Consider the following 144,179-nt stretch of genomic DNA (forward strand, 5'->3'; position numbering starts at 1 on the left):
CAGAATAGTGAAAGACTTGGATAGAGTGGAAGAAGGAACTGCAGATGCTGGTTTAAACCGAAGATAGACACAAAAAGCTGAAGTAACTCAGCAGGACAGACAGAATGTAGAGAAGGAATGGGTGACGTTTTGGGTCTGAAGAATGGTCTCGACCCGAAACATCACCCATTCCTTCTCTCCAGAGATGCTGTCTGTCGCGCTGAGTTACTCCAGCTTTTTGTGTCTATCTTCGGATAGAGTGGATGTGGACAGGATGTTTCCACTAGTGGGAAAGACCAGGACTAGAAGTCATAGCCTCAGAATTAAAGGACATTCCTTTAGGAAGGAGATGAGGAGGAATTTCTTGAGTCAGAGGGTGGTGAATCTGTGGAATTCTTTTCCAATGAAGGATGTGGAGGTTGTCAGTGGATATTTTTAAGGCAGAGATGGATAGATTTGATTAATATAGGTGTCAGGGGTTATGGGGAGAAGGCAGGAGAATAGGGCTGGGAGGGAGATATAGATCAGCCATGATTGAATGGCGGATTAGATGAAGGGCCGAATGGCCTCATTCTGCTCCTATCACATGACCTTATGACCTCTTGACTTTCTTCTGGATGCAAGGTCCAGAGTTATATTCCTCCCCTTGGCACCATCACTCTACTCACATCTTTTGCGTTGTTCATGCTTCACTCCTGTGAAACAATTCCTGAAGGCTGAATCAAAGATTATTGTAGAACATTAAGCCCTTTGGGTGATTGATGGTCAGCATGGACTTTAAGGTCAAAGGGTCTGTTTCCATGCTCTAAACTAAGCTAAATTCGACTAAAATAAAAGTTCATAATGCAATTGTAATAAGTAGTGGGCAAGAAGGGTCAGTACCATGGCCCTCCCAAACTTTTGCAATCTTTTTGAATAACTTTGATGAAGGTACCAGAGGTATGGTTTTTAAGTTTGCTGAAAATAAGTAGGAACATAGGTTGTAGAGAGGATATAAAGAGGCTACAAAGGGTTATGTGAGTGGGAACAAATCTGGAAAATGGAGTATTATGTTCACTAGGGCAGGAATTTAAAAAAAAAAGAAACATATTAACTGAATAATGAGTGATAGTTGAGCTCAAAGATTCAGAGGAATCAAAGATTGGTATTCAGGTCTAGCAAGTAAAACCGTTTTGGCCGCCTCCTCCACAGAGAGCGACTTTTTCCAGGTCGCCTCCCCGTGGCCTAACAGCAAGGATCGGCGCGGCCTTTCCCGGAGACGCGCCCGGGGCTTCAGCGGCGGGCGCAGCGTGGACTCTCGGCATGGAGCGGGTGAGCCCTCGCTGGGGCTCGCTGGAGGGGAGCGCTCCGTTTCGCTGGCCCAGGGCAGCCGGCAGCCTGAAGCCGCGGTCTGCACAGCTCCAGCTGGCGCGGCGTCTACAGCCCGGGATCCCTCGTGGGGGACCCGGGGGAAGAAGAAGCCATCACTGCCGGCCCGCGGCCAACTTCTACCGCGGGTCCGGCATGGACTTACCATCACCACTGGAGGGGAGCTTCGACCGCCGGCCCCGCGGTCTGCGGTGCTTCTTGCTGCGGCGCGGGGGGAACCTTAAATCTTCGCCCGTCGGCCTGCGGCCTACACCAACCTGAAGCCGCGGTCTCCGGAGGGGAAGAGCCGATCCTGGACTTACCTTGCCTTTGACTTTGTCCCTTTCCATCTGGACGCCCGCAGCAACGGCTGCGGAGGGTGGAGGTCCCGACCACGGGGGAAAATGGAGGAGGTGAGGCCAAGTTCTGTGCCTTCCACCACAGTGATGAATGCTGTTGTGGATGTTTGTGTTATATTTTTTATTGTGGTTGTGTGTTCTTTATTATTGTAGCGCTGCTGACAACCCAAAATTCCACCGACCCTGGTTGTGTGGCAAATAAATTCTATCAATCAATCAATCAATCAACTCAGTGGGTCAGACAGCATCTCTGGAGATATATCTCTTGTTTCCCTTTCCCCTGACTCTCAGTCTAAAGAAGCGTCTCGACCTAAAGCATCACCTATTCCTTTTCTTCAGAGATGCTGTCTGACCCACTGAGTTACTCCAGGTTTTTGTGTCAATATTCGGTTTAAACCAGCATCTGCAGTTCCTTCGTACACAAGTCAATAGAATATTATCAGTTGTTTAAGAAGGAACTGCAGATGCTGGAGAATCGAAGGTTACACAAAAAAGCTGGAGAAACTCAGCGGGTGCAGCAGCATCTATGGAGCGAAGGAAATAGGCAACGTTTCGGGCCGAAACCCTTCTTCAGACTGATCGGGGGCGGGGGTGGGCGGGGACAAGAAAGGAAAAAGGAGGAGGAGCCTGAAGGCTGGGGGATGGGAGGAGACAGCAGGGGGACTGAGGAAGGGGAGGAGACAGCAAGGACTAACAAAATTGGGAGAATTCGATGTTCATGCCCCCAGGATGCAGACTCCCCAAACGGAATATGAGGTGCTGTTCCTCCAATTTCCGGTGCTGCTCGCTGTGGCCATGGAGGAGACCCAGGACAGAGAGGTCGGAGACGGAGTGGGAGGGGGAGTTGAAGTGCTGAGCCACCAGGAGGTCAGCTTGGTTATTGCGGACCGAGCGGAGGTGTTCGGCGAAACGATCGCCCAACCTCCGCTTGGTCTCACCGATATAGATCTGCTGACATCTAGAGCAGCGGACGCAATAGATGAGGTTGGAAGAGATGCAGGTAAACCTCTGTCGCACCACCTGGAACGATTGCTTGGGTCCTTGAACGGAGTCGAGGGGGGAGGTAAAGGGACAAGTGTTGCATCTCTTGCGGTTGCATATTATCAGTTGTTGCTCATGGAACTGAATGGAAAAGTATGGCTGTTTGCTGAGATTACATCTGGAGTGCTGTGTACAATATTGCCTTCCTTTTTTAAGGAAGCACATCAATGCATTGGAAATAGTTCAAAGTATATTTATTGGATAAATACCAGGATTTGGTGCGTGGTCTCACACGGAAAGATTTGACAGGCTTGGCTGGATTCTGCTGTAGTCGGGAAGAGAGATAGCAAAGGGGTGTGTTTGACCAATTTTTGATCCTGAGGGGTCTTGTTAGGGTAGATTTAAGAGGCTGTTTCTCTTTGTGGGAGAATTTTCAACCAAGGGTAACTGATTAAAAATAAGGGGAGGCCCATATAAGGCAGAAATGAGGTGAATATGTTTCTTTCAGTCGTGAGTGTTTGGAACTTCCTTCCTCAAGGCTGATGCAGGCAAACAGCTGGGTTGATGCTACATCGTAGTTACAAAACCAGTTGACTGGTGTTGACCAAGTGACTGGAGTAAGGAGAATGGATAAGGATGAGAAGGCAGGATAAGTAGATAAGATGGTTAAGAAGGTGTATGGTATGCTTGCTTACGTTCCTAGGGGCATTGAGTCAGGAAGTCATGGTACAGCTCTATAGGACTTTGGCTAGGCCGCATTTAGACAATTCTGTGCAGTTCTGGTCGCCCCATTACAAGAAAGATATGGAGGCTCTAGAGGGGTGCAGAGAAGGTTTCCCAGAATTCTGCCTGGATTAGAGGATTTCATTTAGAGGGAGAGGATGGATAGACTCGGATTATTTTCTCTGGGACATCGGAGGTTGAAGGGAGACTTGATAGTGTTTAAAATTATGAGAGGTATAGGTAGGGTAGACAGTCGGAACCTTCTTTTCAGGGTGGAACTGTCCAACACCAGGGGACATAGCTATAAAGTGAGAGAGGGAAATTTAATGGTGATGTGCAAGGCATGTTTTACACAGAGAGTGGTGGGAACGCATTGCCAGAGGTGGTGGTGGTGGTGGAGGCAGATACAATAGTGGCATTTAGGAGGCTTTAGGTTAGGCACAGGGAAGTGCAGGGAATGGAGGGATATGGATCATATGCAGGCAGAGGAGATCAGTTTAACGTGACATCATGTTCGGTACAAACATTGTGTGCTGATTGCCTTTTTGTATCTGTAGTGTTCTATGTAAGGGAACCTTGGATGATCAACAAGGTTGTAAATTTAATCAAAGAAGAAAAAGGAAGTTTGTGTAAGATTTGGAAAGTTGAAATCAGATGTTGAATATACAGATAGAACTCAAGTGGGCAATTAGAAAGGCCAAAATGTAATTGTTAATGAAAATTCCAAGTCTTTTTAGTAGAAGAAGGTAGGATCTCCTCAAAGATAAAGGAGTGAATTTATACTTAGAATCAGAGTCGGGGTAATAATTGTATACTTTGCATCTATATTCAACAGGGAGAAGACAATGGAGATAGTGAGATCAGTGTAGGGAGTAGTAATATCCTAGGGCAGTTTGAGATCAAAGAGGTGGTGTTGAGGCTCTTGAAAAACATTAAGGTGGATTAATTCCCAGGGTCTGATGTTATCTATCCCAGGTTAATGAGATATGCAAAGAAGGAGATTGTAGCAGAGTTGGTGAATATCTTTCATCTCAGCTGGTCCCAGGAAATGTTCCTGAGGAGTGGAGAGTATCTAATGTTGCTCCCTTGTTTAAGAAGGGAAGTCGTGATAATCCAGGAAATTACTGGAAGTGAGCTTCATGTCAGAGGTTAGGATGCTATTGGTGAGGATTCTTTGGAATCCTACCATTTAGGATTTACTTGATTTTGGACGAGAATGGGTTAATTGAGGATAGCTTTGCCTGTGGCAGGTCTTGAGTTACTAAATTGGTTGACTTTTTCTGAAGGGGTAACGAAGGTGATTGATCCTGTCCATGTGCCTGTTTAAATGTCTTTTAAATGTTACAGTACTGGCCTCAACTGCCTCCTCTGGCTCGTTCCATATACTTACCACCCTCTGTGTAAAAATTGTTCGTCAGGTTCCTATTATATTTTTCCCCTCTTGCCTTAAACCAAGGTCCTCTGGTTCTTGTTTTCCCTACTCTGGGAAAAAGACTGTGCATTCACCCTATTCATAAACCTCTTGTACCCCTCTATAAGATCACCCTTGTCCTCCTGTGCTCCAAGGAATTATGTCCTAGCCTGCTCAGCATCTCCCTATGTTTAGATTAGATTATTACTTTATTAATCCCCTTATTCAGGGGAAATTCAGATGTCCTTGCAGCACACTAATAAAAATACAACACAGCATTCAAGAAGTTTAACATTAAAACATAAAACATCCCCCCACAGTTGTTCCCACTGTGGGGGAAGGCACAAAGTCCAGTCCCCATCCTCTTGTCCACCCAGAGTCGGGCCTATCGAGGCCTCCACAGTTGCCGTTACAGGGCCTGATGTTCCCGGCTGTTCTCGCCGGATGATGGTACTCCGGCGTTGGGAGAACCCTCAGCGGCTTGGGGTGCCAGGAACGGCCGCCCTCTTACCGGAGGCCGCGGCCTCCAGGCCAACAGACCGCGCTGGACGAAGCTTCGTGGCAATCTCGGCGAAAGATCCCAGGCTCCGGGATGTAAAGTTCAGCGCCGCAGCTGACCGCTCCACAGAACCGCGGCTCCACAATGTTTATATCGGCGGTCCCAGCATACTGGAGTTCCAGCGCGGCGACCCAGGAAAGGCATCACCCGCTCCGTCCGCTCCGCGACAGCACCCCAGCGCTGCGCCGCCGCCAAAGCCGAGGTTCTGGCCAGGTCCCCTCAGAAAACGTCGCTCCAGGACCCGCTGGTAGGCTGCGAGGACAGGTCGAAGGTGCTGCTCGGAGGAAGGCAGCCTCACCGACCAGGTAGGGACTTGAAAAGCAGTTTCCCCCATCCCCCCCCCCCCACACATAAAAAGATTAGACCGCCCGACTACATACTTTAACGCAATAAAAATAATAAAAAAGAAGTGAAGAAAACGGACAGCTGCAGGACTGGCAGCCGTACAGGACAGCGCCTCCACCGGATTAATTCTGGCCATGTTGGAGATGCCAGGACACTAAAATTGAGTAAAGGCTTCTGCGCTGCTAGGCCGCAATTTAAATGTGCCTTTTGCAGAACTGGGACAAGCTGCTGAATAGTACCAGTTTGTCTGTGGCCTAGATACGAGTTGCAGGGAAAGAATGGAACATCTGCGGCTTCTTACAATTAGGTGTAAATTGCATGAAACGGATTGGATGAATGCAATCCAGACATACACATTGTAAATATTGTTGCAAAGCTTTACTTTGCCAGATCTTAATTAGGTTAAGTGTTGAGCCTTGTCTGGGTTTCTCAAATATCCAGGCACATGTTGCACAATTCATCTCTGTTAAACTGCATCTAGAAACTTTGTCAGATACTTTGTATTAGTCACTGTATTATTGGGTTAGGGAAATGTCTATCATATACTGTGTTAATCGATATGTGCTATTGGACTGTATAGAGACCACCCCCATGTGGTTTGGCCCCTCATGGTCCGTGGACCTATAAAAGATAGCTCCCACGAGGTCCTGTGTCGATCTTCTGGAAGAACGCTTGGGACTGCGTGACCTTTTGGAGTGTCTCTGCTTGCACGAGGCTAGAAGGACTTGGCCAAGCAGATGCAAGGATCGAACCTGCGGTGGTTACGTATTGTATAGGGGAACTGTTATTGTGTTTCTCTAAAATAAAGTTTAGTTGCTTGACTCAGTATCTTATTGACTGAAACTAGACTGGGGGGTAAGCTTAGAACGAGCTATTTATAGTACTAGCCTCAACTGCCTCCTCTGGCTTGTCCATCTACTCACCTGTGTAAAAATTGTTCGTCAGGTTCCTATTAAATTTTTCCCCTCTCGCCTTAAACCTGTTTTCTTGTTTTCCCAGCTCTGGGAAAAAGATTGTGCATTCACCCTATTCATTCCCCTCTTATACCACTCTATAAGATCACCCTTGTCCTCTTGTGCTCCAAGGAATTATGTCCTAGCCTGCTCAGTATCTCCCTATAGCTCAGGCCCTCGAGTCCTGGTAATATCCTTGTAAATCTTCTCTGCACTCTTTCCAGCTTAATAACATCGTTCCAAGCAGCATGACCAAAACTGAATACAATTGTGAGACTTTTCACAGCATTGATGTGCAGAGATATTGTGGAGCCCAAGTCTATAGCCTCCTTAAAGTAACAATGCAAATACATACAGTGCTAAAGAAGCCAAATGATATACTTGCCTTCATTAATCGAGCACGAGTCGTGAAGTTATGGTGCAGCTTAAGAAATCTGTGGTAAGACTGCATTTGCAGTGATTTGTACAGTTCTGGTCACCTGATTACAAGAAGGATGTGGAGGCTTTGGAGAGGGTGCAGACGAGGTTTACCAGAATGTTGCCTGGATTGGGGCATATTAGCCACAAGGACAGGTTGGACAAAGTTGGAATGCTGTGACTGTACTGCCAGTGATAGAAGTATATACAATTATGAGAGCCATGGTTAGGATAGACAGTCAGGAATGTTTTTGTCCCGGGTTGAAATGTCAAAGACAACAGGGTCACAATGAGATTGTTTAATGGGAATGTGCAGGGTAGGTTTTTTACTAGAGTCGTGGTTGTGAGAAATACACTGCCAAGAGTGCTGGCAGACATGATAGTGGAGTTTAAACGTTTTATTGATAGGCATATAAATATGTAGGAAATGCAGGGATTTCTGTCCTGTTTTAGAAAAAATATGACCATTCTTATGACCAGGCTTAATGACAATTCTATTTTTTCTGTATTGGGGTTATTGAGTATAGGGTATCTTCAGTAAGTTTTTGATGTATATGAGTTCTTTAAATGTCCATCAGTTTCCAGGGGAAACAATTGAAGAAATAAATTGGAAAGAGGAATAGATGGAATTATGCAGATCATATCCAGACAATATTTATCTGAGGGTGGACATTGTGGTGCATGGAGAAACATAGAAACATAGAACATAGATGCAGGAGTAGGCCATGCAGCCTTTCAAGCCAGCACAGTCATTCAATATGATCATGGCTGATCATCCCAAATCAGTACCCTGTTCCTGCTTTCTCCCCATATCATTTGATTCCGTTAGCCCTAAGAGTTATATCTAACTCTCCCTTGAACACATCCAGTGAATTGGCCTCCACTGCCTTCTGCGACAGAGAATTCACAGGTTGGTGCAAATCCCACAACCTCATTCTCAACGTGGGAAAAACTAAGGAGATGGTGGTTGACTTCAGGAGGGCGGGGAAACAACACCATACACCTCTGCACATCGTTGGAGCTGATGTGGAAAGGGTCAGCAGCGTGAAGTTCCTAGGACTACACCTGTCAGATGACCCGACGTCCACGACCAACACCACAGCACTGGTCAAGAGAGCCCAGCAGCGACTACACCCTCTCTGAAGACTACGTAAAGCAGGTCTCCCCACTACACACTTACGGACTTTTTATAGGGGGACAATCGAGAGCACATTAACCTACGGCATCACTTCCTGGTTCGGGAGCTGCAAGGCGTACGAACGGCACCAACTAGACAGGATTGTGAAGACCGCCAGCAGGATTATTGGTGCTCCACTCCCTTTCCTGCTGGACATATACAGGAAGAGATGTATCAGCAGAGCCATCTCCATCATCAAAGACCCCTACCACCCATCGCATCACATTTTCTCCATCCTGCCATCTGGGAAGAGGTACAGGAGCATTAGCTGCAAAACCAGCAGGATGCTCCTCAGCTTCTTCCCACAGGCTATAAAACTGTTAAACGGACTATAAAACGGCTAAACGGACTTTGCCCCCTGCCAAAGTATCGCGCACCAACCACCAACCTGGACACACTGCAGCAGAGCCACTGTTGTGCCGCTGCCGATCAGAACACTTGTTGAATGTTTAGTAGAGTGTTAACTTTGTTCATGATATATGTATTTTTATTTCTATTTATTTTTAATGCACACTGAATGGACACTGGTTGAGCAACGTTTTTTTGTTTCCTCTGGGTATGTGAATACTCAGGAAATGACAATAAAGATATACAATACAATACAATACAATACAATTCCACAGATTCACAACTATCTGGGTGAAAATATTTTTCCTCTCAGTTGTAAATGGCCTACCCCTTATTCTTAAACTGTGACCCCTGGTTCTGGACTCCCCCAACATCAGGAACATTTCTCCTGCAACAAGCCTGTCCTATCCCTTAAGAATTTTATATTTTTCAATAAGATCCCCTCTCATTCTGCTAAATTTCAGTGAATATAAACCCAGTCGATTAATTATTTCGTCATATGCCAGTCCTACCATCCCGAGAATTAACCTGGTGAACCTACACTGCACTCCCTCAATGGCAAGAATGTCCTTCCTCAAATTAGGAGACCAAAACTGCACACAATACTCTCGGTGTGGTCTCACCAGGGCCCTGTACAACTGTAGTAGGACATCCTTGTTCCGTCAAATCCTCTGGCTATGAAAGCCAACATGCCATTTGGTTCCTTCACTGCCTGCTGTACCTGCATGCTTACTTACAGTGGCTGATGTACAAGGACACCCAGGTCTCATTGCAACTCTCCTTTTGCTAATCTGACACCATTCAGATAATAATCTGCTGCCTTGTTCTTGCTACCAAAGTTGATAACCTCACATTTATCCACGTTATGCTGCATCAGTCATGCATCTGCCCACTTAGCCACCATATCCAAGTCACCCTGCAACCTCCTAGGAATATTGTAAGCAGTTTAGGGCCCCATATCTGAGGAAGGATGTGGTGGCGCTGGAGAGGGTCCAGAGGCGATTTACAAGAATGATCCCAGGAATAAGTGGGTCAACATAAGATGCTTTTTGATGGCACTGGGCCTCTACTTGCTGGAGTTTAGAAGGAAAGGGGACATCATTGAAACTTACCAAATCGTGAAAGGCCTGGATAGAGTGGATGTGGAGTGGATGTTTCCACTAATAGGGGAATCTAGGACCAGAGGTCACAGGCTCAGAATAAAAGTACGTACCTTTATGAAGGAGATGAGGAGGAATTTCATCAATCAGAGGGTGGTGAGATGGATGTTCGGCAGCTGTGGCAGGGCTTGAATGCCATCACCTCCCACAAGGCGAAATCAGGAGGCAGCTCAAATGTCAACGAAGCATCACTCCCTGACGAGCTCAATGCGTTTTACGCACGCTTTGATAGGGAGAACACAGATGTGCCTTCCTGAGCCCCCATTCGCCATGATGATATTTCAGTCACAGTCACAGAGTCCGACGTCAGAAGATCCTTCAGGGGGGTGAACCCTCGGAAAGCACCTGGACCTGATGGTATACCTGGTCGTGTTCTAAAAACCTGTGCGGAACAAGTGGCTGAAGTTTTTACGGACATTTTCAACCTCTCACTTCTGAGGTCTGAGGTTCCCACCAGCTTCAAACGGGCATCAATAATACCGGTGCCTTCCCTTCGACTATGTTGAAGACTATCTACAACTACCTTCGACTACCCTCGATTACCTACGAATAACATGCCAACGTATTACGACCTACTTCGACTAAACCCACGAGTAAAAAAAATATCTATTTTTTTCCATGGCGACCTTTTTTTACTCGCGGGCATTTTTCAGCATGTTGAAAAATACGGCGCATCCTAGCTGAGGCCTCGAGTACGCGGGGACTACTCTTGAGCATGAAGGAGAGTTACAAAGACCTCCTAGGACCTCGTGTCGACCATGCTGCGAGTATGAGTCGAGGGCAAACTCTTCTGAACTCGCAGATTAGGTCGCCGCAGTGGGACAGCCCCTTAACACCATCATCCCAGCTCTCAGATCTGGGTCTCTGTGCATCCCTCCGCAATTGGATCCTCGACTTCCTCACCCACCGACCACAGTCTGTCCGCATTGGTGGAAATGTGTCATCCTTGATAACAATCAGCACGGGAGGACTTCAAGGCTGCCTGCTCAGCCCCCTGCTGTACTCACTCTATACTCATGACTGTGTAGCTGGACATAGTGCGAACTCCATCATCAAGTTCGCTGATGACACCACTGTTGTGGGACGAATCACTGATGGTGACGAGTCAGAATATAGAAGTGATACCGACCGACTGACCAAATGGTGCCCGGCTGGCTCTCAACACCAGCAAAACCAAGGAACTGGTTGTGGACTTTGGAGGAGTAGGATAGGGACCCTCAATCCTGTTTATATCAACGGAACGATGGTGGAAAGGGTCAAGAACTACAAATACCTGGGCATGCATATCTCTGTAGATCTCTCCTGGTCCCAGCACACTGATGCAATTATAAAGAAAGCATATCAGCGCCTCTACTTCCTGAGAAGATTACGGAGAGTCGGTATGTCAAAGAGGACTCTCTTGAACTTCTATAGGTGCACAGTAGAGAGCATGCAGACTGGTTGCATCGTGGCTTGGTTCGGCAACTTGAGCGTTCAGGAACGGAAAAGAATGCAGAAAGTCATGACCACTGCCCAGTCCATCATCGACTGACCTCCCCACCATCGAAGGGATCTATCGCAGTCGCTGCCTCAAAAAGGCTGCCAAAATCATCAAGGACCCACACCATCCTGGCCACACACTCATCTCTCCGCTGCCATCAGGTAGAAGGTACAGGAGCCTAAAATCTGGTACATCCAGGTTTAGGAACAGCTTCTTCCCCACAGCCATCAGGCTATTAAACTCGCCATCAAACAAACTCTGAACTATAACAGCCTATTGCACTATATCTGTTTATCTATGCGTGTATATATATGGTCTATGCTGTATAGACACACTGAACTGTTCTGTATTTAAGTTTACAATACTCTGTTGTGCTGCAGCAAGCTCGAATTTCATTGTCCTATCTGGGACACATAACAATAAACTCTCTTGACTTGATCTGTGGGATTTATTGCGAAAGAAGGCTGTGGAGGCCATCAATGGATATTTTTAAGGCAGAGATAGAAAGATTCTTGATTAGTACGTGCATCAGAGGTTATGGGGAGAGGCAGGAGAATGGGGTTGGGAGGGAAAGATAGATCAGCCATGATTGAGCAGCTGCGGCTCGCCTGCAGTCCGTCTGTCTTTTTATATTTTATTTTGTTTTCTTTTGTCTTGTTAGATGTATGTTTTTGTTTATTTTTAGTTGTGTGTGTGTGTGGGGGGCGGGGGAAACTTGTTTTAGTTTCTTCCTTCGGGGGATGCGACCTTTTTGTTGTCGTATCCCCGTCTCCGTCTGCGCTGATCCCATAACCTCTGACATCTGTACAAATCCAGAATCTATCCACTCTACTTTAAAAATCCATTGACAGCCTCCACAGCCTTCTTAGGCTGCGGGCCAAGCATCGAAAATGTGTCTAGAAATAGGTTTTCATGACCCAAGTCACCAAACTACATGAAATTTTCCACAGATTTAGATGGAATATAATTGAGTTGCACATTAATTAATTAAACTAATTAGAAAATGTGATGGGGAAAATAAACGCCATCCAGGGGCCAATGCCCGTATTACACCATGGGCAGCCTATTTCCGTGTTGCGGTCCATTTAAACGATATATTATTATACCAATATATATATATATATAACCTGTTAATATGAATGTTATCATATATAATTAAGTATAATTATATTATTTAAAAATAATATGATGAATATAATTGTGTGTGTTTTTTTTAATGACACTGTCGCAGAGGTCCTGCTCCTGAACCAGCCTAATTAATGGGTTAGGGCAGTTCTTGTGGGGTCCTCCCTTTACTGAACCACGCTGACTGCCAACGTGGGGAGAGTGGGGGTAACGGCCATAGTGGGACTGGGGCAGTGCCAGACCTGTAAGAGATCTGTCTTATTTCTGATGTGAATGTCACATCCTGGCCAAGAATCGAATGCTCTGATGTTTACTCGATGATATTCATTTTAAGCTACAATGAGCTTATATTTATGTTATAGATCCCCCCCGATGGTGCCTTTGCAAATGAGGGCTATTACCTTTGACCTAAAATAACCCTAAAAGTGTTGCATTGTTTATCTCTAGTTTGTGTGTGTGCCTTTCAAACGTGTATCTGTGGATGTAAGTGTGTATGTACGTGTGGATGGATGTATGTGTGCATGTATGTTTGGATGTGTACATGTATGTCAGCATGTGAATGGATGTGTGGATGTGTGTGTGTGTGTGTGTGCGGATTTATGTGTGCATGTATGTGTGTGTTTGCATGCATGAAAGTGTGCGTATGGATGGATGTGTGTGTGTGGATGTGCGTATGTATGTATGTGTGGATCGGTGGGTGGATTGTCGCAGGCATTCACAGCCACGCCATTATCATAAGTAATTCACTCATTGTTTAAATATTTTGACCAAATAAACAGTGAAACGATCCACATTAAAATAAAACTTTATATAATCATTTTTTTCCACAATTTATTTATTTTGTGTACTTTGAACATTTACAAATGATGCAATGCGCTGGTAGGACATGCCTGCGGTCAGTGTGCTCGACAGTTGCTGTTTGTTGACTATGACTTGTCATGGATCGAAGCAGTCTCTTTGGGGCCGGCTCATCTGCTTCACCATCAGGAACTGCCTCTTGAGGTGATTCACCTGCTTCAGGCTTTTCAGCGTCTTGAACTCAATTGAAAGAGGAAAAAGAAAACAGAAAAGGAATGAAAAGTAAAATAAATCAACATCCTCAAATATATCTTTTCATTTTTCAAAGTAACATCATATGACCATAAGTAAAAAGATTTGTTGTTTGAGTCCTATCATTACCTTTCTTCCTTCTAGACTTTGCTATCGCTCGATTTATTGTTGTTATGCTGCTGAAGTGACGATAGCACTCTGCATGATAACCCGGGATACACTGCTGCCTCCTAATAATAGAAGATAATATGTGTCGGGGTGTATTTTACATCTTTTCATGTTTTATATTATGTAAGACAATATCGACATATCAATGAGGAAATTAAACATGTATGCATGTCCAGGTAGATGGGATGGCAAGTCTGCAAATTATCAAATTAGTGTTCATTAAAGCACAGTGCATGGCCACACAAAACACTATTGTGTGGACAGGCTCTGAAGAGTGGAGGGGCAGAAGCTGCAGAAAAAATAATCTCATATTACTTAGGTCTGCATGGACTCCAATTCATAAAATGTCAATCTCTTCTTAATGTCAATGAGACTTACACTGTAATTTACTGCCATAGATAAGACTACAAGTACAAGTGCAGGAGTAGAGGGTGCAGAATAGCTAGAGAAAGAAACATCTCATAGTACCTAGGTCTGCATGGACTTCCATTCATAAAGTGTCAACCTCTATTTAATGTCAATGAGACTTACTCAGAGCTGCTGTAGATTTGGAAGCAACAGCAGGAGAAGTTTAGCAAGGGAAAACACTGATTGGCTCTAGCCCAAGTGGGAGGAGAGAAGTGAGTCAAAGCGGGGAAGACAGTTGAAAACTGAGGAATTTGGATTGTAAATTGGTAAATTAGGCAATTTATGTCAATATGAGCAAGACTGCTCTTAGGGAGCGGCAGTGAGGGAAGTGCCCTGTGAGTAAAGTGTGAGTCTTTGGCTCGAGAGTCTTTGGCTCGAGAGTCTTCGGCGAGGAGAGGAGGCTACGCAAAACACTGCAGAGAGAGAGACGAAAGAAGGAGATGTCAGGCAAGCTGAATCAGTGCGATGCTTGCAGTTTGTGGGAGGTCAAGGACACTGCTGGTGCCTCTGGCTGCTACAAATGTGACAAGTGCATCCAGGTACAGCTCCTGAAGGACTGTGTTGGGGAACTGGAGAAGCATAGAAACATAGAAATTAGGTGCAAAAGTAGGCCCTTCGAGCCTGCACCGCTATTCAATATGATCATGGCTGATCATCCAACTCAGTATCCCGTACCTGCCTTCTCTCCATACCCTCTGATCCCCTTAGCCACAAGGGCCACATCTAACTCCCTCTTAAATATAGCCAATGAACTGGCCTCGACTACCCTCTGCGGCAGAGAGTTCCAGAGATTCATCACTCTCTGTGTGAAAAAAGTTCTTCTCATCTCGGTTTTAAAGGATTTCCCCCTTATCCTTAAGCTGTGACCCCTTGTCCTGGACTTCCCCAACATTGGGAGAAATCTTCCTGCATCTAGCCTGTCCAACCCCTTAAGAATTTTGTAAGTTTCTATAAGATCCCCTCTCAATCTCCTAAATTCTAAAGAGTATAAACCAAGTCTATCCAGTCTTTCTTCATGACAGTCCTGACATCCCAGGAATCAGTCTGGTGAACCGTCTCTGGACTCCCTCTATGGCAATAATGTCCTTCCTCAGATTTTTAGACCAAAACTGTACGCAATACTCCAGGTGTGGTCTCAACAAGACCCTGTACAACTGCAATAGAACCTCCCTGTTCCTATACTCAAATCCTTTTGCTATGAAAGCTAACATACCATTCGCTTTCTTGACTGCCTGCTGCACCTGCATGCCTACTTTCAATGACTGGTGTACCATGACACCCAGGTCTCGCTGCATCTCCCCTTTTCCTAGTCGGCCACCATTTAGATAATAGTCTGCTTTCCTGTTTTTGCCACCAAAATGGATAACCTCACATTTATCCACATTATACTGCATCTGCCAAACATTTGCCCACTCACCCAGCCTATCCAAGTCACCTTGCAGTCTCCTAGCATCCTCCTCACAGCTAACACTGCCCCCCAGCTTAGTGTCATCCGCAAACTTGGAGATATTGCCTTCAATTCCCTCATCCAGATCATTAATATATATTGTAAATAGCTGGGGACCCAGCACTGAGCCTTGCGGTACCCCACTAGCTACTGCCAGCCATTGTGAAAAGGACCCTTTTACTCCTACTCTTTGCTTCCTGTTTGCCAGCCAGTTCTCTATCCACATCAATACTGAACCCCCAATGCCATGTAATTTAAGTTTGTATACTAATCTCTTATGTGGGACCTTGTCGAAAGCCTTCTGGAAGTCCAGATACACCACATACACTGGTTCTCCCCTATCCACGCTACTAGTTACATCCTCGAAAAATTCTATAAGATTCGTCAGACCTGATTTACCTTTCGTAAATCCATGCTACTTTGTCCAATGATTTCACCACTTTCCAAATGTGCTGCTATCCCATCTTTAATAACTAACTCATGAAGTTTCCCCACTACCGATGTTAGACTAACTGGTCTGTAATTCACCATTTCCTCTCTCCCTACATTCTTAAAAAGTGGGGTTACGTTTGCTACCCGCCAATCCTCAGGAACTACCCCAGAATCTAAAGAGTTTTGAAAGATTACTACTAATGCATCCACTATTTCTGGAGCTACTTCCTTAAGTACTCTGGGATGCAGCCTATCTGGCCCCTGCTATTTCCGGCAAATTATTTATGTCTTCCTTAGTGAAGACGGAACCAAAGTAGTCATTCAATTGGTCCGCCATATCCTTGTTCCCCATGATCAACTCACCTGTTTCTGACTGCAAGGGACCTACATTTGTTTTAACTAATCTTTTTTTTTTCACATATCTATAAAAACTTTTGCAGTCAGTTTTTATGTTCCCTGCCAGTTTTCTTTCATAATCTATTTTTCCTTTCCTAATTAAGCCCTTTGTCCTCCTCTGCTGGTCTCTGAATTTCTCCCAGTCCTCCGATATGCTGCTTTTTCTGGCTAAATTGTACGCATCATCCTTCGCTTTGATACTATCCCTGATTCCCCTTGTTATCCACGGATCAGTATCAGTATCAGTATCAGTATATCTTTATTGTTATTTCCTGAGTACTCACATACCCAGAGGAAACAAAAAAACGTTGCTCAACCAGTGTCCGTTCAGTGTGCAGTACAAATAACAACAAGTAAATAGAAATAAAAATACATATATCATGAACAAATTAAATTAAACACTCTACTCTCTACTAAACATCAACAGGCGTTCCGATCGACAGCTGCTGCAGTGTGTCCAGGTTGGTGGTTGGTGCGCGATACTTTGGCAGGGGGCAAAGTCCGTTTATCAGTCTTATAGCCTGCGGGAAGAAGCTGAGGAGCATCCTGCTGGTTTTGCAGCTAATGCTCCTGTACCTCTTCCCAGATGGCAGGATGGAGAATATGTGATGCGATGGGTGGTAGGGGTCTTTGATGATGGAGATGGCTCTGTTGATACATCTCTTCCTGTATATGTCCAGCAACAAAGGGAGTGGAGCACCAATAATCCTGCTGGCGGTCTTCACAATCCTGTCAAGTTGGTGCCGTTCGTACGCCTTGCAGCTCCCGAACCAGGAAGTGATGCCGTTGGTTAATGTGCTCTCGACTGTCCCCCTATAAAAAGTTCATAGATGTGTAGTGCGGAGACCTGCTTTACGTAGTCTTCGGAGAGGGTGTAGTCGCTGCTGGGCTCTCTTGACCAGTGCTGTGGTGTTGGTTGTGGACATCCTTCCCTGATTTATTCTTTTGCCAAACTGGGATGAACAATTTTTGTAGTTCATCCATGCAGTCTTTAAATGTCTTCCATTGCATATCCACCGTCAACCCTTTTAGAATTAATTGCCAGTCAATCTTGGCCAATTCACGTCTCATGCCCTCAAAGTTACCTTTCTTTAAGTTCAGAACCATTGTTTCTGAATTAACAATGTCACTCTCCATCCTAATGAAGAACTCAACCATATTATGGTCACTCTTGCCCAAGGGGGCACGTACAACAAGACTGCTAACTAACCCTTCCTCAATACCCAGTCTAAAATAGCCTGCTCTCTCGTTGGTTCCTCTACATGTTGATTTAGATAACTATCCTGCATACATTCCAAGAAATCCTCTTCCTCAGCACCCCTGCCAATTTGATTCACCCAATCTATATGTAGATTGAAGTCACGCATTATAACTGTTTTGCCTTTGTCCCACGCATTTCTAATTTCCTGTTTGATACCATCTCCAACTTCACTACTACTGTTAGGTGGCCTGTGCACAACACCCACCAGCGTTTTCTGCCCCTTAGTGTTTCACAGCTTTACCCATACCGATTCCACATCCTCCAAACTAATGTCCTTCCTTTCCATTGCATTAATCTCCTCTCTAATCAGTAACGCTACCCCACCTCCTTTTCTCTCTATCCCCCCTGAATATTGAATATCCCTGGATGTTCAGCTCCCAGCCTCGGTCACCCTGGAGCCATGTCTCCATGATCCCAACTATATCATAGTCATTAATAGCTATCTGCACATTCAACTCATCCACCTTATTACGAATGCTCCTTGCATTGAGACACAAAACCTTCAGGCTTGTTTTTACAACACTCTTACCCCTTATACAATTATGTTGAAAAGTGGCTGTGGATGACCTCAAGTGGATGACCTCAGGTTCTTCCGAGAAACGGAGTTGTTCCTCGACAAGTCCTACAGTACGATTGTTACACCTAAGGTACTGGAAGAGAGAAGGTGGGAGACAGTGAGAAAGGGAGGGAAGCATGGAATGCCAACGTCCCCGGGTGTTGTACCTCTTGTGAACAGGTTCACCCACTTAGAAGCTGTCGGGGCAGAAGACGTTTTAACACTGAGCGGCGGACTGGCTTGTGATGCGAATAGGGCTGTTGAGCCAAAACCAAAAAGGCCAAAGTCAGGCAAGGCCATTGTAATGGGAGACTCCATTGTGAGAGGTACGGACAGGGGTTTCTGCGGCAACAGATGGGATTCGAGGATGGTGTGCTGCCTTCCCGGTGCCAGGATCCAGGATGTCACGGACAGAGTGCAGAAAATCCTCAAGGGCGAAGGTGAACATCCGGAAGTGTTTGTGCATGTGGGCACAAACGATGTCGGAAAGAAGGGGATGAATATTATACAGCGTGACTTTAGAGAGCTTGCGAAAAAATGCTGAAAAGCAGGACCTCCAGGGTTGTTATCTCCGGTTTGCTTCCAGTTCCTCCTGCTGGCGAGAGCAGGAACAGGGAGATACGGGACCTGAATATGTGACTGAGGAACTGGTGCATGGGGCAGGGATTTAGATTCTTAGATCACTGGGATCTGTTGTGGGGTAAGGGGGAACTGTACAAAAGGGACGGATTGCATCTTAACAGGTGGGGGACCAGCATTCTGGGAGACGGGTTTGCCACTGTTACACGGGTGGGTTTTACACTGAATAAGGGGGGTGGGGTGTCAAATGGGATAGTGGAGGATGGAGTTAAAGGGAAAGTGTTTCTTAAATGTGTGAGCGTAGAGACCGAGGGGTGTAAAATGAGGGTAGAAGCAATAGGTAGCAGGGTGAAAAGTAAAAGTGGCAGGCAGACAAAACCCGGGCAAAATTCAAAAAGGGCCACTTTTCAACATAATTGTATAAGGGGTAAGAGTGTTGTAAAAACAAGCCTGAAGGCTTTGTGTCTCAATGCAAGGAGCATTCGTAATAAGGTGGATGAGTTGAATGTGCAGATAGCTATTAATGACTATGATATAGTTGGGATCACGGAGACATGGCTCCAGGGTGACCAAGGCTGGGAGCTGAACATCCAGGGATATTCAATATTCTGGAGGGATAGACAGAAAGGGAAAGGAGGTGGGGTAGCGTTGCTGGTTAGAGAGCAGATTAACATAATAGAAAGGAAGGACATTAGCTTGGAGGATGTGGAATCGATATGGGTAGAGCTGCGAAACACTAAGGGGCAGAAAACGCTAGTGGGAGTTGTGTACAGGCCACCTAACAGTAGTAGTGGACTTGGGGATGTCATCAAACAGGAAATTAGAAATGCATGCAACAAAGGTAAAACAGTTATAATGGGTGCCTTCAATCTACATATAGATTGGGTGAATCAAATTGGCAAGGGTGCTGAGGAAGAGAATTTCTTAGAATGTATGCGGGATAGTTTTCTAAACTAACATGTAGAGGAACCAACTATTCTAGATTGGGTATTGAGTAATGAGGACGGACTAGTTAGCAGTCTTGTTGTGCGTGGCCCCTTGGGCAAAAGTGACCATAATATGGTTGAGTTCAGTAGGATGGAGAGTGACATGGTTAATTCAGAAACAAGGGTCCTGAACTTAAAGAAAGGTAACTTTGAGGGTTTGAGAAGTGAATTGACCAAGATTGACTGGCAGTATATATATATAAGCATCTGGATAAACAGGGTCTGATTAGGAACAGTCAACATGGATTTGTGCCTGGAAGGTCATGTTTAACTAATCTTCTTGAATTTTTTGAAGATGTTACTCGGGAAATTGATGAGGGTAAAGCAGTGGATGTTGTGTATATGGACTTCAGTAAGGCCTTTGACAAGGTTCCTCATGGAAGGTTGGTTAAGAAGGTTCAATGGTTGGGTATTAATGGTGGAGTAGCAAGATGGATTCAACAGTGGCTGAATGGGAGATGCCAGAGAGTAATGGTGGATGGTTGTTTGTCAGGTTGGAGGCCAGTGACGAGTGGGGTGCCACAGGGATCTGTGTTGGGTCCACTGTTGTTTGTCATATACATCAATGATCTGGATGATGGTGTGGTAAATTGGATTAGTAAGTATGCAGATGATACTAAGATAGATGGGGTTGTGGGTAATGAAGTAGAGTTTCAAAGTCTACAGAGAGATTTATGCCAGTTGGAAGAGTGGGCTGAAAGATGGCAGATGGAGTTTAACGCTGATAAGTGTGAGGTGCTACATCTTGGCAGGACAAATCAAAATAGGACGTACATGGTAAATGGTAGGGAATTGAAGAATGTGGGTGAACAGAGGGATCTGAGAATAACTGTGCACAGTTCCCTGAAAGTGGAATCTCATGTGGTAAAGAAAGATTTTGGTGTGCTGGCCTTTATAAATCAGAGCATTGAGTATAGAAGTTGGGATGTAATGTTTAAATTGTACAAGGCATTGGTGAGGCCAATTCTGGAGTATGGTGTACAATTTTGGTCGCCTAATTATAGGAAGGATGTCAACAAAATAGAGAAAGTACAGAGGAGATTTACTAGAATGTTGCCTGGGTTTCAGCAACTAAGTTACAGAGAAAGGTTGAACAAGTTAGGGCTTTATTCTTTGGAGCGCAGAAGGTTAAGGGGGGACTTGATAGAGGTTTTTAAAATGATGAGAGGGATAGACAGAGTTGACATGGAAAAGCTTTTCCCACTGAGAGTAGGGAAGATTCAAACAAGGGGACATGAGTTGAGAATTAAGGGACTTAAGTTTAGGGGTAAACATGAGGGGGAACTTCTTTACTCAGAGAGTGGTAGCTGTGTGGAATGAGCTTCCAGTGAAGGTGGTGGAGGCAGGTTCGTTTTTATCATTTAAAAATAAATTGGATAGTTATATGGATGGGAAGGGAATGGAGGGTTATGGTCTGAGCGCAGGTATATGGGACTAGGGGAGATTATGTGTTCGGCACGGACTAGAAGGGTCGAGATGGCCTGTTTCCGTGCTGTAATTGTTATATGGTTATATTTATATAGTTGATTCTTAATGGGTTGACGGTGGATATGCAATGGAAGACATTTAAAGACTGCATGGATGAACTACAACAATTGTTCATCCCAGGCTACAGAAAAAAAAATCTCATAGTCATTAAGTCTGCATGGACTTAATTCATCAAATTTCAACCTCTTCTTAATGTTAATAAATATTGTTAATTAATCTTAATAAAATTCCACCTCCAGTTTAAATTCCATTTGGAATATTTTGGAGGACCAAGAAACCAAGAAGAATGTTAATGAGAATAACAATAGGTTACTACCATAGAAAAACTAGTTCAAGTTCACATATCACCAATTCATTTTTACAGAAACATCAACCATTTCTGACCATTTCTCACTGCAATGGAAGCCTATAAATTGCGATCGATATCCCTCCGTTTTTCTCCCGTTGTCGGGACCTGAAAATGGCCGCTACAGACAGCCGTATATACAGCCGCCTCCCCCGCCCGCGGAGATGATCCGCGGCTCCGCATTCGCGAATCGGCCGTTTATTTATTGAGACTATACCCCGCGGGTACCTAGGCCCCGCGGCCCGAGCACTTTTTCTCGGTAAGTTATCACAGGCAGCTCCGAGATTAGCTGTTAAAGACTTATTACTTTACAACAAGCTGGCATTAATGACAATGTTTAATTGACTGTGTTATGGAAACATATAGTTTAGGCCCTCAACTTCATGAATGAATGAGTGAATGAATGAATGAATGAATGAATTTATTCACATTATAAAATGGTGCAATTAAATTAATTAATGTCCATACAGATAGATTTTCATAAATTCAGACTTTAGATCTTACCTTTCAGTTAGAGTTGATTCCTGGCTGTCTTCTTTGTGTTCCAGCACTTGAGCAGCGACTTTGTTTTCAAGGCTTTCTTCCACTTAGCAGCACATTCTTCAGCCTTTTTAATGCTTTTCTCACCAAATTCAATCACCCTGCTGCAAGTTTCCACGACATGTATTCCACAGAACAACAAATTGGAATCTCCAGTAAAACAGGCATCTGTTGAGGCACCCTCAGCCATGTTATGTGCTTGCCTGAAGCAAAGCGCGTGATTGGCCAACTGGCATACAACTCAATGTTAAACGTGCTTTGATTGGACTAAAAATTACCCGGAAATTTTCCGTTTTTTCTCTAATTTAATAAAAATGTGCAAATCTTGTTCATGACGAGTTTCAGGGATAATTTATATAATTTCTTTACACAATATGTGAAAATTTCGTATAGTTTGGTGACTTGGGTCATGAAACTGTAGAATAAAGCTCCTCGGCCCACACCCTATCTGTGGCAATAAATCCCACAGATTCACCTCCCTCTCACTGAAGATAATCAGGTGGTGGGCCTGATCTCCGATAATGATGAGAAGGCCTATCTCGAGGAGGTGGCTGACCTGGCACTCTGGTCTCAGAATAACAGCCTCCTCTTGAATGTCACAAAGGACACTAGGACACAAAGGATTTTAGAAGGGCACAACATCCGAGGACGTATACGCCACTGGGGATAAATGGGGCTACTGTGGATAGGGTGAGCAGCTTTAAACACCTGGAAATCCACATCACAGAGGATCTGACATGGACAACACACACTTCCGCACTGGTGAGAAAGGCAAGGCAGCGCCCTTACCACCTCAGGCAGCGGTGCGTGGTGCGTGGGGATAGTTTCACATCACAGTCTGAACTATCTGGAGAACAGACAATTATATGAGAATAGACACAAAAAACTGGAGTAACTCAGTTGGTCAGGCAGCATCTCTGGAGAGGAAACATAGAAAATAGGTGCAGTAGGAGGCTATTCAGCCCTTTGAGCCAGCACCGTCATATTCCAAAATCAGTACTCGTTTCTGCTTTCTCCCCATATCCCATGGTTCAGTTAGCCCTAAGAGCTACAGTGTATTCAGAAGGTATTCCGATCCCTTCACTTTTTCCACATATTGTTACATTACAGCCTTATTTTTAAATGGATTAAATTCTTTCTTTTTTACCATCAATCTACACACAATGACCCAGAATGAAGAAGCGAAAACGGGTGTTTAGAAATTTTTGCAAAGTAATTAAATATAAATAACACATTCACATAAGTATTCAGACCCTTTGCTATGACACTCAAAATTCTTAGGTTCATCCTTTTTCCATTGATTACCCTTGAGACGTTTCTACAACTTGATTGGAGTCCACAAGTGGTAAATTAAATTGATTGTACATGATTTGTAAAGGCACACACCTGTCTATATAAGGTCCCACAGTTGACAGTGCATGTCAGAGCAAAAACCCAAGCCATGAAGACAAAGGAATTATTTGTAGATCTCTGAGACAGGATTGTGTCGAGACACGGATCTGGGGAAGGGTATAAAGCAATTTCCGCAGCATTGCAGGTCCCGAAGAGCACAGTGGCCTCCATCATTCTTAAATGGAAGAACTTTGGAACCACCAGGACTCTTCATAGAGCTGCCCCCCCCGGCCAAACTGAGCAATCGGGGGAGAAGGGCCTTGGTCAGGGAGGTGACCAAGAACCCGATGGTCACTCAGACAGAGCTCCAGAGTTCCACTGTGGAGATGGGAGAACCTTCCAGAAGGACAACTATATCTGCAGCACTCCACCAATCAGACCTTTATGGTAGAGTGGCCAGACAGAAGCCGCTCTTCAGTAAAAGGCACATGATGGCCCGCTTGGAGTTTGCCAAAAGGCATGAGAAACAAGATTCTCTGGTCTGATGAAACCAAGATTGAACTCTTCGGCCTGAATGCCAAGTGTCACGTCTGGAGGAAACCAGGCACTGCATATCACCTGGCCAATACCATACCTACGGTGAAGCATGGTGGTGGCAGCATCATGCTGTGGGGATGTTTTTCAGCGGCAGGAACTGGGAGACTAGTCAGGATCGAGGGAAAGATGAACGGAGCAAAATACAGAGAGATTATTGATCAAAACCAGCTCCAGAGCGTTCAGGACCTCAGACTGGGGCGGAGGTTCACCCTCCAACAGGACAACGACCCTAAGCTGACAGCCTTAGTGAATTTGTGATAAGTCTGTGAATGTCCTTGAGTGGCCCAGCCAGAGCCCGATCGAACATCTCTGGAGGGACCTGAAAATAGCTGTGCATCGATGCTCCCCATCCAAACTGACAGAGCTTGAGAGGATCTGCAGCGAAGATTGGGAGAAATTACCCAAATACACGTGTGCCAAGCTTGTAGCGTCACACCCAAGAAGACTTGAGGCTATAATCGCTGTAAAAGGTGCCTCAACAAAATACTGAGTAAAGGGTCTGAATACTTATGTAAATGTGATATTTCAGTTATTTCTTTTAAATTACTTTGCAAACATTTCTAAACACCTATTTTCTCTTTTTTTTAATGGGGTATTGTGTGTAAATTGATGATAAAAACATTTTTTAAACCATTTTAGAATAAGGCTGCAATGTAACAAAATGTGAAGGGGTCTGAATACTTTCTGAATGCACTGTATATCTAACTCTCTCTGGAAAACATCCAGTGAATTGGCAACAGATTCACAACTCTCTTGGTGAAAACGTTTTTCCTCAACTCTGTCCTAAATGGCCTACTGCTTTATTCTTAAAATGTGACCCCTGGTTCTGGACTATCCCAACATCGGGAACATTTCTCCTGCATCTAGCCTGTCCAATTCCTTAAGAATTTTACATGTTTCTATAAGATCTGTCTCACCCTTCTAAATTCCAGTGAATATAAGCCCAGTCGATCCATCCTTTCATCATATGTCAGTCCCGCCATCCTGGGAATTAACCTGAAGAAGGTTCTCGTCCCGAAACGTCACCAATTCCTTCTCTCCAGAAATGCTGCCTGTCCCTCTGAGTTACTCCAGCAGTTTATGTCTACCTGGTGAACCTACGCTGCAATCCCTCAATAGCAAAAATGTCCTTCCTCAAATTAGGAGGCCAAAATTGCACACAATACCAGGGCCCTGTACAACTGTAGTATGACATCCTTGCTCCCATACTCAAATCCTCTCGCTATGAAGACCAACATGCCATTTGCTTCCTTCACTGCCTGCTGTATCTGCATGCTTACTTTCAATGACTGGTGTACAAGGCCACCCTTGTTTCATTGCACCTCCCCTTTTCCTAATCTGACACCATTCAGATAATAATCTGCCTTCTTGTTCTTGCCACCAAAGTGGATTTTTCACATTTATCCACATTACACTGCATCTGCCCACTCATGCAATCTATTCAAGTCACCCTGCAGCCTCATATATCATCCTCCTCGCAGCTCACACTGCCACCCAGCTTTATGCAATCCGCAAACTTGGAGATGTTACGTTTAAATCCTTTGTTTAAATCGTTAATATATATTGTAAATATCTGGGGCCTCAACACTAAGCTTTGCGGCACCCCACTAGTTATTGCCTGCCATCTGAAATGGACCCGTCAATTCTTACTCTTTGCTTCCTGTCTGCCAACTAGTTCTCTATCCATGTCAATACCCTATCCGCAATACCATGTGCTCTAATTTTGCACACTGATCTCTTGTGTGGGACCTGTCAAAGGCTTTTTGAAAGTCCAGATACGCCACATCCACTGGCTCTCCCTTATCCATTCTACTTGCTACATCCTAAAAAAAATCCAGAAGATTAGTCAAGCATGATTTTCCCTTCATAAATCCATACTGACTTTGACCGACCCTGTCACTGTTTTCCAAATGTGCTGCTATGACATCTTTAATAATCGACTTAAGCATCTTGCCCACTACCAATGTCAGGCTAACTGGTCTATAATTCCCTGTTTTCTCTGTCCCTCCTTTCCTAAAAAGTGGGGTTACATTAGCTATCCTCCAGTCCACAGGAACTGATCCAGAGTCTATAGCGGCCACAAGTTCTAGGCCCACCTCCTTGTGTGCTCTGGGATGGGTATTCGCCTCCTTGAGTACTCTTTCAGGTCGAGACCCTTCTTCGGACTAAGAGTCAAGGGAGAGGGAATCGAGAGATATGATAAGGTACATAGAACAAATTAATGAAAGATTTGCAAAAAGACAGATCAAAGCCCGCAACGATGATCAAGGAATTTTTCTCACAGCCAGCAATGAGCCATTTCCTCAATCATCATTGCCAACTTTGAACTGTCTTTTTGATCTATCTTTCATTAATTTCATTAAGATATGTACCTTTTCATATCTCTCAGTTCCCTCTCCCCTGACTCTGTCTGAAGAAAGGTCTTGACCCAAAACATCACCTATTGCTTTTCTCCCGAGATGCTGCTCTCCAGAGTTACTCCAGCTTTATGTGTCAATCTTCAGTGTAAACCAGTTCCTTCCTACGCAATCAAATGAGAATATTTTGGAAATAGACTTCCTGTGAAAGAGGCAGTCTGATAAATTGCAAAAGCACAAACATGCACTCTGATAATTAAGGACCCATGCCTGAGGTAATTGTGGAATGGCATCAGCTGGAATTTGTACTTGTAGATTTATAGTGGTGCAGGAAGGAATTGCTGATGCTGGTTTGAACTGAAAATAGACACAAAAAACTGGAGTAACTCATTGGGTCAGATAGCATCTCTGGAGAAAAGGAGTGGATGCTATTTCGGTTCAACACCCTTCTTCAGACTGAGCCAGGGGAAATGAAAACAAGGGATATAGAAAATACGGTAGGCGGCGCGACTCTCGTCAGCAGCGGCCTCTGCAGCCCGTCTGCGTTTTTGTTGTTTATTGTCTATGTTTTTGTGTAGTTTTTGTTATTTTTTGTTGGGGTGAGTGTGTGGGGGGGGGTGGGGGTGGGGGGGGGGGGGGGTGAGGGTGGGAGGGAGGGGGGTAACTTTTAATCTCTCCCTGCACGGGAGACCCGACCTTTTCGTTGTCGGGTCTCCGTTGTCGTTGGGGCTGCAACGAGGAGCGGCCTCCAACAGGAAGCCCCGGGGCTCTGGTGCCAATGACTCACCTCACTGTCGAGGAGCTGGCCGAGTCCGGAGCGGGTGGAGCGGTGTTGGAGCACTGCTGCGCTGCGGCCCGACCTCCGGAGATTCGGAGGCTGCTACTGCGGGTCTGGCGGACGGCGGCACCTGGAGCCCGCGGGTCCCTGGAGGGAGACCGCTTTTCAGGGCTCCCGCAACGGCGACTTCTCCCGCCCGAGTTGCGGGGTTGAAGAGCTCTTGGAGCGGGGCCTCACAGCACCGTCCCGCGTGGCTTGGAATGGCCGCGGGACTCTGCGAGCGCACGCCGGGGGCTCCAACACCAAGACCCGGTGTGCGACCTCGCATCACCCGGCGTGGCTTTAATGGCCGCGGGACAATCGCCATCGCCAGCCGAGGGGCTTTGACTTTGACTCTGACATCGGGGGGGGGGGGGGGGGGGGGGGGGGGAGTGCAGTGGAGAGATTTGGACCAGCGATGTCAAGGATGGTAAATTATGTTGTGTCTTGGGTCTACAAATGTTTGGACCTCAAGAGGTCCAAATGACAAATAAATTCAATCTTGAATCTTGAATCTTGAATCTTGAGATCAATGAATGAAAGATATGCAAAAAAGTAACGATGATAAAGGAAACAGGCCATTGGTAGCTGTTTGAGGCCATTGTTAACTTGCGAACGAGTTACAGACAATGAGACTCAACAAGACAATTTTGAAGCTAATACAACGGGTGGGGGAGAGGGAATGCAGGCGTTACTTGAAGTTAGAGAAATCAATAGTCATGCCATGGGTTGTAAGCTGCCCAAGCAAAATATGAGGTGCTGTTCCTCCAATTAATGTTTGGCCTCACACTGACAATGGAGGAGGACTAGGACAGAAAGGTCAGTGTGGGAATGAAAAGAGAAATTAACGTGTTTGGCAACCAGGAGATCAGGTAGGTCCAGGCGGACTGAGCAAGGAGTAATTGGCAATAAAGAACTAAGCAATATTTGGAAGGTATGCAAAGAAGTGTACAAAAGGTGCTTTATGGGTAACCAACAGCAGTGATGCAGTTATGCAATTCGTGAAAGTAAATGGTCAATAATTGTTTGAATAACATAGTGAATATTTGAGTTGTTTGAACTATTCACAATTAATAACGGAGTGGAGTTATTAGACAAAGTCGTTGTCTGATCTCAGTTTTGTTGTCTCTTACATTTAATTGGGCTTGGGTCCCTGACACTTACTTTGAATGTTTGCCAGCAAATGACTTCCCAAATTACTTTTCCTCATGTGTCTGGATTATATTTCATTTGTCACTGCTCTGCCCAACTTTACCATTGATCTATGTCCTATTATGTCTTCAGAAAACCTTCTTCGCTTTTAACAGTTTCACCAATTTTTGTGTTGTCTGCAAACATACAAGTTATACCCCCTTCCCCCATTCTCAATAATTTCATTTATGGATGGTTATAAACAACAAACTTGCCAGCACCGATCCCTGTGTACACTCTAGTTCTATGTTATCCCACTTTAGCTTCCTACATACTAGGGGCAATTTGCAGAATAATTTATATGTTTGACAGGGACTAGGCCTAAAGACGCTGTCTAAATGGACTTCGGCAAGGTCTTCGATAAGTGCATGAGACCACACTGGAACGTTGGATTATATGGGATCTTGGGAGAGTTATGCCCCTGTCCCACTTTGGAAACCTGAACGGAAACCTCTGGAGACTTTTCGCCCCACCCAATGTTTCCGTGCGGTTCCCAGAGGTTTTTGTCAGTCTCCCTAATGGTCAAAAGTGGTTTCCGCTGCTTCTATGGTCCGGCGATTATTTCAAAAAATTCAAAACCGGCCACAACTAAAAATAGGTTCCCGTTTTAAAAATCGGTAATTTTTTAGTCGATGCTAGTTGAAGGTGGTTGCTGGAGGTTGCAGGTAGTGGAAGGTAGGACTTCCACTAAAGTCTCCAGAGGTTTCTGTTCAGGTTTCTTAAGTGGGACAGGGGCATTAGCAAACTGGATAGAGAACTGGCTTGCGGAAACCAGGAACTGCACATGCTAGTTTACAAAAAAAAGACACGAGGTGTTGGAGTAACATAATGGGTCAGGCAACATCCCTGAGGACATGGATGGGTGACATTTCAGTAACCTTCTTCAGACTTGAATAGAGCTCTTAAAGATAATGGAGTCAGGGGATATGGTGAGAAGGCAGGAACGGGGTACTGATTGTGGATGATCAGCCATGATCACATTGAATGGCGGTGCTGGCTTGCGGGGCAGAATGACCTACTCCTGCACCTATTGTCTATTGTCAAGGAGGGTCCTGACCTGAAGCATCACATATCCATGTTGTCAGCGAATGCTGCCTGAAGTTACTGTAGCACTTCATGGTTTTTGGAGAATTGGCTTAATGGAAGGAAATGGAGGGTGGTGGTAGAAGGGTGTTTATTGGATCAGAGTTTTTGCCTCGGTGATTGTTGCTGGGGCTCATTGCTGTTTGTAGTTTATGCCTATGATTTGGATGAGAATATGAAAGGCATGATGAATATGTTTGGAGATGACACTTGTCGTGGCAAATGTTCAACTTTTCCAGTGTCCTCTGTTCCAGTTGCCATTAATACACAGGTCCAGTAGGAGTGATCTAACGCACACTCAATGGAACAGATCTTCCAGTCGTTAATTCCCGTTTAGTCAGATTTTTATTGAGGTAGTTGTACCAACAAAGAGATGAATGTATCAGGTTTTCCTAATTCTGCGTGCCAGTTGTAGCTGTTTGCTCTGTCCCACCTCTGGTGAGTACTGTATGCATTTTCTCCCATTGCCTGCCTCTTCCTGTCCCCCTATGCCCTTACATATACACTACCCATAGCATCTACGTGTGCCACCCCCTAATGTCCAAAATAATACTGCAAGATATACCTAAGCAAAATAATATGATATGCCAACAATGACTAAAATTTAGGAGATTGAGAGGGGATCTTATAGAAACTTACAAAATTCTTAAGGGGTTGGACAGGCTAGATGCAGGAAGATTGTTCCCGATGTTGGGGAAGTCCAGGACAAGGGGTCACAACTTAAGGATAAGGGGGAAATCCTTTGGAACCGATATGAGGAGAACTTTTTTTCACACAGAGAGTGGTGAATCTCTGGAACTCTCTGCCACAGAGGGTAGTTGAGGCCAGTTCATTGGCTATATTTAAGAGGGAGTTAGATGTGGCCCTTGTGGCCAAGGGGATCAGAGGGTATGGAGAGAAGGCAGGTACGGGATACTGAGTTGGATGATCAGCCATGATCATTGAATGGCGGTGCAGGCTCGAAGGGCGGAATGGCCTACTCCTGCACCTAATTTCTATGTTTCTATGACTCCTACAACACTAAAGTGGGTGATATTAGGGATAGTGAAAATGGTTATCATAATTGTAGAAGGATCCTGAACAGTTGGGCAGGTGGTCTGAGGAATGGTGGATGGAGTTTAATACAGATACATGCGAGGTGTTGTATTTGAGTAAGTCTTACACAGGCAGGACCTACACAGTTAATGGCAGTATTGTAGAGTACTTGGATCTGGTAGTATGGGTACATCGTTTTCTGAAAGTGTGGCACAGGTAGATAAGGTGGTCAAGAAGGCTTTTGGCCTTTATTGGTTGGGGTATTGAGTATAGACGTTGGAACATTACTTTACAATTGTACAAGAGAGGCCACACTTGAAGTACTGTGTTCAGTTTTGGTCAACCTGCTACAGGAAGAATGTCATTAAGCTGGAAAGAGTGCAGAGAAGATTTACGGGGATGTTGCCAGGAGTTGAGGATCAGAGCTATAGGGAAAGGTTTGGCAGGCTAAGATTTTGTTGCTTTGAGTGCTAGAGACTCGTGTGTGATCTTATAGAGGTGAATAAAATCATGAGGGGAATAGACAGGGTAAATGCAGAGTCTATTACCCAGGATAGAGAATTAAAAACAAGAGGAGAAATGTTTAAGGTGAGAGGAGAAAGATTCAATATGAACATGAGGAGGCAGCCTTTTCACTCAGAGGGGTGGTTAGATGAATTTCAGTGTGCTTATATGAAAGAATCTTCTGAACACTGTAATTCATGAGGTTAGAGAGATTTTTGTTAGAGGATGGAGTTTACAAAAATGAAACTGTTTCCGTCTCGACCTGTAGATTAATGGCATGGCAACAAGTAGCTTCTAGGAGTTGGGGTAGCAACGTTGATTGGAAAGATGTTGGGATACAACCAAAGATAGACAGTGCTGGAGTAACTCGGAGGGTCAGACAGCATCTCTAGAGAGAAGGAACAGGTGACATTTCGGGTTGAGATCCCTCTTACAACAAGAGGGTCTTGGTGGACCACACCTGGAATATTGCGTACAGTTTTGGTCTCCAAATCTAAGGAAGGACATTATTGCCATAGAGGGAGTGCAGAGGAGGTTCACCAGACTGATTCCTGGGATGTCAGGACTGTCTTATGAAGAAAGACTGGATAGACTTGGTTTATACTCTCTAGAATTTAGGACATTGAGAGGGGATCTTATAGAAACTTACACAATTCTTAAGGGGTTGGACAGGCTAGATGCAGGAAGATTGCTCCCGATGTTGGGGAAGTCCAGGACAAGGGGTCACAGCTTAAGGATAAGGGGGAAATCCTTTAAAACCGAGATGAGAAGAACTTTTTTCACACAGAGAGAGGTGAATCTCTGGAACTCTCTGCCGCAGAGGGTAGTCGAGGCCAGTTCATTGGCTATATTTAAAAGGGAGTTAGATGTGGCCCTTGTGGCTAAGGGGATCAGAGGGTATGGAGAGAAGGCAGGTACGGGATACTGAGTTGGATGATCAGCCATGATCATATTGAATGGCGGTGCAGGCTCGAAGGGCTGAATGGCCTACTCCTGCACCTAATTTCTATGTTTCTATGTTTCTATGTAACAGCTTGCATATTATTGCGGTGTAAATCAAGACTCCGCATGAATTTTTTAGGACAGATTTGGAAGGAAATTCCATAATCCCTTCTGGAAGGGATGCAAATCAATATTACCAAATATGGATTTATAGTAGTGGGATTTATTTGGATCAGTTTGTATACAGGGCATTCTTTAGGCTGTTGGCGTTTATGAGATTGAAGGGAAAGTTCAGTTTGGCACAGACATTGTGTGCTAAAGACCTGTTCTTGACCTGTACAGTTCTATATTCTAAATACTGTAGATGGTGTAAGTCTAAACCAATGGTAGAAAATGGAATCCTCATCAGGTCAGGGAGCATCTGTGGAGCAAGAACTATAACTGACTAGAGTTTTCTCCAATTTGGGCACAAGGAACTGCAGATGTTGATACTGATTTACAAACAAAATAGAAACAGAGGGGTGGAGCAACTCAGTGGGTCAGTCAGAATCTCCAGAGAAAATGGATAGGTGACATTTCAGACTGAGAGGGTCCTGACCCGAAAAGTCGCCTATCCATTGTTCTCAGCATTGCTAAGGGTCTTTAATGACATCCTCCTAGCTAATGATTCTGGTGATTATGTGATTCTTGTCCTGCTGGACCTATCTGCTGCCTTTGATACAGTGGATCATGATATTTTAGTAGGTTACACAGAAAAGCTGGAGAAACTCAGCGGGTGCAGCAGCATCTATGGAGCGAAGGAAATAGGCAACGTTTCGGGCCGAAACCCTTATTCAGACTGATCGGGGGTGGGGGTGGGTGGGGACAAGAAAGGGAAAAGGAGGAGTAGCCAGAAGGCTGGAGGGTGGGAGGAGACAGCAGGGGAGCTGAGGAAGGGGAGGAGACAGCAAGGACTAACAGAATTGGGAGAATTCGATGTTCATGCCCCGGGGGTGTAGACTCCCCAAACGGAATATGAGGTGCTGTTCCTCCAATTTCCGGTGCTGCTCGCTGTGGCCATGGAGGAGACCCAGGACAGAGAGGTCGGAGGCGGAGTGAATTCTGTTAGTCCTTGAGTCTCCTCCCCTTCCTCAGCTCCCCTGCTGTCTCCTCCCACCCTCCAGCCTTCTGGCTACTCCTCCTTTTCCCTTTCTTGTCCCCACCCCCCCCCACCCCCGATCAGTCTGAAGAAGGGTTTCGGCCCGAAACGTTGGCTATTTCCTTCGCTCCATAGATGCTGCTGCACCCGCTGAGTTTCTCCAGCTTTTCTGTGTAACCTTCGATTCTCCAGCATCTGCAGTTCCCTCTTAAACACATGATATTTTAGTATCTCGGTTACAGCACCTAGTGGGCATTTGTGGTAGTGCCCTGGAATGGTTCAGATCTTATCTGGCAGACAGAACTATGTGTGTAAGCCTTTCACTTAGTTTGTTTCGCCGAACACCTCCGCTCAGAAAACCTACCTGAACTCCCGGAACTCAGCACTTCAACTCCCCCTCCCATTCCCATCTGACCTCTCTGTCTTGGGTCTCCTCCATTGCCAGAGTGGCAACACCGGAAATTGGAGGAACAGCAGCTTGCATCCTGATGGCATGAATGTTGAATTCTCCCAATTTTGCTAGCCCTTGCTGTCTCCTCCCCTTCCTTAACCCTCGAGCTGTCTCCTCCTCATCCCCCGCCCCTCAGACTTCTCCTCTCTCCCATTTGTCCTTCCTTCTCCCCGCCCACCCCCCATCAGTCTGAAGAAGGGTTTCGGGCCCGAAACGTCGCCTATTTTCTTCGCTCCATAGATGCTGCTGCACCCGCTGAGTTTCTCCAGCAATTTTGTGTACCTTCGATCTTCCAGCATCTGCAGTTCCTTCTTGAACACTATGTGTGTAAGCCTTGCTGGTTCTGAATCCTCCTCCGCTCCTCTGTCATATGGGGTTCCACAGGGTTCAATTTTAGGGCCCCTGCTTTTCTCACTGTACTTACTTCCTCTGGGTTCCATTCTTAGAAAGCATGGCATCTCTTTTCATTGTTATGCTGACGATAGATAGATGTGCCGCTGAAGAAGAAAGATGCTTTCTCAGTCAAACCACTTCTGTTTTGTCTTGATGACATTAAATCCTGGATGGCCTTAAACTTTTTAAATTTTATTGAAAAGAAAACAGAAGTGATAGTGTTTGGTCCCAATGGCTCCCCTGAACCTCCCCCTGTTGACTTGGGTCCCTTGGCACTGTATGTGAAGCCAACAGTTTTAAACTTGGGTTTTAAGAGGGACAGTGATTTTAAATTAGATCGTCAAATAGGCGCGGTAATTAAGTCCAGCTTCTTTCATTTAAGGCAGCTGACAAAGGTGAAGCCCATTCTTGAACTACAGCATTCTGAAACAGTAATCCATGTCTTCATCACGTCTCGGCTGGATTACTGTAACGCACTTTATTTTGGAGTTAGCCAATCTTCCCTTGCACGTCTCCAGTTGGTTCAGAATGCTGCTGCTCCCCTGTTAACTGGAACACGTAAGAGGGAGCACATAACGTCTATTCTGGCCTCCCCCCACTGGCTGCCTGTGTACTTTAGAGTTCATTTTAAGTTTCTTTTATTTGTTTTTAAATCTTTAAATGGTCTCGCCCCGCCTTACCTCTCTGAACTGCTTCATCCCTACGCTCCTGCTCGGTGCCTCAGGTCAGCTGATCAGCTGCTCCTGGAGGTACCGAGGTCTAAGCGGAAGCTCAGAGGGGATAGAGCCTTCTCTGTTGCTGCTCCGGCATTATGGAACACTCTACCTTTGCACATTAGCCAGGCCCCTTCACTGTCCATTTTCAAAGCAAGTCTTAAAATCCTTTTCTATTTTCTATTCCTTGGCTTTCGCCCCTGCATGAGACTTTGCTCTTGTTTTAGTGTTTCTATTATTGTTTTTTTATTGTTTTTACTGTCTTTTAATGTTTTTATTGTTTTGTTTTATGTTTATGATTAGTCATGTACAGCACTTTGGTTGCAACAGTGGTTGTTTTTAAGGTGCTCTATAAATAAAGTTCTGACCTGCTGAGTAACTTCAGCAAATTGTCTATTTTTTGTACAATGTTGCCGTGTAATTTCAACAATAAACCACCAGATGGCAGAAGAGACTTTTATAGAGTCAAAGAGTCACAAAGACATGGAAACGTGTCAGTGTGGAAACGGGCCCTTTGGCTCAACTTGCCCGTGCTGACCAACACACCCCCTCTACATTAATTCCACCTGCCTGCCTTTGGCCCATATTCCTTTAAATCTATGCTATCCATGTACCTGTCCAAATGTTTCTTAAACTTGTGATAGTACCTGCCTCAGATATCACCTCCGACACCTTGATCCATATGCCCATCAAACTTTGTGTGTAAAAAAAAAAGTTGCCCTTCAAGTTCCTATTACATCTTTTCCCCCTCACCTTTAACCCATGTCCTCTGGTTCTCGATTCCCCATACTGTGGGTAAAAATTCTGTACAATTACCCTATCTATTTCTCCCATGATTTTACATACAGCTCTAAGATCACCACATCCTCCTTTGCTCCAATGAATAAAGTCTTCGTCTTCTCAACTCTCACTATATAGCTCCGGCTCCCGAGTCCTGGCAACATGCTGTAATTTTGGACAACCATTCTCACTATCTACAGTACCACCCACTTTAGTGTCATCTGCAGACTTGCTAATCATGCCATGTACGTTCTCATCCAAATCAATGATATAGATGACAAACAGCAATGGACAAGCACCGGACCCTGAGGCACACCACTAGTCACAGGCTTCCAGTCTGAAAAGCAACCTTCCTCGATCACCCTCTGCTTCCTTCCATGAAGCCATTTATCTATCCTTGGATCTCATGTGATCTAGCTAGCTAGGCTAGCTCTCCTTGGATCTCATGTGATCTAACCCTCTAGAGCAGCCTACCATGTGGAACCTTGTCAAATATATAACCATATAACAATTACAGCACAGAAACAGGCCATCTTGGCCCTTCTAGTCCGTGCCGAACACTTACTCTCACCTAGTCCCATCTACCTGCACTCAGACCATAACCCTCCATTCCTTTCCCGTCCATATACCTATCCAATTTATTTTTAAATGATAAAATCGAACCTGCCTCCACCACTTCCACTGGAAGCTCATTCCACACCGCTACCCCTCATGTTACCCCTAAACTTTTGTCCCTTAATTCTCAAATCATGTCCTCTTGTTTGAATCTTCCCAACTCTCAATGGCCTCGACTTTCTTTGGTCACATCTTCAAAGATGAAGATTTGTCCTTACAAGAATATACCAAGTCTGCAAAATGAATGAGAATTTGAGTAGTGAAGACACAAGAACCTGCAGATGCTCGAATCTTAAATAAGATTCAAACTGTATGAGGAACCTGACAAGTCAGGCAGCATCTGTGGAAGGAAATACACATACGATGTTTCAGGTCAGAAAATTCTACTTTGGTTTGAAGTACCTCCAACACACCAATGGCAGTGCATGGCTCCTATTTAGCCCTTCTCAGATCAGATTCAGATTTAGATTCAATCTTTATTGTCATTGTGCATTGTACAATACAGAGACAACGAAATGCAGTTCGCATCTCACCCAGAAGAGCGAACATAGATTAATGAGCAGCAGAATATATATATATATATGTACATGCACTAGTGCAATTTTTCTGGGGGAGGCAGAGTTAAGTAGTGTAACAGCCGCAGGGAAGAAGCTGTTCCTGAACCTGCTGCTCTGGCAACGGAGAGACCTGTAGCACTTCCCGGATGGGAGGAGGGTAAACAGTCTATGGCTGGGGTGAGAGCAGTCCTTGACGATCCTTCGCAGACAGCGCTTGGTTTGGACAGACTCAATGGAGGGGAGTGAGGAACCGATGATGCATTGGGCAGTTTTCACCACCCTCTGCAATGCCTTCCGGTCGGAGACAGAGCAGTTGCCATACCATACTGTGATGCAGTTGGTAAGGATGCTCTCGATGGCGCAGCGGTAGAAGTTCACCAGAATCTGAGGAAACAGATGGACCTTCTTCAGTCTCCTCAGGAAGAAGAGACGCTGATGAGCCTTCTTGACCAGTGTTGAGGTATTGTGGGTCCAAGAGAGGTCATCAGAGATGTTGACCCCCAGAAACCTGAAGCTGGAAACACGTTCCACCTCCGTCCCGTTAATATGGATGGGGGTGTGCATGCCACCCCTAGACCTTCTGCAGTCCACAATGAGCTCCTTGGTCTTCTTAGAGTTAAGGGCCAGGTTGTTGTCAGCGCACCATGCTGCTAGTAGCTGGACCTCCTCCCTATAGGCCGACTCATCGTTGTTGCTGATGAGGCCAATCACCGTTGTATTATCTGCATACTTGATGATGGTGTTAGTACCACGTACAGGTGTGCAGTCATAGGTGAAGAGGGAGTAGAGGAGGGGGCTCAGCACACAGCCCTGTGGAACGCCAGTGTTCAGGGTGAGGATTGAAGAGGTGTGCTTGTCTAACCTAACAGACTGGGGTCTGTTGGTTAGAAAGTCCAGTATCCAGTTGCAGAGGGAGAGGTCGATGCCCAGGTCGCTGAGTTTGGTGATCAGTTTTGAGGGGATAATGGTGTTAATGGTGATAATGCTGAGCTATAGTTGATGAACAGCATTCTCACGTAGGTGTCACTGTTGTCGCGGTGGGAGAGGGCGGAGTGGAGTGCCGTTGAGATGGCATCCTCCGTACTCCTGTTCTTGTGGTAGACGAACTGATAGGGGTCCAGTGTGGGGGGTAGGCAGCCTTTGAGGTGCGCCAGGACCAGCCTCTCGAAGCACTTAGTGATGATGGGAGTAAGTGGAACTGGGCGGAAGTCATTAAGGCTCGCCGCAGTGGAGTGTTTTGGCACCGGCACGATGGAGGTGGTTTTAAGGCGCATTCTAATCGCCTGCTAGAGTTCTTTTCTGCTCACATTATATTACATCTTCTTAAACATGACATACACTTCCTTTTTCTTCCTGCCTGTCCCTAACCTCCTTGGCCATCCACAGTTCTCCTCTCTTGCTGTCATATCCCTCCTCCTTACTGGTACATGCTGATCCTGTACATTGATCAGCTGGCCTTTAAACATCTCACATATTTCATCTGTGGACACCCAATAACAACGGTTCCCAATCTACCCAACTAGGCTCCCGTCTAATGATATTGTAATCTGCTTTGCCCCATTTAAGTGCCTTCCCCCAATATCTAGACCTGGCCCCCAATATCCAGACCTGTCCCCAACAAAACAATCATAAAAAAGGAATTTCTTTAGTCAGATTCACCACCTGCTGACTAAAGAAATTCCTCCATTTAAAACAAGGTCTCCTTTAAAACTACGTCCTACTTATTCTGAGGCTGTGCTCCCACAAGTGGAAGTGTTATCTCCACATCCATTCTATGCAGTCCTTTCCCATTTCGGTAAGCTTTAGTGAGGTCCCCCTCAATCTTCTAAACTCCAACGAGTACAGGTCCAGTACCATCAAATGCTCATCATATGATAATCTAATGGTCCACAGGAGCATTCTTGTAAACTTCCTCTGGACTCTTTCCAATGCCAGTACATCCTTCCTCACAATACTCTAAATGTGGGCTGACCAGTGCCTTATAAAAACCTCAGCATTCCATCCCTGTTTTTATATGCTAGTCTTCTTGAGATAAATGCATTTGCGTTCCTTCATCCTGATTCAACTTGCTAATTAATCTTTTGTGAATCCAAGTCCCTTTGCACCTCTGATTTGTGAACCCTTCCCCCATTTGGAAAATAATTAATTTATTTATTCCTACTACCAAAATGCACACTTTGCTACGTTGTATTCCATCTGCCACTTCTTTGCCTACTCTCCCAGCCTGTCCAAGTCCTTCTGCCGAGTCCCTGATTTCTCTACACTACCTGCCCCTCCATCGTGGAAACTTGGCCGCAAAGCATTTAATTCCCTCATCCAAATTATTAATCTACAATGTGAAGAGGAGCGGCCCCAGCACTGACCCCTGCGGAACTCCGCTAGTCACTGCCAGTCAACCAGAAGAAGTGTCCTTTATTCCAGATAGGTCAGGCTCATTTCCTCAGCCCTTCTCTCCAAAGACTATTGATCCAAAGCCTGAAGTTGCATCACTCATCTCAACTCAACTCAACTCAACTCAATCGTAATAGCAGTGCATTTGGAAAGCAGTGAAAGGATCGGTCAAAGTCGGCATGGACATCAGTTTTGGCTAACCTTCTGGCATTTTTGAGGTTGTAACAAGTAGAATGGATAAGGGAGAGCCAGTGGATGTGGTGTATCTGGGGTATTTAGTGTGCACAATTAGAGTACATAGTATTGGGGGTTGGCTATTGACATGGATAGAGAACTGGTTGGCAGAAAGGAAGCAAAGAGTAGGAATTAACGGGTCATTTTCAGAATGGCAGGCAGTGACTAGTGGGGTGTCGCAAATCTCAGTGCTGGGACCCAGTTATTTACAATTTATTAACGATTTAGACAAGGGAATTAAATGTGACATCTCCAAGTTTGCGGATGACACAAAGCTGGGTGGCAGTGTGAGCTGTCATGAGGATGCTATGAGGCTGCAGGGTGACTTGGATAAGTTGGGTGAGTGAGCAGATGCATGGCAGATACAATATAATGTGGATAAATGTGAGGTTATCCACTTTGGTGGCAAGAACAGGAAGGCAGTCATTATCTGGGTGTCAGATTAGGAAAAGGGGAGGTATAACGAGACCTGGGTGTGCTTGTACATCAGGCACTAGAACCAAGCATGCAGGTACGGCAGGCAGTGAAGAAAGCTAATGGCATGTTGGCCTTCATTGCGAGAGGATTTGAGTTTAGGAGCAAGGAGGTCCGTCCTATTGCAGTTGTACAGGGCCCTGGTGAGACTGCACCTGGGGTATTGTGTGCAATTTTGGTCTCCTAATTTGAGGAAGGACATTATTGCTATTGAGGGAGTGCAGCGTAGGTTCACCAGGTTCAATCCCAGAATGGTGGGAGTGACCTATGATGAAAGAATGGGTTGACTGGGCTTGTATTCGCTGAAATTTAGAAGGATGAGAGGGTATCTTATAGAAACATATAAAATTCTTAAAGGACTGGACATGCTAAATGCAGGAAAAATGTTCCGGATGTTGGGGGAGTCCAGAACCAAGGGTCACAGTTTAGGAATAAGGGGTAGGCCATTTAGGATTGAGATGTGGGGGAAAAAATTCACCCAAAGAGTGAATCTGTGGAATTCTCTGCCACAGAAGGCAGTGGAGGCCAATTCACTGGATGTTTTCAAGAGTTAGATTTAACTCTTAGAGCTAAAGAAATCAAGGGATATGGGGAAAAAGCAGGAACGGGGTACTGATTTTAGATGATCTGCCATGATCATATTGAATGGCGGTGCTGGCTCGAAGGGCTGAATGGCCTTATCCTGCTCCTATTTTCTATGTTTTTTTGTTCTATGTTTCTAACTCAACTCAACTCAACATTGCCACTCCCAACAGCCCAGGCAAACTCCGCGGGTCCAGGCAGCGGGCAGTCGATGGCCGCACAGCGGTCGGCTGCCTACCCCTTTTCCGGGGTTACGTCCGTGCCCGCGTGTCCCTAAAGAGGGAACACGCGGTGTCCACGGGGACTGCGGAGGCCTTCTGCCAACGCTGGTCATCGCAGGAGGTTGAATATATTATAGATAAAAATGTTAATATTTTAATTTGATCATTTTGTTTAAGTGTTTTTGAAATTGTTTGAGCTTTCTACCTTCCCTTGTAAATTGTACATTTGTTTAAAAATCTAATAAAAAAACATTTACGGGAAAAAACCCCCAAAAAACAATAAAAACAGTCCAGGCCATTTTTTAATTTGCTACTCTGCTTTTTGATCATCCAATTAGACATTTGCTTTAATCTTTGTCCCGCCTCCTCATTTAGCAACACACTGAACAGCAAAATAGAAACATAGAAACTTAAGGGCCCTGTCCCACTTGGTCGTCATTTGCGCGTGATTTACGCGACATCATTTATGCGTCACGACACACGATGCGCGCGCATGGTGCGTGATGACATAGGCAGTGACGCACGGCCGTGCGCAGCGTCGCAGATTTTGGGATGTACAAAATCTTTGCGCACCATCTGCATGACGTGCAAATGACGGCCAAGTGGGACAGGCCCTTAAGGCAGTTCAGTTCCGGTGCAACCCGTCCCTCTTGTATAGGTCATCTCTGCCCCAAATCCCTGTCCCGCGAACCAACTCCGCAGCCACACGTTAATTTGTCTTATCCTCCTATTGCTCCCCTCACAGCAGTAGTGATCCAGACATGACCAGCCTCAACATCCTGCATTGGCTGCCTTGGCTGGCTAATGGCGGCCTAGTTACTTCCTTGCTGTGACCTTCCAGAAACTCCTGACACTCAGTCAAAAGAAGGGTCCTGGCTTGAAATTTACCAATTCATTTTCTCCAGAAATGCAGTCTGACCTGCTGAGTTACTCCAGCTTTTTGCGACTATCTTCGGCAAGGAGGGAGGGCCATTGCTCATTATTTCAATGGATAATGAATTTGGGCAAGGCTTTGAAAGCCATCCTCCAAATAAAGTATTTAAACCGAGTCGCCATTCAGTCATTGTGGCTCTTTTAAGGAACACATATGGACTGACAATTGCTGGTCAATAAACCTGCATGAGCTCATTAAAATCTATCCTTCTCTAGTCTCGCAGCTTGATGAACAGAGGCGTAGTGGTAACCCTACTGCCTCACAGTGCTAAACACCCAGGATCAATCCTGTCCTCTGGTGCAGTCTATGTGAATTCCATATGTGCTCCCTGTGACTGCATGGATTTCCTCTGGGTGCTCCAGCTGCCTCCCACATTCCAAAGCCGTGCAGATTTGTAGGTTAATTGGCTTCTGTAAATTGTCCCTGGTGTGTAGGATGCAAAAGGAGGATAACATCGAACTCGTGTGCGGGTGAGCAATGTTTGGCACAGACTCGGTGGGCCAAAGAGCCTGTTTCCATGTTGTATCTCTAAACTAAACAAAACTGAACTAAACTCAGACTGAATGCATGGCCCAGTTAGATCTGCTGTGTATTGGAACTTGCACCTATCCAATATCAGTTTGGCCTACCTGTCACAAATCCCAGCTACCTTGTTCTGAGATCTGTGTGGCCATAATATTGTACATATTACCGTGGAAAACTGCACCACAGCTATTTTATTTATGTCAGGGAATCAAAGCAGAGCCTTACAGAGTGCAAATGGTACAGATTGCCACGAGAAAAAATGGAAAAGGAAACTGTCTTTTTTTCAACTCAGATTAAATAGCAAGTTTACCATCTTTGCACAGAGAAACATTTTGAGCAGTTGTGTAAACCATTCTGAACCATGAGAGCAGAGAAGGAACTAGTTAGGCGGATGTTACTAAAAGTACATCTACTGCTGTCATGGTTCAGAATGATTTAAAAAATAACCTGGGAGGCTTTTGCAAACTCTGCAACTATGATTGAGCATGCCCAGGAGTGACATGGAGTCACATGCTTATGTTAATATTAACCTTTTTTTCACCCAGTTTTATTCCACCAGGGAGGCCTTACCTTCCACTACTTGCAACCTTCGGCAACTACCTTCAACTAGCATAGCAACCGGATTTGACTAAAAAATTACCGATTTTTAAAAAGGCAACCTGTTTTTAGTCGAGACCGGTTTTGAATTTTTTGAAATAGACATAGAAGAAGCAGAAACCACTTTCAACCATTAGGGAGACTGAGAAAAACCTCCGGGAACATCACAGAATCCTTGGGTGGGGCGCAAAGTCTCCAGAGGTTTCCATTCAGGTTTCCTAAGTGGGACAGGGGCATAACAAAGGTAATTGCATTGTGGTGATGGGGGATTTAAATATGGAGGTAGACTGGGAAAATCAGTTTGGTTCAGGACCCCAAGAAAGAGAGTTTGTAGAATGCCTCCGAGATGGATTCTTACAGCAGCTTGTAATGGAGCCGACCAGAGAAAAGGCAATTCTGGATTTAGTGTTGTCCAATGAACCAAATTTGATAAGAGAACTCGAGGTAAAGGAACTGCTTGGAAGTAGTGATCATAATATGATTAGTTTTAATCTGCAATTTAAGAAGGAGAAGGTTAAATCGGAAGGGTCAGTGATGCAGTTGAACAAAGGGGAATATGAAGGCATGAGAGGGGAGCTGGCCAAGGTAGACTGGAATGGGATAGGCGGTAGGCGGCGCGACTCTCGTCAGCAGCGGCCTCTGCAGCCCGTCCGCGTTTTTATTATTTTCTGTCTATGTTTTTATGTAGTTTTTGTTATTTTATGTTGGGGGGTGTGTGTGGGAGGGATTTGGAAGAGGGAATTAGGAGCAAGCTTGCGGATGACACAAAGCTGGGTGGCAATGTGAACTGTGAAGAGGATGTTAGGAGGTTGCAGGGTGACCTGGACAGGTTGAGTGAGTGGGCAGATGCGTGGCAGATTAAGTATAATATAGATAAATGTGAGGTTATCCACTTTGGTGGAAAAAACAAGGGGGCAGATTATTATCTCAATGGGGTTAGGTTAGGTAAGGTACAGCGAGACCTGGGTGTCCTTGTACACCAGTCACTGAAAGTTGGCGTGCAGGTACAGCAGGCAGTGAAGAAAGCTAATGGAATGTTGACCTTCATAACAAGAGGATTTCAGTATAGGAGTAGACAGGTTCTTCTGCAGTTGTATAGGGCTCTGGTAAGACCACATCTGGAGTATTGCGTGTAGTTTTGTTCCCCTAATTTGTGGAAGGACATTCTTGTGATTGAGGCAGTGCAGCATAGGTTCACAAGATTGATCCCTGGGATGGCGGGACTGTCAAATGAGGAAAAATTGAAAAGTTTAGGCTTGTATTCACTGGAGTTTAGAAGGATGAGGGGATATCTTAAAGAAACATATAAAATTATAAAAGGACTGGACAAGACATATGCAGGAAAAATGTTCCCAATGTTTCGTGAGTCCAGAACCAGGGGCCACAGTCTTAGAATAAAGGGGAGGTCATTTAAGACTGAGGTGAGAAAAAACTTTTTCACCCAGAGTGTTGTGAATTTGTGGAATTTCCTGCCTCAGAGGGCAGTGGAGGCCAAATCACTGGATGGATTTAAGAGAGAGTTAGATAGAGCTCTAGGGGCTAGTGGAGTCAAGGGATATGGGAAGAAGGCAGGCACGGTTATTGATTGGGGACGATCAGCCATGATCACAATGAATGGCGGTGCTGGCTCGAAGGGCCGAATGGCCTCCTCCTGCACCTATTTTCTATGTCTATGTCTTGCCGTGGCAGCTTTGGCAGTCCGGAGTCGCCTTCTAGAGGCAAGTGATTCAAAGAGTTTGTGGCGAGGGTGAGAGGGGTCAGAGATGATCTTACCCGCTCGCTTCCTGGCCCTTGCAGTGTAGTTTAGTATGAAATGTTGACAGCTTTGCATCAAATAACTCCCTTCTCAATCATTATAAAAATATTTATGAAAGTTAACTCTCTGTTAACATTAAATGGAGGGGAATTTGTCATTGTATTATGTTTTTAGATAATAATAAGTCATTTGATTTGTTTCAACAGCTTAACATAAATAAAATAATGATCCAAGCATTTCAGGTAGAATCAGCATTTATTAAAGCAAACAACTTTCATGATACAGACTGAAGTATTCAACACACTCCAGTTACTGTTTTATACTTAATCTGTCCAATAAACATATGGAAAACATGTCCAGGGAATAACAACTATAGTTATTCAAAATAGTTGAATAACTATATTCAAACACAAAATCTAGGCTGAAACTTTGGTAAAGGTGAAGTTGAAACGTGTTGTCAGCAGTATAATCCTACATATAAAATGTTATTGCAAAGCCTTCTCTATCCTTTATACGTGTAAAATATTTTGTGGAGAGCATGGTGTGTTCTGTGTGATATTTATCCCTCAATTAACATCAGTAATAGTTTTTTTGTTCATTACAAGATTGCTAGTTGTGGAATGTTGCTCCATTTTCTGCAAGAAAGGCAGTGTTTCGCTTTCGTGGAGGTTCTGAGGTATTAAAAACGTCTTTTGTTTGATTATAACAGAGCAAATAAGTGGGACCATGAACTTTGGTTCTGCAATGCCATAAAAAATCTAGGAATCCTAAATGATTGAAATTTTACTTGGACTTGTTCAGAAACCAAAAATCAGGGAAACAAATTATAGAGTAATACTAGACCAATGGGGACCCGTTGGGTCCCGTCCCTATGATTTTTGAAATGGGACTGGATAAATATTTTAACAAAGAGCACGAGGACGTGGGGTGGTGTTGGGACTAATCTGTCTTCTCGTTCAAAAGAATTGACACAATGCAAAATACTGAAAAGCCTTACTCTGACCTCAAATTATAAATAATGAAGAGTTGCAATTATTCAAATGTTACTGTTTTTCCCAACGCTTTCTCCAGCTAACTGTATTACGTTTAAATGCTTGGCATGGAGTCATACAGCAAAGAAATAGGCCCTTCTGCCCAACCTGCCCATGTCGACACCTACTCTTGTCCCACCTGCCCATGTTTGGATCATATCCCTCCACACCATTCCTCAATAGGCATGTAGGGAATATGGAAAGATGACAAGATTTGCAAAATCTGACTCAAAGCCATTAAAAAATGCTGCCTATCCCGCTGAGTTACTCCAGTTTGTGTCTAGAACATCCATCTCCTGGGAAATGGTCCATAGACATAGATAGAACAATAAGGCACTGAAATGGGCACTTCGGCCCTCGATGTTTGCACCAAACATGATGCCAACTTAAACTGATCTCATCTGCCTGTACATGATTCATATCCCTTTATTCCTTCCACTTCCATGTGCCTATCTAAATGCCACTTAAATGCTACTTTCAGATCTGCCTCCACCACCACCCCTGGAAATGCATTCCAGGCCTCCACCTCTGTGTGTTCAATACTTTCCCTCCACATCTCCATTCATCTCACCCCATCTCTCCTTATAGCTATGCCTTCTAGTGTTGGACGTTTTCACAGTGAGAAAAAGGTTCTGACTGTCTACCTGTGTGCTTCTCATTCTTGATAAATGATGTAGATGGTGGAGAAGGAATAGAAGACGTACCCAAAAATAAATTGTGTGGGAGGAAAAATCACCCAAGCACAAAGGGTGGCACGGTGACACAGTGGTAGAGTTGCTGCCTTACAGCGAATGCAGCACAGGAGACCCGGGTTCAATCCTGACTACGGGTGCTCTCTGCACAGCATTTGTACGTTCTCCCCATGACCCCGTCCGTGGGTGTTTTCCACACTACAGAGACGTACAGGTCTCTGGAGACATACTTGTAATTGGCTTGGTAAATGTAAATATTGTCCCTAGTGGGTGTAGGGTAGTGTTAATACGCGGGGATCACTGGTCGGCGTAGACCCAGTGGGCTGAAGGGTCTGTTTCTGCTCTGTATTTCTAAATGAAACTAAACTGGACCTAATGGTCTCTGTATCGTAAATTTTACATGGATGTATGTAAATATACTGTTAAATAATACAATTCCAGCTAAGGTCAGAGGCCCCCAAAATAAGCTTTCTGAATGGAAACCATTACCTATGTCTGGTTGGGCTGCTGCATAGAAACTGGCCGAAATACTGAGCAAATCTTACTGAGAATTCAGCATGGACAACAATATGAGCTCCAGGTGTTAAGGGTCTGTCCTACTTTCACGACCTAATTCACGACCTCTGCCGAGTTTGCCCTTGACACATACTCGCAGCATGGTCGTCACGAGGTCGTAGGTAGGTTGTGATACTAGTCGTAGGTACTCGTGGCATCAAGTAGGTCAGGCCGTTTTTCTAGCCTGATGAAAAATGTCCACGAGTAAAAAAGGTTGTGAATTAGGTCGTGAAAGTGGGTCAGGCCCTTTATGGTCGGAATAGCATATTCCGAACTCTACTTCATTAGTCCATAAATAAAATAATTTGTTTCGTTCTGACAATCACGCAGCTTTATTGAGCATTTTTTTTCCGGTGGATGGCAGCTGTGGAAATACCCTAATCACTACAACTGAATAATTTCCTTGGTCCCCATGTTCCTTTTGTTTGTGTGGCCATGTGGTGACTTAGAGTGAGACATGCCATACATATAATTTTGCAATTCAAATGATGGAAATAGGATTCTGACTTTTTATTATATGGTAATATTCTTGATATTCAAGCTCAGCTGGAATCTTGTTTGCTTCATTTTGCAAATACAATATATCTATTTCATTAATCGGATGCACAGTGCTTCAATTGCTGGGTGCAAAATAACAACAGGAAATTACCAAACCATTGGCAAGAAATGTGCAGCTATCAAGTTATCAACAACGCTAATCCTGCACGCACAGCGTGGAGCAAATAGTAGTTCACATTGAATAAGATCATATGTGATAGAGTCATAGAGTGATGCAGTGTGGAAACAGGCCCTTCGGCCCAACTCGCCCACACCGGCCAACAATGTCCCAGCTACACGAGTCCCACTTGCATGAGCTTCGCCCATTTCCCTCCAAACCTGTCCTATCTATGTACCTGTCTAATTGTTTCTTAAACAATGGGATAGTCCCAGCCTCAACGACCTCCTATGCCAGCTTGCTCCATACGCCCACCTGTGTGAAAAAGTTACCCTCGGATTCCTATTAAATCTTTTCCCCTTTACCTTGAACCTATGTCCTCTGGTCCTCGATTCCCCTACTCTGGCCAAAAGACTCTCTGTATCTACCCGATCTATTCCTCTCATGATTTTGTAAACCTCAAAAGATCTCCCCTCATCCTCCTGCGCTCCATGGATTAGAGACCCAGCCTACTCAACCTCGCCCTTTAGCTCAGACCCTCTAGTCCTGGCAACATCCCCGTAAATCTTTTCTGAATCGTTTCAATCTTGACAATGTCTTTCCTATAATATAAGAGCAGAATTAGGCAATTCGGCCTAGTCTACTCCGCCATTCAATCTTGGTTAAGCTATCCACTCTGCCAACCCCATTCTCCTGCCCTGACATAATTGCAAATATCTCAAACTGATCTCCTGTGAATGTCACCAGCAATAGATGACTATGAATAGTAGTAGAAAACTTGCAGCTACAGGTAATACTCAGAAAAAACCCACCAGTACAATTGTTAGAAATGATTAGTACTGCTTGATCTGTCAATACATTGCCTGTCAGAATGAGTGGAGACTTCATTGTGTGGGTTGTGTGCTTTTAGCGAACTGCATCTGGCATTGTATTGCTGATGCAACAGATCACGTTCCATGTCTTTGAATGAAAGCTGCAATTACATTTGGACCTTACAGTAAATGCAGAAAAATCATACTGACTCTTTGCTTAGCAGTGAGACACTACAAAAATAAAGTGTGTATCGAAAACGAGAAATCTTTTTCTACCTAGCTATTACAGCACTCCAAGCAGCTTAAACTGACTGCTGCTATCTATTTTCACATAGGGTGGAAATTATAATGCATTCTTTGTTCAATCTATGAGGCGGGGTATTACATCGGTTTTTGCCTCAATAACATGTGAAAAACCCGCTGGCATTGTGTAATGAGACATGGCAGGGAACAAGGGTAAACCCACCAGTACAAGAGTAAACCCTGATCTTTTAACTAGAATAGAAAAGTATAGAATGCCTTTTATTGTCATTCAAACAACTTGGTTTGAACGAAATTCCGTTTCCTACAGTTTTTACATTACAAAAAAACCCAAGACACACACTTAACACAGTTGTCTGAGTGCTCCGGAGGTTAGCGACTGGTCGTGCTCTCCCTGCTCAAGTGGCGACTCCGCACGAGGAAGCTGCTCGTCCGTGAGAGCTGCTCTCTGAACTCGCTGGTGACAAAGTAATAGATGATTGGGTCCAAGCAGGCGTTCAGGCTTGCCACACAGAGTGACAGTGAATGCAGAATGACGATGTTCTTCCTCACGGAGCAATCTGTGATGTAGTTCAACTGTCTCAACTGGTTGAGCAGGAACAGTATATGATAGGGGGCAAAGCAAATCAGGAAGACTGCCGCACACATCAGGAGCAAGTTCAGAGCCCGCTTTCCACCATGATCCTTGGGCAATGCTGACGACACTCTCAAGGATGCTACAGTTTTCCAGGTGCACACAGCAATGATGATAATTGGCCCCAGGAAGCCCAGGAGCTCGGCCGCTGTGAGCATCAGTATAGAAGATGCCAGCTTGACTTGCTTCATGGGGAGATCAGCAAAGCAGAGCGAGCTGTTGAATGTGCCTGTGTTACGCATGATGGGGAATGGCAGGCACATCAATGTGACAACCACCCATCCGATAACACTGAACGCCACATCATACCTGCGTCTCCAGGTGCTGTACTTGAATGGACTGATCAAAAATACACAGCGTTGGATGCTGATGCAAACTAAAAATAAGATGCTAGCGTACATGTTTACAAACTTTAGGTAGAAACAGAACAAGCACATAAATTTTCCAAAAGGCCAGGTGTGAGTTACATAATAAAAGATCCTCAAGGGCAAGGTCAACATGTGAGCCAGATCAGCCAAGGCAAGGTTGATCATGAATATCACTGCCTTCTTCTCCTTCTTGATGTTCCCAATTAAAACCCATAAAGCCACGCTATTCGCAAAGATCCCAGGAATGACGATTATTCCGTACACAACAGCATAAAGAGACAGCTCACTGCTCCAATGCTCCTCTGGGCAGGAGGACACATTCAATGACATCTTCACCCTTCGTCAGCTCTTCTGTCTTCGACAAGAATGTCTTGGTAACCGCTGGAAAAAAAAATTTAAATATACAATCAGTGTTGTTCATTTATAAACATCATGTCAACAATTTTATTACTTGGGAATTTCTCATTATCCTCTATGACAAGCTCCCTCAGATATGTTGTATCTGATCTTCCTTGGGCTTTCATAATTCCCTTTTCAAGGCATTTCCATCCTTTGAATGTGCAAGCCTCTAACTTGCCTTTTCTAGAACCAAATGAAATGCCCAATGACTCACAAGGAAGCCATGTTGTGAGAGAGCAGTGAATGTTTACTGGATAATACGCAACTCAAAAAGCTATTCACTGTACCATGGTACATGCAACAATATACAAAAGAACTAAAGGAGCAGGGCAACAGAGTAGAAAACTCAGAGATGAAATAGCTTGAAAATGGTTTTGGAAATTGTGAGGGGGGGGGGGGGGGGGGAGGGGGGGGGGAGGAGGGGGGGGGGAGGGGAGAAGAGGGAGAGACAGAAAGGGAGAAATGGGGAGGAGAGCGGGGGAGGGAGAGGGGGGGAGGAGGAGAGAGGGGGGGGGGGGAGGAGAGGGAGAGGAGGGGATACAACAAAAGGATATCAGACATAAAAACCAAGCCAGGGTGGGGGGTAACACTGAGCACAGAACATGGATTGAATCGACAATAATGCCACAGGGCACCCTGTCAACCAGACTACATTTCCAGTTTAGTTTAGTGATACAGCGTGGAAACAGCCCCTTCAGCCCACTGAGTCCACGCTAACCAGCGATCCCCGCACACTAACACTAACCTACACACACTAGGGACAATTTACAATTTCACCAAGGTAATTAACCTGTACATCTTTGGAGTGTGGAAGGAAACTGAAGATCTCAGAGAAAACCCATGCAGGTCACATGGAGAACGTACAGTGTAAACTCCGTACAGGCGGCACCCGTAGTCAGGATCGAATCTGTGTCTGCCTCGTTAAGGCATCAACTCTACTGCTACACCACCATGCTGCTGTACCAGTGTGCTGCCCTCTGAACCCAGAGACCCTGCTGAAATGTCCAAGTTCTTAAACCTTAACAATTGCTAAGCTACATCCTGTTCAGCTGCTCCAGGTGTCAGGAGCTCTACATTGGTGAGACCCAGCGTAGGCTTGGCGATCGCTTCGCCCAACACCCCCGCACAGTTCACAACAACCAACCTAATCTCCTGGTCGCTCAACACTTCACCTCCCCCTCCTATTCCGAATCGGACCTTTCTGTCCTGGGCCTCTTCCATGGCCAGAGTGAGTCCCACCGTAAATTTAAGGAGCAGCACCTCATATTTTGCTCGGGTAGTTTACACCCCAGCGGTATGAAAATTGACCTCCAATTTCAGGTAGTCCTTGCTTTCTCCCTCCTCCCCCCCCCCCCCCCCCTCCCCCCCCACCCCCACCCCTTCCCAGCTCTCCCTTAGCCCACTGTCTCCACCTCTTCATTTCTTCTTCCCACCCCCCACTCCCACATCAGTCTGAAAAAAGTGTCTCGACCCGAAACGTCACCTATACCTTCGCTCCATAGATGCTGCCTCACCCGCTGAGTTTCTCCAGCACTTTTGTCCACCTTCGATTTTTCCAGCATCTGCAGTTCCTTCTTAAACATTCTGTCAGCAAAAGGCAGGCTAAATAGAATTTATCTAATCTACTCTCAATCATGTATAAATATATAGATGATGTTGTTGACACCTACTGAACTTCTGCTTATTAACGCTCAAGTTATGTTTCACCAAGACCACTACTTCAAACCTCATCATATTCTTATGGAGCAGAGGGTTGTACTCCAGAGTCAATCTGACCAAATCATGGATGGTAGCTTTTTTTTACCTTTTCCTTTTTGGAAATTTAAAACATGCATGATTTCTGATCTGAAACATTAATGTTGTTTCTCCTCAGACGCAACACTGCCTTTTGAACACTGCCACTTTGGTAGCAAAAACAGGAAGGCAGATTACTATCTAAATGGAGTCAAGTTGCGAAAAGGGGAAATACAACGAGATCTGGGGATCCTTGTACATCAGTCTATGAAAGTAAGCATGCAGGTACAGCAGGCAGTGAAGAAAGCAAATGGCATGTTGGCCTTTATAACAAGAGGAATCGAATATAGGAGCAAAGAGGTCCTTCTGCAGTTATACAGAGCCCTTGTGAGACCACACCTGGAGTATTTTGTACAGTTTTGGTCCCCTAATGTGAGGAAGGACATTCTTGCTATTGAGGGAGTACAGCGTAGGTTTACAAGGTTAATTCCCGGGATGGCGGGACTGTTATATGCTGAGAGAATGGAGCAGCTGGGCTTGTACACTCTGGAGTTTAGAAGGATGAGAGGGCAACCCATTGAAACATATAAGCTTGATAAAGGTTTGGACACGCCAGAGGCAGGAAACATGTTCCCGATGTTGCGGGAGTCCAGAACCAGGGGCCACAGTTTAAGAATAAGGAGTAAGCCATTTAGAACGGAGATGAGGAAACACTTTCTCTCACAGAGAGTGGTGAGTCTGTGGAATTCTCTGCCTCAGAAGGCTGTGGAGGCAGGTTCTCTGGATGCTTTCAACAGAGAGCTAGATAGGGCTCTTAAAAATAGCAGAGTCAGGGGATATGGGGAGAAGGCAGGAACGGGGTACTGATTGTGGATGATCAGCCATGATCACATTGAAGGGATGAATGGCCTACTCCTGCACCTATTGCCTATTGTCTATTGAGTATTGCTAGCAATTTCTGCTTTCATTTTTGCAGATCCAGCATGTACAGGTTTTGATTTGCTTTTCAAATCAACAGAACGTTGTGTTTTTGACATAATTGCAAAACTGTGGCCATAGTAGTTCAGTAAGCAGAAATACCACAGCCATAAAATGAAACAACATAATATAACTTAAAGTTGAGAAGTGGAACTATTGCAAAATGTGAACAAGCAGTTTCACATTATAAATAATGTTGGTCGCCGTAAATAAATTGGGCCAAAATGCTTGTTTCCACACTGAATTACTTACTCTGCGACTCTTTAAATACATTATAATACTGTTCTTCATCCCCTCACTTCAGCACTTTTATAAATAACTAGACTAAGTGGGACCCGTTGGGTCCCAGCATCACAAGGGAGGGCTGGTTCCCCAATGCAATATACCACCTCTCCACCAATTCCAATATTGGTGGACGGTGAGGGGGGGGGGTGGGGTTTTCTGAAGCGCTGGTATGGGTGTTGTGCGCTGAAGGGACTGGTTTCCAGAGGGCTAGTATGGACATTGTGGGGCAGGGTGCAAGGCCACTAAAGACAGCAAGTCGTGACCTCTCCCTCCCCCATCTTGCAGAGACTGAACCATGCCGACACCTCCGGTTTTTATAGTCCCTCCCCCTCCCACCAGAAGGGGCGTGGCCTTCATGGCATGATTGACAGGAGAGAACATTTTTAACATTTTTAAACACTAATAACTCTTTTATTTTTCATCAATGGGAAAAATCCTCGGCACCTAATGAGTGGATGGGGACTCTGAGTAAGATGGCCAATAATCACAGCTGTTCGTGGTAGTGTTTTTTCTAAAACCAATATAAAGCACAAACAGGAAGTGGTCAAGATTAAATGTTTATTATATATAGAAGGCAAGGCAACTTTAATTAGGTAAGGCAGCTTTAATCATTTCAAGCCAAAGGCAAGGCAGCTTTAGCACTTTCAAACCAAAGGCAACACAGCTTTAGCGCTTTCAAATTACATTTTCAAACCACATTAAGGGCACTGACAGGTCAGTAAAACCACTCACAGTTTAGTAGACATGTGTTCAGTTTTATACACAGCTCAGATTGAGAATTGCGACCTGTCGCTTCCCCATCTTGCACCTCCACTCTTCCGGGTTTTATAGTCTCTCAGGATGGGGCGGCCTTCAGGAGAGAGAATCTCAACATTTTTATATACCCTACTAACTTTTATTTTTCATCGAGGGGAAAAATCCTCGTTCTGTGCAGCGGAGGGGGACTCTGTGTAAGATGGCCAAAAAATCACAGTCGTAAGTGGTAGCGTTTTTACTAAAATCAATGTACAGAGCAACAGGAAGTGATCAAGATGAGACTTTTAGTAATATAGATACAAGGTAATTCATACTATTCTTTTCAGTGTGAGCTAGCAAAGCAAAACTATTCTAGTAAATAATTTGTCCGTAATTATGAAAGAGTCATGGGCAAAAAGGTAGAGGTAATGTATTGAGGCCAAGGGCAGCACAGTGGCGCAACAGTAGAGTTGATGCCTTATAGCGCCAGAGACCTGGGTTCGATCCTGACTATGGTTGCTGTCCGTATGGAGTTTGTACGTTCTCCCCGTGACCTGCATGGGTTTTCTCTGGGATTACCGGTTTCCTCCCACACTCCGAAGATATCCAGGTTTGTAGGTTAATTGGCTGGGTAAAATTGTAAATTGTACTTGGTGTGTGTGAGATAGTGTCAGCGTGCAGGGGTCGCTGGTTGGAGCAGACTCAGTGGGCCGAAGGGTCTGTTTCTGCACTGTATCTCTAAACTAAATTAAAACTAAAGCATGGAGATGCATCTACATTTATTGTCAGCATGTCATTATAATTTGTGTTAGATAAACTGCAGATGCTGGTTTGAACCGAAGGTCAGACACAAAAAGCTGGAGTAACAGCGGGCCAGGCAGCATCTCTGAAGAAGGGTCTCAAGCTGAAATGTCACCCAATCCTTCTCTCCTGAGTTACTCCAGCTTTTTTGTCATTATAACTTCTTCTTTTAGTTTCCAAACCAGCCAAATTAACATACTGTCGGATGGGCAAGACACAAGGCCAAATAGGGAATGAACAAGAGTAGATAGCGGGGCATGGCAGAGCTTGGATTTGACAAGCTGACCGTATCCGTATTCTGTTTACTGCTATCTTTAGGCTCACTGGGAGATTTATTGTACCACTGCGTAATATGTAGAAAAAAGTGAAGTAAAAGTATGTGTGTGGGGTAACGTCCAATTTAAGAGTAACGTCCAATTTTAGTCCGGAAAATCTGCTAGACCAGCAACACAGTGCCCTAAGGGTGGCAGATAATTTGAGTTTTCCTGTGTATTTAATTCCACTTAGACTGGAAGGGCTTTATTCTTGCGATTTTATCAGGACTGACAAACATCACATAAATTAGATCTGAAGAAGGGTCTCGACCCTTCTTCTTCTTACGTATGGCATGCACAGCCTAAAGTTGTCAGACAACTTGTTCTGTTTGATGTGTTCAAGAAGGAACTGCAGATGCTGGAAAATCGAAGGTACACAAAAAAAGCTGGAGAAACTCAGCGGGTGCAGCAGCATCTATGGAGCGCAGGAAATAGGCAACGTTTCGGGCCGAAACCCTTTTTAAGTTCTGTTTGATCTTCTGTTTTTGCACGCCAGGTTGATTGCATTCGTCGAAACAAGGTGGACCACGTGAAGGTTGCAGTCTCCCACCCCGGGTCTCGACCCGAAACATCACCTCTTCCTTTTCTCCAGAGATGCTGTCTGACCTGCTAAGCCTCTCCAGTTTTTTGTGTCTATCTTCATCTTAAATTAAACAACAAATACATCACATGCACATGTCTGAATAGAAACAAATTGTTTGCTACGACCTTGACTGCAAATCATTTCATTTGACGATTCTGCCACACTGACAATAGGTAAGGCGAGAGGGGCAAAGTTTAAAACAAATGTGCAGGGCAAGCTATTTTTATACACAGAATGTGATGGGTAACTGGAACTAGCTACTGGTGGTAGTTGTGGTGGAGGTAGTTATGAGTGTGGCAGTTAACAGGCTTTTAGATAGGCACATAGGCATGCAGAGAATAGAGGGATTGTGTTCAGATACATGAGATTAGTTTAACTTGGCGTCATAACATTGTCGGCTGAAGGGCTCTACTGTTATATGTTTTAAGCTCCATGTGAATGAGCACATTTCAAGCTGCTTGTATGTCTTTTGACCTTTAATCAAGGCAGCACAATGCAAAGGATAGATCTTGCTGATGTTTACATCTGCTGGTGCCTTTTCTGTGCTGTGGTTTCCCGCCCACCCTTCTGCGTCAACAACACTCAATGTGCACATATCTCAGCGAGCAACTGATTTTGCTATTTGTGCAGCATTATCTCTGAAAATGTAAAATGACTGATAGAAACTTAAATTTAAATGTTGTTGTTATTGTTTCATGCCCAGTTGTGGATGTGCATCCAAATTAATCCCCAATTGATCAAAATTAACAATCCTGCCCTGTTGAGTTATTTAAATTTACTTTAGTTGATTTCCACAGTTGAAACTGATGTCCATTGGAAACTGAGGAACTTCAACTAAGAGTGCAGATCCACAATAAATAACAGATATGGTTCAGGCGATCCAGATTACAATGAACCTTTTCCCTGCCCTCCCCTCACCCATTCCCTCATGGAAGTGCGGGTGCTTATTTAATTGTGGCTATTGTTATTATTACTCAACGGAACTGCACTGGAGTTAAACACTCATTACTAAATACTGGGAAAATAATTAGTGGACCATGATTGTTGTGCAAGCAAGTGTCTTTTCAAGAAAAGCAGTGAGTGCCACAACTGGTGGAGCTGCTTCCTCACAGCAGTAGGGACTTGGGTTTCAAGATTCAAGATTCAAGATTCAAGAGAGTTTATTGTCATGTGTCCCTGATCGGACAATGAAATTCTTGCTTTGCTTCAGCACAACAGAACATAGTAGGCATGACTACAGAACAGATCAGCGTGTCCATATACCATTGTATAAATATATACACACATGAATAAATAAACTGATCAAGTGCAAATAACAGATAATGGGTTATTAATGTTCAGAGTTTTGTCCGAGCCAGGTTTAATAGCCTGATGGCTGTGGGGAAGTAGCTATTCCTGAACCTGGTTGTTGCAGTCTCCAGGCTCCTGTACCTTCTACCTGAAGGTGGCAGGGAGATGAGTGTGTGGCCAGGATGGTGTGGGTCTTTGATGATACTGCCAGCCTTTTTGAGGCAGCGACTGCGATAAATCCCCTTGATGGAAGGAAGGTCAGAGCCGATGATGGATTGGGCAGTGTTTACTACTTTTTGTAGTCTTTTCCTCTCCAGCGCGCTCAAGTTGCCAAACCAAGCCACGATGCAACCGGTCAGCATGCTCTCTACTGTGCACCTGTGGAAGTTAGAGAGAGTCTTCCTTGACAAACCGACTCACCGTAATCTTCTCAGGAAGTAGAGGCGCTGATGTGCTTTCTTAATAATAGCATCAGTGTTCTCGGACCAGGAAAGATCTTCAGAGATATGCACGCCCAGGAATTTGAAGCTCTTGACCCTTTCAACCATCGACCCGTTGATATAAACAGGACTGTGGTTCCCCATCCTACTCTTTCCAAAGTCCACAATCAGTTCCTTAGTTTTGCTGGTGTTGAGGGCCAGGTTATTGTGCTGGTACCATATGGACAGTTGCTCGATCTCTCTTCTATACTCTGACTCATCCCCATCAGTGATACGTCCCACAACAGTGGTATCGTCAGCGATCTTGATGATGGAGTTTGATCCTGACCTCGGGTGCAGTCCGTGTGAAGTTCACACATTCTCCCTGTGACCATGTGGGATTCCTCCTGGTGCTCTGGTTTCCTGACACATCCCAAAGATGTGCGATTTGTAGGTTAATTGACCTAGTTGTAACATTGACCTTTGCGTGTAGGGAATGGATAGAAAAGGGGGATAACATAAAAAGTGTGAATGGGTGAACGATGGATGGTGTGGACTCGGAAAGCCGAATGGTCTGTTTAATCAATCAAAATAAGCTATATGAGTGAGTGAGTCTCGCATTTCCAAAAGCCATACAAACAATATTCAGCATTAATTGGTGTAGGGTTTCCAGGGTCATCATTGTAAAACTAATCTGCATCTCATCTTAAAGGGCCTGTCCCACTTGGGCGTAATTTACATGACATCATTTACGCGTGGTGATGCACAGCTCATGACCTTGGGTCATTCTGGAGAACTTTATAGTCACTGAAGGACTTAATGTGCTGGAGTAACTCCGGCAGCTTCTCTGGAGAACATGGATAGGTGACATTTTGGGTCTCTACTTGAGCCATTTACATTTATAACCATATAAACCATATAACAATTACAGCACGGAAACAGGCCATCTCGGCCCTACAAGTCCGTGCCGAACAACTTTTTTCCCCTTACCTGCCTGCACTCATACCATAACCCTCCATTCCCTTCTCATCCATATGCCTATCCAATTTATTTTTAAATGATACCAACGAACTTGCCGACACCGCTTCCACTGGAAGCTCGTTCCACACCGCTACCACTCTCTGAGTAAAGAAGTTCCCCCTCATGTTACCCCTAAACTTCTGTCCCTTAATTCTAAAATTAAGGGACAGAAAGTATTTAGTTGTCTTTGCAATTTGGAGAGTAGCCAGGTTGCACATAACATGCTGTAGAGCAGTCAAGTGATAATGGCCAAATTATTTTTGTGGATGCAGATTTTGCAGGACAATGCAGTCAATTCTCCTTTTATCCAAGATGTTTTATATTTCATAGAGAATCATCAGCAAAAATTGATGTTACCCTGGAATTCCATGCTTAATCTGGAGCGCACAATGAAGCCACAACCCCACTGACTCACTCGTGTTTACTTATTAATGTTACACGAGGTGACATGGTGGTGTAGTGGTAAAGGTGCTGCCTTACAGTGCTGGAGACATGGGTTTGAACCCCACTATGGGCACTGTCTGTATGGGGTTTGTACGCTCTCCCCGTGACCGCCAGGGTTTTCTCCAAGACCTCTGGTTTCCCCCAACGCTCTAAAGTCGTACAGCTTTGTAGGTTAATTGGCTTGGTATAAATATAAATTGCCCCTAGTGCGTGTAGGGTGGTGTTAATGCACGGGGTTCGCTGGTCAGTGGGCCGAAGGACCCGTTTCCACGCTGTGAATCGCTGAACTAAACCATGAGGTCTGTCAGCTGAAACAACACTGACGTGAATGAATGAGGCAACGCCGATATTTGGAATGTCCCATTCGTTGGAGAGAGTCCCAGGTAGTTTTGGGTATTTACAGAGACCAACTCTCAAAGCACTTTGTTTTCAATCCCCTGATGAACATAAAAATAATTGTTGCATGCTGTGGTGGTTAGCTGTGGGGAACGTGTGCGCACACGATATTAACCATGAAAACTGCATGTGGTATGAAATGTAAAGGCTAGTGGGAAGATTGTATTAACTACTTCTAAGCTTGAGTTCTTTACAATAACTAACCATTAAAAATTCAAAGCAGGCCACATTGTCCAAAAGTATAAATGTATTTATATTTTTATTGTTCTTAATTTATCATGACCGTTTTAAATGTCATGGTCATGTTCAAATCAGAACATTTGAATGGAAATTTAATAGGCATTCAAAATCATGAATATTTCATACAAAAAGTCAACAGAAACATGACCGACTCCATGGAAGTTTGGCAACCACAGATTTAAGGAAATTGATTTTAGAGACAAAGAGGGGAGAATCCAAACCAGATTGTTTTGATCTGGAAAGCTCTCCCTGAAAGTATCATGAAGGGTGTTTCAACCACAAAAAATGTTGTAGTAACTCAACAGATAAAGCAGCATCTCTGGAGAACACTGAGGGGGAGCAGTGAGAGAGGGTCTCCCAGAACTCCTGCCAGAGAGGTTGGGAACTTCAAAGTAGGTACACCATGAGAATTTGAAGTGGGGCAGTCAAAATGTAGACATAAGGAACTGCTGATGCTGATTAATACACAAACGGACATAACGAGCTGGAGAAATGGATATACATTTAAAAGGTATGTGAATCAAAAACCAGATGGCTTAAGGTGAGAGGGGGCAGATTTAATAGGACCATGAGGGGGCAACCTTTCTCACTTAGAGGGTAGTGGGTATATCGAATGAGCTGTCAGAGGAGGTGGTTGAGGCAGGTAAATAACAACATTTAAAAGGTATTAGGACAGGTACAAGGGTGGGAAAGGTTTAGAGGGATATGGACCAAATGCAGGCTAAAGGGACTAGCTTGAATGGGGCATTTTGGCTGGCATAGATGAGTTGAACTGAAGGCCCCGTTTCCACACTGTATGACTATAACGCTCTGGCTCCAGCAGTGATACTACTTGTTGGTAATGAGTTGTTTTTTTAAAAAGGAAGCTGTTTAAAACATAACTAATAGCTTGAATTTCATTTCCAGAATTCTCCCCCCCACTACAACGAGTCTGAAGAAGGGTCCCAACTCTAAACTTTACCAAACCTATTCCTCCAGAGATGCTGCCTGACCGGCTGAGTTTCTCCAGCACATTGTGGTACCCTCAGTGTTCCTGGCCTCCTCCAATGCCAGAGTGAGGCCATACACAAACTGGAGGGACATCACCTTGAATTCATCATGGATGATGCACAATGTTAGATCATAAAGGCATCAGATTCAGATTCTATCTTTATTGTCATTGTGCAAAGACAACAAAATGCAGTTAGCATCTCACCCAGAAGAGCGAACATAGAATAATGGAACAGTAAAATATATATATGTACATACATTAGCAATAGTGCAATTTTTCTGGGGGAAGGAGTGTCCGGGGTGACCAAGGTGCAGAGTTAAGTTGTGTAACAGCCGCAGGGAAGAAGCTGTTCCTGAACCTGCTGGACCGGCAACGGAGAGACCTGTAGCACTTCCCGGATGGAAGGAGGGTAAACGGTCAATGGCTGGGGTGAGAGCAGTCCTTGACGATCCTCCGCAGACATCGCTTGCTTTGGACAGACTCAATGGAGGGAAGTGAGGAACCGGTGATGCGTTGGGCAATTTTCACCACCCTCTGCAATGCTTTCCGGTCGGAGACAGAGTAGTTGCCATACCATACTGTGATACAGTTGGTAAGGATGCTCTCGATGGTGCAGCGGTAGAAGTTCACCAGGATCTGAGGAGACAGATGGACCTTCTTCAGTCTCCTCAGGAAGAAGAGATGCTGGTGAGCCTTCTTGATCAGAGTTGAGGTATTGTGGGTCCAAGAGAGATCATCGGAGATGTTGACCCCCAGAAACCTGAAGCTGGAAACACGTTCCACCTCCGTCTCATTAATGTGGATGGGGGTGTGCGTGCCGCCCCAAGACCTTCTGCAGTCCACAATGAGCTCATTGGTCTTCTTGGAGTTAAGGGCCAGGTTGTTGTCAGCGCACCATGCTGCTAAGTGCTGGACCTCCTCCCTGTAGGCCAGCTCATCGTTGTTGCTGATGAGGCCAATCACCGTTGTATCATCTGCATTCTTGATGATGGTGTTAGTACCATGTACAGGTGTGCAGTCGTAGGTGAAGAGAGAGTAGAGGAGGGGGCTCAGCACACAGCCCTGTGGAACGCCGGTGTTCAGGGTGAGGGTTGAAGAGGTGTGCTTGTCTAACCTCACAGACTGGGGTCTGTTGGTTAGAAAGTCCAGTATCCAGTTGCAGAGAGAGCGGTCGATGCCAGGTTACCGAGTTTGGAGATCAGTTTTGAGGGGATAATGGTGTTGAATGCTGAGCTGTAATCGATGAACAGCATTCTTACGTAAGTGTCTCTGTTGTCGAGGTGGGAGAGGGCGGAGTGAAGTGCCGTTGAGATGGCATCCTCTGTACTCCTGTTCTTGCGGTAGGCAAACTGATAGGGGCCAATGTGGTGGGTAGGCAGCCTTTGAGGTGTGCCAGGACCAGCCTCTTGAAGCACTTAGTGATGATGGGAGTAAGTGCAACTGAGCGGAAATCATTGAGGCTCACTGCAGTGGAATGGTTTGGCATCGGCACGATGGAGGTGGTGTTAAGGCACTTGGGGACAACTGCTGGGCAAGTGACAGGTTGAAGATGAAAGTCCAGACGTCTGTCAGCTGCGGAGCACAGGCCTTGAGGACGCGCCCGGGGATGCCGTCAGGGCCAGCAGCCTTACGTGCAATCCTGCTCAGTGCCACGTACACGTCGTAGGGGGTGAGTGTGAGGGGTTGGTGATCAGCAGGGAGAACAGCCTTGATGGACATCTCTAGATTGTCCCTGTCAAAGCGGCCATAGAAGTGGTTAAGCTCCTCAAGGAAGGAGGCGTCGCTGGATGTGGGGGTGGTGTCGGGGGTCGGAGTTGTTATTGAAGTGCTCCTCAATCCTTAGCTTGTAGCTATGCTTGACCTTCTTGATTTCCTTATTCAGGTTAGCCCTGGATGAACTGTAGGCTCGATCATCGCATGACCTGAAAGCGGTGTCCCGTGCTTTCAGCAGTAGCCTGACCTCGCAGTTCATCCATGGCTTCTGATTCGGAAATGTGGTAATCCGTTTGAGGGAGTTGACACTGTTGATGGTGAAGTTGATGAAGTCCAAAACAGAGGATGTATAAAAGTCAATGGGTGGCCTGGGCTTCAAACGCATTCCAGTCAGTGTTTCCAAAACACTGCTGAAGTGTGGAGTCCGCCTCCTCTGACCAAACTTTAACTGTCCTCACTGTGGGTTTAACACGTCTGATGAGTGGGGAGTACTTTGGGAGCAGGAACAATGAGACGTGATCAGACTGTCCAAGGTGGGGGAGGGGGATGGCTTTGTAAGCTTCAGCCATATTTGTGTAAACTTTGTCCAGTATCTTGTCTACTCTAGTGGCGAAGGAGACATGTTGGTGGAATTAGGGGAGTACAGTCTTCAGGTTGGAGTGATTGAAGTCACCTGCAACAGTGAAGGCTGCCTCGGGGTTGTGAGTCTGTTGTTTGCTAATGGCAGTATGCAGCTCTTTCATTGCAAGCTTAGCACTAGCTTGGAATGGGACCAATTAAGAGAAATAAATGGTGGTGTGCATGGATAATGAGAGCAGTGATGAATTACTAAATGTTCTTTGCATTTGCTTTCACGTTCTGCATTTGTCTCCACTGGATAATATGGTGCCTCCACATTGAATATTGAAGGACAAAATCACCTAGACACTAGTTATATTAAAAATTGATAGCAGGTTGTTTTAGAGATCATGGTTGAATTAAAATAGTGAAGTCAGCAGGGGGTGGGAGGGTTTAGTTTAGTTTATTGAAACAGCAAGGAACCAGAATTCCACTGAGTCCACACCGACTAGTGATCCCCATACACGAGCACCAACTTACACACTAGGGGGCAATTTACAATCTTTATGGAAGCCAATTAACCTGTACGTATTTGTAATATCGGGGGGAAACCAGCGTGGTTTTAGGGAGAACGTACAGACAGCACTCATGCAGACAGCACCCATAGACAGGATTGAGTCCGGGTCTCTGGTGCTGTAAGGCAGCAACTCTACCGCTGCACCACCATGCTGCCCCAATCCAGTTATTGAGTAAAATTGGGGAATTCAGTGCTAATACCGTTACGTTGTAAGCTGCGAGCTGATGAAATATGAGGCGCTGTTCCTCGAGTTTGCAACGTGGCTAATTTTGAGATTGGAGGAGCCCAGAAGAAAAAGTTGCATAATCTAAGATTGGTCTCACAGATGTAAAGGAGACCTCATCAGGAGAACCAAATTCAGTAGATGTGGTTAGAGGAGGTGCATGTGAACCTCTGTCGCACCTGGAAAGGCTGCTTTGATCCCCTGGATGGAGGCGAGGGAAGAGGTGTAGGGGCAGGTGTTGCATGATTCTGCCATAAAATAATTTGGTTAGGAAGCATTTAGAGTATTACACAGCTGGCCACATTACAAGAAGGATGAAGTGGCTTTGGAGAGGCTGCAGAGGAGGTTCACCAGAATGCTGCTTGGATTAGAAGGTTTCAACTCCAAGAAGAGGTTGGATGGACTGGATTGTTGGACTGTAGACTGGATAGACTGCGATAGTCGGACATTGAGAGGAGACTTGATAGATGTATACAACATAACGTGATGCATAGATAAACAGTCAGGACTTTTTTCGTTGGGTGGAAATATCCAAAAGTAGAAGGCTTAGCTATACGGAGGTATAATACATTTCTCTGTATTAAATTCCATCAACCATTCCTCAACACACCAATCATGATCATACCACCCATTGCCTGCTGCTTACATTTTTTACAAATGTACCATCTTCAAACTTAATCATGCCATGTACGTTCTCACCTAAATCATTGATGTAGATGACAAACAGCAATGCACCCAGCACTGAACCCGAGACACACCACTAGTCACAGACCTACAATCCAAAAAGCAGTCTTCCACCTTCACCCTCTGCTTACTTCCATAAAGCCTATTTTCTATCTATTGAGCCAGCTCTCCTTGGATCCCACGTGGTCTAACATTCCAGAGCCACCTACCATGCGGAGCCTTGTCAAACGTCTTTGCTGGAATCCATATATGCAACCTCTACAGCTCTGACTTCATCAACCTTCTTAGTAACATCTTCAAAAACCTCAATCAGATTCATGAGACACAACCTCCCATGTACAAAACCAATGCCGGCCATCAGCCCTGGCTCATCTTGTGCTTGTATATCTTATCCCGAAACATATTCTCCAGTAACCTTACGACCACAGATGTTAGACTCATTGGCCTATAGTTCCCAGGATTTTCCCTGCAGCCTTTTTGAATAGAGGCACAATATTTCCCCCCCCCCTCCCATCTTCAGGCACCAAACCAATTCAATTATGCCTGGCCCACTTAGGCGGTTTTTTTAGGCGACTGCCAAATTGCTGGCGACTGTCAGAGACACACACACACACACACACACACAGGCACACACGCCAGTTATGCAGGCGGGGACAGGGCAAGCGGGGGGGGGGGGGGGGGGGGGGGGGGGGGGGGGCACAGTCCGAGTGAAATTTACACGGTGCAAAGCCAATGTGATACAGACACACACCGCGATGAACAAGATGGTTGGCGCTGTAATTAAGACACTGAAAGCACAGTGTACGGGAAGGGTCACTTAAGTCCTTTCAAAGAGGGGGGGTGGAGAGGGGGCAGAAGGGGGGAGAAGGGGGAGACGGGGTGTGGAGAAGGAGGGGAGACAACTTTTAAGAAACCAGAGATACACGGCTGTGATGCTTGGCGGAAATTAGCATTACCGGTCGGTTATCCTCGGTTCTGAAAACGACTGCTTACGTTTCTTTTTCCCCAATGAGCCAATGAAATTCATCGGTCAGCACCGGCTATAACCTATGAGAACCTACGAGAACCTTCGACCTCCTGGCAACCCACTGGGACTTCCTGGTGACCAGGGGCAGATTAACCATTAAGCAGACTAAGCACGTGCTTAGGGCACCAGGGCCAAAGGGGGCACCACAAAGTTGGGAAAAGGGTGAAAAGAAAAAAAAATTAATGAAGATTTGTAAAAAGAAAAAATTTGATAAAACTAGTGCAAATTGATCATAATGTTCTGTTTCTTGATCATGGTGCACCCTAGGGTTATCTTCCCAGGTGTACCACAAGGGGCACTGCTGGCGCAGTGCACTCTGACCTCTGTCGGTCAGTAAGATCATTAACACTGTCACACGTTTCCTGTTGTGGAATATTCTCGACTGACCTCTGTGCCTCAGACATGATGTGTGCGATATTCTTGGAAATCTAAGACCACTGCACTGGTAAGATGTCATACAGCTTCAATGATCCTTTATTTAATTAGTATGCATAGTCGTCTCTTATCTGTCGATCTTTTTTGAGACTTTTTGTGTCTACTTTTGCCTGATTTAAGCTATTTTTTGTTGGCGAGGTGCAGTGTCATAGCATGTGTTTAAAAGTAAAATGATGGAGCCAAATTCAGTTGTCATGACAGTCATTTCAATGACCCTCTCTGCCCCTTTTTAATTTCAGCCCCATGTAAACGTCAAAAATGAAGCGTGTTCAGTTGAGTGGTGCGCAAAAGAGAAAACGTGCCAAAGAGAATGAGTAAAATAATCTGTCTGTTGTAGCCAAGGCAGGAAAGCCGACAGATTTCTTCTTACAAACTGCAGAGAAAGATGATACAGATCAAAACCAGTGGCAGTCTTCAGAGACAGCAAGTGAATCAAATCTATCTCCTTCATCAGAAACAGGCAGTGTTGGTGCAAGGCCAGATTTTCATGATGACATTGCACATGATGAAGTGCCACAACCTGGACCTAGTTCTACGACAAGATGTGTAAATGCTGATGAACTGTCCAAGGAGTTTAGAGAACTGACCAAGGATGAAATGAACAAAGCTAAGGACCCAGGGTTGTGGGATGAATTTTATGGTGATGATGTGACTTATTGGGTTGCTTGTCAATGTGAATGTCAGCACCACAATGGGCCATTTGACAAATAGTGTCGCAGTTTCATCAGTGGGAAGCCAAAGAGATACTGTTCACAGAAAATCTTTTTTGGAATAAAAGCCAATGGTGAACACTACAAGAGAGAATGGCTGTTGTACTCTCCTTCAAAAGGATCAGTTTACTGTTTTGTTTGTAAACTATTTGCGCCCAAAGGGTCAACACATTTTGCTAGAAATGAAGGATTCAGTAACTGGCGAAACACTGCTGTAATTGACAACCATGAAAAAAGTACAACTCACCAAGATGCCATGTTGACATATTTAACTCGGAAACAAGGCTTAGGCTTGACACAGCCACTAGAAAAACAAATTGAAGAGGAGCACAATTACTGGGAGAATGTGCTTTGGCCAGTTGTAGCAGTCATTTGCACACTGGCTGAACGAGGATTGGCATTCTGAGGAAAAGTGGAAAAATTTGGGTCTCTCAATAATGGGAATTATTTGGGGACACTCGAATTGATGTCAGTTTGACCCATTCTTGGCTGCTCACATATCACAGTATGGCAATGCTGGAAAAGGCAACCCTTCATACCTGTCCAAAACGATATGTGAGGAACTTATTGAGTTAATGGCAAAGAAAGTGCACTCCGTCATCATTGACGAAATTAATGTTTCTGGGTACTTCAGTCTGTCTGTGGACTCAACGCCTGATCTTTCACATGTTGACCAACTGAGCATAGTGCTCAGATACTTGCAAGATGAACAGCCAGTTGAACGATTTATCACATTTTTGGAATTACAAAACCACACAGGTGAAGCTATGGCACTGCAGGTGTTGAAGTACTTATGTGATGATTGTAAATTGGATTTTGCTAAATGCAGAGGGCAGTCATACGACAATGCTGCCAACATGTCTGGACGTTACAATTGCATGCAGCAAAAACTTTTGGATGCAAATCAGTTTGCCATTTATGTACCCTGTGCAGCTCATTCACTACATTTAGTTGGACGAAGTGCTGTGGATTGCTGTCAAGTTGCAGTAGATTTCTTTTCCACTGTACAACTGCTCTACACATTCTTTTCAGCCTCAACTGCTCGGTGGAGAATTCTCAAATATTGCATTGGAAATGAAAAAGCATTGAAATCACTTTCAGACACCAGATGAGATGCACATGCTGTGGCAACTGCAGCAATTATCAACTCTTTCTTCAAGATTCTGGAAGCTTTGGAAGATTTATCAGATGACCAGTTGCAAAAAGGTGACACTGGAAGGGAAGCAAAGAATACTGCAAACAAGATGCAAGAACTGGAATTTGTGTTCATGCTGAATTTTTGGAATGAAACTTTAGAAAAGTTTCATAGAACAAGTCAACTTCTTCAAAGTGAAAATGTGATCTTGCAAACATGTGCAGATTTGTATTCATCATTGGCAGACTAGTTGCACACATCAAGAGAAGAGTTTGAGAGATTTTTGAATCACTTGCAAAGGACATGCTCCCTGATGTAGAATACAAAGCAACTCAAAGGCGTAAGCGTATAAGAAAGAGAATGCCCAACGATGGAAATGCACCAGAGGTCATTCTCAGTGCCAGAGACAAATTCCGTATCTCCACTTTTTATGTAATTGTTGAAAAGTTAGAAACGGAAATGAGGAGGAGACGAAAGGTGTACACTGAAATATCTGTCAGACAAGAGAATCCGTCTGATGTTCCTAATGCCACCCAACAAGGTGCTAATTCCCAATTATCAAGAAAGTGAAAGGTACTCAAAGACTTGTCAGACACTCATTGATGCTTATCCAGATGACATGAACAACACTTTGTCTACAGAGCTTCAACAGTTCCATTCATATGTTCTTCATAAGTTTAAAACAACCAAGAAAACATCTTTCACTCACATGGAACTTTACAACACAATTACAGAAGACAAACTAGAGAGTGCCTTTCCAAATGTTGAAATTGCCTTAAGAATATTTTTAATATTAATGGTCACCAACTGCACAACAGAGAGGTCTTTCTCACAACTGAAACGTGTGCAAAACCCAAATAGATCAGTTATGCTTCAAGAAAGACACGACACTGTGTATATTAACAATTCAAGCAGACATTCTGAGAAGTATTAATTTCGAGGATGTTATCAGTGATTTTGCGAAAATGAAATGTAGAAAAATGCCTTTCAGGTCATGAATATTGGAACTTTGATACATTTAACTTGTGAAATATTAAAATAGATGTTGTATTGCATTTTTGTAGAACTTTATGTAGCCCAAGCTTGACTTAGTTTGTACAGTATATTGTGTTATCCTATGAATAATTTTTTGTACCGCTGCAATCTGCATTGTATATCTGGTCAGACAGGTCAACAACTAAAATGGACTGGGTCAGTGTGGAAAGGAGGGGGCCACCAAGATTGGTCAGTGCTTAGGGCACCAGTGACCCTGCTGGCGACCCACCTTAAAACGTCGCCTAAGTGGGACAGGCTCATAAATCTCAGCAAAGGCTCCTGTAATTTCCTCTCTAGCTTCCCAAGGAATCTAATCAGGAGTGTAGGAGGCTGAGGAGTGACCATATAAGTTATATAAAATCATGAGGGCCATAACTAAGGTAAATGGTTACAGCCTATTTTCTAGAGCAGATAAGTCTAAAACTGACGGTCAATTCTTTAAGGGGAGACGGGAAAGATATACAGGGGAACCAACATTTTTACAGAGCGCTGGGCATTTATGGAATGAGCTGCCAGAGTAAGTTGTAGTTGAGGTTACAAGTACAGCAATAGTTCAAATAATTTGGACAGACACATAGATGAGAAATGTTTAGAGGGATGTGGGCAAAACACTAGCAAATGTAACTAGCTCAGATAGACATCTTAATTGCTGTGGAAAAGTTATGTTGACGACCCTGTTTCTGTGCTACAACATATTACTTTGAAGAGTACAGCACAGGATCAGGCCCTTCAACCCACAATGCTTGTGTTGAACATGATGCCAAGTTAAATCTGCCTCAACTTGTTCCTCTGACAGTTCATTCCATATACTGTCCATAATGGTTCCCATTATGAGGGAAGGCACTAAGTCCACTCCCATCCCCATGTCCACCCATAGTCGGGCCTATTGAGGCCTCCACATCGCTGCTACAGAGGCCCGATGTTCCAGGCCGTTCTCGCCGGGTGATGTAGCTCTTGGCATTAAATCTTGCCCCTCTTATCTTAACCCCTTCCATTGAATTGTTCTGCCAACGACTGTGCAACTCAGTTCTGACATATGATCTCCTACATGAAACTTCAACCCCTATTTTCATTCCACAGATGTTGCCCAAGTTGCAGAGTGCTTCTGATATGTTACGTCTCTAGGATTTTGCCCATGGTAGTCAATTTATAAATCAATATACAAATGCAGCTTAGTTCAAGACCATCTTTCATGGTGCAACTTCTGGTGTTATTTCTTGCATTATTTTGCATGCGTTTCATTTTAACTATCTTTGGTACACGATTATTTTTGATACTATCCTTTGCATTATTTGTGATCCTGTTATAACTTCCTATTTTCAATTGCTTTACTCTTCCTATTTCCAAGCTTTACTCTTCATGGTATGATTCCAATTTTGGAAACTCATACTTTAGCTAATGGGCCTGTCCCACTTTCACGACCTAATTCACGACCTCTGCCGAGTTTGCCCTTGGCTCATACTCGCAGCATGGTCGTCACAAGGTCGTAGGTAGGTCATGGTGCTAGTCGTAGGTACACGTGGTATCAAGTAGGTCGGGGCGTTTTTCTAGCCTGATGAAAAATGTCCATGAGTAAAAAAGGTTGTGAATTAGGTTGTGAAAGTGGGACTGGCCCTTAGATTTAGTTTAGTTTTGAGATACAGCATGGACAGAGACAGAGACAGAGACAGAGACAGAGACAGAGACAGAGACAGAGACAGAGACAGAGACAGAGACAGAGACACACACACACAGCAATTAACCTACAAGCCTGTACATCTTTGGCGTGTGGGAGGAAAGTGAAGATTTCGGAGAAATCCACGCAGGTCACGAGGAGAATGTACAAAGTCCAAAATAGACTGCACCCATAGCGCTTTCAGGCAGCAGCTCTACCGCTAAGGCCACCGTGCCGCCTTGAATGAGCAAATGAGCACATTTGAAAAAGCTGATTTGTCAATAATGAAAGTGAGATAACAGATATTTGCGAGGGGCTTTCCAGAATAGCAGATCAAAGGCTTTACTTCAGTGTAAACCATAACAGCCTGAGCAAGGGTTCAAATGTGTGAAAGATAAATTTAAGACGAGTTAAAGCTCACAAGTATGTATATAAACATAAAAAAAAAAAATAGGTGCAGGAGTAGGCCATTCAGCTCTTTGAGCCAGCACCGCCATTCAATATGATCCTGGCTGGTCATCTAGAATCAGTACTCCGTTTCGACTTTTTCCTCATATCCCTTGATTCCGTTAACCCTATGAGCTAAATCTAACCCTTTCTTGAAAATATCCAGTGACTTGACCTCCACTGCCTTCTGCGCCAGAGAATTCCACAGATTCACAACTCTCTGGGTGAAAATGTGTTTCCTCATCTCAGTCCAAAATTGCCTGCCCCTTATTCTTAAACTGTGACCCCTGGTTCTGGACTCCCCGAACATCGGGAACATTTTCCTGCATCTAGCCTGTCCAATCCCTTAAGAATTTTATATGTTTTTATAAGATCCCCTCTCATCCCCCTAAATACCAGTGAACACGCCCAGTTGACCAACTCTTTCATCATATGTATCTTTTTAACCAATCTGAAAGTTTGTAACAGCGGAAGAGCTGATTAGCAAGTGGAAGTAAGAAGAAAAAAAACAATGTGACATCTTTCCCAGAGAGAATAGGAGGGTTTAATTATGAAAATAATAGAAATTAAAAAGAAAATTGAAAAATGTATTATTTTATAAACTCCAGCAATAAACCCCGAGGGCATGAACTATTAGCCTTTTATGGATTAATTTCTGAGCTGGAGAAATGTAACTAAACAGTAATCAAGAGTTGTCATGCCAACAGAAATTCCAAAATGGACAGAAGAAAAGATCCAAGAATGTGTTCCAAGGCTCCTTGGGGAAAATATAACATCCCGACTGACCCTCAGGGATCCCCAGCACGTCGAGCTTTCAATGCTTCAGACGTGACCGGGACGGAGGCACTACTGATCAGGGAGACTGTCCCGGTGACACTCAGAGAGGACATGCTGAAGGGTTCGTCTGCCGAGGCTATATGGACGGAGCTTAGAAAGAAGGTAGATGCAAGCATTCTAATGGGATTGTACTATTTCCCCCCCCCCCCCCCCCCCCCCCCCTTCTTCCCTCACCCCCCAACAGCAAGTGGGAAGGAGGAATACATATGTAGACAGTTTACCAAAAGATTGCAAATCAAGAAGTTTGTTTTTGTGGGCGATTTTAACTTTCCCAAAATTGACTGGGACTGGCTTAGTGCCAATGGCTTACATGAGGGAGAATTTGCAAAGTGCATGCAAGAGGGTTTCTTGAAAGTGTGTGTGTGTGTGTGGATCGTGCAACCCAAGGAGAAAACATCCTGAACCTTGAGCCTGGTCGGGTGCCCGCTGTATCAGTGGAAGGACAATTTGGGGAAGGGGGTCACGACTCTGTAAATTTTAAGATTGTCTTGAATAGGGAGAAGACTGGACCTTCTATCAAGTCAAGTCAAGTCACCTTTATTTCTATAGCACATTTAAAAAAACAACTCTCGTTGACCAAAGTGCTTTACATTGGTGGAGGTACTAACGTTATACAACAGTGGTTCATAGACTAAGTACAAACATAAATACATACATATAGCCCTCCCTCAGGCTTGAGAGTAAAGATGAGTTTTCGATTAAGTCTCGACATAAGAGTCGATGGAGGGGGCAGTTCTGATGGGAAGAGAGATGCTGCTCCACAGTCTAGGAGCTGCAGCCGCAAAGGAGCAGTCGCCCCTGAGCTCATGCCTAGACCAAGGGATGTTCAGTAACCCCAAGTCGGCCGATCTGAGGGACCTGGAGGTGGTGTGGTGGGTAAGCAGGCTTTTGATTAAGGGCTTTGTAGACATAAAGAAGGATCTTGAAATTTATTCAGAACCGCACAGGGAGCCAGTGGAGAGAGGCCAGGATTGGGGTGATGTTGTCCCTTTGTCGGGTGCCCGTCAGAAGTCTCACTGCGGCGTTTTGAACCAGTTGCAGGCGGGACAGGGAAGATTGGCTGATGCCAGTGTAGAGGGAGTTGCAGTAATCTAGGCGGGAGGAGATAAATGTGTGGATGATCTTTTTTAGGTCATCAAACTGGAGGAAATGTTTTATTTTAGCCATCGTCCGAAGCTGGAAGAAGCTAGCTTTTACCACGGCATTGACTTCTTTGTCAAATTTTAATGCTGAGTCAAATATCACGCCAAGGTTTTTGACGTGAGGTTTGAGTAAAGGGGTAAGGCTTCCAAGACTGCCTGCTATCGTTTTGATTGAGTCCGATGGGCCGAGAAGAATGATCTCAGACTTACTCTCGTTTAGTTGGAGGAAGTTCTGGGCCATCCAACACTTTATATCCTCAAGGCAGTGGATAAGGTTAAGCAGATTTGATCGTTTTTTGGGCTTCAGGGGGAGATAGAGTTGTGTATCGTCTGCATAGCAATGGAAGGAAATGCCGTGCCTTTGAATGACTTGGCCTAAGGGGAGCATATACAGGGAGAAGAGAATGGGGCCAAGGATGGAACCGTGTAGAACCACACAGCAGAGACTAGCTGGGGAGGAGAAAGAGTTGTCTATGTTAGTAGAGATAGGAGATGACCCAGCTCAGGGCAGTGCCATCAATACCAACCCTGTACCGGAGATGGTCAATTAGGATGGTGTGGTCGACAGTATCAAATGCTGCGCTGAGGTCGAGGAGGAACAAGATTGCAGTCGCCGGAGTCAATGGTGAGCAGTAGGTCATTATGTACCTTCAACAAGGCAGACTCTGTGCTGTGGTGGGCCCCGAAACCTGATTGGAAAGTTTCCTATGAAGGTGCCAAACTCAAGTAGGGCAAACGACAATGTTCTTAGGCAGGAACTCATGTTGGGAACAATTGTTATTGGGCAAGTCCACATCTGACATGTGGGATAAGCACAAAATGCTGGAGTAACTCAGTGGGTTGGGCAGCATCCGTGAAAATGGATAGGTGACATTTCTGTTCTGGACCTTTCATCAGGCTGATTATGGGACGGGTGGGGGATGGTGGGAGCAAACTGGGAGTAAGAAAAGACCATGACAAATCAGGACCAGGAAAAGATGAACTCAAGAAGGGGTGTTCCATGCCTGGGTCTGTTGGCAAGGGCATTGTGATCCCAGGAACTACCCAAGTGAAATATATACACAATTTGCTTGTGGCCTCACGCTGGCAATGGAAGAGGTCCAGGACAGAAAGGTCAGAGTGGAAATGGGAAGGGTAGTTAAAATGACTAGCAACCGGGAGATCCAGTCGGCCTTAGCAAATAAGTATTCAGCAAAATGGTTACCAAATTTATGCTTTGTCTCGCCAATGTACAGGAACCCACATTGGAACACCGGATGCAGTCGATGAGGATAAAGGAGGTTAGAAAATTGGTGCAGGAGGAGGCCATTCGACCCTTCGAGCCAGCACCGCAATTCATTGTGATCATGGCTGATCGTCCCCTATCAATAACCCGTGCCTGCCTTCTCCCCATATCCCTTGACTCCACTAGCCCCTAGAGCTCTATCTAACTCTCTCTTAAATCCATCCAGTGACTTGGCCTCCACTGCCCTCTGTGGCAGGGAATTCCATAAATTCACAACTCTGGGTGAAAACGTTTTTTTGCACCTCATTCTTAAATGACCTCCCCTTTATTCTAAGACTGTGGCCCCTGGTTCTGGACTCGCCCAACATTGGGAACCATTTTCCTGCATCTAGCTAGGTGCGTGTGAACCTCTGTCTCACCTTGAAGGACTGCCGGGGTCCCTGGATGGAGTCAAAGGGAGGAGGTACAAGGACATGTGGAGGTTGTTTAAAAGCCAGTTGATTGACGTTCAGATCTGGGATGTTGCAGTAAGGAGGAAGGATAAGATGACAACAGAAGAGAACTTTGGAAGACCAAGGAGGTTGTAAATTTGGTCAAAAAGTAAAAGGAAGCCCATGAAAAGTTTAAGAGTTTAGAAAAGGCTTTGAGGAACTTAATGAAAGAAAGAGAGAACTCAAGCACGTGATTAGAAGGGGGAAAAAAAGGCCACAAAATGGGAGGCACAATGGCACAGCAGTAGAGCTGCTGCCTCAAAGTGCCAGAGACCCAGGATAGATCATGACTATCGGTCTCTATGAAATTTGTATGTTCTCTCTGTCACCACGTGTTTTCAGTGGTTGCTCCGGTTTCAAGTCAAGTCAAGTTTTATTCGTCACTTGCACATAAAGTGCAAGTGAAATGAATTTACCAGCAGCGGTACAATGATAAAGAGCACACAATACACAATACAAATTTAACACAAACATCCACCACAGCATTCAACACTGTGGTGGAAGGCACAAAAATTGGCCAGTCCTCCTCCATTTTCCCCCGTGGTCGGGACCTCAACCCTCCGCAGTCGCCGCTGCTGGCAGCCAGATGTTCGGACAAGGTAAGTCCTGATAAGTCCTGAATCGGTGCCTCCCCACCGGAGACCGCGGCTTCAAGGTGGTGTAGGCCGCAGGCCGGCGGACAAAGGTTTAAAGTCCCCGCCATGCCGCAGCCAGAAGCACCGCAGACTGCAGGGCCGGCGTCAGAGCTCCTCTCCAGGGATCCCCAGCGAGGGACCCCACTCATGATGGTAAGTCCACGCCGCACCCGCGGTAGAAGTTGGCCACGGGCTGGCGGTCCTAGCTCTTCTCCTCCCAGGTCCCCAATGAGGGATCCCAGGCTCTGGACACGGCCAGCTGGTGCTCTGCAGACCGTGGCTTCAGGCTGACGTGGGCCAGCGAACAGAGCGCTCCCCTCTGGCGACCCCCGGCAAGGGCTTGCCCGCTCAGTGACGAAAGAGTTCTCGCTGCACCTGCTGCTGAAGCCCCGGGGGAGGCGACATGGAAAAAGTCGCCTCTCCGTGGAAAAGTGGTTTCCCCCTTACCCCCCCCCCCCCCCCCCCCCCCACCCCTCACACAAGACACACAGCGAGACATTAAAAACACACATTAGGACATACTAAAATAACAAAAAAACTAGAAAAAACTAACATGCTGCTGGCAGGGCTGCCGGTTCGCAGCGCCCCCACCTCCCACATACCAACAAAGTTTAGTTTGATGGGTTAATTGCCTTCTGTAAATTGTCCTTAGAGTGTAGGACGCAAAAATTGGGACAACATAGAACAGGTGTCTGGGCAATCAGGTGATCGGTGTAGACTCAAGGGGCCGAAAAGGGCCTGTTTCCATGCTGTCTGTTTCTCTCTAAAGTTTAAACCATTTAGCTTTGACGAGTCTGATTAAAGAAAATCCCAAATATTGTTATACCTTTATTAAAAACAAGTAGATGACCAGGGAGAAGGATAAAGGAAGGAATTTGTGCAAGAAGTCTGGGGCTTGGAGGCGGGATATTAAACAAGTACTCGTTTCACCATGGCGGACAGTGAGATCAGTGTTTAGGATTAATTAGTTTGAGATTAAGAATGAATGGGCAAAAAGAAGATTTTGTGAGCCTTGATGATGATCTTTGCATCTTATCTAGGTACGTGAGGTCCCAGAGAACTAGAGAATACCTAATGTTGTTCTTATATTTAAGAAGAGAGATAGAGAAAATCCAGGGAATTTTTGGCTGACTGGCCTCACGTCAGTAATAGGGAAACTATTGGAAAGGATTCGAGATTGGAATTGAATGGGATGATTCAGGACGGTCAGCATGTATTTGTACAAGGAAGGTCATGTTTTACTAGCTTGATCGAGTTTTTTGAGGCAGTGACAAAGGTGATCGAGAAAGGTAGGGCAGTGGATGTTGTCTACATGGATTTCAGTAGGGCATTTGGTAAAGTCCCATGTGGTAGGCTGGCCCAGTGCTTGCAAATGATACTAAAATAGGCAGAATCGTGGAGTAAAGATGTTTATCAAGAATTACAGTGGGATCTAGATCACCTGGACAAGTGGGCCAGTGAAGTTCCATTTAGGTAAGTGCGAGGAAAAGTGTATTTGGAGAAGTCAAAGCAGGGCATGACCTTCACAATGAACAGTGGCCCTAGTTCACCAGGGGCCTACAAGTATATAGTCCCCTGAAACTGGCATCACAGGTAGATAGCATGATGAAGAAGGCCTTCATCAGCCAGGGAATGGAGCATAGAAGTTGGGAAGTTATGTTACAGTTGTATAAGACGTTGGTGAGGCTGCACTTGGAGTATTCTATTCAGTTTTGGAAACAAAAGGAAAAATTCTCAGGCTGGAAAGAGTGCAGAGACGATTTACGAGGATCTTGCCAGGAGCCTAGAGCCTATGTTTTCGGGAGAGCTTGGGCAGGACTTTATTCCTTGGAGTGCAGGAGGCTGAGGGGCATCTTGTACAGGTATATAAAATCATGAAGGAGATATGCACAGTGTTTTTCCCAGGGTGGGAGAATCAAGATAGCAAGCATAGGCCTAAAGTGAGTGTGGAAATATTGAAAAGAAAGACGAGGAACCCGTTTTTCACAAGAAGGTGGTGGGTGTATGGAACAAAATATCAGTGGAAATAGTTGAGGCAGGTAGAGTAACAATATTTAAAGTAATTTTTTGACTGGTTTTGCTACACTGCTAGCACTTTGCTCCACCAAATCTCATCTGCCACTCTCCTAATCTGTTCCAGTCCTTGTGCAGAGTCCCTGCTTTCTCTACACTACCTGCCCCTCCACATATTTCAGCATCATCTGCAAACTTGGCCACAGAGATTTCAATCCCCTTCGCAGGATAACTTGACTTGACTGGCAAAGTGCTCTCCTTTCCATCAGTCTGAAGAAGGGTCTCGACCCGAAACATCGCCTATCCCTTCGCTCAATAGATGCTGCCTCGCCCGCTGAGTTTCTCCAGCATTTTTGTCTCCTTTCCTTTAAGGTACGGCACATGCTTTGTCAAGACATCCTGTGCAGCATGTTGCACCCATTTATGCTAATCCCATTTGCCCACATTAGGTCCATAGCAATCTGTGTTGTGAGCTAACAATCCTCAGAGGCCTACCATTCCCTGTGTAGGCCCTGCTCTTGTTAGACTTCCCAAAATGCAACACACTTCTCTGTATTAAATTCCTGATCCTGCTGCAATTTTTGACAACCAACTACAATACCGCCAAATGTTGTGTCATCTGCCAACCTGTTAATCATGCCTTGTACGTTCCCAACTGAATAATTGATATAGATGACAAACAGCAATGACCCAGCACTGAACCCTGAGGCACACCACTAGTTGCCAGCCTCCAGTCTGAAAAGCAACCTTCCACCATCACCGTCTGCTTCCTTCCATGAGGCCCATTTTCTATCCAGTTGCTCAGCTCTCCTTGGATCCCATGGGATCTAACCCTCAAGAGCAGTCTGCCATGCAAAACATTGTCAAATGCCTTGCTGAAATCCATTTGTACATTCATAGCTCTGCCCCCTTCAACCCTTTTCACCACATCTTCAAAAAACTCCGATTTGTGAGGCATGACCTCCCACGTACAAGATCCCTAATCTCGATATCGATATGCCATTTATTACTATACATGTACAGTAAAAATGAAAGCTGCTCATACTCAGTGCATACATACAATTTAGCACAAACAACAAGAAACAGAAAATAAAAAACAGAAGGGAGAAGGGAGGTGGGGGGGGATGGGGATAGGTGCACAATTTCTGCGGCGCTACATATATATATACATATATACAGATGGAAGTCCGGGTGTTGGGCAGTGAAGTCAGTGCATGTGTGAATTTGAATTAATAGTAGTTATAATTCTCGGAAAGCAACTATTTCTGAGTCTATTTGTCCTGGATTTGATGCACCTATAGCGCCTTCCAGAGGGCAGCAGGTCGAACAGTCCAAACGCAGGATGGGAGCTGTCTTTGATGATCTTCCAATCTGCCATCTGCATGTATTTTTCCCCCCCCTCAGAATACTCTCTGCTAACTTTGTGACCACAGATGTTAGGCTCACTGGCCTGTAGTCCCCAGGCTTTTCACTGCAACCCATCTTAACTAGCGGCACACATTTGCCACCCTCTAGTCTTCCGGAACCATACCCGTATTTAATGACAACTCGTAAACATCATCCAGGGCTCATGAAATTTCCTCTCTAGCTTCCTTCCCACAGTGTCCTCAGATATATCTGATGTGGTCTTCCTTCATATGGGTCAGGACCTTTAGCAGCTCCTCGACTGTAAGACTGACTGCCCTCAAATCTTTTCCATTGACTGCTTCAAGTTCCCCGATACTTGTGTCTTTTTACACAGTAAAAACCAGAGGAAAAATACTTGTTAATATCTTGCCAATTTCCAGTGGCTGCACACAGAGTTGACCGCTTTGATTCCCGAGGGTTCCCATTTCCCATTTGGTTACCGCTTTTCCCTCTTTGTAATTAGAAAGTCTCTTGGGATTATCCTAAAGATTATCTGCCGGACCAATCTCCTGTCCTCTTTCCATCCCTGAAATGGGTTGAACACAAAGTCTACTGACACCGCGACTAAAGCGAAGTGTGTAGGAAGGAACTGCAGATGCTGGTTTAAACCAAAGATAGACACATATTGCTGGAGTAACTCAGCGGGACAGGCAGCATCTCTGGAGAGAAGGAATGGGTGACGTTTCAGGTCGACACCCTTCTTCAGACGTCACAACCCAAAACATCACCCATTCCTTCTGTCGAGAGATGCTGCCTGATCCACTGAGTTACTCCAGCATTTTGTGTCTATCTAAAACCAAGTTCGACGCACAAAAGAGCCAAGTTTGCGACATGAAACCATTTATGATCTTATCTTCCATTTGCCTGCTACAGTTGCGAAAACATGACTCTATTTGGCACAAAGGCACAGATATTTGTTGCACGTTTGAATAGTTGGCAGGCTTGCTCTGAAGATAAGGGTGGTGATAGTGGCAATTGAGCAACTAACTCAGTGGAAGTGGTTAAGATGTGATGTCAGACGTGGACGCACCAATCGTGCAAACATTTTTTGTTAAAATCCAGCAGGTCTGAACACGGGAAATAGAACACTGACTTATTTTAATAGATCTATTGTGCCATTGGATGCTATCCTGGATCTGATAGGAGAGGAAATATAATAGATATTCAGGGCCCTAAATATTTGCTGTTCCATGGTGCAGGGAAAGGTATGGAGTTTACTTTAATTTAGAGATACAGTGCGGAAACTGGCCCTTCGGCCCACCAAGTCCGACTGGCCAGCAATCCCCGCTCACCAACACTAACCTAGGGACAATTTAAACCTATACCAAGACAATTAGCTTACAAACCTGTAAATCTTGGAGAGTTGGAAAAACTCAAAGATCTCGTAGAAAAGCCACGCAGTCACGGGGAGAACATACAAACGCCATACAGACAGCACCTATAGACGGGATAGAATCTGGGACCCAGGCGCTGCAAGCGTTATAAGGCAGCAACTCTACCGCTGCACCACCATGCTGCCCGTATGCGATTGAACTGTGATCAATAGCAAGGAGCCAGATATTCCCTTAACGGCCGTTCATTCATTAGACTTTAGATTAATAGTCATTGATCATAATCAGGGCTCGAAAATAACGGTTGCCCAGTTGCCAAGGGCCACCGCTGGGCAACCTAAAAGCTGTGCCATTTTGCCCTCCCTTTGCATTGTGGGAGATCTGGTCGCCATTCCTGTCCAGTCGCCGCCTCGCCACGACTGCTGAAACCAAATGCAGAATCACTCTCTGGAGCTGGAGTAACTCCCTGGAGTAACTCTTGCTTCTTGGTTTCCTGCTCCTCCAAAAATATTCCAAATTGAATTTAAACTGGAGGTGGTGGAGGGTGGACTTAAGCAAAGAAAGGGTTCTTGGGAAAAAAGAGCCACCTTAAATTTAGTTGCATCTGGTTGGGTAACTATGGTAGGGTGAAGACTATTCCATGCTTTAATTGTGCGGGGGAACCATGGAGCAGCCAACATCTCTGGATAGAAGAAATTGGCTGATGTTTCGGGTAGAGACCCTTCTTTAGACTCCCGCATGTTTTGGTGTTTTTAATTTAATTTTCAGTGCGGAAACAGGCCCTTCGGCCCACCGATGCCACGCCAACCACCGATCAACTGTGCACTAGTTCTATCCCACACATTAGTGACGTAAAGAGTCAAGAGTGTTTTATTGTCTCACATCTCACTTAGAACATTGAAATCCATACTTGCAGCAGCACCTCAGAATATGTAAATAATGTTATAAACAAGAAAATCTCTCTCTGTCTGTCTGTCTTGAATTTGCACATTATCCTTGCAAGCATGTAGGTTTCCTCCCACATCCCAAACACGCATTGGCTTTGTAGGTTAACTTGTCTCTGTAAAATTGCCCCTAATGTGCAGGGAGTGGGTGAGGAAAGTGGGATAACAGAACTTGTGTAAATGGGTGGTAGATAAAAGCTGGAGAAAATCAGCGGGTGAGGTAGCATCTATGGAGCGAAGAAATAGGTGACGTTTCGGGTCGAGTCCCTTCTTCAGACTGATGTCGGAGGGGGGCGGGATAAAGAAAGGAAGAGGCGGAGACAGTAGGCTGTGGGAGAGATGGGAATGGGAGGGGAAGGAGGGAGAAAGCACAAACTACCTGAAATTGGAGAAGTCAATGTTCATACCGCTGAGGTGTAAACTACCCAAGCGAAATATGAGGTGCTGTTCCTCCAATATGCGGTGGGCCTCACTGTGGCCATGGAGGAGGCCCAGGACAGAAAGATCGGATTCGGAATGGGAGGGGAAGTTGAAGTGCTGAGCCACCGGGAGATCAGGTTGGTTATTGCGAACTGAGTGGAGGTGTTGTGCGAAGTGATCGCCAAGCCTGCGCTTGGTTTCACTGAGTTTGATCATACGCTGACTAGTCCAACCACATTTTTGCTTGGAAATGGAAAGTACGAATAGAAATCGCATTCATTGCAACGTGTAAAAAGAGTTGAGATGCTGCATTATAATTTTGCTGCATGTCATTGTGGGATATCATGTCTTGATTGGCGAATATGTTTAGTTTGTGACTTTATTTGAAGCAGAAATAATATGTGAATGCTACAATGAGCATAATTCCTACTGGTAACTGCGCATTTCGTCCGAGCACATTAGAAAAAGTTGTTGGAGCTCTGATAATGCTTCTTGAAATTGACCTGAAATCAACAAAGGTGTTGGTGAAGATGTTGTGTTCAGTTCACAGATCTGCTGATGTGGCAATGAGCAACGAAAAACATTGCAATCCTCACTTCCCTAACATGGCAGAGTTCAATTTCATCTTGTAAATTCATCAGTAGCAGCGTGCCAATTCACTCTGCACTGCTTTGAAATAACGCAGCAACATAAGAACAATAAGAGCTCTCATATGGTGGTGAATCATAAGTGGCATAGATAAGGTGAATGGTCATGGACGTTTTCCCCCCCAAGGTAGAAGAGTCCAACACTAAGGAGCATAGGTCCAAGGGAGACACAAGAAATAGAAGATGCTGTAATCTTGAGCAAAATACAGAGTGCTGAAGGAACTCAGCGGGTCAGGCAGCATCTGTAGAGGGAATGGACTGATGACATTTGGGTTCAGGATCCTTCTTCAGACTTGGTAGGAAAGAACTGCAGATGCTGGTTTAAATCAAAGGTGGACACAAAATGCTGGTGTAACTCCAGCACAGGTAACACAAGCAGCATCTATGGGGAGAAGGAATGGTTGACGTTTTGGTTCGAGATCCTTCTTCAGAGAATGAAGAAGGATCTGACCAAAAACATCACCCATTCTTTCCCTCTGAAGAAGGGTCACGACCCGAAACGTCACCCATTCCTTTTCTCCAGAGATGCTGATTGTCCTGCTGAGTCCTTCTTCAGACTGCTTGGAATAGGAGAGAGAAAGCTGGAAAAGGGAGTGGACCAAGGATGGGGAAGTGATAATGAATATAGTTGTGGTTAGGGAGGGGAAGAGATGTGATCGGCGGATGGGTGGATTAAGTGATAAAAGCTAGAGGTGATTTATTTATTCATTCATCATCGTTGAAATCATTAGCGACGCAGTGGCGCTGGTTTCCAACGGGAACGGTGACGGACGCACCAAACATCTCTGTCTTCCAGTTCCTGTGGACTTCCACCACTGGAGGTATAGGATTTTGGTGTGTGTGCTTTATCATCATTCCTTACATTGCTGAATCGGCGTACAGGATGGAGGTGGAGCTGCTCACAGGATGGTGCAAATCCCACAACCTCATTCTTAACGTGGGAAAAACTAAGGAGATGGTGGTTGACTTCAGGGGGGTGGGGAAACAACACCATACACCTCTGCACATCGACGGAGCTGATGTGGAAAGGGTCAGCAGCATGAAGTTCCTAGGACTACATCTGTCTGATGACCTGACGTCCACGGCCAACACCACAGCTCTGGTCAAAAGAGCCCAGCAGCGACTTCACCCTCTCCGAAGACTACGTAAAGCAGGCCTCCCCACTACACACCTACGGACTTTTTATAGGGGGACTGTCGAGAGCACATTGACCTACGGCATCACTTCCTGGTTCGGGAGCTGCAAGGCGTACGAACGGCACCAACTAGACAGGATAGTGAAGACCGCCAGCAGGATTATTGGTGCTCCACTCCCCTTCCTGCTGGACATATACAGGAAGAGATGTATCAGCAGAGCCATCTCCATCATCAAAGACCCTTACCACCCATCGCATGACATTTTCTCCATCCTGCCATCTGGGAAGAGGTACAGGAGCATTAGCTGCAAAACCAGCAGGATGCTCCTCAGCTTCTTCCCACAGGCTATAAGACTGCTAAATGGACTTTGCCCCCTGCCAAGTATCGCGCACAAACCCCCACACTGCAGCAGAGCCACTGTTGTGCCGCTGCCGGTCGGAACGCCTGTTGAATGTTTAGTAGAGTGTTAAATTTGTTCATGATACATGTATTTTTTTTTATTTCTATTTATTTTTCATGCACACTGAATGGACACTGGTTGAGCAACGTTTTTTTGTTTCCTCTGGGTATGCGAATACTCAGGAAATGACAATAAAGATATACAATGCTATGTACGACAGTGATCGCAACTTCTACTCAAGTGTGGATGGCCATTGACTCGCTAGAAGCTCATCCGCCCTTTGACAGGTCTTGTTTTTGGTCCTGCAGGGGGTCCGCAGCCCCCTCCTCACCTGGCGAACCAGGTGGGGGAAGACGGTTTAGTTGCCGACTAACCAACCATGGAGCAGGTAGCGCAGGATTACATAGAACCCGTGACGGGGGAACTCCCCCCGACCTGACCCGTGAGAAGGAGATAAAAGGGTGTCAGATAAAAGGTGGTACATCAGAGTCTGCTGAAGTGCCATCCTTTACATTGGCAAAACCAAGCGTAGACTCATCAACTAAAGACTTGTGTTCTTTCCACTGTGGCCTACTGAAGCACATGGTTGCTAACCATTTTAACTCTCCTTCATATTTTCATGCTGATTATCTGACCTTGACCTCCTCCACTGTCAGAGTGAAATTAACCACAAACTGGAAGAACAACAACTTCAAATTCCGCTTGGGTAGCTTCTAACCCAACGGTATGAACATTGAATTCTATGATTTCAAGTCATAACCATCCCACTGCACCTGCCTCTCCCTCCACCTTGGTTTACGCACATTTCCCTCACCATTTAGGGTGGTGCGAGGACTAGAGGGAGAGGCTGGGCGGACAAGCACTTTATTCCTTGGTGTGCAAGATGATGAGGGGTGATCTTATGAGGGGAATAGATATAGAGTAAATGCACAGAGCAGGAGAATCGAGAATCAGGGGACATAAGTTGAAGGTTAGGGGCCAACAGAGTGTGGTGGATATTTGGAACAATCTGCCAGAGCAGGCCCTTCAGCCCACTGAGTCCACACCAATCAGCGATCCCCGCACACTAACACTATCCTACACACACTACGGACAATTTAAACTTATACCAAGCCAATTAACCTACAAACCTGCACGTCTTTGGAGTGTGGGAGGAAACCAAGACAGGGAGAATGTACAAACTCCGTACAGACAGCACCTGTAGTCGGGATTGAACCTGGGTCACTGGCTCTGCAAGAGCTGCAAGGCAGCAATTCTACCGCTGCACCACCATGTTCCCTTTTGAACAGATTCATGGGTAGGAGAGGTTTAGAGGGATATGGGACAAATGCAGGAAGCTGGGAATATTGTAGCATGGTTGCATGGGAACGTTAAGCTGTTTCTGTTCTGTACTGTGCTGGCTATATCCCACCACCATGCCAGTCGCTCTGATTGTCTTCCCTTTTCTGTAAGCTCACCTCTCATGCCCATCCCATATTTCCCTTTCATCCCATCTCTCCCTTTCCCCGTCCTCTTCCACCCATATCTGTCCCTCCAGCTTGACATTTCACTCCTCCTCTCATTCCGTACCCGACACCTTTTTTGTCTCCCTTTCACCTCCAACCTTTCGTAATCTTATATCTTTCTACCAAGTAATTTCTGAGCCCAGACTGCTCAATCATTCCCCATAGCGAATGCCCCTTAACCCAGGCAACATCCTGATAAACACCTTTGCATTATCACTCTTACTTATCAGAATTAAATTCCATCTGCCATTCCTCAACCCACACTTACTCAACTGATCCCATTGCAATTCTTGATGAGGTCATCAGGTCATAAGGGATAGGAGCAGAATTATGCCATTTGGCCCATCAAGTCTACTCTGCCATTCAATCATGGCTGATCTATCTCTCCCTCCTAACCCCTTCTACTGTCCACGACACTACCTATTTGAGTGTATTCGATTGATTAATTGATGGGTACTGCATGGGAACAGGCTCTTGGCCCCACCGTGTCTATGGCTATCATTGATCACCCTTTATCTCACTTTGGCAACTACTCCCTCCACAGTAGGAGAAACCTACAGAGGCCAATTAACCTACAAATCCACACATCTTTGAGATGTGGGAGGAAACCAGAGCACCAGGACGAAAATCACGCCACCACAGAGAGAATATGCAAACTTCACAGAGACAGCACCCAAAGTTTGGACCAACGTCTCTGCTGCCGTAATGTGTTAACTTACTAACCATGCCGTGGTCCAAGTCATTAATATAGATGACAACGGGCCAATAAAACACACCATTACTCATGGGCCCCTAGTCTAAAAACAAACTGACAACATTATGACTTCTACTATCAAAACAACTATGTATCCTACCAGTTAGATCTTCCTCAATCGCATACAATCTAACGTAACCGACCACACTGAACTACAGCCTATATCAACTCCATCTACCACAATGGCCTCAGTAACTTTCTTGGTTACTGTCTGTTCCCATCTGAACCACGTCATCTTTTGCTTGGGCAGCTTACAGCCCGGCAGTACCATTGATTTCTCTAACTTCAAGTAACCCTTGCATTCCCTTTCTCTCCATCCCTCCCCCATCCTAGTGTTCGTACGAGTTTCACTGTTGTCCTGTTGAGTTTCAATTTCAATTCCCCACACCCAACAATGGACCATTGTGGGTTCCACATTTCCTTGATCATCATTGCTTTTTGCATATCTTTCACTCATTTGTTCAATGTGCTTTCTATATCTCTCGTTTCACTCTCCCCTGACTTTCAGTCTGAAGAAGGGTCTAGACCCAAAATGTCACATATTCCTTTTCTCCGGAGGCGCTGCCTGACCTGCTGAGTTACTCCAGGTTTTGGTGCCTATCTTCGATGTAAACCAGCATCTACAGCTGCTTCCTACATTGAAAACAAGAAGGTAACTAGGGAGAAGGTGGGACCACTCAAAGATAGAGGGAATTTGTGCTGGGAGACAGAGAATATAATAGTATTTTGCCTCTGTATTTACTAAGGAGAATGACATGAAAGATAGTAAGATCCTTGTGGAGAACATTAATATGCAAAGGCAGTTTGAAATTAAGATTGAGGTGGTGTTGGTTCAACAGAGGTTGTGGGGAGACCTGATAAAACATAGAAATTAGGTGCAGGAGTAGGCCCTTCGAGCCAGCACCGCCATTCAATATGATCATGGCTGATCATCCAACTCAGTATTCCGTACCTGCCTTCTCTCCATACCCTCTGATCCCCTTAGCCACAAGGGCCACATCTAAATCCCTCTTAAATATAGCCAATGAACTGGCCTCAACTACCCTCTGTGGCAGAGAGTTCCAGAGATTCACCACTCTCCATGTGAAAAAAGTTCTTCTCATCTCGGTTTTAAAGGATTTCCCCCTTATCCTTAAGCTGCGACCCCTTGTCCTGGACTTCCCCAACATCGGGAACAATCTTCCTGCATCTAGCCTGTCCAACCCCTTAAGAATTTTGTAAGTTTCTATCAGATCCCCTCTCAATCTCCTAAATTCTAGAGAGTTTAAACCAAGTCTATCCAGTCTTTCTTCATAAGACAGTCCTGACATCCCAGGAATCAGTCTGGTGAACCGTCTCTGCACTCCCTCTATGGCAATAATGTCCTTCCTCAGATTTGCAGACCAAAACTGTACGCAATACTCCAGGTGTGGTCTCACCAAGACCCTGTACAACTGCAGTAGAACCTCCCTGCTCCTATACTCAAATCCTTTTGCTATGAAAGCTAACATACCATTCGCTTTCTTCACTGCCTGCTGCACCTGCATGCCTACCTTCAATGACTGGTGTACCATGACACCCAGGTCTCGCTGCATCTCCCCTTTTCCTAGTCGGCCACCATTTAGATAATAGTCTGCTTTCCCGTTTTTGCCACCAAAATGGATAACCTCACATTTATCCACATTATACTGCATCTGCCAAACATTTGCCCACTCACCCAGCCTATCCAAGTCACCCTGCAGTCTCCTAGCATCCTCCTCACAGCTAACACTGCCCCCCAGCTTAGTGTCATCCACAAACTTGGAGATATTGCCTTCAATTCCCTCATCCAGATCATTAATATATATTGTAAATAGCTGGGGTCCCAGTACTGAGCCTTGCGGTACCCCACTAGTAACTGCCTGCCATTGTGAAAAGGACCCATTTACTCCTACTCTTTGCTTCCTGTTTGCCAGCCAGTTCTCTATCCACATCAATACTGAACCCCAATGCCGTGTGCTTTAAGTTTGTATACTAATCTCTTATGTGGGACCTTGTCGAAAGCCTTCTGGAAGTCCAGATACACCACATCCACTGGTTCTCCCCTATCCACGCTACTAGTTACATCCTCGAAAAATTCTATATGATTCGTCAGACATGATTTACCTTTCGTAAATCCATGCTGACTTTGTCCAATGATTTCACCACTTTCCAAATGTGCTGCTATCCCATCTTTAATAACTGACTCTAGCAGTTTTCCCACTACTGATGTTAGACTAACTGGTCTGTAATTCCCCGTTTTCTCTCTCCCTCCCTTCTTAAAAAGTGGGGTTACGTTTACTACCCGCCAATACTCAGGAACTACTGCAGAATCTAAAGAGTTTTGAAAGATTCTTACTAATGCATCCACTATTTCTCGAGCTACTTCCTCAAGTACTCTGGGATGCAGCCTATCTGGCCCTGGGGATTTATCGGCCTTTAATCCATTCAATTTACCCAACACCACTTCCCGGCTAACCTGGATTTCACTCAATTCCTCCAACTCCTTTGACCCGCGGTCTCCTGCTATTTCCGGCAAATTATTTAGGTCTTCCTTAGTGAAGACGAAACCAAAGTAGTTATTCAATTGGTCCGCCATATCCTTGTTCCCCATGATCAACTCACCTGTTTCTGACTGCAAGGGACCTACATTTGTTTTAACTAATCTCTTTCTTTTCACATATCTATAAAAACTTTTGCAGTCAGTTTTTATGTTCCCTGCCAGTTTTCTTTCATAATCTATTTTTCTTTTCCTAATTAAGCCCTTTGTCCTCCTCTGCTGGTCTCTGAATTTTTCCCAGTCCTCTGGTATGCTGCTTTTTCTGGCTAATTTGTAAGCATCATCCTTCGCTTTGATACTATCCCTGATTTCCCTTGTTATCCACGGATGTACTACCTTCCCTGATTTATTCTTTTGCCAAACTGGGATGAACAATTTTTGTAGTTAATCCATGCCGTCTTTAAATGTCTTCCATTGCATATCCACCGTCAACCCTTTTAGAATTAATTGCCAGTCAATCTTGGCCAATTCACGTCTCATACCCTCAAAGTTACCTTTCTTTAAGTTCAGAACCATTGTTTCTGAATTAACAATGTCACTCTCCATCCTAATGAAGAACTCAACCATATTATGGTCACTCTTGCCCAAGGGGGCACGTACAAAACAAGACTCCTAACTAACCCTTCCTCATTGCTCAATACCCAGTCTAAAATAGCCTGCTCTCTCGTTGCTAAATGCATTTTGTTGTCTCTGTACTGTGCACTGACAATGACAATTAAAATTGAATCTGAATCTGAATCTGATCTCTCGTTGGTTCCTCTACATGTTGATTTAGATAACTATCCCGCATACATTCCAAGAAATCCTCTTCCTCAGCACCTCTGCCAATTTGATTCACCCAATCTATATGTAGATTGAAGTCACCCATTATTGTTTTGCCTTTGTCGCACGCATTTCTAATTTCCTGTTTGATACCATCTCCAACTTCACTACTACTGTTAGGTGGCCTGTACACAACACCCACCAGCGTTTTCTGCCCCTTCGTGTTTCGCAGCTCTACACATATCGATTCCACATCCTCAAAGCTAATGTCCTTCCTTTCCATTGCATTAATCTCCTCTCTAACCAGCAACGCTACCCCACCTCCTTTTCCTTTCTCTCTATCCCTCCTGAATATTGAATATCCCTGGATGTTCAGCTCCCAGCCTTGGTCACCCTGGACCATGTCTCCGTGATCCCAACTATATCATAGTCATTAATAGCTATCTGCACATTCAACTCATCCACCTTGTTACGAATGCTCCTTGCATTGAGACACAAAGCCTTCAGGCTTGTTTTACAACACTCTTACCCCTTATACAATTATGTTGAAAAGTGGCCCTTTTTGATTTTTGCCCTGGTTTTGTCTGCCTGCCACTTTTACTTTTCACCTTGCTACCTATTGCTTCTACCCTCATTTTACACCCCTCTGTCTCTACGCTCACACATTTAAGAAACCCTTTACCTTTAACTCCATCCTCCACTATCCCATTCGACATCCCACCCCCGTTATTCAGTTTAAAACCACCCGTGTAGCTGTGGCAAACCTGCCTGCCAGAATGCTGGTACCACACCTGTTAAGATGGTAAAACTGTATAAAATTATTAGGAATAGATGGGATGGTCAGACTCCACACTTTGCTATGCAGTATTCCATCTGCCACTCCTCTTTCTACTCTCCAAACCCCTCCAAGTCCTTCTTCAGAGTCCCTGCTTTTTCTACACTATCCGTCTCTCTACCCATCTTCGTAACATCCACAAATTTGACCACAAAGCCTTCAATCCCCTATCCAAATCATTTATATACACAGTGAAGAGTAGCGGCCCCAGCACCGACTCTTGTGGAACTCCGCTTGTCACTGGCAGCCCACCAGAAAAAGCCCCCTTTATTGCAACTCTTTGCCTTCACCCATCCTGATATCCACGCTAGTATCTGCCCTTTGATACCATGGGTTCTCATCTTATTTAGCAGCCTCAAGTGTGACACCTTATCAAAGGCCTTCTGAAAATCTAGGTAAACAACATCCACTGACTCCTTGATCTGTTCTGCTATATACCGTACTTCCTCAAAGATAACCAAGTGGTTGGTCAAGCAAGATTTCCCCTTCACAAAACCATGCAATCTATTTTAGCACGACCTTCTAAGTACTCAGTAACCGCATCCTTTATAATGGACACAAAAATCTTACAAACCACTGAAGTCTATCAAAAATAGTCTACCTGCCGACCTAGACCCACTGCAGTTCGCCTACAGAGCCAACCGATCCACACAGGACGCAGTCTCGACAACACTGAACCTCGTACTGTCACACCTTGATCGGAAAAGTACTTATGCCAGGATCCTCTTCATAGACTTCAGCTCTGCTTTTAACACAATCATTCCGCAGCAGCTGGTGGAGAAGTTGGAGCTATTGGGGGTTGATGCTGGCACATGCAACTGGGTCCTGAACTTTCTATCGCAACGGCAGCAGACAGTCAGGGTGGGCAGTAGGACACCAAAAAAACCATAGCCGTGAGCACTGGCTCACCCCAAGTCTGTGTCCTAAGCCACCTGCTGTTTAGTCTGCTGACACACGACTGTACTGCTAGACTCAACAACAACTTCATCAACAAGTTTGCTGTTGACACAATAGTGGTGGGTCTCATCAGTGACAATGATGAATCGGCGTACAGGATGGAGGTGGAGCTGCTCACAGGATGGTGCAAATCCCACAACCTCATTCTTAACGCGGGAAAAACTAAGGAGATGGTGGTTGACTTCAGGAGGGCGGGAAAACAACAGCATACACCTCTGCACATCGATGGAGCTGATGTGGAAAGGGTCAGCAGCGTGAAGTTCCTAGGACTACACCTGTCTGATGACCTGACGTCCACGACCAACACCACAGCACTGGTCAAGAGAGCCCAGCAGCGACTACACCCTCTCCGAAGACTATGTAAAGCAGGTCTCCCCACTACACACCTACAAACTTTTTATAGGGGGACAATTGAGAGCACATTAACCTATGGCATCACTTCCTGGTTCGGGAGCTGCAAGGCTTACGAACGGCACCAACTAGACAGGATTGTGAAGACCGCCAGCAGGATTATTGGTGCTCCACTCCCTTTTCTGCTGGACTTATACAGGAAGAGATGTATCAGCAGAGCCATCTCCATCATCAAAGACCCCTAACACCCATCGCATCACATATTCTCCATCCTGCCATCTGGGAAGAGGTACAGGAGCATTAGCTGCAAAACCAGCAGGGTGCTCCTCAGCTTCTTCCCGCAGGCTATAAGACTGCTAAACGGACTTTGCCCCCTGCCAAAGTATCGCGCACCAACCTGGACACACTGCAGCAGAGCCACTGTCGTGCCCTGCCGATCGGAACGCCTGTGATGTTTAGTAGAGTGTTAATTTGTTTGTGATATATATATTTTTATTTCTATTTATCTTTAATGCACACTGAATGGACACTGGTTGAGCAATGTTTTTTTGTTTCCTCTGGGTATGTGAATACTCAGGAAATGACAATAAAGATATACAATACAAGTCAGGCTAACCAGCCGATAGTTTCCACTCTTCTGCTTCTCTCTCTTCTTGAACATCAGTATAATATTTGCAATTTTATGAAGTAATAAAACTGCCGAGAGGAAACAGGGTAAGGTACAAACCCTTTATGACTGTTAGTTTCATAATGTCTTCCCTTCTCCAGAAAATAATTATGCAGAAGAAAATGACATTCTGAAATCCAGATTAACAAGTCCAAGTTTAGATTAGTTTGGAGATAGAGCACGGAAGCAGGCTCTTTGGCCCACTAGGTCCACGCTGACCATCGATCACCCAGACTCTAGTTCTTTGTTATCCCACTTTCACATCCTACACACGAGAGACAACTTGCAGAAACAAATTAACATTAAGTTACACGTCATGGGAATGTAGTAGGTAACCGGAGCGCCCGTAGAAAACCAACCCAGTCACAGGGAGAATGTAAACACTCCACACTGAGAGCACCCGTAGTCAGGATCGAACCTGGGTCTCTCGTGTAGAGATTGCAGCTCTACATCTGCGCCACGGTGCCACCTGCTCGTAATACATGAAAAATGATCTGGGCAGTGACATTAATTTGAGCTCTTAAGTTACATTGTAAACATCCACATTTTTTTTTCATACACCTACAAACAAATCCGTGGTATATTTGTAGACGATGCAGAATTGAGGTATGAACACATCAGGCCAGAAAGGTTTTGATGCGGATAGAGAAATCTGGATTATCTTGCGGTTTAAAAGTTGGGCAGTTAGTCACCTCTTGGAATGAGTTCCTTCTGCAAGGATTATATATTTCACATTCATTGGTATATGCATCCAAGTATATAAAATCAATAATACATTTAACTGTGGATAGTACATCCAGCAAGGTCAGTGAACATTGAATCAGTCTGAAGAAGGGTTTCGGCCCGAAACGTCGCCTATTTCCTTCGCTCCATAGATGCTGCTGCACCCGCTGAGTTTCTCCAGCAATTGTGTACCTTCGATTTTCCAGCATCTGCAGTTCCTTCTTGAAAACATTGAATCAAATCATCCTACCACAACCAGAGAGCAGTGCTGAACTACTATCTACCTCTTTGGTGACCCTCGGACTACCCTTGATCGGACTTTGCTGACTTTACCTTGCACTAAACGTTATTCCCTAATCGTGTATCTATACCCTGTAAATGGCTCGATTGTAATCATGTATTGTCTTTCCGCTGACTGGTTAGCACGCAACAAAAGCTTTTCACTGTACCTCGGTACACGCGACAATAAACTATACTAAACCTATAATAAAGACTGGGAAAGGTATACAAATATTGATGGTTTCAATGTTATATCATCTTTTAAAAATATCTCAGACCTTTCGTTTGTCAAATGTATTCAAGGATGTTATGGGGAGAAGGCAGGAGAATGGGGTTAGGAGGGAAAGATAGATCAGCCATGATTGAATGGGGGAGTAGACTTGATAGACAGAATGGCCTAATTCTGCTCCTACCATTAATGAACATGAATTATGAAATAGTTTCTCACAACTTTCAGAAGAGAAAATTATGTATTAGACTCATTTTGGAAAATATATTCTTTCAGTTCTGCAGATTTTTTAAATCTTCGATTGATCAATTAACGCGATTCATCTATTCACCCGAGAAAAAAAAACACGTAATTCCCCTGGAACCATTTCCCATTCACTTGTCAACTTTACAAACAGCCCAGCTCGAATCACCTAACGTACATTTAATCCCGTATCTAAACTTCTCAATTTAGATGGAGTCCATTTTCTAAAAGCATAGCTCGCTTTATCTTTTAAATCGATATCTACACCATTAACAAAGGTGGTAACTATTTTAGCAAATCTAAAACATAATTTCTGCTGATGAAGGCGCAATAAAACAGTACTCACAGTTGGAAGTGTTGCATTTCAAAGTTGCTCGACTTTTGCACTTCTTTCCCCGAACCCTCCCAAGTGCGTGCGTCCCACGGCCGCAGATAAATGTGTCACATTACTAATGAATATAAATGCACGAGAATGACAGGACCGCGGTTCCTCTTTGCTTCTAACGTTGTTCAGATGCCGCAGTGATCGCAAGCGCCACTTCCCGCAGTACTTTACAAGGGAAGCCGTCTGATCTAATCTAAACCTATCAGAGTTAGGTTTGCCAATGTGATCGGGCCGCACATTCAAACCGATATGACATGCGTTAAACCGTGTGGCCAATGTTTTCTGTTTCACTTGGTGGTGTCTTGTTCTGTGGGTGCTAAAGGGAACAGTGTTTGGTATCCAAAATACCTATAGGCGCCGACTATCTCGAAACGCAGCAACCGACTTCCTCTTGCTTGGGCGCAGGTGCTGCAAATATCCCTTCATTTGAAGGAACAAACTACTGCTCAATAAAGACGAAGTTGACGACTGTTTAAAAATAGATTAGTTGGAAAATACCCTAATTTGCTGTACTTGTTTAGTGTATTTAAAAAAACAGTGTTCAGTTTAGTGTAAACCATTATCTATATATTACAACACTTCCAGATGATGCTGCAGCTCCAACCTAACCCGTTTTGTCCTCTCAAAGACCAAGTGCATCCACCTCACTCTACAGATGTTCTCTGACCCACTAAAATCTTCCCAAACTCTGTTTTCTGCTCCAGTTTGGAGCATCTACTGGTGTTCCTCAACTACAAACGTGCTGGTAATCTAAAATAAAAACATCCAGCCTCTGTGGAGAGAGGAAACTTGAAGTCAAGATTTCAAGTTTTGATGAGTCAATTTAGCTTGAAACTTAATTCTATTTTACTATTAACCAATGTGGACTGCTGAACATTTCCAACATATTTTATTCTATCAAAGATTCTATTTTGATTTTTTTCAAATACTGCAACACCGAAAATAACATTTTAACAGTTTAGTTTAACAATGCATTTCGTTGTCTCTGTACTGTACACTGACAATGACAATTAAAATTGAATCTGAATCTGAGTTTACCGACCAGCCGTCCCCGCACATTAACACTACCCACACTAGGGTCACTTTTCTTTACATTTATTCAAAGCCAATTAGCCTACAAACCTGTACGCCTTTGGAGTGTGGGAGGAAACCGAAGATCTTGCAGAAAACCTACACAGAGAGCATACAAACTCTGTACAGACAGCATCGGTTGAGGATCAAACCCGGGTCTGTAGCTCTGCTGCAATGCCATCGTGTCGCCCCAGACCAGTAAGGATCCCAGGAGAAAATCTACAAGGGAAAATAATGAATATATACAGTGTTTCCTAACCCCCTGACTTCAGAAGGTTTTTTTTAATATAGCCACTGTTGGAAAGGAATTAACAGCTCAGATTGCACAATATGTACAAAAGTACATCATTAAAAGTACATCGTTTGGGAGATAAGGTTGCTAAGAACCCACCTGTTCTTTCACAAATTGTCGAGGGAATCTGTTAATCTTGTCATGCCTCAATCAGGTCAATTAGTATTGCCAGTTTAGTCATTATTAGTGCTTGATTATATTGGAAACTGACAACTTCTATATAAATAGACAAAATCATGCAAATAAAGTAAGTGTGCATTTCATTTCACATTGCTTCTCTGGCTACAGATCTCACACCCGTTGCTAAGTAAGTCGGGAGATAGCTGGGGCTTTGAATAAAATAACAAGAGTGTTTACGGTCCCAGTGGAGAGAAATCTAAAATATTCAAGTGTCGAAAAAATAAACTATGCAGTAAGAAATATTGAGGTCTTCTTCTTGTGTATGGCGTGCACAGCCTAAAGTTGTAGGTCAAGGGGAGACATCCAGGCCAGGACAGCATCAGTTACTGGGTGGATGGCTTTGATGCCACCAGGGAAAAGCCTCAGTGAGAATAACTAAATTATAAGGAATAGAATGCAGTGGGGTGGGAGATTGCAACCTTCACATGGTCCACCCTGTTTCAACTAATGCAACCAACCCGACGTGCACAAACAAATATTGAGGTAAGAATATCTAAATTATAACGAATAAAATGCAATATAGTCAAGGTTGTGTGCTTAGTCCCCTGCTCTACCCTCTCCACACCACGATACAGCTCCAACACATCGATGATACCATACTAGTTGGACGAATAATGTTGAATGATAATTCACAGTACATGAGGGAGATCAATAATCTGAATGAATGGTGCCCAAACAACAATCTTGCTCTTGACATTAGCAAGAGCAAGGAAATGATTGATGACTTCAGGAAGAGAAATACACGAATTCATGAATCTGTATCCATTGCTGGGATGGCTGTGGAGTGTGTCAACCTCCTCAAGTTCCTCGATGCCCCAACTTTCTCAGAAAATTGAGGGTCTCCAACAGGTCACAGAATGCTCTTTCAAACGTTCATAGCTATAAAATGGACAACTTACTGACTGGTGGCATCACAGCCTCGTTTGGTAACTCAAGCGCCCGAGAGCCTAGAATGTTGCAGAAAGTGGTGAACAGAATTATATTTTCTCATTTATTATGTTGTTTACAGTGTACTATGCTTACATATTCTATATGGGACATATGACAATAAAACACGCTAGACTCTCTTGACTTGACATTGCCCAATCTGTCACAGGTACTGACCTCCCCACCACTGAAGGGATTTACTGGAAGCGCTATCTCAAGAGGCTGCTAATATCGTCAGTGCTCAACCATTCAGGCCATGCTCTCAGCTCGCTGCTGCCATCTGGAAGATGTTGGAGTCTGAGAAATGATGCCTCCTGGTTTAGGAGCCACTTCTTCTCATCAATCATCAGGCTCTTGAACCAGACGGCACAACCCTAACCCACATCCCTACACCAGCAACAAAGTGCAATGGATTTGGTGTAGGTCACATTACATACTCCGACCTGCACTATCATGGTCTGGTTATCTAGTGCTAACTGATCATTTATTGTATTCTTGTTTATTGTACAATTATTTTTTTGTGTTCTTGCATGAATGTTCTGGTAAAGCTGCAGCAAGTAATAATTCCACTGTTCCATTCCTGGTGCATATGACAATGAAACACTCTCAAACTCATTTGAACGAGAACATCTTAATCTTGTTCATTCACTGTGTACAAACTAATAGATAAATATCGGTGATTATTTCCAATCTAAATTGAATTTTCTTTTTCTCTGGGATTTTCCATTGCACCCTGAAAGTGGGAATACACATAGTAAGAGTGCTAAAGAAGGTTTAAAGGCCTGTCCCACTTTCACGATCTCTGCCGAGTTTGCCCTTGACTCATACTTGCAGCATAGACGTCACAAGGTCATAGCAGGTCGTCGGAGATCATAGGTAGGTCGTTAGCAGGTCGTGATGCTAGTCGTAGGTACTCGTGGCATCAAGTAGGTTCGACAAACTTGGATTTTTTCTGGCGCCTCATAGTTAGACTTGATAGAAGTTTCTAAAATTCTCAGTTATGGATAGGGTAGACATTTTAGCAACTATTTTAGCAAATCTATTTAAAAACATAATTTCTGCTGTTTTAGATGAAGGTGCTATAAAACAGTACGCAGTTGGAAGTATTGTATTTCAAAGTTGCACGACTTTTGCACTTCTTTCCCCGAACCTTCCCAAGTACGTGCATCCCACGGTCACAGATAAATGTGTCACATTACCAATGCATATGAATGCATGAGAATGACAGGACCGCAGTTCCTCTTTGCTTCTAACGTTGTCCGGATGCCGCAGTGATCACAAGTACATTTATTTTTTGTACTCTTGCATGAATGTTCCTTTAAAGCTGCAGCAAGTAATAATAGTAAGATTAAACGAGAACTTACCAGTTTGAAGATTTATGAGGAGTTACGATGAGGGATTACGTGAAGACCCCGGTCGCTCGCATGCGCGCCAATCTTCAAAGCAGCGGTATGAAATCACAGATAACGGTAATTGAAGTAACATAGTAAGATCAGAGAGGACTAGAACTACCAGATGACCTTCATGAGGGTTTGGAACGGAGGGCACGTAATCACTCATCGTAACTCCTCATAAAATAAAGATCAAACTTCAAACTGGTAAGTACTCGTTTAATCTTACTATTTTACTTCGGAGTCACGTGAGTGACTACGTGAAGATTTCAAAGCTCTGTGATATCATGCCGTGAGAAACAAGTCTACACAACCACAACTGCTCCATTGACAAATGAGGGAAACATTCATAATGCATACAGTCATGGCATAGATTTAAAACATGCTGATGTTGTTAAATGAAGTAATAATAATAGTCACACCTCTCATCCGGATGGAACTATAACTAGAACCTAAAATAGAATTGACAAATACCCCTGGTCTGGCAACGGGTTATTATAAAATGTTTGGAAATTCGTTTGTTTGACCATGCTGCAGCCGTTAGGATGTGGTCCAGCGGAACGTAAATAACCCTTGCTGCTGATGTTGTAGCAGCCCTCACATAACCAAAGGTCCCGGCCAAAGCTAAGGATGTAGCTGGAACCCCCCTGGTGAATTAGCATTAACACAATGTCAACATCCCATACTGCATTGTACCTGTCCTGGGAGAACTTGTGTTAAAAAATATCCTTTACAAACTCGATATCCGGGATGAACCCGACAGAATGGGTCTTGTTTGCTGCAGCAAATATGATGGGAAGGCACGTTGGCACAGTTAATGACCCTATAAGTCAATTATTGTCAAAATAACATTTGAATGAACTCCAAGACGTCAGTAATCTGTACCATTTTAAATGTTACATGAGCATTAAACAAACGCTTCCCACCTCCTGAAGAAGCAAAGTACTGCTTTTTTGGTGCTATCCCAGCACTCTGAACACATACAAGGATAGGTGTGACAACCCAAGCTGTAGGGCAGTCTATTGAGAATCAGCAGAACATAAATTGGTTTTATCATGCAACGGCTGTTTTCCTGAGCCACAGGCTGAACCGGCAAAGTTACGTTTAGAATAACCATATAAGGTTGTATTATTATTCCCGACAAATCGGGAATCAAAGCTGCATAGGCCAATCACACAGTAGGAAACCTAAAGCGGGCTCTTGGTCACTTTATTTGAAGACCCGACTGACGGTGCAAAATGGAGGAAGACATAAAAGACCATTCCTCCTGCTTGTAGCGAGGATGTATCTTTCGCCACTGTTATGCCACATATTTTTGCAACCTGTGAATAAGCATGGAAACAACATATCTATATTCGGTGTTCCATTAAATCAGAATTCCATAAATACGGTGTGATCCAACACCCATTCTGTGTAGTCATTGATCTGTACTTGAATGATACTCCAGTGGCAAATCAGATTATGTAACTATTACAGGTTTATTTTACTTGATTGCACCCACGTGACTACATATGCCACCATCATAGTGTATCAACATGAAGTTGAGCATGCAGATATGCATATTCGTTCAATCACTCTTTAACCCATAAAATACCCTTAGGGTCTATAGATAGTTGATACCAATCTGAAGAATTGGTAACTCATGCAAATCTCCTCCACCAAACTAGAGATGATATTCGCAATGTCACACCTTAGGCCATTAGCATTATTTTGCAATATAATTAAATATTTACTGATCAAACCACTGGAGCAATGCTGAATACTGTTTGTCCATCATTATTACTTTGGTAGCTTCAGCTGGTAATGGCAAAGGTGTGTACTAGGTATGGTTAGTATAGTAAGACCTGAGTGATCTCCTGGACAAGTGTCGATCGCCTGGATTGGGGTCGGAGAGGAATTTCCCGGATTTTTTTTCCCGAATTGGACCTGGGTTTTTATCCGTTTTTTTGCCTCCCCCAGGAGATCACGAGGTTCTTGGGGTGGAGAGGGGTGATAGCGGTATAAAGGGGAGGGTAGTGTCTTGTGTTCTGTGTCTTGTGTCTACTGTTTGTGGGTAAGTGTGTCTGTTTAGTGTTCAGCCATGAGCGAATGGCGGTGCGGGCTCGACGGACCTGGTGGTCTACTCTCGCACCTACTTTCTATGTTTCTATGTTTCTATGTTAACAATGACCTACATGGCTGTTTAGAGTTTGCCATTTAGCATGATATCAGTTCTCCCACTTGCACAGTTGAACCACATCTATTACATTGCCAATTAGTCTTAATGAACAGAAGGCTGCTTTATAACAACAAGGCTGTTACAAGTTTCTATTGACTCCAATCTGTTGCCCAGAATGGAGTCACAGGCCAATTGATAGCTAAAGGTAAATCCCAATGACCAACAAGTCTATTTGATAACAATTTAATTTTAACTGGATAGAGGAGCCCAATTTCTCAAATATAGTTTGAGAGTGAAACAGTGGATTTTAGCAAAATGCAGCGTTAAAATATCATCCAGCCAATACATAACAAGTGTTTTTGAACTCTGAGTAGTCCTCTTTGAATGCTTTATTGTCATCATACTTATATTGCCTCATCCAAATATCTCCGACGATCACTGTAAATGGGAAACCCCTATGAAATCAGTTATTAATCAGCCATCTTTCATAATGAACAGGCCACGCCTGCCATCATTTTGTGTCTGCCTTGAACGACAATGCTGGCCCAATTTCCGAGCCTGCCTTGCAAGACAACCCTGGCCATAATACTGACCCTGCCTTGAAAGACAATTCTGCCCATATTTCCGAGCCTGTCTCAAAGGCAGTCCTGGCCAAAATACTAAGCCTGCTTCAACACAATTCTGGCCCAATTCCAACCTGCTTGGAATGCTAGTATTATCTAGTTTTACATGGTTAGATGCCTCTAAGTAGATGATAATGTCTCGTATATTGTACAACCAAGTGTAAATCTTACCAACTTGTAAGTGGTCCCTTAGTTGTAGAGTAGACTGGTAGTGCGTGGAGCCTCTGGCCAGCTTTCATGCTGCCACCAGCTTCAGTGAACCGCTTACTACCGATGAAGGCGTGGGGTGCGTTGTCGTCAAAACTATGAAGCCTTGCTCGTCATTGGCCTTGATTGGTCCAACAGCTTGTGCTTCATCCTCCAGGTTTTGGCTGTTGAATAGGTCTTACCTGAATAGAAGATTCGGCAGCTGGCTCTAATGTCCCCCTGATAGCAGTGTTCACTGCATTGTGTTGGGATGGCAAACCTTGCTGCCAGGAATGGCACCTCTGACACGTGCCCTTCATCCCTTGGGGTATGCTCCACGGCTATACCCTCAGACTCGGCGTCAGATTACACTGACCCAGCATGTTCTCCTCCTCCATGAGGGAGACATTGCACTGCACATTGCACTGCACATTTCGTTGCACTGAAAAACCATTTTGTTGCACTGAAAAGTGCAATGACAATAAAATTGAATCCAATCCAATCCAATTAAGCAGCCCCTCCATTAGGCCGACGCTGCAATGGACTTGGCATTAGACTAATACTGACCCGGCAGCTTCGATGCCTTGGGGTATGCTGCTCTGCAATACCTCCAACTTCAGGGTCAGAACAAAACTGCCCCGGTAAGCTCACCTCCTCCATGAAGGAGACTTTCTGCAGCCCTTCCACTGGTGCTGCTGCCATACATTAGGCAGCCCTGCTATAAGGTGCTGCTGGCGCGGCCTCTCCCATATGCCGGCGCTGCCATAGACTCGGCATCAACATTAAGCAGCCCTGTTACAAGGCGCTGCTGGTGCAGGCTCTCCCATAGGCCCGCGCTAATACAACTCCTGCTGTTGGAGTGTATCTAGATGGACCCTCCTCTCTATTAGGAGCTCCATCCTGGCCAACCTCCAAACTCATTACTCATTACCGGAGAGGAACCCTCCCGGCATCAGGGCTCACCATTTTGGTCGGTTTACCTCATATCTTGGGGACCACTGTGGTCTGGGCACCGCATTGCTGCTGGATTTCCCCTTCCCGGGAACCCCAGCGTCTAAATGCATTACCGGAGGGAAAATCTTCCCATTCTGGTCGGCCTGCTGTCTGCTGGATGTCACCTCCCCAGGAACCCCAGCATCTGGAAGTCTCTGACCGCCACGTCAGTGACTGGGATCGCGAACCCGACATTCGCCAGCTACCCGCTTCCGTGGTCAGAACCGGGGTTTCCCCACAGCCCGTAGCTGGTTCCCTCATTGGCCTTCGTGAAGCATCCGGCAGGAAACCTCTGTAAAAAGAGGTTCCTGCAAGAAATCAAAAACAGGTAAGAAAAAAAAACTTACCTGTAGTTTAAACTTGCCGTTGGCAGGAGCGACGTTCCTGCCAGTCCGGTGCTTCGCCATGCGAGCGAACGAATTGACGCGCATGCGGTACGACCGGGGTCTACACGTAGTCACTCACGTGACTCCGAAGTAAAATTCCACTGTTCCATTCCTGGTGCATATGACAATGGAACACTCTCGAACTAATTTTGAACAAACATCTTAATCTTGTTCATTCACTGTGTTCAAAGTAATAGATAAGTATCAGTGATTATTGACAATCTAATTTGAATTTTCTTTTTCTCTGGGTTTTTCCCAAGTCCATTGCACCCTGAAAGTGGGAATACACATAGAAAGAGTGGTAAAGAAGGCTTAAGGGCCTGTCCCACTTTCACAACCAAATTCACGACCTCTGCCGAGTTTGCCCTTGACTCGTACTCGCAGCATGGTCGTCACAAGGTCGTAGGAGGTCGAATAGGTAGGTCGTAGCAGGCCGTGATGCTAGTTGTAGCTACTCGTGGCATCAAGCAGGTCGGGGCGTTTTTCTAGCATGATGAAAAATGTCCACGAGTAACAAAGGTTGTGAATTGGGTCGTGAAAGTGGGACAGGCCCTTTACAGTATACTTGCCTTCATTGGTGAGTGCATTGTGTATAAAAGTCATGCAGTAATTTTGCAGATTTGTTAAACTTTGGTCAGGCCACATTTGGAGTATTGTTCCATACTGATTGCCCCATTACAGGGAGGATGTGGTGGCTTTGGAGAGGTTGCAGCAGAGTTTACCTGAATGCTGCATGGATTAGAGGGTATTGGCTAGGTTCAACAAACTAGGATTCTTTTCTGGCGCCTCATAGTCAGACTTGATAGAAGTTTCTAAAATTCTGAGAGTTATGGATAGGGTAGACAGTCAGAGCCTTTGTGCCAGGGTGGAAGTGTCAACATCTAGAGGGCATATCTTGAAGGTGGGAGTGGGAATGCTTAAAATAGATGGGCAGGGCATGTTCTTTTCACACAGCGAGTGATGGGTGCCTGGAGCACATTGCCATGAGTGGCAGGCAGAAATAGATTAGATAATAATGCATAAGAACACTTTAGATAGGCACATTGATATGCAAGGAATGAAGTGATAGGGATCACATTGCAGGCAGAGGAGATTAATTTAACTTGGCATCATATTCGGTATGGACATTGCTGGCTGTGGGTCTGTTCCTGTGCTGTACTGTTCTATGTCCTGTTTTTTTTTAATGTTCTATGTTTTGAATTACATCAGTGTTAAGTTTGAGATTATGGTCTATTGACACCTTCCCACTGGCCTTGCTTTTGTTCAGATTTAATGAGTATACATCACACTTCCAAATAACTCTGGCAAAGTCAGTGAAACACATTCTACTCTTGTTGGAACTGTTGGACATGTCATAATAAACCAAACTAGCTCACAACGGTTTTCAATGTGCAAAGCTAAGAAACTATGTGTTCATCTGGTAGTTATTAACAGATGCCAGACTGAAGAAGGGTCCCGACCCGAAACGCGGCCTGTCCATTTCCACCCACGGATCTTGTCTGACACGCTGAGCTCCTCCAGCAGTTTGACTTTTGCTAATTGCATTATTGGACTTGGAAACTGTTTCAAGTAATATGAAGAACAAGCCTGCATCTGCCACACAGAAAGTGTGGCACAAAAAGCTGGAGTAACTCAGCAGGGCAGGAAGCAACTCTGCAGAGAAGGAATGGGTGACGTTTCGGGTCGAGATCCTAGAAGGGTCTGGACCCGAAATGTTACCCATACCTTCTTCCAAGAGATACTTCCTGCCCTGCTGAGCTACTCCAGCTCTTTATGTCTAACTTCGGTTTAAACCAGCATCTGCAGTTCCTTCCTGCACACAGAAAGTGTGGTCGGAGATTGTGGAAGAGATCACGTGCACGTTATTCGTGAGCTGTAGGGTCAATGTTGATGCATAAACAAACTTCAAAGTGGCTCGCCATGAATCCTTTCACCACCAAAGGTTCAGCTGTGAAATACCATGGGCCACTGAAATGATCCCCTTCTCCCTAAAGAGAGTTCTGCTGTTATGGTGCCATTAAAAGGTACAGCACAGGGACAGGCCATTCAATCGACAATGTCCAGTCAGACCTAGACTGAAGGTTCAAGAACGCCTATTCAAGAACGTCTTAAATACCACTATTGTATCCGACTCCACTACCACCCATGGCAGCTTGTTCCAAGAACCCACCACCCTCTGTTTAAAAAGACTTGCCTGGTACATTTCCTTTAAGTTTTAAGGTGGAAGACATTGAAGTTACAGTATACCCTCTAAATAAATCCGCACAATTCTCGAGTTCAAAGTTTCAATTCAAAATGTCTTCCACCTAAAACAGCTTGTCAGCACCTTACTTTGACCCTTCAGAGTCATTCTGACCTGAATGAAAGAGTTTCCCTGCGCAATGGTGAGCATGGCCGATGAACAAGAAGGAAAAATCTGTGCCGGAATTTGTTTCAAAGTGCCCATAACCACCTGCCAGTCAGTAACTCAAACACTATAACTCCCAATGGTAGAGATAGTTTATTTTACTTCAGAGTCACGTGAGTGACTACGTGAAGAACGCCGCCAGGACGCATGCATGTCATATCGCTTTCACGCTTGCGAAACGACAGGCGGGGTGGAGCGTTCCCCCGTAGCGACAATTTAAACCAGGACCTGCAGGTAAAAGTACTCTGCGGTCTTTTTGTGTTTTCCCATGCTGATTACAGGTAGGGAGCATGGAAAAGTCGAAGAAACCAACGAGGGCTGCGACAAAGCTGGTGGGCCAGCAGCGGCCAGCGGCACTTGAATCACCTATAATGGGATCAGCTGTGCCCGATGTCGCCTCCGCACCGGCCAGATCCACTCCGCGGCCGGGCGGTAAGGCAAAACAATAAACCACCAAAGTCGTGCTCAGATGAGTCCGACTTTGAGCAGCCGCGGGCGGCCAGCGACCGTGAGCGCTGGAGCCGGATGGAGCGGTGTGTGGAGCATTTGCTCCAATGTGATAGGCTCTGGGAGATGGAGTCGAGTCACTGTGGGCTCTATGTAAAACCCACAGCAGCACTTCTTGTAGGGCTGCACAGTGCTTCTCCCTCGTCAGAGGGGAGTACTGGGGGTCAGTTCTGGGCTGATCCTGAAGAGGGGTTTGCAGAACAAAAATCAAGTGTGCAGGGGGTGCAAGAACGTGAAAATCTACTGGACATGGTGTCCAACTTCATACAGCCAGACCAGACTGGCCAAAACCTGGAGGACACCTGACACCGGGTAACTGTATATCCCTGAATGTTCCTGTAGTAAATAATTGTATATGGAAACTCCTAACAGCGGGGATGACAGCTTTCACCCGCACAGTGGATGAGAAGGACATGTCGCAGGACCAACAGGATGCACTGGCACTGCTTTGCAACACACGGCCATAGACAGCACCCTTACGCACCCACCAGTAGAACAAGACTGACTGGTGAAAGCTCGAAGGTCCGGTACACCAAACATGAGTCTTTCTTAGGCCATGGCCCAGACCGGCCTTCTTGGAAGATACGCAAACCTCCAACATCAACCAAACCACAAACCCAGACACTGACGCCTCAACATCAACGAAGGATTTACAAAAAGAAGTAAACCTGCCACTGGTAACTATGGAGGTAGGTGGGTCTGGTTCCCTACAAATTGCAGGGAGCATGGAGGCTGGGGGGAGATTACTCTCCTTTCTGGATGCATGGAGTATGTTAACTACCGATACTTATATTTTAAGCAGTATCCAGGGATATACAATAGAATTTATACACAAGTACAGCCCTCCAGTTCAACATATACCGAACCGAATGTTCGTACTTTCCGATAAAGAAAAATCAGAAGCGCATGCTGAACTGGAGCGGCTTTACGCAAAAGGGGTAATTGAAAAAACCCAACACGAACCGCTAGAATTCATGTCCAATATCTTTACCAAAAACAAAAAAGATGGTGGTTGTCGCATCATCATAGATCTGACCAAATTGAATACATTTGTACAATATATTCATTTAAAAATGGAAACCTTTGTTACTGCTAAACAATTGATTTCCAAAGGTTACTTCATGGCTAGCATTGATTAAAAAATGCTTACCATTCAGTGCCTATACGAGGTGACCATAGATGTTACTTAAAATTCAACTGGATGGGACAGCAATGGCAGTATAGAGCGCTGCCAAACGGGTTAACATCAGCCCCCAGGCTGTTCACTAAAATGTTGAAACCAGCCCTAGCGTTTCTACGGAAACGAAAACACATGGACATGGCATATCTAGATGACATACTTATTGTGGGCAAAACTTTGGAATTGGCCAAACAAACCGTAACAGCCACAAAACAGCTATTTGAAAAACTGGGGTTTATTATCCATCCAGTTAAATCTAAATGAACGCCTTCCACTACTATGGACTATTTGGGGTTCACCATTGACTCAGTTCACATGTCGGTGACTTTGCCAAAGGGAAAGGCTATAGATTTAATAGAGGCTTGCAATAACCTCATTGACATCAGTAACCGTCCATCAGATTGGTAGCAAAATTGGCAAAATGGTGGCTGCTTTTCCAGCCACACAATTTGAACCTTTACATTACCAAAATTTACAGAGAGCAAAAATCAATGCTGGTCATTTTGACAGACCAATGAAGCTACCAATCAAAGCTATAATGGAACTAAAATGGTGGATAGATAACATTTGGCTTTGTTTCAATCCAATCATTATCAGCAATACGTCTATGGTGCTACAAACTGATGCCAGTGGACTTGGTTGGGGTGCCACCAATTCCATCTCCAGCTGTGGAGGTAGATGGACTGCTCAGGAGGCATCACTATTACTAATACTGAGCATAAACTACCTGGAAATGTTGGGTGCATTCTATGCCTAAAGTCATATTGTACTGGGTCATATCACCAGCATGTTAGACTACAGATAGACAATACCACCGTGGTGGCATATATCAACCACATGGGTGGAAACAAATCAACATCATGTGACAATCCGGCTAATACAATTTGGCAGTGGTGTATCCAGAGAGATATTTGGATATCAGCTACTTACCTACCAGGTAAACCAAATTTAGTGGCAGACACCTGGTCACGCAAATTTAATGAAAACACCAAATGGATGTTGAATAAAAAGTATTTGCTGATATTACAGCACGATATGGAACACCAGATATCGATCTATTTGCATCCAGGCTTAATCACTGGTTATCAAACTATGTTTCGTGGGAACCAGACACTGGGGCAGCGGCGACAGATGCATTTTTGCTGCATTGTGGGGGAAATTGTTTATTTATGCATTCCCTCCTTTCTGCCTCATCAGTCAGGTATTAAGGAAAATACAGCAAGACTCTGCGTCTGGTATTTTGGTAGAACCCGATTGGCCTACTCAACCATGGTTCCCTGTGATACTCAACATGGTATTAGAACCATGTATCACCATCCCGAATAGACCAGACTTATTGGTTCATCCTGTAACAAGGGATAGCCACCCATGCCATAACTATTTGAATTTATTAATTTGTAGAGTTTAAAAATACCACTACTACAGCTGGGACTGACGGACCGAGCAGTGAACATGATTTTACCGAAGCCAATTAAACTGCAAACCTGTAGGTTTTGGGAGTGTGGGAGGAAACCGGAGCACCCGGAGGAAACCTACGCGGGTTATGAGAAGAAGGTATAAACTTTGTGCAGACAGCACCTGTAGTCAGGATCTAACCTTGGTCTCTGATTCTGTGAGGCAGCAACTCTACCGATGAGCCACCATGCCTCTCCCTGTTTCCAGTGAAGCAGTCTTTGAAATGGGAAGGGGCAGGGGCTGGCCTCACAGGTTACAAATCACAGGGTACATTGATCGAGAACATAACAGCTTCAATCAGAGCAGGTATCCCTTCGGCCCACTGTGTCCATGTTGACCCTCAAGCACACATAGTAATCTGACTTACCAGCATTTGATCTGTAGTAGACACAAGAAGCTGGAGTAACTCAGCTGGTCAGACAGCATCTTTGGAGAAAAGGAGTAGGTGGCATTTCGGGTCAAGACCCTTCTGAAACGTCACCTATTCCTAGTTACTACAGCTCTTTATGTCTTTTTTTCAGTTTAAACCAGCAGTTTCTTCCTACATGTTTGATCTGTAATATTCTGTGTGAGGGAAATTCAAAAGCTCATTTAGATACTTCTTAAAACATGCACACTTCACCAAACACTCAGGCAGTGCCTTCCCGACTCCAACCCATTAAAAAATAAAATCTCCTCCTCAGATCATTTGTAAACATCTTACCACTTATTCTATACCAATGCTCACTGCTATTGGGAAAAGTTTCCTATCATTAATTTATTAGTACTTACCCCAGCAAACCATGTCCCCTGCCCCATATAATCTTGTACACCTCTATTAGGTCCAGCCTCGGTTTCCTTTGTTCAAGGAAAACAAATCAGCTTTTCAATTCTCTCTTCATAATGGAAACATACATTTGCTGGAGAACCTCTTTTGCTCCCTCTGCTGTTCAATGAAGTCCTTTCTATAATGTGGCAATCAGAACTGTAAATTCAATTCAATTCAATTCAACTTTAATGTCATCGCACAAAATACAAGTATCAGTACCTCAAATGCAGAGTGACCAATGTTTTCCATAAAGCTCTACCATAACCTCCATGCTCTTAGATTCCATGCCCTGGCTATGAAGCCAACTATCCCAAATGCCTAAATTCAGCAACTGTGCTGTCACTTTCAGGGATCCTTGGATTTGTCCACTGATGTCCCTCCTTTGTTGTATACTCCCTCAGGCTCACTCATTCACTGTGCATGTCCGACCCTTATTAGATGCTTCAATCACATCACCTCCATCTCATCAGAATTGAGAGAAGAGAGATGAGAAGAACTTTTTTCACACAGAGAGTGGTGAATCTCTGGAACTCTCTGCCACAGAGGGTAGTTGAGGCCAGTTCATTGGCTATATTTAAGAGGGAGTTAGATGTGGCCCTTGTGGCTAAGGGGATTAGGGGGTATGGAGAGAAGGCAGGTACGGGATACTGAGTTGGATGATCAGCCATGATCATATTGAATGGCGGTGCAGGCTCGAAGGGCCGAATGGCCTACTCCTTCACCTAATTTCTATGTTTCTATGTTTCTATGAATTAAATTCCATCTGCCACTGCTCAGCCCATGTAATCAATATTATCCTGCGGCATACATCCTCCTCACTATCTAGGGCAATACCAATTTTCACATCAAAACCTTGTGGACAGTTCAGATTGTGTGTTTGCCCACAACTGCACACAATGGAGTGGAAACCCTTCTGTGCAGGCAACACTCCCAGTTGTTCTGGATTACCATGTGTAACGAATGGCCTGCACCACTGGTAGCAAACCCACCAGTGGAAGATCAATTTGTTGGGGGTTCTTGGAAACTTTCGCAGTTGATCTTGAAAGCATCCAGATGCAAAGAAATCTGAGTACCATTGACTCTCACCACAATGTGTGCCCATCATACCAGTGGCCATCTTCTAGGAAGCAGCAGATATGTACCATCATCCAACTTGACGGGTGAGGCTCCTGCAACATTGAAGCTCATCTATACCATGGAAATTGAGCCTTCACCCTGTTCTCTGAATAATACAACAGAAGGGGTCTATGATCAGAAAGTTCGGGCATTGTTGGTGGAAATAGTGGTCATCTGATGTCCAATTTAAACACTGACCACACTTGGAGCCAATCAATATTAGGAGCAAAACATTTGTGTTGAAATAATCCTTGAATTATATGACCAGCATCTAGTAATTTACGAATCACTCCATTGCACGGACACACACAGTGTGGCTAACATGTATTGAATGCCGGCAGAATGGCGCAGCAGTGGAGTTGCAGCCTTGCAGCACCAGAAACCCTGGTTCGATCGTGACTATAGATGCTGTCTGTATGGAATTTGTATGTTCTCCCTGTTAACCAGCGTGGGTTTTGACCGGGTGCTCCGGTTTCCTCCCACACTCCAAAGATGTGCGGTTGTTAGGTTAATTGGCTTCTGTAAAATCATAAATTATCCCTAGTGTGTAGGATAGTGCTAGTGCCCGGATTGATGGCTGGTCGGCGTGGCCTCGGTGGGCCGAAGGGCTTGTTTCTCTGCTGTATCTCTAATGTCTAAAGAATGCATGGCCAGTGGGTTGGAACTGGATTCATGATGTCTTGTCAATTTTTCCCCGTCACCCACCACCATCACCATCACCCACACCCGGACCACGGGCTTCTCCTCCATGTTCAAACTCAGCCAATTGCAGTTAAATTTGAGGGCAGAATTAAATTTTGATTTGTTATCTTTCAGTGGAACAGCCGCTTGTTAGTAAACACTTGTCAACAAGCTCGAGAAACACCAAGTTTCTGAGAACTGTGACAGCCTATTGATTTCTTCCAGACATTCTCATTCTGCAAATTACAGGTAATTCAGAAAACTCATTTCAAATGTTCTTGACATTTAAGTGCATTGACAATTTCACTGCATGTGTTATGAATAATAATATGTAAACTACATTTCCATTCTGAAGAGAGTCTCAAGAGAATCAATTGTTTGTACCAATTAATATTCTAACATGCAGTTAATTGCATATGCTTCCCACTTTCCCAGCAGCATCTTGCTGGCAAATTCATTTCACTGCACCTTCGGATGCATGTGGCAAATAAAATGTACTTTCACTTTGACTTTCATATGCCTTTGCTCCTGATCTCTAGTCTGTCGGACCCTAATGCAAGTTCCAGCTGTGCACCTGTCCCAACACCATCACCATCCGTTCTCCCAACCCCTGTCTCTGGCTGATTCTGAATCCCTGGCTCTGGCTGCATATTTCCGCTTGCTTGGGAAGGATGCACGTGTGAGAGCGGTGATGATCCAAGGTTCTTGGTTCTTGGTTACTTGGTCCTCCAAAATATTCCAACTGGAATTTAAACTGGAGGTGGTGAAGGGAGGGATTAAGCCAGAAAGGGTTATTGGGAAGAAAGTGCTACTTTAAATTTAGTTGCATCTGGTTGGGTAACTATAGTTGGGTGGAGATTATTCCATGCTTTAATTGTGCGGGGGAAGAACAAATTGCTGTACACATCTGTCTTTGTAGCTAGGATCACAAATTGGATCGAATGCCCTCGTCTGCTCCTAGTTGGTTTGGGTTTGGTGTAGGTCTTGTAGTCTATGTCGAGCTGACCATTTAACATTTTGTAAAAACAGGTCAAATGGTGAGCTTCACGTCTGTCTTGGAGAGGGTTCCACCCCAGAGAATTCAGAAGTTTGGTGACACTCGCTTCTCTCTCATGGGTGTTAGTAACAAATCGAGCTGCCTGTCTTTGGACACGTTCGATGGAAGAAATGTTTGTATTTGTGTATGGGTCCCATGCTGCAACTGCATAGTCCAAATGAGGTCTAACGAGGGTGAAGTATAACTTCTCCTTGACAGAAGTTGAATAATGATGAAAGTTGCGCCTCAGGAAGTTTAGGACACCTGTTGCTTTCACCGTTGCATGATGAGTCTGACCATTCCAACGCATATCATTCTGCAATTTGATGCCAAGATACTTGGTATGTTTGGATTCTTCAAGAGTGGCACCAAGTATATTGTAAGATGTTTTGCCTGGATTCCTCTTTCTGGTGACACGCATAGTTTCACATTTGGAAGGGTTGAACTGCATGCCCCATTGTTGTGACCACTCAACCATAGTATCGAGATCCTTTTGGAGAGCATCTTCATCATCAGCTGACTTAATTGGACGGTACAGCAAACAATCATCAGCGAATAGTCTGGTCGTACTTGCGACTTTTTCATGGATGTCATTTATGTAAAGCAAAAAATAGGTGTGGGCCAAGTACTGTGCCCTGAGGTGTACCACTCAACACTGGATGCCAATTGGAGCTCTTTCCATTCACACACACACACGCTGAAGACATTTTGTCAGGAAACTGGAAATCCATCGTTTCGTGTTGGAACGAATACCATAGAATTCAAGCTTCCGAAGTAGTCTCTGGTGTGGGATGACATCAAATGCTTTAGAAAAGTCCAGCACAACTAAATCCATGATGACGTTAATGTCAAGGTGCTTGGCCAGGTCATTTGTCATCAGGATAAGTTGAGACTCGCATGATCTATGCCTCCTAAATGCATGTTGGTTGTCAGCAAGAATGTTATGTTTGCTCACGTGACGCATCAGATTACTATCAATTAAATGCTCCAGCAATTTGCAGCAAGTACTTGTTACTGAAACAGGACGATAATTCGCTGGGTTGGAGGTTGAACCCTTCTTAAAGAGAGGAGTGATGTTAGCCTTCCTCTAATCCCGCGGAACATCACCTGAGTCAAGCGATTGTTGGAAAATGAACTGCAAAACTGGAGCCAGTTCTTCGGCTGTGATCTTGAGGGCTTGATTTTGTATCTGTATCTGATCTGGTCCAATTGCTTTTGTGGTATTGATGTTGAGCAATAACCTTCAACCTCAAATTTAATAGCAGGCATATCAGCATATGGGGTGGGCGGAAGGACTGGAAATGATGGAGGCTCCATATCTTCCCAGATGAAAACGTGTTGAAATTGGTTTGCAAGAGCTTCTGCTTTCGCCTGGTCCTCAGTGATCAGACAGTTGTTCACTTTGAGCATCTGGACACCAGTGTTGTCTGTTCGTCTGGATTTCACATATCTCCAAAAAGCCGGGTTGCTCTCCCTCAAGAATAGAGGAAACATGTTGTCTATAAGCACTCCTAATTGCACTCCTAATCCTCACCAGACTTCCCACAATTAACTCCACCTACACTTCACGCTGCCTTGGAAAACCAGCTGAGATATTCGGTGACTGTTTCCGCCCTGGTTATTCACTCTTCCCCCACTCCCGTTAGGCAAAAGATACAGAAGTTTGAAATCAGACTCAGGAACAACTTCTTCTGTTGTCAAGCATCTGAACAGTCATAATATAAGCTAGGATACTGTCCAATTTACCTCTACCCTATTGCTGGCATTGGCTTTGACAATAGAGATGTTTGGCTACAATGCTTTGCTTAACCAATTGAATACTTGAGTATCACTTGATTGTATTCATGTCTAGTATGTATAATATTATCATATTATCTGATTGGGTAACATGCCAAAACAGAGCTTTTCACTGCACCTCAACACATGTGACAATAATAAACTTAACCCAAATTGATACAGCTTCTCCTTTGACCCCTTACAATTTCTTCAGTTCAAAGCCTCCTTGGCTTTGAGTGCGTCAGTGTCTTCCGCTCAGACTCACAGTCGGTCGCTAGGTGGACCAGCATCTGCGACTGGCTGAAACTGGCCATGAGGCCAAGGTCAATGACATGAAAGGAGTGGTTATGTTCATTGGGACTGGGCTGAGCAATTCTATTGCCGAGGTCACCATCGGGTTCTGGTAGTGCTGGGAACACAGCTCAGAAGAGATGGAGCATGCACAGTGGCACAGTGGCACAGCCTCGCAGCGCCACAGACCTGCATTCGATCCTGACCTCAAATGCCATTTAGGCGGAGTTTGCACGTTCTCCCTGAGACCGCATGGTTTCCCTCCTACACCCCAAAGACGGGCGGGTTTGTAGGTTAATTGTGTACTGAATCGATGGTCAGCATGGACTCGGTGAACCGAAAGGCCTGTTTCCATGTTGTATCTCTAAAAACTAAAACTAATGACTGGGTAGAGATATACTGTAGATTAATTGAAGTGAAAACTGAATTTGGCGATGGTACTGCCTCTTGATTGCGGTAAAGAACCTGATCATTGTGTGCACAGTGCTTGTGGTGCTGCAGGGGGTGGGAAATTGCAACCTTCACGTGGTCCGCCCTGTTTCAACAAATGCAATCAACCGGGTGTGCACAATCAAATAAGATCAAATAGAACAAATTGTCCTACATTTGTAGGCTGTGCACGTCATACTCAAGAAGAAGAAGTGATACTGCACGTGGCTCAGATAGAGCCCATGTCCCACTAATTTCCACATTGACTGGCGATTTTAAGAATGGATTGTGCCCCCAGAGACAGCTCCAATCATCCTACGTGCACGGACTAATGGATGGCACATTAGCACAGCTAGTGGAGCTATTGGCTGCAGTGACCCAGGTTCATTCTAGTGGTTCATTGAATGTATCAGGAAGGGGGAAAAATATGGTGAGGACAGATAGTGGATGTAGTGCAACGACCAGAGAAATTGCGTGGGAATCAGAAATCAATGCTGCCTATGTGGAGTTTGCACATTCTCCTTGCGTGGATTTCCCCTGGGTGCTCTGGTTTCCAACCACATCAACAAGGACATATGCATTGATAGATTAATGGACACTGTGCATTGCCCCGAGTGTGTAGGCGAGAGGTTAATGAGACCGTGTGAAGAATAAAAATGGGAGGGGGGCGGGGAGGCTAGTGTGATCCGTGGCTGGAATTTAATGGGGAATGTATTGGAGAAGAGGACCCGAGGTTAAGGAGGTGCGGATCAATATGTAGTGACCGAGGGTGCAAATGTTGGGGTTAGGAAGATGATCATAGTCAAAGTCAAAAGTATCCTACATTGTCATTCAGACCTTTTAATCTGAACAAAATTATGTGCCTTGCAGTCATAACATAGAATAAAATAACAAAACACACACTTAACACAGTTTAACATCCACCACAGTAAGTCTACCCCACTGTGATGGAAGGCAAAAGTCTTAAAGTCCTTGTCTCTTCCCTCCTTGTTCTCCCTCTGCATTGAGGCGATCCAGGCTTTCGATGTTGGCCCCCCCCCGCGGGGTGATGGTAAGTCCAACAGCCGCATCCGAGCTCCGCAAATGGACTGGTTCAAACACCGCGGCCCGGAGCGGACGAAGCTGCCACCCTCCAGTCCAGCAGACAAAGCTGTTGTTGCGGGAGCTCCGGAGAACTGGTCACCAACCTGGGACCTGCGAGCTCCCGACGTTGTCGTCCACTGAGCCCGCGACCGAGCCTCCGAGGCTCCGAAGTCGGGTCTCCGCCACCACAGCCCCGAAGTCGGCCAGCCTTGCGTTGGTAAGTCGTGGCTCCGGAGCCTCGAGGTCGGTCCCAGTTGGAGGCCGCCAGCTCCGCCATTAGGCCTCACCGCAGACGGAGAATACAACAAGAAAAAGTCGCACCCCTTCCGAAGGAAGAGACTAAAAACAAGTCCCCCCCCCCCCACCCCACAACTAAAATAAACTGAAATAAACTAAAACAACAGACCAAAGAAAACAAAAACAAAAAAAACGCCGCCACTTCCAGGGTGATCATTGGGTCAGTGGGCGGGTGGAATTCAATGGGGATGATGACCAGTGGCAGTGTCTCGGGTAATATTAAGGCACTGTTGAATAAGAAGTAGGTGGCTCAAGCCTCCATTGGTCCTGTTCCAGCATAGCTGCAGCACAATTCTACCTGTGATTGCTCTGCACGCCAAGCGAGCTCTTACACAGAAACAAGACCATGCATGGAGTGCCTGAATATAACTTATGGGATTGTACTAACATCTGATTCATTCTATTCGGCATTAGATTCAGATTCAGATTCAGATCTGCTGGTCTGGCAACGGAGAGACCTGTAGCGCCTCCCGGATGGTAAACAGTCCATGGTTGGGGTGAGAGCAGTCCTTGGCGATGCTGAGCGCCCTCCGCAGACAGCGCTTGCTTTGGACAGACCCAATGGAGGGGAGCGTGGAACCGGTGATGCGTTGGGCAATTTTCACCACCCTCTGTAGTGCTTTCCGGTCAGAGACAGAGCAGTTGCCATACCGTACTGTGATACAGTTGGTAAGGATGTTCTCGATGGTGCAGCGGTAGAAGTTCACCAGAATCTGAGGAGACAGATGGACCTTCTTCAGTCTCCTCAGGAAGAAGAGACGCTGGTGAGCCTTCTTGACCAGAGTTGAGGTATTGTGGGTCCAAGAGAGATCATCGGAGATGTTGACCCCCAGGAACCTGAAGCTGGAAACACGTTCCACCTCCGTCCCGTTGATGTGGATGGGGGTGTGCGTGCCGCCCCTAGACTTCCTGAAGTCTACAATGAGCTCCTTGGTCTTCTTGGAGTTAAGGGCCAGGTTGTTGTCAGCGCACCATGCTGCTAGGAGCTGGACCTCCTCCCTATAGGCCGACTCATCGTTATTGCTGATGAGGCCAATCATCGTTGTATCACCTGCATACTTGATGATGGTGTTAGTACCATGTACAGGTGTGCAGTCGCAGGTGAAGAAGGAGTAGAGGAGGGGGCTCAGCACACAGCCCTGTGGAACGCCAGTGTTCAGGGTGAGGGTTGAAGAGGTGTGCTTGTCTAACCTAACAGACTGGGGTCTGTTGGTTAGAAAGTCCAGTATCCAGTTGCAGAGGGAGGGGTCGATGCCCAGGTCACCGAGTTTGGTGATCAGTTTAGAGGGTATAATAGTGTTGAATGCTGAGTTGTAATCGATGAACAGCATTATTCAATAGAGTGGCAATTTGCCAAATAATTTCTGAGTACCAAAATCACATAACCATAGGTGACCAGTTGGCTGTCTCTTTGACGTCAATGCCTTTTTTCTTTTTACCCTGAGTACTGTTCTGAATCTCCCATGGATGCATCTAATTCCCTTGTTAAAGACACAATTGAATCTACTGCCTCAATTTCATTCATTTTATCCCAGACCATGGCAATGTATGTGAGAGTGTATGCATCCCAACTAAAACTGTGACTGTTTATAATAACAATAAGCCCTGGTTTAATAATGATGTGAGGTTACTATGTAGGAAGAAGCATGATGCATTTAAACATGGAGACATGGTTCAATACAAACCAAACTACTGAAATATGAATTTCAGCAATCTGTGATCAAAGCTAAGCTTCCTACAGACTAAAGCTAGAAAACAAATTACAAGCTAATGACATCAAAGGGGTGTTGCAAGGTCTGCAGGCTATCACAGACTATAAAACCAAGCACCATGTTCTCGACAGCGACCCCTCCCTCCCTGGGAGGCTCAATGACTTTTACTGTCGTTTTGACAAGGGCAACCATCAGTCTCCCTCTTTAACCACAGAGCTGGGCGACACAGCTCCTACTGTCTCAGAACATGACGTCAGAACCCTGCTCCGCCAGCTTAACACCAGGAAGGCAGCAGGGCCTGACGGTGTGGCGCCTGCTACATTAAGACACTGCTCTAATGAACTGACACCCGTCCTCACCTCCATTTTCAACTGGTCACTTCAACTCTCAATTGTGCCTGCTTGTTTGAAGTCGGCTGTGATCGTACCAGTCCCCAAGAAAAATAACATCACTTGTCTTAACGACTACAGGCCCGTTGCTTTAACTTCATTCATCATGAAGGTTCTTGAGAGACTGGTATGCAAACATCTTTCCAGCATTACACTTGACCCCTATCAATTCGCCTACAGAGCCAACAGAAGTGTAGATGATGCAGTGTCCCTCTGTGTGCACTACATCCTCCAACACCTGGAATCCAGATCCACAGATGTTCGCATTCTTTTTGTGGATTTCAGCTCCGCTTTTAATACCATCGTTCCTGTAAACTTTATACACACTTTACAGGAACTGGGGGTCAACTCATCTCTATGTAAATGGATCTATAGCTTTCTATGTGACAGAAAGCAGGTGGTAAAAATTGGTAACCATGTCTCACTGGCTAGGTTCCTGAACATCGGCGCCCCCCCAGTGTTGTGTTTTATCACCTCTTCTGTACTCTGTATACACACATTTTTGCTGTTCACACTCTGACTCTGTCTTGTTATTTAAGTTTGCAGATGACACATCTGTGGCAGGTCTTATTACCAATAACATCGAAACTGTTTACCGTAGTGAAGTAGAGGAGCTAGTAAGGTGGTGTGAGGACAACAACCTCATACTTAACATCTCAAAAACTAAGGAGCTGGTTGTTGATTTCAGAAAGAGGGCCACCCCCCTCCTCCCTCTCTTCATCAATGGAGAGGTGGTTGAGAGGGTCACCTCCTTTAAGTTCCTCGGGACCACCATACATCAATCCCTATCATGGGAGCTCAACACCAGTCTCATAATCAGTAAGTGCCACCAGCGACTCTACTTCCTGCGGCAGCTTAAAAAATTCAGGGTCAGTCGACCAGCCATGACCCACTTCTATAGGTCTACCATAGAAAGCATACTCACATTCTCCATGCTTGTCTGGTATGGTCACACAACCTCGCAGGATAAGACTCGGCTGGAGAGAATAGTGCGCCGAGCTTCTAAGATCATCGGTTGCAGCAGACTTCCCTCAGTGACATCACTTTGCTCAACAAGACTCACCAGAAAGGCCAAAAAAATCATAGCAGATCACTTTCACCCGGCACATTACCTCTTTAGTCTCCTCCCATCAGGAAGGAGATATAGAAGCATTAAAAGTAAATGCTTCAGAGACAGCACCTACCTCCAAGCCATCAGATATTTGAATTTGCACTAATCACTTTGCACTTTCTTTTGCACCTGCACTTACGCTTAATATGACGCTGCTGGGTACTGTCCTTCCTGTATATATTATCCTTCGTATGGTATTGTCTGTATTATCCATTGTGGTGTATGTGGTGGTTGTATTGTACTGTATTGTATCCGTCTGAGAGCGAACCAAGACACATTCCTATCAACTTGTTGACATGGCATTTCTTGAATCTTGAATAGTGCTCATCTCCCTTTCAGGTCCTCTGGCTACTAATTCTGCCAGAGGAAACAAATTTTCAATATTTACTCTATTGAATATTAACTCCATCTTTCAATTTTTATGTTAATTAACGAACAGGTGAAAGTATACAGAATTAACTGTATTAAAACTCAGATTCAGGAGTTCTGGGGCAGTGTCAGTGGAGAGGAAGTCTTTTGATTAAGTATTCTGTAGTGTCAGGTCAATAATTTAATTGCTCATCAAAGCAGGAATCTGGGGATGCAAGAGTCTTTAGCTAAAAACGAATTGCCGTAGGAACTCAGTGGGTCAGGCAGCATCTGTGGAGGGAATAGACAGTAGATATTCAGGCTGGGACCCTTCTTCAGGCTGATGTAGTATGAATGAATGAATAAGTTTATTAGCCAAGTATGTACACATACAAGGAATTTGCCTTGATGCTCCGCTCGCAAATAACAACACGACATACAGTAAACATTTAAGAATATAACATAAACCATTAAAACATTAAGAATAAAACATAGTTTAAACATGTGAATGAAATAAAATACTAGAGCAAAAGGAGCCTACAGACCTTTGGTTATTGAGTAGAGCTACTGCTCGTGGAAAAAAGCTGTTTTTATGTCGGGCTGTGGTGGCTTTGACAGTCCGGAGTCGCCTTCCAGAGGGAAGTGATTCAAAGAGTTTGTGGCCAGGGTGAGAGGGGTCAGAGATGATCTTACCCGCTCGCTTCCTGGCCCTTGCAGTGTACAGTAGTGGGGAGACATTGAGAAGAGAGAAGTGGGGGTGGGACAAAGCCTGGCAAATGACAGGTAGATTCAGATGAGGGGGCAGTAGGTGGTTATTGACAGATGGGTGGAGTAACTGACAAAGACTGGAGGCAATAAGAAGAGTGTCAGATAAGGAATGAGGGAAAAATAAATATTCTCCTTCTCTGTCCCAATCACTCTGAAGAAAGGTCCCGGCCTGAAACATCACCTATTCATGTTCTCCAGAGATGTTGTCTGACCCACTGTTAATCCAGCACCATGTTTCCTTTTTTATATACCAGCATCTGCAGTTCCTTGTTTATCCATGAAATTGGAGCATCCTATCTGCTGACACAGCTGAAATCTTTCCCTGAGGTGTAACAACCAAGCAAACATTTGATGCAAGCTTTGTTTGATAATTCTAGTTTTTTTTTTTTGCACCGTTACAGCTGCTGCATAATATAATTAAAAAGACAATGTTATTTTAAGCAAACCAGATAAATATAAGGCACATGCACCGTCTAATAAAAAGTGTCGCCTTTGTGGAGAAAAGCAAAGGAAGATATTGCAAAAAATCAAAACAATTGTTTGCAAATTCCCATGCAATTCTCTGCCTTTGTTTTGAGGCATGTTCCAGCGTGCTGTCATTAAATGTTTAATGTATGTTCTTTTAATAGATTTTTTTGCATGTTTCAAAATTTCAAATGGAATGGGATAAATTCTGCCTCATTTGCTTTCTACTTATTTTCTTAAAGGAGGGCTGTGAGTGATGAAATGCTGAACAGAAAGACAAGAGGGTATAACTCAGCCCTGTCAAAAGATAATCTCATCTCATGACCCTTTAATTCATCTCCAGTAACTATCTATCTATCCAGTGTTGCAGTGCTTTCTGCCTCAATACAGTTCCCTTGCTCTTGGGTCGATGCCTTTAATGTTCAGTTTTGTGTCCAAGCCTTGGTTCGTCCATTACTGGAAGTGATCAGTTGCCACCTAATGAGCATAAGATGAACACACAGAGCCTTTTACCAAGGATAGGGGAATCAAGAACTGAAGAACTGAGGTTTAAGGTGAGAGGGGAAAGATTAAATAGGAACCTGAGAGGCAACTTTTTCCACTCAGTGGGTGGTGGGTATATGGAACAAGCTGCCAGAAGACAAAGTTGAGGCAGGTACAAACGCAGCATCTAAAATACACTTGACCAGGTGCATGGATAGAAAAGGTTTTGAAGAAGATGGGCCAAACATGGGCAAATGGGATTATCTTAGATGGGGCATCTTGGTTGACATGGACCAGTTGGGCTGAAGGCCTTGTTTCCATGCTCTATAACTCTATGACTATGACTCTACCCATTATTTTATCAGTTTAAATACTGCTTCAATCTGCACAGAACAAACAAAAAATATCCCAGCATTTCAATTATTTCTTCACTATTATATTTATGCATGGATAGCAATAAACTTGTCATCTTCTATTGAATCCACATGCAAACCTCATATTTCTACCTGTGTAGCCCAAGGTATTGCCTCTTATATTCTACAAACAATACTCAGATCCTCTGCTTTTCCTAAACTAACACAATTTGCATGACTTGTAGAGGTGCACGGTGTTATGCATATGGCAACTACATGCCACTAATCTGTTCACTGATTCCCTGTTTGGGACTTGCCAAGGCCATTTAACACCAGACCAATATCGAATTTTGGTTTATTGGTCTGGGGTGCTGGTGGAAACTTGATAGCTGCATTTATGAAGCCTTTAGACAGTGTGACAGTGCTCGTCCCTCATTATGATGGGAAGAAATATTGACCTTGCCAATAACTTCCAAATCATGAAAGCTGAATTAAAAAACTCCAGTTGGAGAACTTAGCAGAATCAATATACTCCAAATCAACTGCATATTCCCACTACCTTAAAGGATTCTGTTAAGTTTGAGAAGCCAATAGTTCTTCAAATATTTGCAAGTGTAATCTTCCCTCTGATATGTTACATAGAACCATAGAAACATAGAAAATAGGTGCAGGAGGAGGTCATTTGGCCCTTCGAGCCAGCACCGCCATTCATTGTGATCATGGCTGATCATCCACAATCCATAACCCATGCCTACCTTCTACCCATAATCCCTTGATTCTGCTAGCCCCCTAGAGTTCTATCTAACTCTCTTTTAAATCGTCCAGTGAATTGGCCTCCCCCTGCCTTCGGAGGCAGAGAATTCCACAAATTCCACAAAGCTTTTCCTCATCTTAGTTTTAAATGGCCTCCCCTTTATGCTTAGACTGCGGCCTTTGGTTCTGGACTCCCCCAACATTGGGAACATTTTTCCTGCGACTAGCTTGTCCAGTCCTTTTATGTTTCTATAAGATCTCCTTTCATCCTTCTAAATTCCAGTGAATACAAGCCCAGTCTTGCACACAATACCCCAGATGTGGTCTCATCAAGTACAACTGCAGAAGGACCTCTTTACTCCTCACTCAAATCCTCTCATTATGAAGGCCAACATGCCATTAACTTTCTTCACTGCCTGCTGTACCTGCATGTTTACTTTCAGTGACTGGTGTACAAGGACACCCAGATCCTGTTGCACTTCCCTTTTTCCTAATCTGATACCATGGAGATAATAGTTTTCATCCTTGTTCTTGTCGCCAAAGTGGATAACCTCACATTTATCTACATTATACTGCACCTGCCACGCATCTGCCCACTCATCCAACCTGTCCAAGTCACCCTGCAACCTCCTAACATCCTCTTTGCAGTTCACACTGCCACCCAGCTTTGTGTGATCTGCAAATTTGCTTGTGCTACTTTTAATTCCATCATCTAAATCATTAATATATATTGTAAATAGTTGTGGCCCCAGCACCGAACATTGCGGTACCCCACTCACCACTGCCTGCCATTCTGACAGGGACCCGTTTATTCCTAATCTTTGTTTCTTGTCTGCCAACCAATTCTCTATTCATGTCATCTTGGTTGATATACAATACCATGTGCTCTAATTTTGCCCACTAAACTCCTGTGTGGGACCTTATCAAAGGCTTTCTGAATACACTACATCCACTGGCTCTGCTTCATCCATTTTACTTGTCACATCCTCAAAAAATTCCAGAAGATTAGTCAAGCAGGATTTCCCCTTAATAAATCCATGCTGACTTGGACCATTCCTTTTCCTGCTATCCAAATGCACCGTTATTACTTCTTTAATAATTGACTCCAGCATCTTCCCCACCACCGACGTTAGGCTAACTGGTCTATAATTCCCTGTTTTCTCTCTCACTCCTTTCTTGAAAAGTGGGATAACATTAGCTACCCTCCAATCCACAGACACTGATCCTGAATCTATAAAAGATTGGGAAATGATCACCAATGCGTCCACGATTTCTAGAGCCACCTCCCTGAGGACCCTGGGATGCAGACCATCAGGCCCTGGGAATTTATCAGCCTTCAGTCCCATCAGCCTACCCAATACTATTTATCGCCCAATGCAAATTTCTTTCAGTTCCTCAGTCTCCCTAGATCCACTGTCCTCCAGTACATCTGGGAGATTGTTAGTGACTTCCTTAGTGAAGACAGAACCAAAGTACCTGTTCAACTCTTCTGCCATTTCCTTGTTCCCCATAATAATTTCACTTGTTTCTGCCTTCAAGGGACCCGCATTTATCTTTACTAATCTTTTTCTCTTAACATACCTAAAGAAGCTTTTACTATCCTTCTTTATATTCTTTGCCAACTTACCCTCGTACTTCATCTTTTCACCCCGTATTGCCCTTTTTGTTGCCTTCTGTTGTCTTTTGAAAGTTTCCCAATCCTCTGGCTTCCGGCTACTCTTTGCTGTGTTGTACACCATTTCTTTTAGTTTTATTCCATCCCTTACTTCCCTTGTCAGCCACGGTTGCCTCCTACAAGGCAAAATCAGGAGGCAGCTCGAATGTCGGCGAAACATCACTCCCTGACGAGCTCAATGCGTTTTACGCACGGTTTGATAAGGAGAGCACCGATGTGCCTTCCCGAGCCCCCATTCGCTGTGATGGTATTTCAGTCTCAGACTGTTGATGACAGCACCTTGGCAAACCCGCTTGAAGGGTAGCCACAGAGAAAGTCTGTACGGCTCGTTGACTCAAACAAGTCAGGCCTGGAGGATTCCTGATGAAGAGGATCCCCTCCTTCAATGGGTAGCGTTCTTCGGACGTTTAACCCACATGGAGCACCTGATGGAGAGGTGCTCCATTATGGTATGCTCCAAGGAGGGAGTTATATCACCGCGGGTCTCTGCGGGACCCACGGCAACAGCACCCGTGTACAGGGCTGCAACACTGCCTCCCTCTCTAAGGAGGGGAGCAGTCGGGGTCAGTGTGTAACTGACTCCCAACTCATTGTATGTCCATGTCACATACTGGAGTTCCTGAAAGAACCGGCAGTGAACAGCTCTATAAGGGGTGATGTTGGAGGGGCATGGACCCCAGGAAACCAGCCGCAGAATCTTCTCTTCAGGTAAACCTATTCAACAGGTGAGACCAGCATGAGGGAGCTAAAACTGTCAAACTATGAGAACAGCCTCATAGTTTCGGCAACAATACACCCCACGCCTCCATCGGCAGTAAGCAGTTCACTGAAGCTGGTGGCAGCCAGCAAACTGGGCAGAGGGCTTTTAGGCCAAGGCCTAAGCTGGTCTCAGGAAAAATATGGAATCCATGTACCCTGCCAGTCCTGCTCTTCAATCAAGGACGGAAATAGAATCTGCATCAAGGGCCTTTGGGTTTAACATAAGACCATGAAGGTAGGTGGGTCTGGTTCTTTCCGAAACATGGGGTTTGTGGACCATTTACAAGTTGGTAATACTTATTTTTGTACAAATGACAAAGTGAACATAGCAAAACCGGTGCTTAGACTGCTTAGAGCTCAAAAACCCTTGTTATGGCCTACCTACATGATTCTGAAACGATGTGTTTGCTAAAATTAACTGTTTCAGCATTCATCCAGTTAAATTAAGTTGATACCAACTAGAGTTATTGATTATTGAGATTTACCTTTAACTCTATTAATTTGCTGTGACTCCGCACTGCAGTAAGAGATTGGAGTTAATTAAAGCCTGTAACAACCTTGTTGTTATGAAGCAGCCTCTATTCATTAAGAGTAATTGGCAATATAGCGGCTGTGTTTTCAGCTGTGCATTTGGGCCTTTGGATTATCAGAACTAACATTGCTCAGTAACTCTTCAGTTATATTACAAACTGATGCTAGTACTCAAAGATGGTATCAACTACCTAGAAGACACTCATCGTAACTCCTCATAAAATAAAACTCAAACTCCAAACTGGTAAGTTCTCATTTAATCTTACTATTAAATCTGGTTCATTGGACAACACTAAATCCAGAATTGCCTTTTCTCTGGTCGGCTCCAGTACAAGCTGCTCTAAGATCCATCTCAGAGGCACTCTACAAACTCCCTTTCTTGGGGTCCAGGACCAACCTGATTTTCCCAGTTTATCTGCATATTGAAATCTCCCATAACCACAGTGTCATTACCTTTGTTTCATGCTAATTTTAACTCCTATTGCAACTTGCACTCTATATCCAGGTACTGTTTGGGGGCCTGAAGATAACTTCCATTCGTGTCTTCTTAGCTTTAAAATTCCTCAATTCTATCTACATCGTCGGTCCCTATGTCACCCCTCGCAATGGACTGAATTTCATCCCTCACCAACAGAGCTACCCCCCCTCCTCTGCCCACCTGCCTGTCCTTTCTATAGGATGTATAACCCTGAATATTCAGTTCCCAGTCCCGATCCTCCTGCAGCCATGTCTCAGTAATCCCCACAATGTCATATCTACCAACTGAGCCTCAAGCTCATCCACTTTACTTTTTATACTTTGCGCATTCATATATAATACTTTTAATCCATTACTCTCCTCACCTTTCACACCTATTTCTATTTCACTTGGCCTTACTCTCTTATCCCTTTGTGAGCTTCTGCCCCGTTAATTCTGGTGTATTTCTTAACTTTTCCAATAGTCTCTTTCTCTTTAACTCCATCCTTATATTTCCAATTTGTCTCCCCCACCCCCCACTATCTATTTTAAACCCACCCATGTAGCAGTGGCAAACCTGCCGGCCAGAATGATGGTCCCCCCACCTGTACAGAGAAAGAGATAGAGAGTATTGGAAAAGTTAAGGGACGGATTGCATCTTAACAGGTGGGGTCCAGCAGCCAGGTTTGCCACTGCTACACGGGTGGTTTTAAACTGAATAAGGGGGGGTGGGGTGTCAAATGGGATAGCCGAAGATGGAGTTAAAGGGAAAGAGAGTAAAGGGTTGGTTAATGACCCAAGAATTAACGGGAAAGGAAGCTCACAAGGGGATAGGCGAGTATGACCAAGTGTAATAGGGATCGATGGGAAGGGTGAGGAGAATAATGGATTAAAAGTATTGTATATGACTGCGCGAAGTATAAGAAGTAAAGTAGATGAGCTTGAGGCTCAGTTAGAGGTTGGTAAATATGACATTGTGGGGATTACTGAAATGTGGCTGCAGGAGGATCGGGCCGGGGAGCTTAATATTCAGGGTTATACATCCTATAGAAAGGACAGGCAGGTGGGCAGAGGAGGGGGGGGGGGGGTAGCTCTGCTGGTGAGGGATGGAATTCAGTCCCTTGCGAGGGAAGACATAGGGACTGATGAGGTAGAGTCACTGTGGATTGAGTTGAGAAATTGTAAAGGCAAAAATACACTAATTGGTGTTATCTACAGACCCACAAATAGTAGCCCGGACGTAGGGTGTAAGTTGCAGCAGGAGTTAAAACTGGCATGTAACAAAGGTAATGCCACTGTGGTGATGGGGGATTTCAATATGCAGGTAGACTGGGAAAATCAGGTTGGTTCAGGACCTCAAGAAACAGAGTTTGTAGAATGCCTCCGAGATGGATTCTTAGAGCAGCTTGTAATGGAGCCGACCAGAGAAAAGGCAATTCTGGGTTTAGTGTTGTCCAATGAACCAGAGAACTCGAGTTAAAGGAGGTAGTGGTCAAAATATGATTAGTTTTAATCTGCAATTTGAGAAGGTTAAATCGGAAATGTCAGTGATGCAGCTGAACAAAGGGGACTATGAAGGCATGAGAGGGGAGCTGGCCAAGGTTGACTGGAAAGGGATCCTAGCAGGAATGATGGTGGAACAGCAATGGCAGGAATTTCTGGGCATAATCAGGAAAACGCAGAATAATTTAATTCCAAAAAGGAAGAAAGATTCTAAGGGGAGTAGGAGGCAACCGTGGCTGACAAGAGAAGTTAGGGATAGAATAAAACTAAAAGAAAAGATGTGTAACACAGCAAAGAGCAGCCGGAAGACAGAGGATTGGGAAACTTTCATAAGACAACAGAACAAAACAAAACGGGCAATAAGGGCTGAAAAGATGAAGTACGAAGGGAAGCTGGCCAGGAATATAAAGGACTGTAAAAGCTTCTTTAGATATGTTAAGGGAAAACGAATAGCAAAGTCAAATGTGGGTCCCTTGAAGGCAGACACGGGTGAAATTATTATGGGTAACAAGGAAATGGCAGAAGAGTTGAACAGGTACTTTGGATCTGTCTTCACTAAGGAAGACACAAACAATCTCCTAGATGTACTGGAGGACAGAGGATCTAAGGGGGTAGAGGAACTGAAATAAATTTTCATTAGGCGAGAAATAGTATTGGGTAGGCTAATGGGATTGAAGGATGATAAATCCCCTGGGCCTGATGGTCTGCATCCCAAGGTCCTCAGGGAGGTGGCTCTAGAAATAATGGACGCATTGGTGATCATTTTCCAATGTTCAATAGATTCTGGATCAGTTCCTGTGGATTGGATGTACACAAAAAAATCCTGTGGATTGGATGATAGCTAATGTTATCCCATTTTTCAAGAAAGGAGCGAGAGAGAAAACGGGGAATTACAGACCAGTTAGCCTGACTGGTGGTGGGAAAGATGCTGGAGTCAATTATTAAAGAGGTAATAATGGGGCATTTGGATAGCAGTAAAAGGATTAGTCCAAGTCAACATGGATTTATGAAAGGGAAACTCATGCTTGACTAAATTTCTGGAATTTTTTGAGGATGTGACAAGTAAAATGGATGAAGGGGTGCCGGTGGATGTAGTGTATCTAGACTTTCAGAAAACCTTTGATAAGGTCCCGCACGGGAGACTGGTGACTAAAATTAGAGCACATGGTATTGGGGGTAGGGTGTTGATATGGATAGAAAATTGGTTGGCAGACCGGAAGCAAAGAGTAGGAGTGAACGGGTCCTTTTCAGAATGGCAGGCAGTGGCGAGTGGAGTGCCGCAAGGCTCGGTGTTGGGGCCGTAACTGTTTACCATATATATTAATGATTTGGAAGAGGGAATTAGGAGCAACACTAGCAAGTTTGCGGATGACACAAAGCTGGGTGGCAGTGTGAACTGTGAAGAGGATGTTAGGAGGTTGCAGGGTGACCTGGACAGGTTGAGTGAGTGGGCAGATGCGTGGCAGATGAAGTATAATATAGATAAATGTGAGGTTATCCACTTTGGTGGCAAAAACAAGGGGGCAGATTATTATCTCAATGGGGTTAGGTTAGGTAAGGGGGAGGTGCAGCGAGACCTGGGCATCCTTGTACACCGGTCACTGAAAGTTGGCGTGCAGGTACAGCAGGCAGTGAAGAAAGCTAATGGAATGTTGGCCTTCATAACAAGAGGATTTCAGTATAGGAGTAAAGAGGTTCTTCTGCAGTTGTATAGGGCCCTGGTGAGACCACATCTGGAGTATTGTGTACAGTTTTGGTCTCCTAATTTGAGGAAGGACATCCTTGTGTTTGAGGCAGTGCAGCGTAGGTTCACGTGATTGATCCCTGGGATGGCGGGACTGTCATATGAGGAAAGATTGAAAAGACTAGGCTTGTATTCATTGGAGTTTAGAAGGATGAGGGGGAGATCTTATAGAAACATACAAAATTATAAAAGGACTGGACAAGCTAGGGAGGAGCCATCTTGGGGAATGGCTGCTAACCAGCAGCCGTCCGTTTTTTTTGAAGATTTTAGTGAGTCCTGTGCTTCGCCTGTTGGAGAAATTGACTTTTTAATGTGGGGGGGAAGGGGGTAATTATATTTCTAGGTCCCTACCTGGTCGGTGAGGCAGTTTTTGCTCCGGGCTGCCCCGTCGACCCGTCCTTGTGGCCTACCAGCAGGCGTGGAGCGCCGTTTCCTGGCTGGGACTGCCCAGCACCTCGGATTCGGTGGCGGCACAGCGCTGGAGCGTTATCGCGGAGCGGAGCGGGCGATGCCTTGCCTGGGTCGCCGCGCTGGATCGACGCGCTGGAGCTCCGGTGAGCTGTGACCGCCGAGTTCAACACCTCCGGGCTGCGGGTCTGCGGAGCGGAGCGGGCGGCGCCGACTCTAACATCGGGAGCCTGGGAGCTCCAAACCGGCGCGGCCTTGTCGGCTTCGGAAGCCGCGGTCCCCAGCTAGGAAGCGGCCGTTCCAGGTGGCCCAGCCACTGAGTGGACTCTCCCGATGCCGGGGCAACACCACCCGGCCTGAACGGCCAGGAACATCGGGCCTCCGTAGAGGCAATAGCGGTGACCTCAATAGGCCTGACTTTGGGAGAACTGGAGATGGGGACTGGACATTGTGCCTTCCCCCACAGTGGTAACCATTGTGGGGGGATGATTTTTTTTGTGTGTAAGCTAATATGTTAGTCTGTGTCCAAGATGGCTGCCGTAAGGGTGAGTGGACGCTGGCGCGCTTTAGCTGCCGCTGCTCTCTCTTCACATTGTGTTTTATGATTGGTGATGTTCTTATTATTTATTTTACTCCGACTATATGTTTTTTCTCTTTTGTTAATATTTGTAAGGTGTCCTTGAGACTTTGAAAGGCGCCCGCAAATAAAATTTATTATTATTATTATTATTATTAAGCTAGATGCAGGAAACATGTTCCCAATGTTAGGTGAGTCCAGTCTTAAAATAAAGGGGAGGTCATTTAAGACTGAGGTGAGAAAAAACATTTTCACCAGTGAATTGTGAATTTATGGAATTCCCTGCTACAAAGGGCAGTGGAGGCCAAGTCACTGGATGGATTTAAGAGAGCGTTAGATAGAGCTCTAGGGACTAGTGGAGTCAAGGGATATGGGGAGAAGGCAGGCACGGGTTATTGATTGGGGACGATCAGCCATGATCACAATGAATGGCGGTGCTAGCTCGAAGGTCCGAATGGCCTCCTCCTGCACCGATTTTCTATTTTTCTAACCCGTCCCTTTTGTACAATTCACCCTTACCCCAAAATAGATCCCAGTGGTTTAAGAATCTAAATCCCTGCCCCCTGCACAGCTCCTCAGCCACACATTCAAATCCCCGATCTCCCAGTACCTGCCCTCACCAGTACGAGGAACTGGAAGCAAACCAGAGATAACCACCCTGGAGGTGCTACTTTTCAGCCTTCTTCTGCTCTCTATAAATTCATGCTGCAGAATGGCTTTCCTCTTCTTCCCGACGTAATTTGTGCCGAAATGCACTTCCACTTCCGGCTGCTCACCTTCTCCAATGCCCTCCAATTGGTCCGTGATGTCCTGGATCCCAGCACCAGGGAGCCACCACACCATCCTTGAATCCCGCCTGTTGCCGCAAAAAAACCCTGTCTGCATATCTCACTATGGAGTCCCCTACTATCACTGCTCTGCCTGACTTCTGTCTCTTCAGCTTTGCTTCAGCGCCACGTTTTGACTCGCAGACCTGTCCGCCACTCAGACTGCCAATGTCTTCTGTCCCGACAGCTTCCAAGAGGGTGAACCTGTTTTCAAGAGGTACATCCCCGGGGTCTCCTGTACTCCACACTTCCTTCCCTTCCTCATCCTCACACACCTTCTCTCTTCCAGGTACCCAATTACACCTTTGATGTAACAATCTTGTGGTAAGTCCTGTCCAGCCAATCCCCGCACTCACTCCTTCACCTGCCGCTCCTATGCCAACCTTGAAGGTATGTTAAACCAACTGACCTGCCATTTCTCAGACCAGTTCTCCCACTCTGTTGGAGATAACAACGTGTGTGGGACACGCAATCCATACACCTAAAAGCCTCTTAAGGGCCTGACACACTTGGCCGTCATTTGCACCTCATTTTACGCATCATATGTAAAATAGGTTGACGCATCGTTACGAGTGACTTCGCGCGCAAATCGCGCATCATCGTGCTGTCTGGAGCACGTGACATCATTAGAATACCCTGCGGCGGGCGGCGATATATGGTTACGCACGGTGACATAACCATGCGTCACCACACAATACACGTGAGACGTCGGGACGCAGTGTTGGACGCCAGTGCATCAGCGTGAGTACCCAATGTATCAGCGTGCGTACACGATACATCACGCAGGTGGCGCGCGAGGATTTCGTACAGGACGAAATCCTGGAGAGCCGCACGATACCGCGCGCAACTCCACACTCCCCCACGCCTCTCCATGCGCCCGTCCCACGCTACCCACACGCTACCCATACGTCACAACGCGTCGACCTATTTTACATATGACGCGTAAGTGAGGCACAAATTACGGTCAAGTGGGACAGGCCCTTTAATTTCGACTTCTTGTTACTTTTCTGCAAATAGCATATAAAACCTTACATTGGAACCAAACTCATTGAATTTTAATTAGTAAATTATTTCACTGAAGTATTTAATTTTTTTAAATGCAAGTCGTTTTGCTAAAATCAGACTGTTGCTTAACTTAAAACAATAGGAGAAAGTAAAACTGAAAATGCATGAAATGGGTTAAATATTTTTAGTTTAATGAAAAGAGTCAAATAACACATACACGATTTAAACCCAGGGTTGCAATACAACATTAAGGAACAGATGGAACATTTTCATAATTGTTGAGTCTTGTTTGAAATTTGTGGACTCTGACAGGGTTGTGAATTAGTCATGTTACATAATCTATCCAAAAACATTAGCATGAAATACTGCTGATTATTTTCAACACTTAAGGAAACTAGTTTAAATTTCCGCTGCAGCCCATTTGATTCTTCCTGTGCTCTGTCTACATATATCCACACTGAGATCACATGGAAGTCATGGCCTGGATTTTCCACAGGAATTCTGGAATTGTCACTATTTTCCTGATCAAGTGTTAGGAAGTTCAAAGCTCTCTGAATGTGAGCCTAAACAGATGTTTACAGGCGTTTTGCAACTACGCTCCACTGCTAGAATCTTCCTCAAGTTTAGCGGCCAAATGCAAGTTTAAGTCCTGGGATATCTGCCCGCTGCACTGGCCCTGGATTAAAATTAGCGCAGGAATAGAAATTTCATTAATTTAAAAGGAGAGGAGCAGCTACATGGGACCATGGTAAATAATGCTATTTTTTTTAACAGTGCTTTTATTTTTAAGTGTTTTCATTTAAAATATGTTTCATTTAAAAATATGTAAAATACTTAAGCGGAAAAGGCTGAAAAATGTTGAGGACAAAACTAAGGACAGCCGTACATTCATACCAAGCCAATGCCCAGTCCATCATCGGCTCTGACCTCCCTACCATCGAGGGGATCTATCGCAGTCGCTGCCTCAAAAAGGCTGCCAACATCATCAACGACCCACAACATCCTGGCCACACACTCATCTCTCTGCTACCTTCAGGTAGAAGGTACAGGAGCCTGAAGACCGCAGCGACCAGGTTCAGGAATAGCTACTTCCCCACAGCCATCAGGCTATTAAACACAACTTCAAACAAACTCTGAACTATAACAGCTAATTGCACTTTATCTGTATATATATGTGGATATATATATATGTATGTTCTATGGTATATAGACACACCGAACTGTTCTGTATTAATGCTTACAATATTCTGTTGTGCTGCAGCAAGCAAGAATTTAATTGTCCTATCTGGGACACATAACAATAAAACTTTCTTGACTCTTAAATATATATATATATTAAAAATATCATTATTTTTTGATCATTTCTCCTAAACCCAAAGTCCACCTCATTAATTCACCAGCTGAATAATAACAGTGGATTAGTATCAGGATCTTTAATGCCATTTTAATTTAATTTTAGTTTCGAGAAACAATGTGGGAACAGACCCTTCGAGCCACCGAGTCCGCACCGACCAGCAATCCCCGCTTATTAACACTGTCCTATATTTGGGACAATTTTACATTTATACCAAGCCAATTAACCTACAAACCTGCACGTCTTTGGTGTGTGGGAGGAAACCAAAGATCTCAGAGAAAACCCACGAAGGGAGAATGTACAAGCTCCGTACCGACAAGCACCCATAGCCAGGATCGAACCTGGGTCTCTGGCATTCTATGGCAGCAACTCTACTGCTGTGCCACCGTGCCGCCGCATTGGAAACTTTTGTGCCATAGCTTCTTGAGCAATGGTTTACCTGGCAGTGAAACATTAATGGAAGGACTATAATTAATAATGGCTCTAAATCTCGCACACAGTGGACAGCTTTATATCCACCTTATGATAAACCTTTCAAACCAGTATCCTTCCATTAGATATATCTCCACAAGTAATTGAAACATAATCTTACATGGGCTAACTTTAGACAATAACAATAAGATACCAGACGAGAGACACACCTATAAATATTGTGGAAGGATAAAACAGAAAAATATTATTGCCTGACACAAATCAAAATCATTACTTCAGTCACTTGCAGCCAGCACAGTTCCCATTATGAAGGATGTTGTGTCAAGGGTCTGTCCCACTTGGGCGTCATTTACGTGATGTCATTTACGCATCATGAAGCGCACATGATGCGCGCATTGCGTGCGTTAAGCGCACGTGGTGCGTGGTGACATAGACAGCGACGCGCGGTCGCGCGCGGCGCCCCAGGATTTTGGGATCCACCTGCGTGATGCGCAAATGACGCCCAAGTGGGACAGGCCCTTCAGTATCCTTGCACCACTTCAAAAACTTTTCCAACTTTATCAATCCATTATGGTGCATTGTAATTATCTTGTACGACAAATAAATTGCTTTATACTTGAGTCTTTTCCTTGAACCTTTCCTGTAAGGTCGAGTCCATTAATTTATAAGTACCCTCATTAACTGCATTCACTATTCATTGCATTTATGTGGGAGCCCTTTGATCTTCACTTTGCAAAAACATATAATTTACCATTTTCAAACTGATACCCAGCAGATAAGTGGACTGCATGAATGTTGACACACCTCTAAGAACCAATCCAGAATCAAAGGGAGAAGTTGACGTTTCCAATGTGCATGGAATTGTAAAATGGCTTGAAACTCCATTCAGCCTTGAGCCTATGCTCTCTCCATGAGAAGTGCAACTAGGTCTATCCCCAGTGTTTAAGAAGGAACTGCAGATGCTGGAGAATCAAAGGTACACAAAAAAGCTGGAGAAACTCAGCGGGTGCAGCAGCATCTATGGAGCGAAGGACCGAAACGTTGCCTATTTCCTTCGCTCCATAGATGCTGCTGCACCCGCTGAGTTTCTCCAGCTTTTTTGTGTACCTTAGGTCTATCCCCACATCCCTTTTCTTTTTCCTTCAATAAATGATTTAATTCCATTTTACAATCCACGATTGAACCTCCCTCCACAAATCTTACAGGCAATGCATTCCGACGTTAACGTCTTGACAAATTAAATGAATGTTTAAATGGCACAGTGGTGCATCCAATAGCACAGCTGCCTCACAGCACCAGAGACACGGGTTCAATCCAGTCTTCAGGTGCTGACTGTGTGGTGTTTGCACATTTTCCCGGGTGCACCGGCATCCTTCCACAACCCAGGGACATCTGACTTTATAGATGAATCAGCTCATGTAAATTTCCCCCGCAGTGTGGAGGGTGTGGAAGCAAATGTAGGATCACACAGAACCAGTGATCAATGGGCAGTACGGATTTGGTGGGCTGCAGAGACTGCTTCCATGTTGTCTCTACCACTAATTTATCAGGCAGGTACGGGATACTGAGTTGGATGATCAGCCATGATCATATTGAATGGCGGTGCAGGCTCGAAGGGCCGAATGGCCTACTCCTGCACCTAATTTCTATGTTTCTATGTTTCTATCAGAATCCATTACATATACTGAACAACTTGGAACAGAGGTTCCCAACCTTTTTCGTCCCGTTTACCCATGGCAACTTTAATAGAACATAACAATGTTATTTCATTTATTTATGAACAACTAATGATGAACAGATACTGGGAAACTAAACAGAGTCAGGCAATGAGAAAAAATAGGTACAAATCCAGAATTAACAAATTTACACCCTGGGTAGGCCAAATGTACGCCCTGGGGATAAATTTACCCCAGGTTGGGGACCCTTGACTCAGAACATTATGATAGATCCCTTTTTTGCCAGATAAAGGATTATCATTTCTGAGGGGTTTAGGTCCAAAGTTAAATTCTGAGACTCAGTATTTATTTTGGGTGAACTTTTCGCAGCCTTGTGGTAACACATGTACACAATGAATCTCCACGCCATCAAGCCGGAGATGGCCAAATTAGCTAAAATCAATGTTCTTGCTCGCTGTGCCGCAAACCTCAAGCGGGCTACATAAATTGGCAGTATGTTGCCGAGTTGTTAATACTGCAAACCGACTGGCATAATGAAAATCAAAAAAGTGTGGAATAAATACAGAGAATGCTGGAGACACTCAGCAGGCCTGGCAGCAGCATCTGTGAACAGAGAAAAATAAAGAGTTAATATTTCAGATCTTTCAACAGCATCCCAACCTCTCTGTACCTCACTCCCATAATGTGGCTGCAGCAACTCTCCAAATCTTCTTCAGTTCTTCAGACTTCCAACAAACTAACTGCAGCAGAGCTGGAAGGTAGCATACCTCGCAGACCAGGCAGCATCTCTGAAGAACATGGGGAGGTGATGTTTCATGTCAAGACATTACTTCAGACTGATTGTAGTGGGGGAGGAGAAAGCTAGAAGACTTTTGGCCCGCCCCCTGCAATCAGTCTGAAGAAGGGTCTTGATCTGAAACCACCAACCCTTGTCCTCCAGAGGTGCTGCATGATCTGCTGAGTTACTTTGTTTTTTTTGGGGGGGTTATTTATTTATTTGTTTATTTATTTATTTTTATTAGAAGCAATTGTACAAAGATAAAACATTCGACATCTAAGATTGTACAATTATTGTACAGCTTCATTTTTAACGTTATAACCTGAAAATGAAAAAAGAAAAGGAAAAAGAGAACAAGAGAGGGAAAAAGTGAGAAGTGAAAAGATAGCTGGAAAAAGCACAAAGGACAGATCCCTAAACTACCAAAGTGGTGTGGCCAAAAAATTTATAGATAAGAAAAAAGAAAAATAAATGTGGAGATATACCTGCCCCTCCTCCCCCCGCCCACCTCACCCAGCCCGGGATCGTATTCAAGTTTAAATTGGTTTTGCACCATGCTATTCTTGTAAGAATTCGGTAAAGGGTGTCCATGTCTTGAGAAATTGATATGGTTTTTCCAGCAAGACAAGCCTATTGTTTTTCAAATGTAGTGTCTCGGACATGTTTGTGATCCACATCTTCACTGTCGGGATTGTTGTCTGTTTCCAAAATTTAAGTATTCGTTTTTTCGCCGTTATCAGGCCAAAGTTAAGGAAACGTTTTTGAAATAGTGTTACTTAGTGTCCTGTTAACTAGCATCTACAGTCCCTTGTTTCTACAAGATGGCTTACCTCTCCCTTTGCAAAGCCAGGTGGATGTGAACAGTAACTGCTGATCAGGCTAATCAATACAACATCTTGTGAAATGAAATAAAAGGTTTATAAAGTATATCAGTTGGAATAGGATTGTAATGTGAATTTCTAATTGAGGAATAAGCCTCTAATTTTATCCGATGATGAGTCAATCTTTCATTTAAAACCCTTTGAAAACATTGCATGCAAAATTCCTGGCAAAATGAGTCAATGTCCTTGCAATTGTGAACAATCAGGACAATTACAGTATATCAGATGTAGTTAATTAAATCGCTTGTTTGTTGAAGGTAATGATGGTGAGGAGACAGAAGCAAAACACAACAAGTGTTGAATTTTCTGAAGTATTTAATGATACCAATTACACTGGCCATGGTGATTTGTGAGTATTTGGTTGATAGTTCTGGCAAATAAATATTTTTAAAAACCATCCTAAAAAAAAATGAAAGTGAGTTAATTAAAAGTAAATGTGCTGTACTTTCTCGAAAGGTCGAGAACATTTATGCTAAGTACTTCCTGTTTCCAACATTCACGTCATTTAGATTTTGTAATTAGTCATAAATAATAATTGTGATTACAGAATCCTTTAACAGGAAATGTTATCTCTTAGCAAGTAAACATAGAAACATAGAAAATAGGCCCTTCGAGCCAGCACCACCATTCATGGCTGATCATCCCCTATCAATAACCCATGACTCCCTTCTCCCCATATCCCTTAATTCCACTAGCCCCCTAGAGCTCTATCTAACTCTCTTAAATCCATCCAGTGATTTGGCCTCCACTGCCATATGTGGCAGGGAATTCCACAAATTCACAACTCTCTGGGTGAAAAAGTTTTTTCTCACCCCAGTCTTAAATGGCCTCCCCTTAATTCTAAGACTGTGGCTCCTGGTTTTGGACTCGCCCAACATTGGGAACATTGTTCCTGCATCTAGCTTGTCCAGACCTTTTATAAATTTACTTCGGAGTCACGTGAGTGATTCCGTGAAGAACCCACTCAGCACGCATGCGTGGCATTACGTTCAGCAGAGCAACAGCGGCACAGCGGGAGTCAGGCGCTCCCGCTACGGAGGTGAAAGAACGGACCGTCAGGTAAGCTGAGGTCGGGTTTTTCTTTCACAGGGAGCCTTCTGCATTCCGGCAGAGAAGAAAGGCTCTAGAACAAACCTATAGCTCGACTCCATGGAGGAGCGTTCTATCTGGGGGGGGGGGGCAGCAACAAGGCGGTAGGACCGCTTACCGGGCGGTCCGCTATCCCGACACCGTGACCGATCCCAGCCCGCTAGCGCCTAAGCAGCGGGCTGGAAGAAAAGCCACAGAAGAGGCATTCAGCCGGTGGCTCCGACTTGTCGGACGGGGACGTCTCTCCACCCAGGCGGGGGAGAGACAGCCGCCTGAGCCGCATGGAGCGGCTCTTGGAGCAGGAGCTCCAGCGAGGTGCACCCCAGGAGGGGCACTCTCACAGAGGGGGGTCAGGCACTCCCTCCACAGTGCCTTGTGCAATGTCCATTGCTTTCTCCTTTCCAGAGGATAGCTTTGGTGACCAGGACTGGGCTGGTCAAGAACAGGGGCAATTGCTGAAGATCTCGGGAGTATGCAAGGGGTGCAGGAACAGGAAGAGCTGCTAGGTGTGGTGTGTGGTGGACAGCTACGTGGAAACCCCATGTGCAGGAGGCCGTTAAAAGCCTGACGACAGCCATCACATCGTTTTCTTCATTTCGTGGACAAATACGGAGATGACCACAACCTTTGTAAACAAGTCATAAGACCTGCCATAAAAATCCTACATTTGCGGGGTTGTGCATACCCCAGCCACTGAGCCAGACCCACTGCTCTTTGGCAAAAACCTCACAAAGCATATGAAGGACATGCAAGAGGTTTTACAAAACTTTCGACTCATGAGGGCAGGGCCAGGACGAGTAACTAAAAACAGTATTTCCTACGCAGCAGCACCCCATCACGTCCATCAGTCAACGTCTATTATCTCGGACTGATGAAAGCTCGGGGTCCGCATCTATCACCGAAAGTCTTCTTTAGACCAGGGCCCAGAGCGGACCCCATGGAAAATGTGCCACCCCCCAATGTCACCGCCATGTCAGACAACGTGCAACACTCGTTGGACCAGCAGGAAACAGAAGAATACCCATAACCATGGAGGTAGGTGGGTCTGGTTCCTACCAGTATATAGAGTAACACTAACACATGGGAGTCTATCACGAGTGATCAGTATATACTCAATGGCATTAGTGAATACAAATACATTCATACTAGAAAAATTGCCACCAGGTCAACATTCACCCCAGAGGGTATTTTCCCCTCTCCGTTAAAGAAACGAGAGGGACAAGCAGAACTGGTGAGACTAATTACAAAGGGTGTAATGGGAAAACCTGAACCCTTGCAATTTGTATTAAATATATTCACTAAACCCAAAAAAGATGGTGGATGTCGCATCATCATTGACTTAACTTCACTAAATATGTTTGTTAAATACATACATTTCAAAATGGAACCGGTTGTAACTGCCAAACAACTAAATTCCAAAGGATACTTCATGGTAAGCATTCATCTTAAGATGTTTACTATTTAGTACCATTCACAAGGATCATCGCAGATACCTGAAATTTACCTGGATGGGGCAGCTATAGCAGTCTAAAGCATTACCCAATGGGCTCACATCAGCCCAAGATTGTTCACCAAGACACTAAAACCAGCTCTTACAATATTCAGAAGACAAAAACATATTGTCATGGCATATCTTGATGATATCTTAAATGGTAGGCAAGACCATGGAATTGACTATGTTAGCTGTATCAGCTACCAAACAGTTATTCGAAACCCTGGGGTTGTCTTACATCCAGATAAATCTAAATTGAAGCCATCCTCTATCATGGACTGCTTGGGCTTCACAATTAATTCAGTCTACGTGACTGTAACATTGCCAAGAGAATGTTTGGCATTGTTTCAGCCTATTATCATCACTAACCCTGCGTCAGTTATCCAAACAGATGCCAGTGCTCAAGGCTGGGGAGCAACTAACTCTATATCCAGCACAAGTAGTAGATGGACTAACCCAGAGTCATCGTTACCACTTACACTGGGCATTAATTATCTAGAGATGTTGTGTGACTTTTATGGTTTAAAAGCATATGCATAAATATGCATCACTGGCATGTACGGTTACAAATAGATAATACTACGGTGGTGGCCTACATTAACCATATGGGTGGCATAAAATTGGTATCATGCGACAAATTGGTCAACACAATTTGGCAATGGTGTGTCCAAAGACATATTTGGCTAACATCAACTTACCTGCCAGGTAAGCTAAATGCAGTGGTAGACACCAGGTCATGTAAATTTAATAACAACATCGAATGGATGTTAAAACCCCCCCCAAAAAAAAAGAAAAAAAAGGTACACCCATACATGGGATGTCAGTGTGGTCCTGACATACCTCAGGGGATGGCCACCAGACAGATCCCTCAACCTGGATCAATCTATGCTCTAAAACACTCATGTTGATGGCACTTGTATCTGCACAGAGGGTCCAGTCACTACACCTATTGCGACTGGACAGCCTGCTCACAGCTCCAGACCAGATCTCTGTCATTATCCAAGGACTGATCAAACAGAGCAGACCAGGAACACCTAATCCAGTCGTAGAATTCCGGGCTTACCCACCAGAACCACGCTTATGTGCCATGACCCACCTACTATCCTACATAGACACACCCAAAATATTTGAGGGAGATGAAAAGCCTTGTGGGTCAGTCATAAAAAACCTTATGGTCGGGTGACGAGCCAAACCATTGCAAGATGACTCAAGCAGGTGCTAAAAACTGCTGGGATAAACACTAACATGTACAAATGTTATTCCACCAGGGCAGCATCCACGTCGACGGCTAAAAGAAAGGATGTGCTTATGGACCACATCCTGGCTACAGCAGTATGGTGGGGGGAAAGACCGTTCAGAAATTCTATAATAAGCCGTTGGCAAAACCTGTTTTGTTTGCAGAAAAGATTTTACAGACTGCAAATATTTAATTTAAGCCCAGGGGAGCAATTTAATTTCTTTATTGTTATTGTTAAAAAATACCATTGTGTTTTTCTACAAACAGATTCATTGGTTGATTACGATAACACACTTCCTCCCTCAAGGACTTCGGCAGTGATGTAGTAATAACTGTTACACGGTTTGAAATCACAGAGCTTTGAAATCTTCACGGAATCACTCACGTGACTCCGAAGTAAAATAGTAAGATTAAACGAGAACTTACCAGTTTGAAGTTTGATCTGTATTTTATGAGGAGTTACGATGAGGGATTACGTGCCCTCCGCTCCCACCCTCAATAATATGGGTCAAACTGATAAACTGATGTCTCCTTGTCTTTACTATGTTTACTTCAATAACTGTGTCTATCTGTGATTCCACACCGCTGCTTTGAAGTATGCCGCGCATGCGGGCTGAGCGGGCTCTTCACGTAATCCCTCATCGTAACTCCTCATAAAATACAGATCAACCTTCAAACTGGTAAGTTCTCGTTTAATCTTACTATTTTATATATTTCTATAAGACACCCCCTCATCCTTCTAAACTCCAGTGAATACAAGCCTAGTCTTTTCAATCTTTCCTCATATGACATTCCAGCCATCCAAGGGATCAATCTCATGAACCTACGCTGCACTGCCTCAATTACAAGGATGTCCTTCCTCAGATTAGGAGACCAAAACTGTACACAATACTCCAGATGTGGTCTCACCAGAGCCCTATACAACTGCAGAAGAACCTCTCTACTCCTATACCGAAATCCTCTTGTTATGAAGGCCAACATTCCATTAGCTTTCTTCACTGCCAGCTACGCACGCCAACTTTCGGTGACCGGTGTACAATGTGGTAAACAATTATATCAATGCTTTACCTAATATAACATTTCAAAAATGTATAAAATTACACCTGGTAATTCAGGCATTTATTCAATATTGCTAGTAATTCTGAAATTAATATTTATTTTTCTTCAGTAATTAATTTTATGCCCAATGTTCATTTAAATGTTATTCCTGATTTGATCAGTGCACAACATCAATTGACACACTCATCATACTTTGCTTCCGATTTTCACCTTGGGAGATATATAATTTTAATGCACTCACCCAAAGCCAGATCAGCTCTGCCGTGTAGGAAATAACTGCAGATGCTGGTTTATTCGCGACGACAGATATATAATGCTGGAGTAACTCAGCGGGTCAGCCAGCACACTCTGGGGAAAAGGATCAGGTGACGCTTCGGGTCGGAAACCCTCCTTTAGACTGAAAGATAGAGAAGGCCAGAACAAAACTGGGCTGACAACAAATGGCATCAGGAAGGGTTGAGTGCATAGTGGCCCATTGTTGGCTGGGGAAGTTGTGCTATCGACAGGGATACAAGTATGCGAACAGTGGAATGAGTGGGACAACTAGGGTGGGGAAGAAGGGGTGAGGGGGGTGAAGGAAGTGGGAGCTACTTGAAAATAGAGAAATCAACATTCATACCACTGGATTGTAAACTGCCCAAGCAAATTATGAGGTGCTGTTACTTGCATGTGGCCTCACTCTGCGAGTACAGGAGGTCCAGGACAGAAATGTCAGTATGGGAAGGGGAATTAAAATGTATCACTGAAAGAAATTCATCTGCTGTATCTGGTGCTCCCAATGTAGGTCCCTATATATCGGCGAGACCAAGCGTAGACTTGGCGATCTTTTCGCTGAACACTTACACTCAGTCTACCTTGGGCTCCGTGATGTCCCGGCTGCCAAACATTTTAATATTCCTCCCCCATGGATGTGGAAGTGGAATAGCATAGAATTAGTGTCAACGGATGATCAATTGGCAGCGTGGACTTGGTGGACGAAGGACATGTTTCCTTGCTTTAAGTCTAAACTAAACTAAACTAAACTAAATTCACTCCTCATAAACTAAATTTTCACACAGAGAGTGGTGAATCTCTGGAACTCTCTGCCACAGAGGGTAGTCGAGGCCAGTTCATTGGCTATATTTAAGAGGGAGTTAGATGTGGCCCTTGTGGCTAAGGGGATCAGAGGGTATGGAGAGAAGGCAGGTACGAGATACTGAGTTGGATGATCAGCCATGATCATATTGAATGGCGGTGCAGGCTCGAAGGGCCGAATGGCCTACTCCTGCACCTAATTTCTATGTTTCTATGTTTCTAAATCCGCCTTTCGAAGTTCCCTGTCTGCAAGCCGAAGAAAATATAACAGCAAATGTAACAGGAATATATTTTAATTCTTAATATGTAGAACAGATTTTTAAATATCAAGCAGAACACAGAACCATATGGAGAACTGCATTACTGTAGGTAAACATTTAATTGTGATGCGGCTTCAAATACATTTGAACATAGCAATATTCAGTCCATAAACTGAATATGTGCAGTGAATTTGTCAGCGTTACTTCTCTTTCATTGCAAGAAGTTGTTTGAAATGTTCTTTGAAAATAAAATTGCTTTCCTTATTTTTTGGAGTTCTTGCCTCTTAGAAACCCAGTTAATGAGGAAAGGTTTGGCACATTACATTCATCAGAGGTAAAATCAAAGACTCCAAAATGCTATTGCACAGCATCTGGTTGTTATGGATACACATCATAGATTCCAAGTATTGTTTTTTTCCCCATTTAGCCCATTCATTCCTGGCTCCTCAAGATCAACCTGTCCAGTGTCATTTCCATATTCTCTCTCTGTGGCTGACCTGACACTCTCGTGTCAGAACATCAGCCTCCTCTTGAATGTCACTAAAGCTAAGGAGCTGATTGTGGACTTTAGATGGGCACAACATCCGAGGACGTACACGCCACTGGGGATAAATGGGACTACTGTGGATAAGGTGAGCTGCTTTAAATACCTGGGAGTTCACATCACAGAGGATCTGACATGGACAACACACACTGCCACACTGGTGAGAAAGGCAAGGCAGTGCCTTTACCACTTCAGGCAGCTGAGGAAATTCAGAGTCTCTCTGAGGATCCTTCAGTGCTTCTACCCTGGGGCTGTAGAAAGCATCCTGTCCGGAAACATCTTGATCTGGTTTGGTAACAGCTCTATCCAGGACAGGAAGGCTCTGCAGAGAGTAGTGCGTTCGGCCGAACGTACCATGGGAACTACACTCCCCCCCCTGCAGGATCTATACACCAGGAGGTGCTGATCCAGAGCCAGCAACATTATGGGGGACCCCTACCCCCCCAGCAACGGATTGTTCCAGCTGCTATGGTCAGGCAAGCACCTCCTCTGTCATGCTGCGAAAACAGCGAGGCTGAGACGGAGCTTCTTCCCACAGGCCGTCAGGACTGTAAACTCTTATCTCACCAGGGAGTAATTACCATTGTGTCTTTTAAAAAAAATGTAAATACTGGTTCTGTTCTGTTCTGTTGTTTTGCACAATCCCGCAGACATTGCCTCTTTCGTCTCACTGTACTTCTTGTATGTGTATGTGGCAAATAAAGTTGACTTGTAACTCTGAGCCATTCAATTTATTTTCAAATTATTTATTTTGATTTGCAGAATGTGGAAATCATTGGCAAGTCTGTGCATTGCTAATTGCTTCACACAAAGAGGGAGCAGCTATGTCAATGGGACATTGGTAGATTTTGAATCTAGGTAAAAATAGTGGAATTTCTTCTTTGAAGAATATTAACAAAGCAGGTTTTCAACAATATTCTAGTAATTTATACCAATGCTGACAAATGCTTTCAATTGTACAATACGTTTTTTGGCTGAGTTCACACCTCTACGCCTATGGTCTATGTCTCTGGTAAACAGCGAGTGACAAATCACTGGTCACATAAACACAAAGCTATGCTGATCAAACCATGGATATTTGTAGCACACATTGCATGTGCTGCAGTGTGAAAGGTACTGCATGGAAGGGGAGGAAGAAGAGTACAGAGCAAACAGATTCTAATATTAATCAACAACCCACTGCTGATTTAATGCTAGTGTTCCCAAACAGAATTTCAGTGATGTAGTTGGCACCAACTGTTCAACACAGATGGTAAAAACCTTGCATGAACCACTTTGTCAGTGGTTGTTAAGGTCACATAGGCATTAGTAATCAGAGGGAATGTTGCAGCTGCATTCAGGGACGACATCCTGAAAGGTTCATCCACCTAGGCAGTAAGGAGAGGTGTCATCACACTGATGGGTTTATACTATAGGCCTGCCAATAGCCAGTGGGCGATAATGTAACTGACAGAGTATGGTAAGATGTAAAAACAATCGGGTTGTCATCGAGGGTGACTTGAACTTCCCGAATATTGACGGGAACCTTAGTACAAGAAGCAGACAGGGCAAAGTGGCGGCACCTAACGGCAGCGGCTCGACTACAGTCATCTGTCTTTTTTTATTTTTGTCTTGTTAAATGTATATATTTTTTAGCTGTGTTTATGTGGGGGGTGGTGGGGGCTGTGGGGGAAACCGTTAATCTCTTCCCTGTGCGGGGACCCGACTATTCCCTGTCGGGTCTCGGATGTCGTTGGGCCTAACATCGTGGAGCCGGCGGCGACCTCTGGCCGGGACTAACCTGAGGGCTCCAGTTGCAGAGCCTGCGGAACTGACATCGCACAGCTGGCCAACTTCGGAGCGGGAAGAGCTGTGGCAGCGTGCGGCTGCGACCCGACGTTTGGAGTTCGGAGGCACCGGCCGCAGACCCGGTGGACGGAAACATCGGGAGCTCCAAATCCCTGGTGGGAGACCGCTTTTCCGAGCTCCACAACGGCAACTTCTCCGGCTGGAATCGTGGGTTTAAGGACATGGAGCCGGGGCCTAACATTGCCCGGCGTGGCTTAAACGGCCTCTGGACTTACCATCGCCCGCCGGGGGCTTTAACATCGGAGTCCCAGTTCGCCTCGACTCTGCAGTTGGACTGCTGGACCGCGGGAAAAGGAACAAAGAGAAGAGATAAAGACTTTGCCTTCCATCACAGTGAGGAGATGTTGGAGACTCACTGTGATGGA

General features: G+C 44.7%; 1 protein-coding gene and 1 long non-coding RNA gene across 2 annotated transcripts; both read right to left on the reverse strand.

Annotated features, from left to right (window-relative positions):
• Window positions 1-13,114: 13,114 nt before the first annotated feature.
• Window positions 13,115-22,435, reverse strand: LOC129702387 (uncharacterized). The gene is made up of 3 exons (XR_008724373.1): window positions 21,986-22,435; window positions 13,544-13,644; window positions 13,115-13,402 (listed from the first exon to the last, which is right to left on the reverse strand). It is a non-coding gene; the product is annotated as an uncharacterized LOC129702387 (long non-coding RNA).
• A 22,062-nt stretch (window positions 22,436-44,497) lies between these two features.
• LOC129702388 (putative P2Y purinoceptor 10) lies at window positions 44,498-93,786 on the reverse strand. The gene is made up of 2 exons (XM_055644163.1): window positions 92,912-93,786; window positions 44,498-49,629 (listed from the first exon to the last, which is right to left on the reverse strand). The coding sequence occupies exon 2, from the start codon at window positions 49,576-49,578 to the stop codon at window positions 48,619-48,621; it is 960 nt and encodes a 319-aa protein (XP_055500138.1). The 5' UTR covers window positions 49,579-49,629; window positions 92,912-93,786; the 3' UTR covers window positions 44,498-48,618.
• Between the last annotated feature and the right edge of the window lie 50,393 nt (window positions 93,787-144,179).

This window comes from Leucoraja erinacea, chromosome 12 (genome assembly GCF_028641065.1).
Source record: "Leucoraja erinacea ecotype New England chromosome 12, Leri_hhj_1, whole genome shotgun sequence".
NCBI classification, from domain to species: domain Eukaryota; kingdom Metazoa; phylum Chordata; class Chondrichthyes; order Rajiformes; family Rajidae; genus Leucoraja; species Leucoraja erinaceus.

What these genes read in the sequence shown, in the direction of transcription:
- LOC129702388 (XM_055644163.1), bottom strand. Translation starts at nt 49,578, where the DNA reads ATGTCATTGAATGTGTCCTCCTGCCCAGAGGAGCATTGGAGCAGTGAG.